The sequence below is a fragment of the Arachis hypogaea genome, chromosome 15 (genome assembly GCF_003086295.3).
Source record: "Arachis hypogaea cultivar Tifrunner chromosome 15, arahy.Tifrunner.gnm2.J5K5, whole genome shotgun sequence".
NCBI lineage: Eukaryota > Viridiplantae > Streptophyta > Magnoliopsida > Fabales > Fabaceae > Arachis > Arachis hypogaea.
This window is the reverse complement of record NC_092050.1, coordinates 140,684,143-140,817,019: the sequence shown is the minus strand read 5'-3', so window position 1 is coordinate 140,817,019 and position 132,877 is coordinate 140,684,143. Positions and strand designations below refer to the sequence as shown.

The 132,877-nt window shown below is 35.2% G+C and overlaps 6 protein-coding genes across 6 annotated transcripts; 5 read left to right on the top strand and 1 right to left on the bottom strand.

The window, feature by feature from the left end:
* The first annotated feature begins 68,436 nt into the window (after window positions 1-68,436).
* On the top strand, window positions 68,437-69,626 carry LOC140179372 (uncharacterized). The gene is made up of 2 exons (XM_072218232.1): window positions 68,437-68,859; window positions 68,952-69,626. The coding sequence occupies exons 1-2, from the start codon at window positions 68,437-68,439 to the stop codon at window positions 69,624-69,626; spliced, it is 1,098 nt and encodes a 365-aa protein (XP_072074333.1).
* A 1,791-nt stretch (window positions 69,627-71,417) lies between these two features.
* LOC140179371 (uncharacterized) lies at window positions 71,418-73,160 on the top strand. Its single transcript, XM_072218231.1, has 2 exons — window positions 71,418-72,233; window positions 72,612-73,160. Exons 1-2 carry the CDS (start codon window positions 71,418-71,420, stop codon window positions 73,158-73,160), a joined length of 1,365 nt encoding a protein of 454 aa, XP_072074332.1.
* An 11,671-nt stretch (window positions 73,161-84,831) lies between these two features.
* On the top strand, window positions 84,832-95,858 carry LOC112750931 (probable serine/threonine protein kinase IREH1). The gene is made up of 18 exons (XM_025799856.3): window positions 84,832-85,877; window positions 87,603-87,664; window positions 87,774-87,956; window positions 88,049-89,422; window positions 90,042-90,214; window positions 90,569-90,815; window positions 91,232-91,324; window positions 91,405-91,545; window positions 91,673-91,765; window positions 92,536-92,740; window positions 93,449-93,534; window positions 93,636-93,724; window positions 94,425-94,476; window positions 94,578-94,634; window positions 94,739-94,912; window positions 95,011-95,088; window positions 95,320-95,502; window positions 95,591-95,858. The coding sequence occupies exons 1-17, from the start codon at window positions 85,151-85,153 to the stop codon at window positions 95,401-95,403; spliced, it is 3,918 nt and encodes a 1,305-aa protein (XP_025655641.1). The 5' UTR covers window positions 84,832-85,150; the 3' UTR covers window positions 95,404-95,502; window positions 95,591-95,858.
* Window positions 95,859-98,115: 2,257 nt separating this feature from the next.
* LOC112750930 (probable inactive receptor kinase RLK902) lies at window positions 98,116-101,514 on the bottom strand. The gene is made up of 2 exons (XM_025799855.3): window positions 99,857-101,514; window positions 98,116-99,248 (listed from the first exon to the last, which is right to left on the bottom strand). Exons 1-2 carry the CDS (start codon window positions 101,163-101,165, stop codon window positions 98,626-98,628), a joined length of 1,932 nt encoding a protein of 643 aa, XP_025655640.1. The 5' UTR covers window positions 101,166-101,514; the 3' UTR covers window positions 98,116-98,625.
* Window positions 101,515-113,865: 12,351 nt separating this feature from the next.
* Window positions 113,866-114,303, top strand: LOC112749065 (uncharacterized). Its single transcript, XM_025797334.1, has one exon. The coding sequence runs from the start codon at window positions 113,866-113,868 to the stop codon at window positions 114,301-114,303; it is 438 nt and encodes a 145-aa protein (XP_025653119.1).
* Window positions 114,304-114,585: 282 nt separating this feature from the next.
* Window positions 114,586-115,263, top strand: LOC114925368 (uncharacterized). Its single transcript, XM_029292983.1, has one exon. It carries the CDS (start codon window positions 114,586-114,588, stop codon window positions 115,261-115,263), a length of 678 nt encoding a protein of 225 aa, XP_029148816.1.
* The last annotated feature ends 17,614 nt before the right edge of the window (window positions 115,264-132,877 follow it).

Here is a 132,877-nt window from a genome sequence, read left to right as displayed (position 1 = left end):
AGTGAATAGTGAATTACTCAATCAATCATTTTAATTGTTTTTACTTTAGGAAATGAATATTCAACTTGTTTTTATAATATAAAAAAATATATTTATTATTGTTTATCCTTTTTATGCTTCTTTTAGACACCAAAAAAATGCTGCTTTTTGGTTGAAGAGTCTTTCACACTGTGGTTTAATAATGGCTTTATGGTTAATTCAATAAAGTAAAAATATTCCAAATTGGCGTTAAGAAAACATACATAGTACATGCATTTGCTCCTCTAATAAGTAATAACGTTTCCTTTATTATTTTTTATTCCATACTGCATGCCTTTTTTCTTTTTCACCTATTGTATTGTCCTTTTACACTTTCTGTTAGAAAATTACAGTTTAAGCAAAAATCTTCTGATATTGTAATATTAAATAAATCAATTAATTTTTAAAAAAAATTATCAGGTCAAATAATTTTATTATTCAAATTATATTTTATGTATTTAATTTATTATTCCAATTATGGGTAAAAGCTCCATTTATGTTGTTATATATCCCCACCCCTCCTTGTGTTTTTGTTGAATTACATTTTAAAATTAATAAAGGAAAATATATATAACGCACGAGTTGGTCTTCTTCTATCTAATACTTTCAATTTGTGTTTTCTCTTTTATTCAATTATGAAAAGGATAAAAATAGAAGAAATAGGAGCGAGTCTTATGCAAATAATAATAATAATAATTAAGAGGTAACAATTGCTGGTAAATCGGCTTGCTTTATGGATGATTATATTATATTATATGAGAAGCCAGGCTGCCACAGACAAATAGAATCTAACAACTTTGTCTCGTGAAGCTATTACCCACTAAAATTGTTAATAAATAATTAATTAATTAACAACATTATTTAATAGCCAAACATGTGTGCTGAAGTTAAATACTGACATGTGATTCTTCTATTATATGTTTTTGGTTAATAAAATGTGAAACTTAATTAATTCATTTCATATAAAAGAGAAAAAAATAGTTGGTAGAAGCAGCCGTACGAGTTGTTAAATGCAGCGCCGTTACATACTACACAATACACATATATAATCATTGTATTTTTTATTTTTGTTTTTTTGGATATGTGTATGTTTTGTATTTGCTAGATTCTAAGGTTACTTTGATGTGTATTCAAGCTAATAAAGGTAGGTTTAAAGAAATTTTCTAAAATATTTGACAAAATTATTCAATAAATCATCTATTTTTACTGGTTTAAAGAAATTTAGTATTTGATGAGCATTAAAATAATTTATATATTTTATTTTTAGAATTATTATTAACATTTAATTTTCTTGTGATTAGAAACCGTAGATTACTCAATAAAATAATGATCAATTATCATAATTTATAATATAATTAATGTTTCATTAGCTAAATGCAGGTAAGCTGAATGTTTTCTGTTACTTGTGATGTCAATATTTTTTTTTATTGAATAAATTTGATAATATTTATCCCATTTTTATTTTTTCCTTCAAAAATACATCTGTAAATCATTTTATTGATCCAATTGTGAATGAACGTTTCTTACTTTAATTACCCTCAATTTTGTTCTTTTACGCAGGATTTATTTTTGAGAAGAGGAAAAAATAAGATATTGAGAATAAGACATTAAAAGATAGAAATATAAAATAAACTAAAATAAATTATAAAATTTTAATTTATTCTCATTTTTTTCATTCAAAAAATTTGAGACGAAAAATACAATAATAAAAAATATAATTATGAAGAATTAATAATAATAATAAAAAAATAAAAAATAAATTGTACTTCTTGTTAGTGTTTTTGTATCTTTTTTGTCAAAATAGACATAAAATATATTAATTTAGTGTCTTTAGACATATTATCTTTGTCCATATTTTCTTTGTCAAACACGATTTTATATCTCTATAAACAAATGTAGTCTTACATACATACCAAAAAAGGTTCAGCATCTAAGATTTCACCTAAATTTAAAGTATATTTTATTGAGTTTGAGTTTATCAAATTTATTTGATATAATTTTAGGTTAAGTTTGAATCATACTTTAGGTTGATTCACCTCGATCCAAAATTATATTTTATAAATAAGATATATATTTTACGGTAAAATTAATAATAAAATATTATATTTTTATATTATATGATATTATTTTATTTTAAAATAATTTATTTTAATATAAATATTATATAATATTTATTAAATTTATTTTTTATAGATAAAACTTTATTAATTTATTATACAAAATTCACAAAAATTATATACACTAATTATGTGTAAAATTATCTCAGCTTAAATTTGAATTAATAAATTTGCTTTTCCAAATAATATATATATATTCCCATAGAGTCTAACAAGTAACTGATTTATTTTAGCAACGTGCGGGTGCACTAGATTTATTATTCAAGTGATCCAAGACCATGTTTATTTATTAGACTAAACCACCAAAAGTAACTATAAAAGATTGATTCGCTGACAAAAATAACCATAGAAGATCAAAACTCCTCATATATCCATAATTGATTTATTTCGTTTGTCAAAAATAGCCAAGTCTGATGTAACCTTAGCAGAGTGACATACGTGGACTGTTTACATTGACGATTACACGTGTTGGTAGGCATACGTGTACTCAGTACCATTTAGGGTCAATTTAAGCACTCATAAGCATTCATAAGGTTCTAAAAAGGAGCATCAATAACTGTTTAAGTAGTATATATAGCATACGAACATGACATGATAATCCAAAATAAAAATAGTAAACATAACTGATCCTTAGCAGTAAAATTTTGAGCTAAATTACATACATATAGATTCCAAAAAATATAAAGACTGTTAATTTTTTTTTAATTTGGGATTGAGTTGCTGCTCACACTGGATAATTCATAGGCTGTGCCTTGCATAGTAGTAGATGGTCTGGGTGGTCTGAATCTAGGAAGTGACCATATTAGTGTAAGGTGCGATTTTAGTATTGGCATAAACTGTGCGAATATGGAAGTTGTGTCTGTACTGGCTCCTTGCATTGTATGTGAGGACACGGTGGGTGGCCTAACAGATGCATTGGATGGCTGCTGAAGAGTGTTCAAAGTTGGAGCCTGAGGCACAGGGTCTAAACTTGTGATGGAGGAGGCCTCTTGGTGGATCTCTTTGTTCTCTTTATTTTTGTGGTTGGTGGCCTAATTGGTGGTGGCACTTGTGGTGTATGTGGCATATTAGGAGATGGATTCAATGTGGTAGTGACCTATAATTTAAATTAGACATTAATGTAAGTAAACTTAATAGCTCAAAAAATGTTTAAGCAATTTAATAAATTTATATTTTACCTGTGGTTGGGTTTCGGCACCCAGAGATGCCTCAAATTCAGCTGCTGCAACATCCAAGGCTGCCTCTTTTGTTCTCTCTACCTACATACATAGTTTTTCCATCTTTTGTTCTCTCAAATTTTCATCTATCTCCAAAGTGATATGTAATGTAGCCATCTACGCAAAAGAATTTAAAATCTACCATTAGTGGCAATCTTACAAACTCCAAGTTACTCAAACTCTAACCATCATGGTACCTAACTTCACTATCAATTTGGTTTCAAGAACAATAATTACCACAATATTCGAACCATAAAAAATTATACCGCTTAAATAGAGGAACAAGAATATAATAAAGTTACACAAATCCAAACCCTATCAGAAATAACCACAACAACAGAACTAATTTTTTCATATTGAACGAACAACTCTTATAACTTAGAGGTTACAATCATTGAATGATTTAATTCATAAAAGTATTACTTCATAGAGCCTTTAAGTGTGACAGAGTACGCCTCTAAACACGGTCCGTCGGAGAAGCAGCAACCTCCTTCTCCAATGTCGTCACAGGAATGGATTCAAAGTACAATGGGAGTACGCTAGAGAAGAAAAAGATGAAAAACTGCTCTGTTAGGGCATGATTGATGTCACACTCAAAAGGGAGGGGTAATACCTCTTTCTATTTTTCTAATTTCAATGCTTGAAAGAGTAACGTTTTCTTTTTTAATAAACTAAATAAATGCAATTAAATAAATGCAATTTTAACAAAAAAAAATTAATCCACATAAGGCATTATTTTGCCATGTTGCAATGGATGTGGACACATTATATAATTTAACAACATTTTATTAACATTTGGTCACATTTGACAAACGGAGCAAATCAATTGTGGGTATCTGAGGAGTTTTGATCTTCCATGGTTACTTTTGTCAGTGAATCAATCTTTCATGGTTACTTTTGGTGGTTTAGTCTATTTATTACTATAAATCTTTAATCTAGAAAAGAGTAAAGGCAACCATATCTAGAAAAACTAAGGTTCTGAAAATCGGTTCGAATCGACCGGTCGAATCAATTGAACCGTGAACCGCATAGAAAAACGACTCGAGCAAACAACAAAATCGGAGAATTTAAAAATCAGAATTGAACCAGTGAACCGGCCAGTAATCGGTCGGTCGAACCGAACCGTGATCCGGTCGGTTTTTTAAATTTTGCAAAACGCTATCGTTTTGCTGGGATGCCCTAGCCAATTACCCAACCCAGCAACCTTAGCTCCACACAACGGCTAAACGCGAACCCATCCCTCCCATCACCCTCGAGCTCCTCCTTCCTCTCACCTTCATCGATCTCATTCTCTCACCTCCGTCCATCTCCCGCCGCTGACGCCGAAACGAGTTTCGAAGCCACCGTCGTTATCGTGCAGCTCTGTTCCACCATCGTGCAGCTACTGTTTCAGCTTTAAAAGCACCGTCGCGCAGCTCGGTTCCATCGTCGCTGGGCTCGCCTCCTTTTTCCATCCCGCAGCTCTGTTCCATCGTCGCCGGCATTATCTCTGTTTCACCTGTCATTCCTTCGGTCGTGCCCTTGTCTCCCTCTTGCTTAGGATCTGCTCTGCTCTGTTCTAAGGCTTTTAGCTTCTAGATATTTTTTTAATAATAATTATTAAATAATTATTGTTAGTTAATTTGTGAACTTGTTATGGGTTGAATAATTGTTGAATAAGTGTTAATTAATCTGTGAATCTTGCTGTTTTTACTGTGAATTACTCCATTGTTAATGATTCTGATAATTTATCTGCAGAAGGTGATGGGGTCTTTAGGCTTGAATCTTTTGAAACTATGTGTTGTACGTGGGGTATGCCTGTTTTGTGTCTTCTTTTTCTTTGAGAACTTAGTTTTGCTATGCTTGATAAATTGTGCCAATTATGCATTTTCTGAAATTTGTATGCCTCTGTAGATTTTAAATAGTGCGTTTCATGTTTCTGATTCTGATAATTTGAGTAGTTTATGAAGCATAATTCACTGTAATTGCAAATGATTTAGGACTGCTTTTGAGGAGTGTATGAAGTAGTTTACTTGTTGTGTTTGGAGTTGTGTATTAATTAATTTGGTTAATTTGTTATTTGAGCCATGTTACAACTTGTTGTTAAATAAAGTTTAAAGCTTCAATATCCATTTATTAGTTGGCAATGTTAATATTATTAATAATATTAATAATAATACTAATTACAAAGTGGAGAGGGATTGTAGAATTTGTCACATAGGTTTGGAGAGTGATAGTTCTGAATAATTGGGTTGTGCTTGTAAAGATGATTTTGTTGCTGCTCACAAAGTATGTGCTGAGACAAGGTTTAAGATTAAGGAGAATTTGAGTATAAATTCCATCTTTACTTTATTTTGTTTATCTGTAAAATTTGGTTTTTGATAATTTTAATGCTGAATTTGATTGATTCTATGGATATTTTAGACACTTTTTTGTTTATGATTCATGGAATTGAGAATTGGATTGTTTGGTACTGTTCTATATGTGTAGTTGTTCTATGTCTTGGTGTTGAGTTTGAGTGTTTGACAAATATTCTCAATTACTTACAGCTATGGTTTCCTTCTTGGATGGGATTTTATTTTTCCAAAAGAAATCATAGAGAATTAAGGTTGTGAATTGTTTAAAAAAAAACTTGAGTTTGTATTTTGATAAGATCATGTGGTTTTGATTTATGACATTTTATGTAATATTTTAAATTTAGAAGATATTTTAAGATTTATATTAGACTATAATTATATTTTAGTATATATATTTATAATTTATTTATTATTTTATTTTAAAATAATTTTTTAAATTAAATTACGGTTGGATTAATTGGACCAATAAACTAATAAAATAGTGACTAAAATAGTTCGATAACCGATTCGATTCTCAGAACCTTGAGAAAAACTGTGCGAAAAGAACATATACATTTCTTGCCATTGAGCCAATTATATTAGAGATTATTAGAGCGTTATTACATATTAGTAAAAGTGTGTGTCTAACTTTTATTGTAAAATATCTATTCAATTACTTGTATATCAAAAGGCCTATAATAAGTACGCCAACAAAAAGGCCTATAATTAAATAAAAAAATATGAAACTCTTTCGCACTAATACTAAAGGAGCATTAGTTAATATTTTGTCACTTACTAATCATTATGCCAACTATTGTTTTTAATTTTTTATTTTTTTATTTTTTTGCATGAATTTGCGTATATAGTTTATTATTAGCTCATCTGTTTCCATACGTTAATTAACCATGATCCACAATCATCTTAAGTTATCACTTGTTTTTGTTGTCGTGAATGAAAAGACAAAAGCAACTTTTAATTTTAAGGTTTTGAGATGAAAACAAAGATTAAATCAACAACAAAGTTTTATTTTATTAGATGACATTAATTATATTGATCAAATAATTTTATTGTCTTATTATGTATTATATTTATAGTGAAACTGTTGATTTATAAGTAAATTTTTTTTACCACTTCATATATATAATATAGTCTTCTTGTACTATTTGTTATTTGTCCACTTTCTATTTCATTTATCTTTTTGACTGAATAATCTATTGATATTCTTTTTACATGTCTAAATCACTGAGATGAGATTTTACTATTTTTACTATAATAAGTATTATTTTATAAGTGTGTGGTCACTTATTTATCTCAATATTTTCATCTCTTTTATACTTAATTTATGTTCAAGTTCACCTTTTATAACTCAACACTCTATATTACATATAACATAGCCGGTTTAATGATAGTACGATAAAATTTCTCTTTTAAGTTTTAAAATATTTTTTTATCGTATATAAAATCAAATACACTGTGTCACTTTAATCAATTTGTTTGTATCTGATGTTTTATATCCTCTTTAATATTTCTATTATGATACATAATTCACCCAAAATACTTAAAACATTTTATTTGGAATAGAATGACTTTTTCAATTTTCACTTTTGTATTATTATTTTTCTTTGCCTACCAAACTTATTACATTTTATATATATTGTCTTACTGTGACTTATGCACAAATTATACTCCTCTAAAACCTCTCTACACAATTTTAACTTTGCATTGATTTAAATCTTCTCTTAGAAAACAAAGATTAAACTAAATACAGTTTTTTTTTTCTTTAATAAAAGAAAAGTCAATTGGAAATTCTCTAAGATTACATGGATCAACTATAAATTATAGTAAATATCATATCTAATTAAGCATGAACTACTTTCACCGAGTTATTTTCCTCACTGATGTTGTTACACAACTTGCTGTTAGTAGCTGTCGTATTCAGGAACTTGTTCTTCCAATCCAGAATGGGTTCTAGACTTTTAGTGTACTCTTTTGGGTAAAACAACATCCATAAGTTATGATGATTTGTTGACTTATCTATATCTATTATAATATGAAAAATATCTTTTGTTTTATCCTAGTTTCTTAATATATAACTTCTATTTCGTCTGTAATTATACCCATTAGTTGTTATTTTTGTTAATTACATTTTCATCAATAAAAATGACAATTTCATTATAATTTATTCAACTCGCTACTATACATAGTCACATTCACATAGAGGATGTAGATAGTTAATGTTGTGCTTCATTTTCTTCTATAAATAAGTTTTACCTTTTGAAAATAAAAATGAAATTAGAGCTACATGTCACTCTCAATTTTGAGAGATATATACTACTCTGATCTTAATATAAAGCACGTTGTATTGATAATAATATATTAAATTGGAAACGATGACATTATAAAAAAAAAATAGAGTTAACATATCTACCCTACAAAATAAATAAAATTAAATATTTTATAAAAAAAGATAAACATGTATTATAAAAATAAATAGAAATTTATTTTCTATACAGCAAAGTAAACGTGCAATATTTTGAGAAATATATATGCATGAATAATAAAAATAAATATAATTTAATTATTTTTACCTAAACGTAAAAAGTTAAGCGTGCGTTATTTTAAAAATAAACGAAATTGAATGCTGAAAAGATAAAGAAACATGAAGATAATAAAGAATATTCTAATAGAAAATGTAAGAGACGACAAAAAAAGGTAAAATAGAAAGAAAGAAATATCATAAAAGATCTAAATTGGATGGAGAAGAGAAACATATACAAAATGACGGGATGGTTGAATTACAGGCAAAGCTTACGTCTAAAATTTTGAAAAGATACGCAGTAGAGGATGAAATAGTAGTAGAGAAGGTAACGATGTAATAAAAAATACGGTTAAGTATGATTTTAGTCCCTAATAATGTAGAGGCCAAAAATTTATTTTATTTTTGGCTTTTTTTTACAATAAAATGATCTTGAAATCGTCTTTTTTACCAAATTTTTTATTTTTATTACCAAATTACCCTTAATAAAAAAAAAGAAAAAAAGAAAACACGTAGGAAAAAGGGGAAAGGGAAAATGCGAAGGGAGAAGGACGGGGAGGGGGTGGGTTCGGAAAGAAGAGGGGGAAGGGAAGAGGAGGGGTTCTCGCCGCCGCTGCTCTTCGTCACCGCCGTCGCTACTCTCTCTCCTCTTTCTTCCTCGTCCTTCTTTCTTTCTTTTTCTCTCTCTTTTCCCTCTCCTCTTTTTCTGTGCCCTCGCCGCAGCCAGCCTGTCGTCGTCGTGCCGCCGGCGAACCCATCACATTCATCTTCTCTTTCTTTTCCGCACTCCATCTCTGCCCTACTTCTGTTTGGCCACTCCCAGTTCTTCGTGGCTTTGACAAGTGAAACAGGGCCCAGCCTCTGTTTATAGTTCTCTAGCCACACTCACAGCCGCCTCTGGGCCGGCCACCTTTTCTGCTTCGGCTAGCACATTCTTCGGCCACCTCCAGCCCCTTCCCGTCATACCCAGACCGCCGGCGCTCCACCACTGCCTCCCCTATTCTCTCTTTTCTGTTTTCTATTTTCATAATCCAGGTTACCATTTTGCTTTCAATTTCTGTTTTTGGTTAGTGAGTTCCTTGATTTGATTCTGGATTAGTTTAGCTGGATTTTGATTTTATGTTAGTTGATTTTAGGTGGGTATTGAATTGCTGAAAGTTGCTGCTGAATTGTTGTTGTTGTTGTTGAATTAGTTTAGGTTTGATAGAATTAGCTTAGGTTATTGAATTTCTGTTAATAGTTAACTGTATACATGATCCATTGTTGTTGTTGTTATTCTTCTGCGTCTGGTTGTTGTTGTTGCTTCTACTATTCTTTCGCTTCTAGTTCAGCTTCAGCTTCTACGTCTGTTTTTGGGGAAGAAGGTGATGGGTATTTTCGTTCGAATGACGATTTTAAAACAAACTGGAACCTTTGGGACCATTTTGTAGCAAAAAAAAAGTCGGAGACGAAATAAATTTTCGGCCTCTACGTTATGGACCGAAATCGTATTTAACCCTAAAAAATACTGTGATATCTCATTTAATGATAAGGTAAAAAAATCTGCCCCATCAAATATTTCTGTAGGAATGAATTCCTTGAAACAATAACTTTGAGTTCGAGCAATAAAGTGAAAAATAGATATTAGAATAGAATGTTATTATTATTATTATATATATATATATATATATATGGGGTTATTTGAAACGATGATTTAGGATTCAATGTGAGATCTAGACTCTTTTAGTGGCATCGACTGACTTGTTCTTGGTGTCGAGGTGTTGCTGTTCGAATTCCGCGTAAGGAGGTAAAGAGTGGTACCTGCCAGCTAAGAGACTCCGATCCTTAAGTTAGCAAGGACTTTAAGCAGGTTTTTAGTAGATTGGAACGCGTGTATACTTGAGGGGGTGTCAGCATATTTATAGTGGAGTTTGATAACCACCTTTTTTGGGAGTAATTCCACTTTTAGGATAATTGTTTCCTTTATCTTTGGGAGTTTGTTGGGATCTATATTTTAGGAGAGATAGAGATAGTAAGAGAGATTCGGGGAGGCAGTTACTTATTTGGATAAGTAACGCTGGTCCTTGTCGCCGTGTCCGACCTCTTTAAAGAGGTCGGATAAATGGAAGAGGTCATCGTTTTTTAGGTGGGCCTTTTTGTCCTTGTTAGGTCTGGCTCTATGTTTTGGGACAGGGTATGAACAGTGCCCCTGCTTGAGTCCGAGCTTTCATGAGGTCGGGTTCAAGCATTTTGTTGCTTTAGTTTTCGTTGTCGGATACGCCGCCTTCAAGAGATCGGGTACTCGACATGTTTTAAATTTTTGAACATTACCACTTTAAGTGAGGGACAAATGTTACACAATAGTTCCCTTGGAATCCACGTGTGGATTTAAAGAAGGGTGTGAAATGACTGTTTTACCCCCTTCTTTCATATAAAATGCTTTGCACTCTCCTTCTTCTCCCTTTTTCATTTCTGAAAATGCTCCATTTGCGTCCTTCATTGCGAAAACTTCTTCAATTTCTTTCTTTGTTTCTTGTTTCATAATTGTTTTTTAGTTTTAAGATTTTCTCTATCTTGATTCGTTTAAAGAGTCCATGGTGCTTCGAAGAGGATCAATTGTGATTTTGCTGCTTGACATGTCTCTCCGTTTTTCAAATTTCATCAAAGTTGGTGTTTTTATCCACTTTTGTTTGTTGTCTCGATTGTTCTGTATTCATGAAACTGTTCTAAATGGTTCCCTGAATAGTAGTGTTGGTGACGAATTTTGTTTCTGCGTTGTCGATACTTGTGTCTTGAGATTTTGATAGCTTGCTTAACTGTTTCTACTTTGTTTATTGCTAGAAAAACCTTTTTGAAACTGTTTTTGCCGTCTGGGATCACTATTGTGAACTTTGGCTGTGTCTCTGGAATTTTTGAGAAATTGTTGCCTTTTGTAGAATGCCATCGTGTTGTCTCCAATGGCGTTGCTGTTGCTAGTGCAGGAGTGACGCCATTTCTATCTCCTTTGTTTTGAAAAGATCTTTTGAAATCGCGGTTTGTGTTTAGTTTCACTTAACCGACTTCTTTTGATTGGTGTCCGAGCTCTCTAGTGATGATTTCTTTGTTGCATTCGTAGGTATAGCTTTATGTCTCAATCTGTTATTCACGACATGTCAACAAAAGTTCTCCCTTCTCTTTTATCTTGGGTAGATACTACTGTGCTTACTCCTTTCCCCATGATTGATAAAGAATTTGTCGAGACCTTTCGTAGGCACCATAGACTGTGTGGGAATTAGGAGAACGAGCGCAATTATGAGATAGTAGTGGCTGATCGGAGAGGGTTTTCTTTCCTCCCTTAAATAAGTCGGAACACCTGTTATTCTATGCTTACGATTGTTTTTTCACTAAGCTTGATATTAGGCTTCCTTTCTCTAATTTTGAGACCAATGTCCTTTGGACTTACAATGTCGCACCTACTCAATTACACCATAACTCTTGGGCCTTTCTGAAGATATACCAGCTCCTTTGTCAGGAACTAGATGTCCGACCTTCACTCAGGGTGTTCTTTTATCTGTTTGTTTTGACCAAACCTTTTAATTCTTCCAAAAAACTAGGTTGGGTATCGTTCCAAGCTGTCCAGGGAAGGAAAGTCTTTTCCATTCTTGAATAGTCTTTTCACGACTTTAAAAACTATTTTTCAAGGTTTCAGCTGTAGAAGATGCCCGACCTTTCTTTTTATATGAAAATGATGAACCATGTTTCCCGTTATATTGGAAAGAGAAACCTGTGATAGCCAAATATAGTGTAGATGCCTTAGACGATCTTGAGAAGTGTGTGGTAGACCTGTTTCAAGAGTGTTGGGGCCGGACTCCTCATTTTGACACCAAAAAATGTTTAGGGGATCCTAATTATCTTCGGTACGAGCTAGGTAGCTTTCTTACCTTCTATTTTATAATTTATGGCTGTGAGTTGTTTTGATAACTAATGCACCTTGACTTTTGGCTTGCAAAAAGTATGGCTCCTAAATCTGCTGCTATGAAGACACTACGAGCCACCAGCAAGAACGTCATGGCTCGTGGTATACAACAAAAGAAAGCTGGTGATACTTCTGCCCGAACTTCTCCCAAAAAGTCAGACTCGAGTCCTTCAACTCCTAAGAAGTTTATACCTGTACCATCAAGTCGGCTGATTCCTTCCGATTCTCCTCCAGAAAGCACTGTCGCCCGTCCTTTTCCTTTATCCTCGGAGCCTCTTCTTGAGAGGCAAAAGACTGCTAAGGGAAAAGTATTTACGACAAAGGGGTTTTGACGCACTTGCTTGGAGTGAGAAGAATATCCTAGCCTTTAGCCATATTAGTATGGATGATGTGGCTATCTAGAACCATCTTCAACTCCTGACCCGAGGTGGAATTTGAATGGCCGAAGTGTATACGGATTTGGCAAAGGAGTTGGAAAAGACTCCTATCAGTGTCACTTACAACTCTCTGGTGGCTGCCAGAGCTAAGGTGGAGAAGCTGAAGGAGATAAATAAGGAGTTAGAGGAGGAGAGGGATGGGCTGACGTCCGACCTGGAGAAAGCTCAGACCAGGATGAAGAAAATAGAAGCGGCTATGGCCATGGCGGAAGGAATAAAAAAGAAGGCGGAGGATAGCTATACCCAAATTTTTTGGGAAAAGCTCGATCTTCAAGAGAAGTTGGACAAAGCTCGGGAGAGGTATGCTATGCTTGAGGAGTCTGTAGCCAAGGGGATGGATGAAATGTTTGCCAACCTGAAAGTTCATATTCAAATTATTGCTCTCGAAGCAGATCTTTCTTTATTTAGCCAAGATAATATTGTGGTAGATAGAAAGATTGTCCCAACGCCTGATGATGATGAGGAGGTTCCCTTGCCCGACCCGAAGTCTTCGAGTACAGAGGTCGGTCAAGCTACTCAGAATCCTGAGGTTGTCAACGCCGAGCTCCCTCCTTCACGGCCTGGCGCCATCCCAACCGTGCCAGTCTCTGAATATGACCCGACCATTTCTGCTCGTGCTAAGGATGTCGTGACCGGGGATGACCTTAACCCTTTACTAGGGTCCTCTTAGTAGTTTTGTTTTGGTATGTTGAATGGTCAGATACCATTTTTGCTTCTGGTCTGCATGGAATGAATGTTTTGGGTGTGCTGAAGAGAAATGAAAGATACTAGTGCTTGTGAACTGGCATGACCTGTGAAGGGAGAGCCTCATTCGATTCTGCATGTAAAAAATTCATGAGCAATAGAAAATGCAGAATTTTCAGGAATGAAAACAGATGTAGTAGGCAATGAAGTAGATACAATATTAATATTAATGGGAGATGCATCATGAATGTCTAAGGCTGTGGGTTGGTGTGGTTGGACTATGTGTGTGGGATTAGGGTGAGGGGATTGGTTTTGAGGTTTGGGAAGGGTTGTGTATGTCAATGTGAGGATAGTTGGTGTGGATGAGGTAGTTTGGTTCTGAGAGACTTTGTTGAAGAGGGAGGAAAAGGGAAATTCATTTTCATTGAACACAATATTTCTAGCTATGTACACTTTGTCAGTTGGGGATAGACATTTGTACCCTTTCTGATTTTGGCTGTAGCCAATGAAAACACACTTGTGAGATTTGTGATCAAGTTTATGGTGATTGTATGGCCTCGGGAGGGAAAAACAGGCACAACCGAATGGTTTGAGGAAATCGTAATCTGGAGTTTGTTGAAAAAGTTTTCAATTGGTGATTTGAGATTGAGCACTTGGGTGGGAAATAGATTGATAAGGTAGGTTGCAGTAAGAAGGGCTTCATCCTAAAAGAATAGAGGTAAAGATGCTTGAGACAAGAGTGTTAATGAGATCTCGATTTTATGTTTGTGCTTTCTTTCAGCACAGCCATTCTGCTGAGGGGTGTGTGTGTATGGACATGAAAGTCTGTGTTGGATGCTGTGGGAGTTGAGAAACTGGGTGAAGGCTGTGGATATATATTCCCCCCTTATTGGCTTGTAAAGATTTTATGGTCTGTTCTGGTTTCTATTGATATTTTGAATTGGCAGAAGGCATTGAAGGTTTGTGATTTTGCATTTAAGAGATAACTGTAGGTATATTTGCTGAAGGCATCAATAAAGGACACATAGTACCTAAAACTAAACCTGTTGGTGGTTGGTGCTGGTCCCCAGAGATCTGAATAGATAAGTTATAAGGGTTCAGTGTATTGAATGTTGAAGGGAGGAAAAGATAGTTGATGGATTTTATTTATTTAGTAGGCTTCACAGGGCTGAGGATTTTTGGTATGGAGATATTATCGCTGCTCAGTATATATTTGGTTATTTGGGTGGGGGGGGTGACCAAGCTTTCTGTGCCATAGGTCAAGTGAGGTGATGGTCTGATGGGGTGAAGTGGGTAAGGGATCATGGCAAGGAGTAGTAGTGGAGGTTTGGTATGGATTTATTTGTGGTGAAGCTGTTGGAGTGTGAGAGTTGCTGTCAAGGTTTGAAGTTGTAGAGTTAGTGTATGCAAATGCAGTATGAGATGGATGTATGTTGAATTCAAAATTTGCAGTTGCAGCATGGATTGAATGTTTAGATTGGTCAGAGTTTACAAAACATTTATTGAAAAATTTATTTGGCTCTTTATTTGCTGTGTCATTGGCAAAAAGAGTTGTTACATTGACGTAATTGTTTTGATTGTTTACAATATTTTCATCAGATTCATTGTCAATTTCATTATTAATATTACAGTCTAAGCTACTTCCACTACTATTTATGACTTTTGCTATGCTGCTATAGTCTTTTGCTGATTCTAAGCTTGTCATGCTCTCTTTATTTTGCACTAGTCTTTTTGCAGCAATGTTTGCATACATATTCTTTTTATCATTGCTGAATTTTTTTTATTTTTCCTGCATTCCAAATTGATCTTGAAATCTGAATGTCCTCAAACTTATACAGAACGTTTCCAAGCTTGCCTTGTAAGAGGCTCTTCTTTGACTCCTAGAATTTTACAGTACATGTATGAGGCCAAAATTCAAAAAATACTCCATTGTCTAATATGAATTTTAAAACACAGACCAAATTTTTTGAGATAGTTGGAACATGTAGAAAATTATGAAGTTTGAAACACTTGTTTGATTTAAATGCATGCATGAAAGATCTCCCAATATTAGCAATACTCATACCTTTTTCCATTACCTTTAAACACCTGTTAAGATCCATCATATTCTAAGCTAGAAATCAGATTCATCTTATCAAAAGTGATGTGGTGAAAGGCACCTGAATCTGGATACTACCTTGAATCCAAGTTGCTGGATGGAACTGTAAGGAGGCTTGAGGAGTGGAACTACTTGCTTGCTGAGGTTGAGGATGGAGTTGTTGATGAAAAGAGGCATTGCAGAAGGGCCACTTGAGTTTTGCAACTGAGGGTTCTGATAATTAGGGTTAAACCTGTGGTAACATTGCCAAGCAGTATGGCCAATCCTTCTACACAATTGGCATTGGGGTTTGCTACCTTGCCACCAAGCGCGACCTCCTCTAAAGTTTCTTCTTCTACCTCTTTTACTAGTTTGATTTCTTCTATAATCTCTACCATATTATCGAACTCAGGATATCTAGATTCTTCTTTTCCAGATTTTGGTTCTTTTTTAACTAAATTGGCATGCATTACAGTTAAATCTGGCTTTCTAAACCTTTCATTTACCTCTTCTTGAGCAAAAAGTTGGGATTCAAACTCACTGATTGACATGTGCTCAGATCTTCCATTGGTCATGGTGATGAAAGCACTGAACTCTTCATTTAAGCCCCTTAACGCAAACTCAAAATACTCCTCTTTGGACAGTGGTGCTCCAAGAGCTGCTAACGCATTTGTTACCTTGTTAATCTTGGTTATATATTCTGCGGCTGTGTAACCGAATTTCTTGATTGACTTGAGATGAGTTTTCAGCACTTTGATCTTTGATTTCAATCTTGCTGTAAAAATCTTCTTCTAACGCTTCCCGGGCCTCGTATGCAAACTTGTATTCTACCACTTTGTTCACAAATGTCTCATCTATCGCTGATATCATCCATGCAACTAAGCATTGATCTCGTTTCTCCCAATCTTCAAATTCTTGAGAGACATTTTCTTCTGCTCTATCTTCATCGTTGATGAAACTTCTTGGAATTAATCCAGTGCTGATGTGGTTTTGCAATCAGTTTGCCTTGATGCACGCTAAGGCTTGGCATTTCTATACTTTGTGATTATTTTCATCGAGCTTGATTGTTGCTGAAAAATTGGCTATTGACGACAGTGCTTGATTGTTAGGAGAGGAAGTTATTAATTTTTTCATGGATCAAAACCGAAGCTTTGATACCATGAAAGGTATCATAAACTTGAGCTGAAGAAGAGAAGAGAGAGAAGAAGAAGAGAGAGAGAGAGAGAGAGAGAGAGAGAGAGAGAGAGAGAGAGAGAGAGAGAGAGAGAGAGAGAGAGAGAGAGAGAGAGAGAGAGAGAGAGAGAGAGAGAGAGAGAGAAGAGAGAGAGAGAGAGAGAGAGAGAGAGAGAGAGAGAGAGAGAGAGAGAGAGAGAGTTTTTATGTATTGAATTGGTTAATCGATGCAGTTACATTTTGGGTATTTATATTGAATATAAGCTAGGGCGAACGGAAACTCATCTAGATAGTAGCTAACTAACTCTGACTGCCCTGGTTGCCATGAGGTCAGGCTGCTAACTAACTAATTACATCACACTCTAACACAGCTATTATTAATGAATGAGTTTTAATAAAATATTGCATTCTAAATTATAGGTTCTTTGTTATTACTGACAGTTTGACTGTCTGTAAAAAGAAAACATAAAATTATTACGTCGCACTCTCTTTTTCTTCCTCATTTCTAATTCTCATTCTCTATCTATCTCCCCTTTCTATCTAAAAATTTTGTCGTTGTTTCTTCCTTCGCCAGAGCTCTGTTTGAGATTCCAATATTTTCATTGTAATCGTGGTGTGAGTTTTTCTTTAATTTAATTAATTTAGTGTTTTCGATAAATTCTTCTATTGTTTTGTGTGTCTCTATTCATCTGGTTATTTTATGCAACAAATAATTATTCCATACTCTTACAATATACTATTAAATAGTCGCTTCTTTATTTTTCTTAATTAAATCTTCAGCTGGTAGATAAAAATTTCATATTTCAGTATGATGATCCGTATATATAATTTCATTTAATTTAACATGTTTTATATATATGAAACAAAAATTTCATATTTTTGTTATAGTTTACTAATGTCTAATGTGCCTATTATTTTAATCCAAAAGTTCAACAGTAGCTACTAGAGTTGTCTTAACTCTTAAGTTAAAAAAAAACACACACACACAATTTTATTGTTTTAAACATATATACAAATAATATGAAGGTTTGGAGGTGGAGTTGTCCTCATCCGCACAATAAAATACATCTTTCTCCTTTTTAATTATAACATACCAACAAATCCAATGTTGTGATGTGAAGAAGTCTTTTAAGTAAAATTTCAATATACAATCCGCATGTTTAATGAAATATGTACAGGTGGATTAGAAGGGAAGGAAATTAAAGGTTGTTATTATCAAGTTATATCTAATAATTAAGAAAAGGAACGAAATGATGAACATTCATTTCAATGTCATAATAACATCGACCAATTAAGTTGAAACACATGCATGTATACTTATTAGCTTTTTATTTCAAACAAGTATATTTCTATTAAAAATTTGTAACTTTTATATTATTTATTTTTTACTGTTTTAGTATGATTCTCATGTTGTAATAATTCTAACGTATTGTACTACAAATTTTGTGAATTCACCTTCCCTTGAGTGGGAACTTCTGTCAACTCTATACAATAATAATAATAATAATAATAATAATAATAATAATAATAATAACAACGACGCCGATAACGATAACGATAACGATGATAATATAACTATGTGTGTTTTAAGGTTAAAAGAGATTTATATATATAAGAAAACATATGGTTAAGCTATAAAATAGTTAGGTGAGGTTTGATAATTAGATAATCCAAAATTATCAAATTAATTAATAACAAAAAAAATTAGTTAAACGCCATATTTTAACCAAAATCTTAAAAGATAATAGATTCTCATATATTATATTTGGAATAAATCTAGAGAAATAATAAAAATTAGCAAATACTCAGTTAGCATAAACTTTAAATATGTATTTCGTAAATTTTGGATTTTTTAAATATATATACACACATTTAAAATTTATAGTATATTAATTAATTTAGATTGGTTAAATGTTCATTAATTTATTCGTCTACTTAAATAAGTATTGGAGATTCGAATTCTATCTTATATATGTAATAGTTCATTCATCAGCAATAAATTTTTAAATAAAATTTAAATTTACGACGAATTAGTTCTTACATATCGAACTAGAGAATACTATAGATAACAAAAAAAATCATAGTAAAAAGAAAAAAAAGAAAAGGCACATGGATAAGATTAAAGGGTTAGAGAAACATGTGATGTGATTAGTAGGGGTGGCAAAACGGGTCGAGTCCGTCGGGCCGATCCGCTAAACCCGCTAAAAAGGCGGGTCGGGCTAGGATTTGGAGCCCGCCAAATTAAAAACCCGCTAAACCCGCACTGCCAAATTGGTGAGTTTTGGCGGGGCGGGGCGGGCCGGTCTGCCGGGCCGAAGATTTTTATTTTTCTTTTTTTTATTAAATAAAAGAGTGATTACTATTATAAAATTAATAATTATAAAATTTTTAAATATTTTTTTTCATTTTTTGTTTTAATTCTTTTTTGAGTTATTAACTTTATTTATTTTATTTTACAATTTCGTATATATGCTCAAATTATGTGACTTATTTTTTAAAATAAAGATGATTCTATTGACAAATATTATTTTGAACAATTTTATTGAAGTTAAAAATTAAAAAAAATAGTAAAAAAATTATATTATAATTTGACTATTTTTTATTTGTATTTGACTTTTTAATTATTATTTTTTGGTTAATTTTAATGAATTTTATTTTTCAAAAAAAAAAAAAAAAGTCAAGCGGGCTAGCCTGCCAACCCGCCAATCCGCCATAAAGTGGGGCGGGCTAACATTTTGAACCCATTTTAGTTGGCGGGGCTGGCCGGTCCGCCCCGTTTATCTGGCGGGCCTAGGCGGGGCGGGGCAGGCCGGCCCGCTTTGCCACCCCTAGTGATTAGGGGTGGTAAACGGGTCTAAATCCATCGAGTCGGGTCATGTAACCCGCCAAAAAAGCGGGCCAGGCTGAAAAATTGAGACCGCCACATATCAAAAATTTGCATAACCCGCACCACTTAAACCATAGGCTTTGGCGGGGGCGGGGCAGACTTTCCCGCCGGACTTAAGATTTTTTTGAAAATGTTTTAGTTTAGTGTTTTGAATTATGTTTTACATTTGATTGATTATATTCTAAACTTATGGATGTTTAATTATATATTTTGGACAATATTTATTTTATTAATAGACAATGTTAATTTTATTATTTTGTTTAAAAAATTTTGGTTTATGATTATGTTTATTACATATTTATAATTATAAAGACTTTAATGTTTGTGAATTTAGATATAATTTTTTTATGTCTTTAGAAATTATAAATTTATTAAAATAATTGTGAAATTATATATATTATTTAATATTTTTTTGTAATTTATATTATTTAATATTTAATAATAAAAAATTAAAAAGAGAAATTTGACGAATTTGGTCTATTAACCCGCTAACCCACTATTAAACAGTACGGAAGGAAATTTTAAAACTCTCTTATTAAGGGCCCGTTTGGATAGGTTCAAAAGTGACTTTTTTTTAACTTTTAACTTACGAAAAGGTGTAGTATTAATGTATGGTACAATTTTCAAAATAAAATTGTAATTTTCTAAAAAGCTATTTTGGTGCTTAAGAAGAAGTTAAAAAAAATGACGTCTCTCATAATAAAAAGCTTTTTATCACTTTTTTCTTAAAATAAGTACTTTTAAAACTAAAACACCAAACACAAAATAACTTATTTATAAGCTACTTTTAATATATAAGCATTTATTGTTTAAACTATTTCTTCAAAAATAACTTAATTAAGTTGTTTATCCAAACTGGACACGAACCAACCCATCAAAAAACAAATTTTTAACGGAACGGAAGAAATTTCCCGGCTTGCCACTTCCTAGGCGTGATAGAGACCGGAGAGGGAAAAACATGTGATTTGCGAGAATGTTATTTCATATTTGCCACACAATGTTAACATCCTTCCTTACGGCTTTTATTTGGTCCCCCCTAATAAGTTCAATGAATAAATGACCATTTGTACCCATGAGAGATGAAAACGCTGACAATTGTACCCATAAAGCTCGAAACTAATCTTGTACCCATGATAGATGCTGTCCGTGTGACAAAAGTGCCCTGGCTTAGATCTGAGCTTGGTTCGTGGGTTTCCGAACCTACGTGGCACTCCCATCCCCCCCTCCCAAAGCCATATCTGAGCCAACCATTCACCATCATCATCTTCATCTTCTTCACTATCATCCCCATCCATCACTGTCTCTTCCCAGCCACCATAACCTCCATCACCATCACCTCAGCAGCGCCACAGCCACCTCCCTTCACCACAACCTCCAGCAACAACCCACACCGCCGCGCCCCTTTCTCTTCTTCTTCCCCTCTTCTCACCTCCACTGAGCCCAAAAACCACAGAGCCAGCTCCTCCTCTCCACCAAAGCCCATAGCGGCAGCGGCCACCTTCTCCATTCCTGGGTTTCCTCTCGTCTGCCACCAAACAGCCGCGACACTCAACCTTCTCCGCAGCATCCTTACGGCGTTCCAACCCGTCACCACTCTCTTTTTCGAACCCTAGCTCCGCCAACCATCACCATCGGCCTCTACGAGCCACCGCAACCCTCTTCCCTTTTCTCCCCTTTGCGTGTTCTCTGTCTTCCTCGGCCACACCAACGAACCGGCCACCTTCTCCTCCCTCTCTCTCACTGGCCGAACCGCCGTGCCGTCGACGAGCCACAGCGACACCGACGATGAGCCTCTTTCCCCCTATCTTCTTCCTTCTCTGTCATCACGTTTCATCATCGCGAACCAGCCTAGCACCGTCGCGATTCCAGCCCCGTTTCCCGTTTTCCCATGGAACGACCAGAACAAGGATGCTGCGAAGAAGGTTGGGTGTCGCGGCTGTTTGGTGGAGAGGAGGAGCTGGCGCTATGGTTTCTGGGCTCAACGGAGGTGAGAAGAGGGGAAGAAGAAGAGAAAGGGGCGCGGCGGTGTGGGTTGTCGCCGGAGGTTGTGGTGAAGGGAGGTGGCTGTGGCGCTACTGAGGTGATGGTGATGGAGGTTATGGTGGCTGGGAAGAGACAGTGATGGATGGGGATGATGGTGAAGAAGATGAAGATGATGATGGTGAATGGTTGGCTCAGATATAGCTTTGGGGGGTGGGAGTGCCACGTAGGTTCGGAAACCCACGAACCAAGCTCAGATCCAAGTCAGGGCACTTTTATCACACGGATAGCATCTATCATGTTACAAGATTAGTTTCGAGCTTTCATGGGTATAAATGTCAGCGTTTTCATCTCTCATGGGTATAAATAGTCATTTATTCATGAACAAGTAGAAGATAACAATAACAATAACAACCACCTTAATTTCATGGTACATACTTTCTTTATTTTTTTAATATGATAAAATTCGTTAAATTCAACACTAATCATTTTATCACTCATGATAATATATATACGTCTGTGGTGTGCTTCTAATAAGCTTTTCTAACATGGCTATAATGGTATTGTTTGTCTCTCAAATTTTCGAAAACTTTAAATATATATTTAAAGTTTTGATTTATTTATTTTTTTAATATTTTAAAAATATTTTAATTATATCATTCTTTTTAATATTGTTAACAAATAGAAGATGATGTAATAATTAAATATTGACGTGTCACTAACACTTAATATATTTTAAGTTGATGTATTAGTCAAAATAGTAAAATTTTAGTTTTTATTTCGATTCGAAAAGCTAATATAAAATCGTAATTCGTAAAATCGTTAGACGAAACGTAAATCTAACTTGTAAATCATAAAATCTGAAAAATATAAGAAATATAATAAAATTACACATAATTAAATATAACACTAATAAAAGAAGTTTCATTAAATAATTCAAAAAAAATATTTATTTAACAATTTAAAAATATAATGACATTCAGAATATTTATATATTCATAAAAACAAAAAAATTGTACATTTAAACCACACATTAGCAAATTCACTAATTTAAATGTTTTAGAACAAACAAATTTATTAGTGTTCATTTTTCTTTCTTTTATTTTTTTATTGACATAGGTCCAGGTTCACAATTGGATCCGATCCAACATAAGCTATCCATCCTCATCCCCATCACCATCAGACACCCTTCCCAACCCATTTTCCCCAACCTAGATCCCCAACTGAAGGTTGTGGTAGGCTTAGAGAAGGGGGTTGAATCTATGCCTTCCTTTTGATTGCAGTTATTACCCTTTTAAACAAATTTTTAATTCAGGTTCTGTTTGAACTCAGCAGCGAAAATTTATGAGACAATTAATTTTTGTCTCATGAATATCAGAAAACAGAACTCAGCAGAGAAGAGAAAAGCTAACACCAGCATGTATCCTGGTTCGATTGCCTTGTGCTATGCAACCTACATCCCGTCTCCTCCACAACTATGGAAGAATTTCACTATAGTTAACAGTATTACATACACCAATTTCACAGGATTGACCCAATCCTTTCACACTCAAGTTCTAACCTAACTTGACATTGGCTATGATAATACCTAACTATTCCTCTTAGTGCTAACCCAACTAAGAAAGGGATACCTTACAGGTACAAGATATAAGACACTTAATCAACCTAAAGAAATCAGAAAATAACTCTAGACTTTTCTCTCAAGTATATCACTCAGCCTTTTTCCACTCATGGCTTTTACTTGAGCTTTCTCACAATACCTTTTCTCACAAGAAATTACAGAAAGATAAACATAGAAAAGTACATTACAATCTGTAAATCATGAAGGAGATTGACTTCATCAGCAACCTCTTCGCTATGTGCAAAACCAGATTCGCAAACCTCAGCTTGAGTTCTTCAGTATTGGCCGAATGCTTCTTTGAAAGAAAGCATTATCCAAGTAGAGGAACTTCTTAACAGAACACTGTTCTCACACTCTGGTTTTCTCTCCTTAGTTTCTGAATGAACAGCAAACCTCTTTTATCTCCTTGCATGTTGCTGGGTTCTTCTTCCAAGGTCAACACCTTGAGCCTTGAGTTTCACCAACCCACAGAATCACTTTTTCTCCTTAATCCTCAGAGTAGAAACTTTCCTTCTGACTTCTTCATCTTGACCAAAAGCCATAAAGCAGCAACCATAGAGATCTTCTCATGGTCAACTTGATCTGAGCCCTTGAAAACCAATTTGGTCCCCAAGTATTGTTTAAGACCGTAGATACACGGCAGAGAAGACAGAAATCCTCTTTCCCTTGTATCCCATTTCGGATAGAGCAGAGAGTTGGGAAGAAGAGATGAAACCGAGTTGCATGAAAGAGGAAGTGATTTACCTATAACCTAAGTTTGATTTGGTTTTGGATTTTCTGATTTGATTTCTGAGTTTCAAACTTAATCCTTCTCTCTCTTGCTTCTTTGGTGACTAGCTTGGTGAAGAAGCTCTCTCTCTTTTTCTTTCTTACTTTTCTGAAACTCTGATTTGACTAGGACAAAAGAGAGATGAACGTTGCTTTTGGTTAAGCAAAAGAGAGGGATTTGCTTTTCTGAAACCAGATCGGGCTTGGATCGAGTATGGATATGCTTGGCCCGATTTGATTCTTTGGCTCCTTTCTTTTCTTTTCTTTGGACTCTTAATTTTGTTTTCAGCCCAACATCTTTGTTGATTTGCTTTTTATTCCATTTGGGCTCTTGAAATTTGGCCTGTAACAATAAACAATTAGTAATAAGTAAATATAATTAATCAACACTAATTATTTATTTTGCGCAAAAATAATGTTTGTCATCACTAATTAATTTAGTTAATTTCTTAACTCAACACCAACACTCACTGCAACCCAAATACCCCATGATTGCGCTTACGAAACTCCTTCCAATGGCAAATCCATCTCCTTTGGCATGTTGAGTATATTGTCCATAAAATTTCTCTGGAATATCTTTTTCGCACTTCCCTCCTAGATTTTGGGTCACTCAGTTTCCATCAAGAGACACCGCGAAACCGCTGCATGAAGGAGATGTTGGTGTTGCATTTTCTTTCGCCTTCCTCGCTTTTCTGTTCAAGCTCCCGATTAGCCCTCCTCCGTGGAGGAGGAAGACAGCGCCAGTCGCACTGTATGTGATGCCTCTTCTTTTCTTTGCTTTTGGTTTGAAGAATGCCCCTGTTGCAAGAACTTTACTTCATTCTAGGGTTCCTTTTCAGTTTTCTTCTGTACGTGTTGGGTTGGATTTGGGCGAATTTCAAACTAGGTTAGGGAACAATAGAACACCGCTTATGGATGAGTCTTCTTCTTCTCACACGGGATCGCCAACAAAATTATGATTCCAGCGATTTTACGACTTTGCTCAGTGATTCCACGCAAACAACACTACTGTCACTTGAGCAATAAAATTGGAACGGAAGGGAGCTGTAAAATCGCAAAAGCGTGCGATTTCGCGAGTTAAGTTACGATTTTAACTACTTTGGTATTAGTGATAGGCCAACGTCTAATTGTCACGTCATCATCTTTATTAATGGTATCATAAAAAAATAATATAATTAAAATATATTTAAACGGTTAAAGATAGAATTAAATAAATTAAAACATTAAGAATATTTTTTAACTTTTTTAAAAAACTTTAGGTATTAAAAAAGTTAGAATCTGAAGTCTCGATTTATTAATACAAGACTGTAAAGAATTTCTACTCAATCCTCCTAATATTCTTCCAACCCAAAAATATCATCTTCATCAATATCAGGTTATTCAGCGTTTCAAGAGTATCAACCCGAAGAGTTTAAAATAATACGGGATCGAAAGATTTAAATACAATCCCTTTGTCAGCATTTATAATACAATTATTCGGATAAAAATTCACAACAATATACTCAATACAAAATATGTTGAAAGAATATCATAATAGAATCGAAATGACTTAATATTTGCATTGTAATAGACATAAATGATCTTTTTATATTAAATTTACTCTACATTCAAGTAATATTGTCATCTAAATTTAATTAAATAGACTTAACACCAACAAAAATTACTTTCATTAAAAAGAGCATGATTATGCGTGCACATATCATTCTTCCAACCAAATCATTTACATTCAAGGGCTTTACGTTATCGTTGTCTTCTTCTTCTTCACGTTCCTCCTCTCTCACCTTCTTCTTCTTCGCGTGTTTTTTTCTGATTGTCATTTTTTTGTTGCTGCTGTTATTGCAGTAGAAGGTGAGGAGAAAGAGTTTTGAATTAAACAAGACAATGAGTCCAAATGCAGTTTAATTCACTCAAAAATGAACCAAAATTATATAATGATTGTGACACAATTAACTCATAAATTAACCAAAATCACATAATTGATTGCGACACAATTAACTCAGAAATGAACAAAAATTACACAATAATTGCGACACAATTAACTAAGAAAGAAAGAGAAGCAGAGAACAATGGTAAAGAATATCTAGAACTCAGAAATTATGTTAAATTTGAGTAAATTAAGAAAAATTTTGAGAAAATGAAATAAGAAGGAGAAGATGAAGAAGAAAAAGATAAAAAAAAGAAGAAGAAGAAGAAGTAAAAGATGAGGAGGAAGAGGAGAAAAAGTTTTAAATTATGCAGGATGAGTCCAAATGCAGCTTAATTCACTCAGAAATGAATCAAAATTATATAATAATTACGACACAATTAACTCAGAAATGAATCGAAATTACATAACAATTACGACACAAATAACTCAGAAATGGATCGAAATTACATCATGATTGTGACACAATTAACTCAGAAAGAAAGAGAAGTAGAGAACAATGGTAAAGAATATGCGGAACTCAGAAATTGTATTAAATTTGAGTAAATCAAGAAGAATTTTAAGAAAGTGAAATAAGAAGGAGAAGATGAAAAAGAAAAAGATGAAAAAAAAAAGAAGAAGCAGTAGAAGATGAGGAGGAAGAGGAGAAAGAGTTTTGAATTGTACAGGACAACGAGTCTAAATGCACCTTAATTCACTCAGAAATGAACCAAAACTATATAATGATTGCGACACAATTAACTCAAAAATGATCCGAAATTACATAATGGATTGCGACACAATTAACTCAGAAATAAACTGAAATTACATAACAATTGCAACACAATTAACTCAGTTCAAAAACAATCACACACACAAGACTGAATCATGAACAAAAAAACATCAAAAATTAATTTTGGATCAGACAACATCTTTAACATCGCAAAAATTCAACAATAACAATAATAATAACTACGATAATGATAATGACGATATGTATAAGAAGAAGATGATGATAACGATAACGATGATGATCATGATGATGATGATAGAGGAGGAGAAGAAAAAGAAACGAAAAGAAGAAATTCAACTGAGAAAAGAAAGAAAATGAGGTGGTGGTACTGTTCGTGAAGAAATAATTTTAATTGAATAAACTTAAATGTTAAAATTTTTTGGATGTAAAAAATAATTCTTTTTATATAGCTAAAATTTTTTGCTTTATACCCATCACGTATGCACAAGTCACGAGGTGTTTAAATATGTATTTTGATTTCTGTAAGTATGAGATAATATTAAATGTATCTAATTTTTATTGACGATAAAATATGAATAGATAATATTTATAAACTTATTCGGTTTGTAGATGTGATATATTATAAAATTTTTTAACATATTTTTTTCTCATTAAAATTGAGATACATTCTTAAGCAACTCATTTTTTATAGACGAGATATGTAAGATAAAAAAAATATAATTTATTTAAGCCGTGTATATATTCATAAATATAATATTTATTTTATTTATTAAAAAAATCCTAAAATAACGTAATGTCATATATGGAATAGGATTTTTTTTTAGGATTTTTAATTGAAAGTGACATTTTTTGTTAATATTTTATGGGTTTTTTTTTGGAGGAATTAGTAAATATAGTAGTATGAAAATCTTTATATGATTATTTTGATTGTCCTAAGAACAAGGATTCTCTCATTTGCAAGATTTGGAAAGTGTTTGTAAGATTTGGGAAGTGTTGAAGGAGGAGTTTGCTTGATGTATTGGAGATTTGAACCAGAATCTTTAGTTCTCTAACTGGAGGAGAAAAGGACAGTTATCTAATGAGAATGATTATGTTCACATTTCTGATTCGAACCTCCGAATAAAGGATATCTGCTCGGTTGGTAGGAGACATTTGGATACTCTTTATTCTTCATCTCAAAATCTGAAAGGTAATATTCTTTCTTACAATCCAGATGTGCAAGCAGGCCCAGAAGTGGGTTGGTATTGATTTGTGTTTGCTGCCAAAGTCTATAATTCACGCAATGGTTACTTGTGGTTGTGTAAGTAGCTGTTTGGTTGGGAGAAGCGGGATTTGGCGCCAGCTTGTTCTGGAAAAGCGCAAATTTTTAGCTTGGCTGTATCTTAAGGAGGCTCTTCCTACTACAAGTTTTCGCTTCAGAAGAGGTATGTCGTCATTGGAGAGGTGCCCAAGATGTCTTTCTAGTCAAGAATCGGTTTTACATTGTATTTGAGATTGTCCAAAAGCTCAGCTTGTATGGCATATGTTGGATATTTCGTATTATCATTTGGACTTGAAGAACTGGTTCTTGTATCATAGCAGAGAGCATCCGTTCAAGTTCTTTTCGGGACTTTGGTAGATTTGGCGAATAAGGAATAATAACATCTTTAATCCTCATAAGACTTGACCTCCGAAAAAAGTGATTTTTCTAGCATTAGCTTCAGAAACGGAGCTTAGGAATGCTTCTGAATTACAACGTATGTCTCTTCCCTCTATTATAAATGGTTTTTGGAATTCCCAATCCATTGGTACTTTCAAGATTAATTGTGATACTAGTTATCCTAGTTCGGGTGATAATGTTGGTTTTGCTTGCGTTATTAGAGATTGTAATGGGAGTTGGCAAAAGGGATGTTTGGGAATGATTGAGAATAATAGTATTCTTCAAAGAAAATTGTTTACTATTTGGAGAGGATATCTCTTAGTTTGGGATGTGGCCATGTGGGTCAGCTAGATGTTATTTGTGAGATGGATTGTGCGGAAGCGTTTAATCTTGTTACTAATCACCAAGATGGTTTTGGGTTTATTGATCCGTTGGTACTCAAAATAAGGGATATCATGCATTGGAATTGGCGTGTTCATTTTCGTTTGATTATGAGAGATGCAAATACGGTGGTAGACACCCGGACAAAAATAGCGATGAGATTACAACTTCATCATGTGGAGCTTCCTTCTCCTTAAAAAGAGTTTAAGAATAGTCTTAAGTGGGACTGTCCTTCTATTTAAGTAGTTTCTTTATTTTTTTTTTGTTTTTTTTTTTGTTTAGTTTATTTAAGTCACAAAAAAAAACTAAACATGAGTTGTATATATCAACTTTGAGCAAAAGAGTAAAAAAATTCTACTAATATCTTTAAAATATATATATAAAAGTATTTTATATTTTAAATAAAATTAATATTTAAATTAGGTTAGAAAAAATTATGCATGAATTAGTTTAATTTCTCAAAAATTTAACATTTCAATTCAATCATAAAAAATATTACTGTAAATAAAATTGCTCTAATAAATTTTTGCTAATGTATCATTGTCAAATGTCACATAATACATTGAAAAATGTGATATGCAAAAACTTTATCTTAAATTCTCATTTCTCACACATCAATTAAAAAAAAAAAAAACATATACATAATTATTCAAGAATTATTTTGAATTACCAATTTTAAGTTAGGCGATCATGTGACATGGATACTTTTCCTTTTCACATAGCATACAAGTATGTAACTAACTAACTAAAATTTATAGTCATAAAAAGTAAAATGCATGGAGCAATCAAGTGTTGGTGGAACTTTAATTTGTATTTTGGAAAATTCTAGGGTGTCTATTAATTGTTACCTAACTTTTGTTTAATTTACTTTTTGTAATAAGTTTTAAATTTTTAAAAATAATTTATTTTTATATCTTTAAATTAAATATTAATTTTTAATCTTTTTAATAAATAGATATCATTTTTCACGCACCATAGCATTTACTTTGTATTTTTATTGTTTGAGCCTCTTCCTTTTGTCTTCTCTGCTAATTTTTTATTTTCTTGTGTGTTCATCACTACAGTAGTGCCACGTCCCCTACGCACTTTATGGTCTCTAAAACCTAGAAGTTCCACTTTCAAAGTGCACATATTTAATGTGAATCATATGCTTTAGCCTTTTGGGTTATGAAAAAAAATTAAATATTTTCACACGAACAATAATTTTTTAGAGTTTCTCTTCCCCTCTTAGCCTCGTCATTTGCCCAACTTTTTTTTAATTTTAAGCATCATATATATGATTACGTGAGTGGCGTAACTAGGTCACGTTCATTTGCCCAACTTTTAAGGTTATCAAAATTTGAATTGAAAAAGGAAAAGTATATTGAAAAAACATATTCCTGGTATGCTATAAAATTTGGAAAAAAATTTAAATATTCCAAATATATTGATGTCTTACTGATTTTAACAGTTAATTTTAATTAATATATTATAAATATTTTTTATAATTAAAATTAACTACTAAAACTATTAAAATACTATTATTTTTGAAATTCTTCCATTTATGTATTATTTGCATAACTATTGTAAATAAATGCATTTTATTTGGAATAATTTGTAAAACACGCTAAAACAGATTACCACAAAATAGACCTATTTAAAATAGTCTTTTGTGTAATATTTTTAAAAAATATAGCTTATATCAATAATTTTATGGTGCCTCACTCTGGATATTAATATATAGTGTTAGCTATGGTTGTATATAATAATTATATTCAATTGATCAAACTAGTGTGATGATGAATACACGAAGTCACTATCGCGCTTATATTTCAATTTGTTCCTCATCAATTTTAACAATTATGAAAAATTTATCTATTCTAACATTATTATTGTTGTGGTCACTTTCAGTATCTTTGAAAGGGACACCACTCATTATTAGACATTCAAAAAATTACTCATTATATCTTGGCAATAAATTTTGAATCATTATTGTAATTAGCTTTAATTAAAATAATTATTAACTCATGATTAACATAAAACTGTAACCACTATATGTAGATCCACCACAAATGTAACCACTATAAGATAAGTTTACTTTTTTTTTAGTGCCTGTTACGGACTTGATTCTCGGAATTTTCAACTCGAAAAAAATTTTCGATTTGATTATTTGGATCCTGACCCTTTTTGTGGTCTAAATCGGCTCTATAATTTATAACTAATATTTAAAATCAAATATCTTTTTTATCTTAATAAATAAGATAAGATAACTACATTGAACTATATAAAGGGGAGTTAGAGACTTTCTCAGATACATTACTCATTCCACTCACATATATCTTTTAGATTTATTCTGATTTGAACATCGGAGTGTCTTTGCAAGTACCTACTTCAGTCGCTCCAATCAGACAATCCGACAACCGCCTCAACTCGCAAGTTCTTAATCCATCTCACAATTCGTACCAGAGATATCTAGTATATTGACACCATCTGTAGGAACTGTCAAATCGTGGTGGCATGATGAAGAATCTCGAGAAGCAATCCTCAAACCATCATCACGACTCAAACCTGCGAAGCCCAACAACCGAGCTTTGAGATAGCATTTTCCCACCCACGGGAGGATAACCAGCACCGTTCACCGTCAGCCAACCCCTGTCTGGCGACAACAGAAGGAGGACGATCATCAGCCTGACAAAACCCAAACACCCAACGATCTATGAGAAAAAGCAATTCAGATAATTCAAGAACTTTGCCTCAGAGTGCGAAACTTCGAAGGCCGAGTCACGTCCAATGAGCGATATCACCCGGAACACGCAAGTCAAGCAACCTCTAGGGTCCGATCGCATCATGAGACCAGAAACGACAGGTCACCCGAACAACGATAAGGCAAACGATGTAGCCGCAGCGTCTCCAGAGATCTAGAAAACCGACGCGACGAGGACGATCGAAGACACTATCGGGATGCGAAGCGAACACGAAGCAAGCATGTGATAATGGGAACCACCCCATTCACGAAAAAAATTCTGAAAGCCAAACTCACGAAGGGTTTCGACAAGCCCACTGATACGAAATACGATGGGACGAGTGACCCACAGGAGTACCTCACGGCCTCTGAGGCCAAGATAAACCTAGAGGGAGCCGCCGATTCGATCCGATGCAAGGCTTTTCCGGTAGTCCTAGCCGGCCCTGCAATCAAATGGTTCAATAATGCCCTCCCCAACGGCTCTATAGCCAATTTTGACGACGTCTCGAAAAAGTTTATGACACAGTTTACTACCAGAATCACCAAAGCAAAACATCCGATCAGCCTACTCGGAATCCCTCAAAGACAAGACGAATCCACGAGGAAATATCTCGACAGGTTCAACGATGAATGCCTAATGGTCGATGGGTTCACGAACTCACGGACTCGATTCCTGGGTCCCCCAACTCGGAACAACCTCCGACCCGATTATCTGGGCCCTGACCCTCTTGCGGTCCAAACCAGCCGTACAATTCCTAACCAACATTCAAAATCAAATATCCCTCTTATCTTAATAGATAAGATAAGATAATTACTCCAAGCTATATAAAAGAGAGTCAAAGACCTCCTTAGATATGTTACTCATTCTACTCACATATACTTCTTACATCCATTCTGATTTGGGTATAAGAGTGCCTTTGTAGGTTCCCGTACTAAAAACATTTAGTAGAGTGTCTATCTTATTTTTATCTATTTATTACTATTAGAAACTTATCACATATCTTGCTAATTTAAATTACTATCATTAAAAACAGCTTTTAAATTTTTTTACTTAATTTTAGCCCTAAAAATATTTTAAAAATTCTTAATTTTTTTGAGCATCTCTAATTATTAATGTTTACAACTCTGAAAAGGATTTACAAATAACTCGATTGTCTATTAAAAGATTCTCGTATTGAAAATACAAATCAAACTCTCATAAAATGAGTCCATTCTCATATTAATTCATTTTTTATTAACATATGTGAACCTCGTTTGGAGCGTGGAGCGATTTTGCTTTTTAAAACAAGTGGCAGACACAATGGGCGTTTATCAATATAATAAAATTTAATTTTGTCTTTCCGTATTTAACTATAAAAAATATTTTATATACACAAAAAAACTAATTGACATATATTTGTGTATATTTATACATATTTTATATTTTTAAATAAAATAAATAACTTGCAAAAATAATTAAAATTTTTATTGTAATATAATTATTATTTCAAGAAAACAAAAATTAATCATCACAATTAGCTATCACTATTATTTTTATAGTAGTAGTTGTATTTTGATTAGTAATGTAATTTAATTCGATAAATTACTTATAATTTTTTTTATAAATATGAATATAAATTATTTTATATTTTTATATAAAAAATTGATTTACTAAATTTTAGTATATATAGTCTTTCGATTCACATGTGGATTAACTAGGTCAAGATCTCAAATGTTTCATTATGGTTGTTGGATCACAAGTGGCAACACGGGATATATATTATCCGTTTTCTGTGCATCAAAATATATAGTTAATTAATTATAGTTACCATGCAATCCAAAACTCAGAAGTATCCTATATTTTTAGCTATTTCAATTTAATGTAATCATATAGAATATAATATTAGAGAACAGAGAATTAAGGAAATTTAACCGATAATCTTCGGGTAATGCTAGGTAGACAAAAAAAAGCCAAAACTTATCTTATTTAGCATTAATTAATTATCGCAACAATTAATAAATATTAAATAAAACAAGTTATGCCTATTTTTGACTGATTTTCTTTTGTTACCAAACATTTTCGTAATCTTCAAGGTCCAGAGAATTACTATCCCTAACGATTAGTGTGTGTTTGGATTTTAGTTTGCAAAAGTGAGTTTACATAAAATTGATTTTACAAAATTGATTTTGATGAAAAGTAAGTTTGGGTTAACGTGATTTATGTTTGGCAATATTTGTATCAAAATTGATTATAGCAAAATAAATGTTGTTTGGATTATACTACTCAAAATCACTTTTAGATGAAAAATTACTAAAAGAGACATCAATTTAAATTTTTTTTATATACATACAAAAACAAAACTTAACAAAAATAATATAAAAATATTTATTATATAAATAAATAAATACAATAAAAAAATATAAAAGAGAGTACTATAAATTTTATAATGTTAAACAAAAAAAATATTTTATAATTTTTCTAATATTATCCGTACTCTTTAATTTAGTATTATTTTGAACTATAAATTTTTATTATTTATGACTCTATTGTTACTTATAATTAATTTTTTATAGGCTCATAGTTTATATTATACAAAATTTTGATAATAAACGCAGTATATAATAATTACAATTACAATTTTTACAAAGTCAAAATAAAAAATAAAAAAATTAATATAAAACAAAGATAGAGTACATCAAAGAATAGAAAAAAAATCCTACAGATAAAAAATAATAAAAATTTTATAAAACCAACAACATATATCATATAAACAAAAAAATACAATAAAAACTAAATAAAATTCATATAAATAAAATAAATAAAAAAATAAAAAAATTCATACACAACATAAATACAATGTAGTAAAAGATAGAAAAAAAGAATTTATATGAACAAAAAATAATTAAAAAATCATAAAAATTAATAAAAATACCTGAAAAATTATAGCACTACAAAAAATAAAAAAAATCAACAATATTTATCATATGAATAAAGAAATACAATAAAATAAATAAAAAATTATATATACAAAGTCAAACAAAAATAAAAAAATTCATAAAAAATATACATATAAAAAATAGTATAGGAAATGATAAAAAAACTCATATAAAAACATAACATCAAAAATCGTAACACTAAAAATTAAAATATGAAAATGAGTACTAAAAATAATAAAAAAATTAAAAATATTTAATTTACTAGTGATCAAAACAAATCGGAACTATTTTGATGGAAAAAAAAATGGAAGGAAGAACTATGAAAAAGTAGAAAGAACTACAGAGAACTCAAATGAAGGGTAAGGTTGGTAAAAAGGAAAAAAAATTTTCACCTAATTTTCTAAAGGTAATCAGCAACCATGAACGTGAAACGCAGAAGTTACAAATTTTAGCTTCTTCTCAACGTGGGTTTAGAGGCAGAATCGTTTCTGCATTTAGAAAGAAAAAAATTGCCAAACATAAAAGTGAAACTTTCAAGAAGCTCAAACGCACTTCTTTTTTCACCAACGCATTTGCCAAACACACCCTAAATAGTCAAGTCCATGTGCATTGAGCATGACCTGATCCCTATATGGCTATATGCATATATTTTAAACCAATAAGTTTTTTATATTAAATAAAAAAATCTTTAAATTTTAATATAATGTTAGTATAAAATAATTTTATATGTATATTTAATTATATAATATTATATTGATAAAAATAATTATTTTTTATATTAACTGTATAAATAATAATAATTATTTAAAAAAATATAATTAAATATTTATATAAAATATTTTATATTTTCAGTACATTAAAATTAAATTTTATTTAATTATATCAATTTTTAATATAAAAAATAGTTACTTATGTAATTATAGGTATATATATATGAAAACTAAATCCATATCTAATTAACAATGTCTAAACGTAATAAGTATTCTTAAAAGGAATTAACTAATATTATGATGAGCATATTAATAGAAAAATTTAAATTTTTTAATATATTTAATGTATCAAAAATATAAAAAAAAATTCAAGCTTGCCCCAAGCCTAATTAATATCCAACTATATTTTAGATTTATCATCCAGCATATATATAGCACGAGATGAGGATGCAAGAAGAATATTTTTCCTCCGTTTGACCTAGCTACTTAGCAGCCCCATAAAACACAATATGTAAAATATGATAGAGTATTCTGTACTCATCACATGCCTAGGCTTATGGAGCATGTATACAAATAAATACATTATGGAGTAGTGCGTAACAAGATTTCTACATACACATTCATATACACCTATATATTGTAACCAAAACTAACACATTTACTTACATTCAATTAATCAATTACATGTACATGTTGTGAAATTAAATAATTACATTAAATTTTGTGTACGATAAAAATATTTTATAAAATATTTATCCATAAGAAAGTAGCGTGAAAGCAACATTAAGTTTCTTTTGTATAGAATAAAATTATTATTATTATTATTATTATTATTATTATTATTATTATGTGAGGGTGCATAATATAGATATCCTTTTTATTTTAATATGTTATATTCTTATTTAAATACTATAAATATTTTGTTAGTAACTATATGCATTATTTAAATAGCATCTATAATATTCTTTTTTACGATCCAAATGTGTAAGCAGGTCTAAAAGTGAATTGGTATTAGTTTGGGTTTGCTGTCAAAGTCTATGACTCATGCAATGATTATTTGTGGTTGTGTAAGCAGTTATTTTGGTTTGGCTGTGTCTTAAGGAAGCTCTTTCTACTGCAAGTTTTCGCTTCAGAAGAGGGATGTCATCATCGGATATGTGCCCAAGATGTCTTTCTAGCAAAAAATCGGTTTTACATTGTATTTGAGATTGTCCAAAAACTCAGCTTATATGCTATAGGTTGGATATTTCTTATCATCCTCTGGATTTAAAGAATTGGTTCTTCTATCATAGTAGAAAGCTTCCGTTCAGGTTCTTTCCGAGACTTTGGTGGATATGACGAGTAAGAAATAATGACATCTTTAATCCTCATGAGATTTGGCCTCCTAAAAATGTAATTTGTCTGACATTAACTTTAGAAACGGAGTTTAAGAATATTTCTGAATTACAACTTATGTCCCTTTCCTCTATTCTAAATGGTTTTTGAAATTTTCCATCCATTGGTACTTTCAAGATTAATTGTGATGCTAGTTATCTTAGTTCGCCTGATAGTATTGGTTTTGTTTGTATTATTAGAGATTATAATGGGAGTTGACAAAGAGGATGTTTGGGAATGATTGGGAATAATAGTATTTTTCAAGGAGAATTGTTTGCTATTTGGAGATGATATCTCTTAATCTGGGATGTGGCTCAACGAGATGTTATTTGTGAGACGAATTGTGTGGAAGCGTTTAATCTTGTTACTAATCACCAAGATGGTTTTGGGTTTATTAATCCATTGGTGCTCAAAATAAGGAATATCATGCATTGAAATTAGCGTGTTGACTTTCGTTTAATTATGAGAGATGCACGGTGGCAGACACTATGGCAAAGATGACGATGAGATTACAACTTTATCATGTGGATTTTTCTTCTCCTTAAGATGAGTTTAAAAATAGTCTTAAATGAGACTGTTTCTTTATTTAAACAGTTCCTTTATTTTTTTTTTTTGTTTTTGTTTAGTTTATTCACAAAAAAAAAATAGTATCTATATATACTAAAGTCAATTTTCAGATTAATTGTCAAACATAAGTTTATATTCATGTCAATTATTTAATTCTAGATAAGATTAATTAGATAGATACTTAATTCATCACACATTGATTAGATTGATATATTTTTTGTTCAGAAAGTTATATGCGTATGCAGCTTCTGCTAGAATAATATATGGTGAGTGGTTGAGAAGATTTGGGTATATATACAGCATATGTACTACAGATTTTAATGTTTATAAGATCTGTAAGAGAATATTTTTCAGCATAAACACCACCTTCATAATAAATATCCAAATAGCAAGTGAAACTAAAATTCAATGACACAAGTAAAAAATAGTAGAAAGTGAAAGCAGAAAAATCTTTGGTCAACATTTGAAACTAGGCCTTTTTTTTTTTTATATAAATCTTTCTTGGACTGATGCAATTAAATCTTTGGTCTTTAGCACTATTAATCTGAGTTTTAGTTGTGAAGTTGAAACAAGCCCAAATGAAATTAATTAGAGTAAGGTTAACATGGGTCATAAATCATAATCATAGCAAACAAGGCAAGACCATAGGAACACACTTTTAAGCCTAAAGTTTTTGCCAAATAAATAATGACCCTAGACTTTATTTCCATTTTTGAAGGAGCCCACGTCATTGAGGCCCATTTAAATTTTCTTAGGGAACTCTAAAGAAGCATATTTTATTTTGAGTTTTTTGTTCAGCATTGGAAGGTCCCAAATAACCAAGGGAAAGACATGTTGTTGGAAAAAATTTGGAGTAGATGGACAAAGTATATGCAAAAGAATACAAAGGATAGAGAGTATAAATTATAAGAAACACTCTAAAAATTAAAAAATCTCCTAATACAATAATATATTATCCAAAATTATTTTTGTAAGTCAGAACTACCCTTCCAATATTATATATGCTATGGTGAATTCAAAAACAAAAAGATATTGAAAATGGTTTCTTTAGCGGTTGCATCGTAATTTGGAAGAGACAAAAACAAATTTGAAATTATTTTTGGGTGATTGTATTGTGATTTGAGAATTACAAAATGTATGAGTGCAAATTTATGTAAGATTAGAAGTTAAATCTCAATTTAGCTTATGAAATTTGGTCTAATAACTCAATTTATTTTCTACAATTTTATTGGCCCTAATCAGAATTTTCAAATTAGCAATAATGGATTCTGGTTGTCTCTACGATAATCTTCGTCACCAAAATACTTATCTGATAAATTTACTGACACATTGGATATGACGTTGCTGCTGAAGTGATGAGTGAGTTGGATAACGGTTAAATGAAATGCAGATGAAATTCGAAGATTCAATATGGCCCTTACAATTTAAATGAAACTCTAGACAAAGCCCCAAATATCCTAATTTGATAATTCATCGTCGTGATCGCAGAGATGATTAGGAGTAGCAGTCAAGGTTTTGGGAGCTCTACTAGATCATGTTCACATAAAATGTGGGTGAGGACCACTAATTGTAGCAGAACAGGAAAGCTTCTTCAATGGTGTGAATATGGGATATGCCATGTTTTTTGTTGGTCTGGTACAAACCTCAATCTTGAGAGACCTTATTTTGGTTGTCCAAACTACAATGAGTTGTTGAATTTTGAGAGCTTACTGAAACCTTCCAATTTAAATTATTTTGTTTTTTTCCCCACTACAAAAAAAGGTTTAAAATGGCATTTAAATTAAGGCAGTTTTAAAAAACCGCCATAATATTCAAGTATTATGGCATTTTATGATGCTGTCATAATTAATTAGCATAAAATGGCAGCATTGGTGATTTTGGCGGTTAAAACCGCCATTATCGGAACACATTGCTAAAATTAAAAAGGGCCTAAATGAAGGAAAACCCATCAGGCTTGGAAACCCAAATATCTTAAATCGAATATGTCCCCCGAGAAGGAAAACCCTAACGCGCGTTGCCACCATTGTCAAACCCGAAAACGACGATTTGTGCTCTGCTCCGGCGATGATCTGCACCAGCGATTGCTCCGACGACGATCTGCTCCAGCGATGATTTTCTTGGCGTTCTCCTCCGACGAGAGTATGTGTTGTGAACTGAAACGATCTCTCCAGCGACCTCCAGCGACGATCTCCTCTGGCGGTGCGTTCTCCTCTGGCGGCGCGTTCTCCTCCTTCAATGAGCTTCTATGATTTGGCTTCGATATGAAGATTTGTCGCCGCTCATCTCATCGCCATCATTCATCTCTGCGCCATCACAAGCAACACGGTTGTCGCTATCTTCTTCGATCTGGTTTTCAATCTGGCTCATCTCCTCGCCGTGGCAAGCAACACCGTTGTTGCTACCTTCAAAAAGCTTCCACTATTTGGTTTTGACATCTCTATCACTTCTACTCTTCGTTCTTTTAGATCTACTTCATACTCTAGTAGGAAGAAACAAAGAATGCTGGTTCTGTTTTTATTATTGTGTATTTTAACTTTCATTGATATTTTGTGATGTTGTTGTTGTTAGCTTGTTACTGCTGCATTTTCTATTGTGTTGTTGTTTTTTTTGCTTCTAATTTTATTTAGTTTGAGATCTAATCTGATTAATCTGCATCATTTGTCCAAAATTAATTAGCTCAATCGTTTTATTTTTCTAAATAATTTTAGCTGCTAGACCTTTGTGTGCGTATCTGATTGTTGCACATGGTGTTTTTTTTTTTAACGGTTGTTGCTTTGAGCTAATCGTTGTTTGTTGCAATTCTGGTGGTTAAAGCTTTGCAATTTTTGTATTTTCATGCTGCTTAACTTTCTCTTGGTGGGATTTGGTTTGGTGTTGTTGCAGGAGAACACTAAAACGAAGCATCCTCAATTGCTTTATGAGGCCAAGCTTTACAACATTCTCCAAGGAGGAAGTATGTTTTTTTTTTCTTTTTTTTTTTTTTTTTTGAAATATTAAGCTATTCATCATCACTTAGCTAAGTTGTCTTGTATATTCATATTCTAAGTAGTAAAAACAGCACTTATTAGATGATTTAAATACATTATTAGATATTAACATAGTTTAGGGAACTGGATGGTAGATTTTGACTGATTAGTGTTTATTGCAATGTTTGTATTTTGGTAAGTTTAGTAAGACAAGGTTTTGTATAGGAGTTATTACTTTTGATTTTCAATAATAAAAAATTATATATTATATTAATATTTTGTTTGAGTTATATAATATTTCATTTATTGATTATGATTTTTTGTTATTGTAAATTTTAATCACAATTATTTATTTAACGCGATAAAAATGATGGTAAAAATTATTTTTTTAAAGGATAAAAAATGTCACTATAAGGGTAAAACGGCGGTTTAAAAATGCCATTTTAACCAATCAAAATGTTACTGTCAGGGTAAAAATGGCGGTTCAAAAATGCCGTTTTAACCAACCAAAATGCCACTCTGTAAGGGTAATAATGGCGGTTTAAACCGCCGTTTTAACCTATCCAAGAACTGCCATTTTAACCCTGGAAATAACGGCGGTTTGAACCGCCGTTTTAACCAACCAAAATGCCACTTTGTCAGGGTAATAATGGCGGTTCAAACCGCCGTTTTAACCTATTCCAAAACTGCCATTTTAACCCTGGAAATAACGGCGATTTGAACCGCCGTTTTAACCTATTCAAAAACCGCCGTTTTAACCCAGGGAATTATGGCGGTTTTTAGAAAACCGCCGTAATAACCAGAATGGCGCCCAGAATTACGTCGCTTCCTAAAACCGCCGTTCTTGGTAATAATGGCGGTTCAAACCGCCGTAAATACCCAAAAAAACCGCCGTTTTAACCAGAATTTTTTGTAGTGGGCCCTAGGTGTGTGGCAGACTACGGGAAGAGATAGTATGATCTTTTCGTGTGGATAAATGACAAAGATGAAGCTATTGTTAGCAGAGTTGAACCTGCAAGAGAAGTGGACCATTGAAAGATAAACTTAAGTTAAAGAATTAAAGATTTGGAAGCTGATTTTAGGATTTTAAAAATATGAAACTGTGTTTTAAACTTATTTGTGTTTCTGATTGTGGTTGTGTGTATTGATTATGACTTAGTTATAGAAAAATAGTATCTGAAATTGTTATTGATTATAGAAATCAATTTGACATAAATGCAGTTGATAAGTTTATATGATGATTTTTTGCAATGTGCAATTATCAAACTGCAAATAAAAACACCACCTGTTATTATAACATCCACCAACATTGATGTCTATTATATATTATTATTACACAAAATTATTGAAACCCTTCAAAACAGGACCATCTAATCAAATCCAAACTTAAACATTTTAAATAGATTAATGTATCCTAAATGTGACTTACGCATAAACCTATTTCAAACACACTCATCAAAATGAACTCAAATTCAACAGAAGTATTACAAAACATAAAGTATTTCAATTCTTTTTCTTAAAGGTATGAATTTTGGGGTGAGAATAAACTTCATGAACCCTGTCAATCTTTCTAATATCCCAGAACCTGCTCCCGGCATTAGGTCCATATTTGCAGAAGTAGGGGGTTGAGTTGCTCTTTTTTTAGGAGATAATTTCTTTGGCCTGGTAAATTAGAATGAAACAGAAGGAGGAACCTGCAAGATAGTTTGTTAGTTCTACTAGAAACATGTATAAGCAAGATTCATGTCATGACTCGAACCAGATCATGACTGGCACTCAAGAGACAAGTCCCTCAACAAGCCAATCGACCAAGTCTTTAGAAAAATGGATAGAGTCTCCTCTATTCCTAGAACTTTACCAACATGAATATTATCTTCGTGCATCAATAATAAACATCCATTTTCAGAGACAACAACAGCAACAACACATTCTAATTATGTTCGCAAATCAAACATATCAAAAGGCGTATCATATATATTAAGTTGATAACTAAAGTATATAGTTAAATTCATAAGTCTTACATAACCAAATCATAATTACTATCTAAACAGTTCGAGATTTAAAATAACATAACCCACATGTGGACCCTATCTGTGATATATGGAGCATTGACATAATATAGATTTTGAGCAAAGGTTCCATTACATAATTACTTAACCCTTGGAAAGAAGAAGGGATTACCAAAATGACTAAGAACTACTGAGGGACAGATGGAATGAAACCTGGAATAATACTTGCATCTGAAAAATATGGGAATATAATAGGGTAAGTTTTGCAACTCAGTGAGCAAACATTACATCTATAACCCACATGAGACAATACAAGTTTTACCATGAAAATTATATTTCTTTCCAAAGATGAGGAATTCATATTAATTAATTATGCAAATAAATAGATAAATAATTAAGCGAAATGAACTGAAATGGGAGTTCTCATTCCACAAGTCAAATCAAATCGAATATTACATACTTAGGACGGCTCCATCTCTAAGGGTAGTTTTTTCCTCTAGTGTGTCCGTACAGTATAACAGATCCAACGTGTGGCCTACACGTTAGGCTAGCAATGCCCCTGCTAGCTAAGGTCTGAGCCAGATGCATCTAGGTTAACGTCATAACTCATAACCGCTGTTAACTATGATTTTCTAGTCAGAGTCTCTCAAACTAATTCAAACCAAATCAATATAACCATTTCTAATATCTGTAACATATTACTAAATTTCATAAAAATAGGATATATATATATATATATATATATGCATATTAAAAATTTAATTAAAGTTTAACAAATACAAATAAAAAAATATGTATGCTTTATAAAATATATAAATATCGTCCCGTATGTATCTTTATAAAATTATGAGTTTTTCGGAAATCGATATCCATTCCAATTATTCAAAAATCACAACAATCAAATATTTTTAAATGCTAAAAATAATGATTCAATTTAAATATTCATAATGATATACCTAAAAATAATTATAGACATAATATCCACTCACCACTTGATTTCAAGGAACCGAAAGCAACTCTGAGCGCGTCAACGAGCTACCAAATGATGTTTAATAACTCTACAACTCTAGAAATATGACAATAATGATATTTGTGAGCTACTAATGGTGTCAATTAACATAATTTTTACTCACTTTGACAAAAGCCCCAAATTCCCTAACTCTAATAACCCTAATTCGGATTTAGCATACCCATAAAAGCATAAATATAGGAATGACAAAAATTAAAGATATAGTTAAATATTGAGTCAAAGAGTTACCTTGAAGTCTCAATAATAATCGAAACTCAAAATTTAAATGCTTTCTTCACTCATTAAGATGGACTCCTTGATTTGGGGTTATGAAAAATAATTTTTTTTTTTGAATATAAATGATATATTAAAAAAGAGATAAAATATAAGGATAAATGAAATCTAGTGTATTGTGATTAAAATAAATATTTTGAAATACAGAAGATAGAATAGAAGAGGAGATAAAAGAAAGGAGAGGGTTTGATTTTTTGTTCTTTTATGAAAGAATGAAAAAAAAAATGAGAGATAGAGAGGGATAGAGAGCTCTCGAGAGTTCAGGAAGAGAAAAATAATATTTAAGTGGGGGCCACACGTGCTTCTCTCTCTTTTATTTTTTTTTTCTCTATTACTACAATTCATTATTTATTGCTTTGAAAATAAGTTAGGAACTCATACATCTTCATTAATCATTGGTTGTGAATAATTGGGTTGAATGAGTTCAACCTCTGAAGCTGCAGTATCATTTTCAGTATTATTTGCAGCATCATATTCAGGGACGTTAGTAGCATCATTTCCAATATTGTTAGCAGTAGCACCATTATGCGGCCATCAGGGAACAGCATTGGCAACATCACCAGTATTTGCAGCATTGTTAGCAACAATTAATGCTGCAATTGCAGCAGCTTCAACACTTGCTTTATCATCAACCTTTTTATGACTGCAACTCTTTTTAGTCTGTTTTTTGTCCCACAATAGGTGCAAGTGAGCTCCTTGTATTTTCTATTCAACTTAGTTGCACTCTTTTATTTTTTACTACCTGAAGGTTCTTTATTAGCAACTTTTCTTCTCCTTTTTTCTTTCAAAATTTCTAACTTTTTCTTTACCTTAGAAGCAAGAGGATTAAGATATTTAGATTTCTCCTATAATGCTTTTCTTAGAATTGGATTCAAAGAGTGTAAGTATATAGCCCTGTAAGAGTCCATAATTAGTCATTTATGACAATAGTCTTCAGGATTTTTGTTTTCTCTTGACAGTGCAGCACATGCATGAACATACATGGCATACCTACAATTGTAAAGATTGGTTAGTGACATTTATAGAGTAATTTGAACAAGTAAAAAAAATACAAATATTAATAAAAGCTGAATCTGTTATCTGTTAGAATTTGTAAATACAGATTCTCTTTTCCAAATCAACTGCTGTATTGATTGGTCAACCATGAGATAAGTTTGGCTTGATTGGTAGTTGTTAATTTTGTTGGGGATTTAACTGATGCATTGGATGGGGGTTTGGTATTTGCAATAGTCTTATCATTTGGTTCTATGGTTGCATTAGAGATGGGACTATTGATATTGAACTCACAATGAATTTTGTTGTGGGAGGGGGAGGGTTGATTGTGTTTGGGTTTATGAAATTCTTCTTACTTGGTGAGGCCTTCTTGGATTGGCTACATATTATTGGCTTAGATATTGGTTGATCATTCTCTTTGTCAGTTGAATTTGGGGTGGGAATGGACATGGGACTGGGAAAAATTTCACATAAGTTTGAAAACTCCTTATCAAATTCTAGTTAGGACACTCCATGTTTAAAGTAGACGTGCACAATCCCTTGGTTATTGTTTGCATGGAAACACATTTTCAGCAACTTAGCATCATGGAAAAAAGCTCTCAACCCAGTTTTTAGAGGTCTTTTAAGAGCTAGTCACTAACACTCCACAATATTATCTATCATATCCCAACACCTTGTAGTAGTCTTTAATTGAAAATACAATTATCGTGTCTTAATCTAACCAACCAACTATAGTTGTCGAACTGATCGAACCGCCCAGACTATTAGTTCACTGGTTTATTAGTTCAGTCGATGAGTTACTGGTTGAACCGGTAAAACCAATCCTATGTAAATAAAAAATATAAAATAGTCAAAAACTTAAAGTTAAAATTTAAAATACACATATTAACTAATATTTTAAAAATAATTGACCTTCATCAAATTATAATCAACAAGTTATAATCCGTTTATTATTATATAAATATATAAAATTCTTGTATTTTTTCATGATAAAGACCTTTTAATTTTATTTTTATATTAAAGTATTTTATATTTATTATATTGTTATATACTATATGTATTTATTAAAAAATAATATTAATAAATATCATATAATCATAAAAAATAATTTTATTGTAATTAATAAAAATATTTAATATTTTTTATTATACATATTTAATAATATTTATATTAATAATTATTGATAATAAAAAATATGATTAATTTAAATATAAGAGAATATAAAATTAAAATAATATCTAAAAAATTATTGTACAATTTTATTATATAATTAATAATTAACAATTTAACATATGAAATAACAAGGAATAATATAATTTAGTGCACAAGGAAAGCATGCAGCACAAAGAACAGATATAAACATTTAATTCGTGAGACCGGTAAAAATCTTTGAAGGAGAATTATAAGATACAGATGTTATATGGTATAGAGATACAAAGATTCTTTCTTTTTTAATGTTCAAAGGACACGTAATTGTTTTTCTCAAAGCAAGGCAAGAGAATGTGATGGCTTATTAACTCTTCAATAACTTGCTTAATTGGCTGATCTCTTAGCCAAATTATATTCATCACTCATCAGTTACACTAGCTATTACTATGCTGAACTTTTTTTTCTTTGGGTATTATTATTATTATTATTATTATTATTATTATTATTATTATTATTATTATTATTATTATTATTATGGGTTATATTATATGATCATATATTTTAGTATTTAATTACCAAAACAAATCTAAATTCTAATCCAATTAGAGCGTGAAATCTAGATTAATAAACAACAAATATTATTTATAAACTAAAATTAGTTATTATATATTTATATATATTATTTAATTTATTTTAAATATATATTATATTAATAACTAATTTTAAAAGATGATTTTAATATACACTTAATATGATTGTTTATAATTATTAAAACTATAGTGCTTTATCTTTTTTTAGCTTTCATTTGTTGTTTTTTTTTTCCTTTCTTTCTTCGGCACATAAACTCATTGTTATTAGGTGGATTTTTTAGTGTCTACAATTTTTTTTAATTTATCTAAAAATAGAGATAGAATAAAGTGAAATTTATCTCTTAAATTTTGAGTTTTATGGATAAATGTTAGGCATTGTTATTATAATTAAATGCATGTTTCAAGATATCTTCCTTTTTTATTTTTCTTATGCTAATTATATTCTCTATTTCGTTTATTATTTTTTCTATAGAAATTTAATTTTCAATGATTTTATAAGCAACACTTCATGTATTTAATTTGACAAAAACACTATATGTTCATTGTCAAGTTGATATAAAATTAGAGTTCTTTAAATTAAAACACTTATTTAATGCTAATTGAATGTGCAAAAGTATTAGAGTCTCAATAATAATTAAATACTAATCAAATTAACTTATAGATAACATAAAAATGATCCCAAATTTGAAAGATTTTTTTTATTCAAATATTAATATTGTTATTGTTATTGTTATTGTTGTTGTTGAAAAATTAAGTTGCAATAGAAGATGTTGTTATTATTTTTAACGACCCAATACGGATTGATGACCAAATTTTTAATTCAATCAACTAAGTCAAACTGAATTTACCAATTTGACTAACAAAATCAAACTGGATTTAATAATTATGCTAAAAATAACTTTTATTAATTTTTTTTTATCTAAGAACTTAATTTCATTAAACAAAAAAATGAGGGTCATCTTGATTTTTTGAAAATGTAATTTTTTTTTTTTTGCTTTTTGATAAACAGAAAAAAGCTATTGCACACTAAGGGGTAAGCTTTAACTTATATTGTTTAAGATTTAAGAGTATAAGATTTGTGTTTAAGTTTAGGGTTATAATTATTATTATTTTTGTGGAGGTTGGTGGTTATATAGTTCGTTTGTCGATAAGTTTCTGCAAGCTTTTCGTCGAAATAAATTATACGTCGGTAATAAAAGAATAAGGGAGTGGATATTTGTAAAAAGCACTCTGATATTCAAGTCAATAAGTGAATAATAGGCTTTCCAATAAAAATAATTTTTTAAAAATATTTTTGTGTTTTGCGAATATATCCGATCTGACCCAGTTCGTAAATGTACGGATCAGATCGAATCCAAACTTAAAAACTGCGGATATTAGATCCGATGATTTTAGTGCAGATCGGATCGAAATTTTGGCTATATCCGATCTTATCCAATCTGCGTTCATCTCGTTGAATTTTCGAATAATTTTACCATTAACGGAAAGTAATAACGCATTTGAGCATTTTGATATGTGCTTTAATGATCATTATTGATAATCAATCTATAATATTTTTGGCCGAATTATAACATATGACCGATTTATAACGATCATATCAATTATAATTTTATAAGGTTTACGTTTTAAAGTGTTAGATTTAGAGTTTATGATATTTTATTATTTATTTATTTGTTTTTTTCTTTTTTTTTTTGTTTACTTTTAACAGCAAGTTAAATTTACAGAGCACTACACTATTTTTTTTAAAGTGTACTAATATTTGTCTGTACTGATATACTAATATTTGATGCATTGACTCTAAATTTATTTTATTTATATTCGATATAATAATATACACAAAAAATAAGATACTAAATTAGTGTGTTTATGAATTAAGAAATAATTAAATATTATGTTTGATTAAAAAAATAATTTATTGCGGATAGAGTTAGATAAAGAACTTTAAGATATAAGTACGATTAGAATTCAAAGATTCTTAACTCGCAAATCTAATAGAATTGAATTTTAAAAATAATTTAAACATGCAGATAGAATTAGGATAGAATCTAAATTCTACTCTATTATTATCCAATACATTGCTAATCGAAAAGTCATTATTTAAGGTTTAATTTAGAATTGTAATTATTGCTAGTTATTTTTAGAAATTTATGGTACTGTTAACTAATTATGTAGATATTTATTTATGAAAATCTATTTTATTATATAAAAATTAAATTTCTACACTTAATGATGGAGTTGTCATGACATACTTCTGAGAGTATTTTTTGATTTATTTCTTTTAATTCTGTAAAGCAAATCAATTATAACTAATTAATAATATCAATTAATTAATTTGATTAGACATTCAAATCTTACAATTAATTATATTAATTAATTAATTTAGTTAATTATATTAATTATTTGATTTGATTTGATTAGAATAAATATCAAATTATTTTAGTAAATAATAAATATGATAACGAAATACATGAATTAATTTAATTAGTTTATTTTTTTCAATGTCATTTATTTATACGTAATCATAATGTGTTTTTTACTCATTCTTTCTCTTTTCTCTCTTTCTTTCTCTCTCTTATGTTTAGGGTACAATTTTTTAAATTTATTTAATTTTTACTTCTTTTAATTGTTCTCTTTATTTTATTTTTAATTTTTTTATTTTATTTTTACTCCTCATATATAAATTTATTATAATTCATCACATGCATATTCTTTTTAAATTTAAGTGACTTTTTTAGGTTAAATTTTACCATTTATGCTCTATATTGTTTAGTGTGTTTGTTTTTAATTTTTTAGTTATCTGTAAATATATTTATAAAAATATAATTTTATTTTGTCCAGTATTTACTACCGCATTTAGTAGATAAATAACAAAATTTTTATTTATTGTTATATTGATTGAGTTTGAAGATTTTATTTCTACTTTTATACATTTGTTTATATTGTATGATTTGTATTTATGTTATTAGTGACATCACGACAGTTCATACATTTTAATATTCGTGTAAGAAAATATTTTGAATTTTTTTCACTAACTAGAATTAATTTTAAAATAAAAAATTATTTTGTATATTATGTTATTAAATAGTGTAGTTATTCATTTTTTTTTAATGGCAATTATTATCAAATAAAATGATATAAAAATGGAGAAAAAATATATTCCAATTTAAGAATAATAATTCATTTTTCAATAGAATAAATTATATATTGAATAACAAAAGTTATTATAGTTTCTTTTTACACAAATTAATATACTCAACTACGGTGTTTTGGTAATATTGCCAAAAAATATTAATCAATCTAATAGCTTTTGTAATGACATAAGTTTATAAGTTTAGAAGCTTGAAAATCATGTAATAAAATATAAAATTTTAACCGGTAATAACGTTGATCATATTGTTTGACTTCCTGAATAAATATGATACCAATAAATAAAACTGTCATAGTTAAATTTTAACAAAGGCAAATCTTCGTAAGTATTGCTATCATCAATTAGAATTGTTCTACTTTCAAGACAAATACTATTTTCTTTCACTGTATTTTCCAACTCGATAGGTTGAGAACTAATCATCCACGGATTGAAACTCCATTTATTAAAGGTCTGCCGCTAGCCAATGAGTTATTATATACACAAGGCGGAATTCGAAATTCTAATACTTAATTATGTAGATGAGTGAGATGATCACTCAATCAATCTAAATCAGTTAAAATAAATACTAATTATTTTTAATATTAAAAATAATTAAACTTTGATTTTAATTATAATTTTGTAAAATATTTATAATAATACTTATTATATATATTTTTTATTTAATCTCTTTTAATAAAAAATTATATATTTTTATTAATTATCCCGTACAATGTACGAGAATATACACTAGTGTATTTAAAAAAACGTAATCTTTGTTAAAAATAGTTTTTTTTTGATAAACCTCCATTAGAAATTTATATTACTATAAAATTGTTATTAGGCAAAAAAAAAATCTTAAACAAAACTCTTAAAACTCTCGAATAAAAAATAAATAAGATTATTAAATTTTTATATATGATCACTCAACTCAAATGTACTTTTAGCCAAGCCAGCCTTTCTACAGCCATGGTCACAAGCTGATTGCTACAAGAGAGAGAATAAAAACACGTGTCTATAGATAAACATTTCAGAGAAAATCTCTGTACCTTACATCTTTACCGTAGTGTGATCCATCTTTAAAATTATATTTGATTATTTTCTAATTTTTAGGCGTTTATTTATTTTTTATTCTCTTTTATATGTATTTATTTATTTATTTATTTAAAAAAAATTGGTCTGAAACAAATTAGAAAATAGGCAATTCAGTTTTGCCTGGTTTAAGAAGATGCTACTGGAGTTACAAATTTATTTACAAAATATGAAACGTTCTCTCTATTTTAGATTTTGTAAAAAGAGAAATGATAAGATGCTAATATTTTTTTATTATCAAAATTAGTTAATATTATAGACAAATATTTATTTTTATATCATTATAATTTAAAATTTAATATACAAATATTTTTATTAGTTAAATATTAATAAAAATAATAAATTTTATTTGGTCACGTAATATTTTAGCTTTTACCCTTTTATTTTACCGAAACTCATTGTCATGGTCTTTGGTTGTTAAGCTAACGAGAGCTTCCTTTACCATCCTCAACCCTTCCTTGACAATTAATCTATTATGCTACACTCATGACTCAATACACATTTATGTTTTCTGTTCAAAGCTTTCACATCCCTTCTTAGTATCCTCCATATCGGATCATTTTTTTTTTTTTTTTTGTGGATTTTTATATAAAGTAGAGTAATATTACTTTATAGTAAAGTGATATCATTTGGCTAATAAAAGAGTGGTAGTTGTTGGGCCAACCGTGGGGAACTCTCGACCACCGGGGGGAGATTTCGGGAAGGAATTAAATGAGAGAACATAAGATAAGAAGACACCACATCCAACTCAAAACCTTAAGGTGTTAAGTTAATGGGTCTCTCATCTTATAAACTCCTCACTCTTCCTTGCTTTCTTTGATGTGAGACTAACTTCAACACTCTTCACACTTGCATCACTAACAGTATTTTAGTTAATCTTTAAACAAACTTTGATTAATTTCGAAATAACAATTTACCTATCACTTTTTCACTAGTTGATGACCATATATACTTCATCATCAGTGTTGCAACTTCTCGTATTAAACCAATTCTACACTATATATAATTTCCTTTAATTCCATATAATTATTGGATTTGGATCCTCTAAAATTTGAATTTCACTTTTGATTGTATACTAAAAATATAAACTTTTTTGTACATAAATAATTTTTTATAATGACCTATAAACATGGTAAAAAAAAAGAGTTAAGTTCCTCCTAAAGGTATTGGGCTAAAAGGATGGAACCCAAAAGAACACCTTGAGGAGTTGAATTTTTCTTTAGTGGGAACTATATTGGTGGAAGTGGATTGGTTGGATTTGGAATGTAAATGTGTCATCTAGTTGAAAGAAAATCAAACTAGATGTTCCTTCACTAATGTCACATGTCAAGAGCTTTAGTTTAACGTGTGGGAATCAACTTCCTACCTTTTCAGTTGACAAGACTTGAGGTGACACAAATACCTAAAGATATTTTGGAAAAAGCAGTAAACCAAATATCAGACTAAAACCATTGGATAATAGATTTCCTCTTCATCATGGTTTTACACTATAAAAAGGACCTCAAGCCACTTCTGTAAAGGACTCTCACTTTTCATTTTCACCTTGATCATCTTCTTCTTCACAGACCTTGAACCCTTTTTCATCCTTTACTTTCACCTTCACCTCCACTTTTTTCACCTTCACCTTCATCCTCTTCTGAGAGCTTCTTTTCTGAAAACCTTCACCTTCACCTTCACTTTCACCTTTTTCTAGACCTTTCTTATTCTGAAGCTGAGAAGCTAGAAAATCTATCTTTTTCTCTCCCCAAAATTTCTCTCATTATTCTTCATTTCATTCACCACCTTCACGAGTAAAAACTAGCATTCTGGTGTTCTACCAAAATACTCGACAACCATTAACCAACCCTGTCCACTTTAAACAAAGCTCATTCATCTTCTTGTGACATTAGTGGAGGTCTCAACACTTGTTTCCCACCTCTATTTCTCACCATCAGTTCTTATTTGTCATTAATAGAAGTGTTTTTCCTCACAAGTATACTTACCCTGAATCCCTCATATTAATCATTATTTTTCACTAAATCTATTTCTCACAAAACTCACCCGAATCATTTGGCGACTCCACTGGAGAGGAGCACTTCGACGTGATGGCCAGAGATCAAATGAGGTATAGAACCCCCTCACCACCTCTGTTCGCGAATCTGGAGAATATGGAGGAAGACGAGAACACCCCAGTTACTTGTAGGGAGTTGACGCGTATTCTAAAAGTCAAGGGATCGTGAAGCTGAGTTGCAAGAGTTGGAAGGGAAAAGAGAAGTTGTGGGAAGCAAGATGGAAGAATATCACTGGAGACTGGCATTAACTTATGACAAGCACATTCGGTCCAGGGTGTTACTAGAAGGAGATCTGGTACTAAAAATCAGTAGACGCAGTAATAAGGAAGATGTCTTTGCCAAAATGGGCTCCCAAATGGGAGGGTCCTTACATTGTTTCTGAGGTACACCCCAACGGACACCGCATCTTGCTGGACCCGGATCATGGAACAACCATCGGCCCCATCAATTTTCAAGTATGTTAAACAGTACTATGCCTAATTTCAGTTTTAGAAGTTAGAATTTTAATTCCAAAAGGCTTCTTTATCAAGAGCCAATGTTTATGTTATATTATTTTGCAAGCATCCTGCAATACATGAGAAAACTGCTTTAGCAATCATACACTCAAAAAATGTGAGTGATGCATCTTAAGAAATTTGCAGTACAAAATAGTTCCAAAAAAGTGAAGTGTCCCACCCTCCAAGCTCCTAAAAAGAGTCGAGCATAAATAGGGTAAGAAAGTTATGGATACCTTCCTTTTTTTTTTTTTGGAACTGTTTCAAAAAAGTGAAGTGTCCCACCCTCCAAGCTCCTAAAAAGAGTCGAGCATAAATAGGGTAAGAAAGTTATAGGTACCTTCATTTTTTTTGGCCTAAAAAAAAGGCAGAAAAAATTAATTAAAATAAATTATTTTTATTTTTAAATATCTATTTATGGTTACAATCGAACATTGCTCATAATTTTAATTCAATTTTTTTTTATTTGTGATTTCATTGAAAACGTATACAAATGAGGATATAACATCCAAAGTTGTAAGGTGAAAGATCTTTATCAAAGAATCTCTATAGCTAATTCCAAAATTAACAACTCAATATATATGGGGCTGAGAGGGGTTAAGACAAAAAACAAGGAAAGAAGAAAAAGGGTCTTACCAAGTAAGAAGACAGAGTAAGAAGACAGAGTAAGACAGGGTGAAGTTGAATGTGAGAGTGTCCTTTGCCCTAAAAAAACTCCTAATTGTTGAAGAAGACAGAGAATTTGAATGGTGGTGGTGATAGTAGTGATGATACTGCGCTGTGTAATGCCCTAACAGAGATGATGAGGAACACCTCTCCCCTACCCTTCCAGGTGTTCTCTCTCATTATATGTCTCTCCAAATTCAGGTACTCAAAATTAAAACGCGTCCAATTAAAAGGGTAAGAGTTTCTCCCCTTCTTATTCCCTTATATATTAAATTATTATATTAAATCAAATTATCCCTCTTTTTTTCATAAAAAAAATATATATGTATATATATGTATAAATAAATAATAATAATAATATTATGTACACACATACACTACTTTTAAGAATAAATACATACGTATATACAAATAAATTATGAATATATTTATTTACTAATCTTATTTATCTATTTATTTATTTTATTAATATTTAAAATATTTGTACAAAAATATTCTTTTATTCATTTTTTATGAGTACATAATTATATTCATATTATACAGAAATATTTATATTTGAATATCATAATATTTACAAATACATATCTCTTTATGACAAAAAAAATAAATAAAAGAGAGGAGATTTGATTCTTTAGAGTTATGATATGTTAACCAAAAAAAATTTATTATTCTTGTTCTGTTGAGTACAAAAAGTTTAATGCAACTTGAGGGAATACTTTGTACCCTCAAAGACTGCATGGGGGCTTATGATTGTGTACTAAAAATATAAACTTTTTTTGTACATAAATAATTTTTTATAATGACCTATAAACATGGTAAAAAAAGAGTTAAGTTCCTCCTAAAGGTATTAGGCTAAAAGGATGGAAAACAAAAGGACACCTTGAGGAGTTGAATTTCTCTTCAGTGGGAACTATATTGGTGGAAGTGGATTGGTTGGATTTGGAGTGTAAAGGTGTCATCTAGTTGAAAGAAAACCAAACTAGATGTCCCTTCATTAATGTCATATGTCAGGAGCTTTAGTTTAACGTGTGGGAATCAACTTCCTACCTTTTCAGTTGACAAGACTTGAGGTGACACAAATACCTAAAGATATTTTGGAAAAAGCAGTAAACCAAATATCATACTAAAATCATTGGACAATAGATTTTCTCTTCATCATGGTTTTACACTATAAAAAGGACCTCAAGCCACCTCTGTAAAGGACTCTCACTTTTCACTCTCACTTTGATCATCTTCTTCTTCACAAACCTTGAACCCTTTTTCATCCTTTACTTTCACCTTCACCTTCATCCTCTTCTGAGAGCTTCTTTTCTGAAAAACCTTTTATCTTCTTTTTGACTTGTGAAGCTAAGAAGCTAAAAAATCTATCTTTTTCTCTACCCAAATTTCCTTTCATTGTTCTTCATTTCATTCACCACCTTCACGAGTAAAAACTGGCGTTCTGGTGTTCCACCAAAATGCTCAGCAACCATTAACCAACCCCTGTCCACTTTAAACAAAGCTCATTCATCCTCTTGTGACATTAGTGGAGGTCTCAACACTTGTTCTCCACCTCTCTTCCTCATTATTAGTTCTTGTATTACTTATTTGCCATTAATAGAAGTGTCTTCCTCACAAGTTTACTTACCCCTAATCTCTCATCTTAACTATTATTTTTCACTTAATCTATTTTTCACGAAACCCACCCGAATCAACTTTAGAGAGTAAAGTGTGATCTCTCATCATTAATTTCGTAGGTGGGACCAAAAATAAATATAAAAGAGAAACTATTTAAGGATAGAAGATCACACTTTATTCTGTATAATAAAATTCAAACTTTAGAGAATCTAAATCCATAATTATTAATATAATTTACCTACATATGGCCACATTTCACTACTAGAAACATGATCGTTTACCACGGAAAAATACTCACGAACAAGAAGCAGTGGCAAATTTCTATGATCGTGGTAACTACTTGCAACATTTTTTTTGGGGCTAAATTGTGTGGAAATTTTTCACGTTTTTGTTTGTCTGTAACCAACTTAAGCTGGATTCTCTCCCAGCTCTCTCAATTGCTATAGACCGCATGCATGCTCACTGTGGCAAAATCAAACAATATCTACTCTGAAATTACGCGCTTCTATCAACGAGTGTTTTTTTCCATTCCTTTCAAAAAATTTATATACAGTTTCTACTTTTTCTAAATTTAAACCTTAATAATAAATTTTAATTTTTAAGGATATAGGCTTATCCAGTTTGTATTTTTTTTCTCTCCTTTTCAGTCATTTTTAATTATAAGATATGTATTAGTTGGAATAATATAAAAAGAGTACATGCTTATAACTCTAATTAATTGAGAATGAATGTTAAAAGTATAAAATTCATGATAAAAAGAATACATTCTTTTATCCTTAATTCACAATATGTATTAGTTTTCCTAAATTTTATTTTTCTATTTTTTATTATCTTTTTATTAATTTAATAAAAAAAATATCCGACATAGATTTATTTTTGAAACAGTTACAAAATTTTAATATTTTTTTTCGGCAATTTTTTTATTTTTTTAAATCCAACAAAGCCAAAATTTATGATCCTAATTAGTATGTACCGTCTTTGAAATATGGTATATAATTATAATTTTATTTTTTTTTATTATAATTAACTATTAATTTAAATTAAAAATCTCAATTACTTAACTGAAATAAATTCAAATGAACGTTTACAATAACACAAGTGAAATTTTGGACGAAAAAAAGTAACTTTTACTTAACATCAAAGTAAAGCCCACTTACTAAAAAAATCGGAAGAATTTTCTCACAGGTTCTTATTATTGCTCAGCTTTTCTGTACCCTTAGTAAATTCAACATTGAGTAGCCCAAGATGCATTACTTTAAATAGTATAAAAAGGAAAAACGACCATTTGTACCCATGAATTTTGCGACCGCTGACAAAAGTACCCATCAAACAAGAAAACTAACATTGTACCCATGAAAGATGGGTTCCGTGTGACAATAGTACCCAAACCGTGATTTTTCGTTGACTTTTTAATAAAATTCCCAAATTATCCATTCTATCTTCTTCCCCAAATTCCAAATTTCACAACCCGCATTCTTCGTTTTCCTCTGCTGTTGCCAGCCACCAAAAAATTAAAAAGATTAAAAACTGTGGATTATTAATTATCTGAGATTATTGTTCAAATATTATGAATTTGTAGATCTGGTGTAGAAAAAGAAAAAAAAATTTGAAATTAACAAAAAAACATACATTTTGGTTTCTTGGTGTCACTGTGGGAACAAGAGGTGCAGAACCAAGAGCCTTTGGAAACGGAAAGAAGGATAGGTCGGAGATAGAAGATGTGATAGCCTCGGTCGCATTTGTTACAGAGGAGAAGCTTCGCTAGGAACTCACTGGAGGAGCAGCACTTGCTGATGATGTCGTCGTCGAAGGTGGGCTTGGGAGTGTGGCTCCTTCTTCACCCTGCATTCCCCTGGCCATGTCTTCGATCATACTCGGCATGTTCAGAAGCTCATCCTCATCAATGTACCCCACCACCATCATCCCTCCTTGTTCTCCAGTACTCAAAGTGAAACAAGATCCTTCAACAATAACGTTACTACCGCCACAACCTTCTAGAGGGTTCTGCGGTAGCCTCGGAAGCCTAGCCTGAGCAGCGGCGGTGGCTGCGATGTGAATATCAGTTCACCAAATGGCATGAAGATACTCTAATAGTAGCCCCTTTTTCTACAGATCGACGGTGCTGAGCAGTGTTTGGAGTCACCGTTGGAAAGAGAACGTGGCCACTGGCCTCTTGTTGGCTCTGGTTGCTGAATTCTGCTACTTATTGCTTTGGAATAAGAAGAACAACAATATTCAGGTTGAAGAGTTTGATAAGGGTGTGCTTTCTTAGTGTTGTTGTTGCATCCGAAGAAGAAAGAAACAACAAGGGTAATGATGTTAAAGTTGATTTGGATTTAGATTTGGAGAACAAATTAGGATTGGAATAAAGAGAGATGGAGGTTGAGGATAAAGGTTGGAGGAAGACATCAGATACTTGGGTCTTGAGGGAATGGTGACTGGCGATGGCAGAGGAAGACGAAGGATGAGGGTTGTGAAATTTGGAAATTTGGGAAAGAAGATAAAAGGGGTAATTTGGGAATTTTATTAAAAAATCAATGAAAAATCACGGTTTGGGTACTATTGTCACACGAAATCCATCTTTCATGGGTATAACGTTAGTTTTCTTGTTTGATGGGTACTTTTGTCAGCGTTTGTAAAATTTATGGGTACAAATGGTAGTTTTTCCTATAAAAAGAGTACATACTTATAATTTTAATTAATTGAGAATGAACGTTAAAAATATATATAAAATTCATGATAAAAAGAGTACATCTTTTTTCCTAATTCACAATATGCATTAGTTTTCTTAAAATTTATTTTTTTTATTATCTGTTTATTAATTTAGTAAAAAAAATATCCAACATAAATTAACGTAGGTTTATTTTTGAAACAGTTACACAATTTTAATATTTTCTTTCTCTGGCAATTTTTTTTACTTTTTTAAATCCAACGGGTCAAAATTCATAATCCTAATTAATATGTATCGTCTTTGAAATATGGTATATATTATAATTCTATATTTTTTTATTATAGTTAAATATTAATTTAAATTAAAAATCTCAATTAGACTGAAATAAATTCAAATGAACGTTTACAATAAGAGAGCCACTTAGATAAAGATGTCAAAAATATCTTTTTAAAAAGATATTTTTAAAAATTAAAATTTAATACATATAATCAACTAAATTGTGTTATTTTTGTTAAAATTAGACCAGACAAATTAGTTTAACCAAAAATTAATAAATTAAATTTTGAACTAGTCTAAATTAATATTTTTTTATAAAAAATAACTATAATATCCCTATTATAAAAAATAACTAAACTACCCCTATTTTATATATATATATATATATATATATTAATTTTGAAAATCCTAAATCTTAATCCTATGACAACAGAGAAGAAAATAGCTAGAATTTAAGATTCTTAAAATTAATATATATAATAAGAGTATTTTAGTCATTTTCTATAATAGAGGTATTGTAGTTATTTTTTTATAAAAAAATAATATTAATTTAGACCGATTCAAAATTTGATTCACCATTTTTTGATCAAATTAATTTGTTTGGTTTAATTTTGACAAAAATAACACGATTTAATCGATTATATATGTTAAATTTTAATTATTAAAAAATATCTTTAAAAAAAGACGTTTTAGACGTCTTTATCGGAGCAGCTCCCTTGCAATAATACAAGTAAAATTTTGGGCGAAAAACTTAAAAGATGTTAAATTTTAATTATTAAAAAATATCTTTAAAAAAAGACGTTTTAGACGTCTTTATCGGAGTAGCTCCCTTGCAATAATACAAGTAAAATTTTGGGCGAAAAACTTAAAAGTAACTTTCACTTAGCACTAAAGTAAAGCCCACTTACTAGAAAATCGGAAGAACTCTCTCACAGGTTCAGACTAGTGTTCAGTTTCTCTGTATCCTTAGTAAATTCAGCATTGAATCACCAAAGAAGGTCTCAAAATAGCGAAAATCAAGATTTTACAGGCAATCCTGAATCACAAAGAAGATTGGAAGGAACCCTAAGCAGCTCTTTTTTATGTTTATCTAATATTCTCTCTTTGTTGGATCTTTATTTTTTTTTATTTAAAAGACTATTTTTTTTACCATTCACTAACTCTTCTCCAATATATCTTGTGTAGGAACTAGATCTGCGTGTATCAATACTGCAACTTTGACTCTTGTCGATGTTGGATCCCAATGCAAGTTTGTGTTTTCTTTTTTAAACTGTTCAACTTTTGATTTAGCTTTATGGCTTTGTAATTATTGAAATTTGTATGAATATGGATAAATTTGAACTAAGTAGAATTCTGTCAAAGTTGAATAAAGTGGCACTTCTTCATGTTCATTTTTTTGGCGGTCATTTTGTTTTTTTGTATTTCTTTTAGTCAACAATGTAAATTAATGTTAGATCTTTCTTTTTTGTTATCCTAATATGGATTCTTTCTTTTTTTACTGGCTGTTGATAAATTCTAAATTACCAATTGATATTTTAAAAAATGTTATGCAACTAGCAATTGAAGGCTGCAAAGCAATTGCAAATTACATCCTCAAAGTAAGTGTTGTACCTTAATTTTTCTGATCATCCTTGAAGAAGTCAAATCATGGCCTATTAATTTCTTAGCTTGATTCCTGATCTCTGTCTTACTTAACAAATTTTATTGGAGCACACAAAATAACTCGACAGGATGTATAATTCAGTGGCTGAAGTTACATGTCGTTTTTACTATTTATCTGGAAATATTTTTGCACGTGAATTGTATGTGTAACAAGAAATACAGAGATTGATAAATTCATTTTGTCTTGGTACTTTTAGGCTTTCAGTTTTTTGTATCATTTTAGCAAAGTCTGATATTTATTTTGTAACAGTTATATTTGAATATTTTTTTAACATTAAACCCATGTAATTCAGGACATTTACTTTTCAATACTAAGTATTAGTTAATTTCATATTTTTATATTATGAATAATACGTATAGAAATATTATTATTTTTTTAATCTTATCTGATGAAATTTTATATTAAGGAGCATTTTTATTATGAAGTTTTTTTTTTAATTTAACTTTTATTGTAGCGAAAAAAAGTTTGACAAAAAATCCGGTCTAGCCAATTTTGTCACAGATAAAGTGTGACAGAAACAATTATTTCGTTATGCATTTTTTCATTTTGTCACGAAAAAGAGCGTGTCTAAACGTGTTAAAGTTGTGGTTAACAAAATGTCTTTATAGATGTTAAAACGATGGTTAATGGAGTAAAAAGCATGGCTAATTAAAAATGCGTCATCTTTTTTAGCCACATTTATAATTACTAGCTTTTTTAGAGTTTAGTCACGAATTTTTTCGTGGCTATCCCTTATTTTTGGTAGTGTTTATAGAGTTATTTGTTTCCATTTACTTTTTCTCAGTTGAACATTTTGAAACCCACTTCGTTGAATCTAAGAAATTCAGTTTGAGCAGGGGTAATGTAGCAAAGGTGTGGGGTGGTACGAATTATTTTTTGTTGGCATAGTGTGAAGTTTTAATGATACATGAGAAATTTTATGCATGCACGAATGATGACTATTTTTCTTGAGAATATTATTTGTAATAAAGCAGACAGGTGTTTCTGTATTTCTAGTAGTATGAAGCATTAATATATTACAATTATACTAGTGCAATATATGTGGTGTATAGTGACTAAATCCCAATAGTGTCCCTTAGATTCATGTCGTGTATTAATTCAGTTTCTAAAATATTAATTGTATTATTTTCGTTTTTGAAGTTAATTTTTAGATATTATATTGGTCTATTGATTTTATTCTACAATGACTCACTCAGCAAAGGGAATGATAAGCTGATACTTTTTTCCTATTCTGGACAATAATAAAATGATATAGTTTGTTTTTGATACTCAGTTAAAGTAGAAACAACACCATTTTACAAATAATCATCTTCTTGTAGTCATTTTTCTTTAACTTTATGTGCCTACTTTCTTGAATTATATACTTCCTAACAACCTCCCTTAGCTCTTATTTCGTGTTGAACTTCATACCAACTTTAAAATGCAACTCTCTAAATTTTATTTTTGCTTTAAAGGATGGATATGTATCATCAGAATCAATCTTCAATTCCTCTTCTTCAGAATTTGATAGAATCTTCATCTTCTCAAAATGCCATGAATTAGTTCTATCTGAATTAGCACCAGGATATAAGCCATAATCAGAAGCATTACCACCAAGCATCAAAACATCATTTCTATTTTAGTTGGGCACAAAAATATAAATGACGTCATTTTACCATTGTCCAAGATAGTAAGGTGTTGGTGGGTCTCCAACCTCAAGTGAGTCTCACACAACTTTAAAACAAAAAAAAAATAGATAAAGAAAGAAATAAGTGGCAAAAGCCAAGAGAGAGATAGAGAGAAGCTTTTAAACCGGTAAACTTGTTCCATTTCTTATGAAATTTTAGTATGTTATTCCTGGTGTAGAGATAAATATTAGGATATAACTTGCTAGTTGTATTGCCTTCTTTTTTGTCTGATTTGAGATACCTACTTTGTGGAGAATTTATGTTGATTCCATCAGTTTTGATGATGTATTTTGTTGATTGTTGAGATGTCTTAGTACTACTAGGAAGATTAATTGTGTAATTATTTTGATAGTGGAAGATTTTACTGGACTTGGTCCCGTAGGTTTTTTGTCCCTCTTTTGGGGATTTTTCCATGATAAAATTTTGGTGTCTGATCATTTGATATCTGCCATTATATTTGTTGCTTGGAGTATCTTTGGTGTTGTCTATTTAATCACACAGGTTGTGGAAAAAATTCTTTTGGTGCTTCCGCTGTTAGACGGATTCTTATTGAACCTCAATTTTCCTAACAAAGTGGTATCAGAGCCGATGGTTAGTCAGTCTGGTCTAAAGAGTATTCAAGGTGAAGTATCGAAAGCCTTCCCGACAAAGGTGGTCCGGGTGGCGTGTCCCGCGGTGTAATTGCAGCGGTGTGATGGACGAATACTCATGGTGGAAGAGTTAAAAAGAGGGAGAGTTGATGCTTGATGTGGAGGCTCACACTTGAGGGAGAGATTGTTAATGTTACAAGTGTGAGGAGTGTATGAAGTTAGTCCCACATCAAGGAAAGCAAGTAAGAGTGAGAAGTTTATAAAATGAGAGATCCATTAACTTACTACCTTAAGGTTTTGAGTTAGATGTGGTGTCTTCTCATCTTATGTTCTCTCACTTGATTTCTCTCCAAATTTTCCTCGGTTGTCGAGAGCTCCCCACAGCAAGGACTTGTATGATCCTGTGGAAGGGGATAAATCCAAAAGAAAAGTTGACGTTAGTAATAGTTAAATAGAGCATGTTGAATGAAGAAGCCAGAAGAAGAGAATGAGGTTTGATTAATGTCTCATCCCAATCAGAAGCACTTGTTTTAGAGTTACCGGAGAAAAGTCAAAGTAGAAAATCTCACAGTTCTAACAAGTGAGAAAGTCGAAGCAAGTCACAAGTGAGAAAGTTGAAGCAAGTCAAAAGGAAAGTACAAGCCAAGAAATCAAGGAGAAGAAACGAAGACAAAGGTAAAGGTAGTGATAAAGAAACTGTTACTATTGTTTATGAGAATGTTCTTATCACATATGATGAAAATTATGTGAATCTTGTCTGTGATGATTCTATTTGGATTATGGACTCTGGTGCCTCATTTCATGTCACTCCGAGGCGTGAATTTTTCACTTCCTGTACTATTGGAAATTTTGGCAAGATCAAATTGGGAGATAAGAGAGTGTGTGATATCACTGGTATGGGTGATATGTGGCTTGAAATCAACATGGGATGCAAATTGCAGTTGAAGAATATTAGACATGCGTCAGATATGCGGTTCAATCTTATTTCAATGAAAGAATTGGATCAAAAGGGGTATTGCACTTTCTTTAGTAGTGGAAAATACAAAATTATCAAAGGGGATCTCATTGTTGCTAGAGAAGACAATAATTTTACTACTCTCTACCGCTTACAAGCAAAGTTGTGCAAAGAAGAGGTGAATATAGTTGATGATTCTTCTTCTGATTTGTGGCATATATGTCTTGGTCACTTGAGCAAAAAATGATTAAGCGTCTTAGCCAAGAAGCACTCACTTCCGGTGAAAGGTACAACTTTAAATACTTGTACTCATTATTTTGTTGGAAAGCATGCTAAAGTATCATTTCATAGTTCTGGACCTCATAGGAGATCACATGTTCTAGATTTAGTTCACACTGATGTTTGCACTATGGATGCTAAGACACTAGGCGGTGCATCATACTTTGTTACTTTTATTAATGATTATTCTTGAAAAGTGTAGGCTTTTTTTTTTTGAAATCTAAAGACCAGGTGCTTAGTATCTTCAAACACTTTCATGCAAGTGATGAAAGAGAAACAGAAAAGAAATTGAAATGTGTTCGAGCAGATAATGGTGGTGAATACAGGGGTCCGTTTGAATAGTATTGTAAAGGACATGGGATCAAGTTTGAGAAGACCGTTCATAAGACTCCTCAACATAATGGAGTTGCAGAGAAAATAAATCGCACTATCAATGATAGAGTCAGATGTATGCTCTCTCATGCAAAGTTGCCTAAATCCTTTTGGGGTGAAGCAATGAGGACTATAGTAGATCTGATTAACCTTTCTTCTTCAGTTCCACTAAATGGTGATGTTCTAGAGGAAGTTTGGAGTGGAAAAAATGTCTCCTATAGTCACTTGCGAGTATTCAGCTGCAGGGTTTTTGTTCACATTCCAAGAGATGAAAGGTCCAAACTTGATGGAAAGTCAAAGCAGTATATCTTCATGGGTTATGATCACGAAGACTTTGGTTACAGATTATGGGATCCAATGAGCAAGAAGATAATTATAAGCTAAGATGTGATTTTTCTTGAAGACCAAACTATTGAAGACTTTGAAAAGACAGATAAGCCAACAATAACTGTTAGACGTTCTGCTGATAATGAATCTGGTCTTTCCACTAGACTTCCTGTTAGTGGGAGATATGTACAAGTATAATGATGGTGATGATTTTCATGATGAACCTACACCTCAACCAGAGATGCCAGACAGGGGCGGAGCTAGGATAAAGTTTAGGGAGGGGCCAAAGTTTAATTTTTTTTTAATATAGAAGGACTAAAATCAAAATTTTAAGGGGGCTAAATCAAAATTTACACATAATTTATAACAAAAAGTTAAAATTTAGGGGGCCACTGCCCCCCTTTTTGTGTGAGTAGCTCCGCCCCTGATGCCAGATGCAGAAGTTCCACCAGATGTTGAAGTTCCACCTAAACCACCAGTTGAGCTTGAATTGAGAAGATCTACTAGAGAGCATTATCCTTCTCAAGAATGCTCTCCTCATGAGTATGTGATGAACACTGAGACTGGGGAGTCAAAAAGCTATCATGAAGCTATGTCTGATGAGCATAAGGAAGATTGATTGAAGGTCATGCAAGAAGAAATGAAATCTTTACATGAGAATCATACTTTTGAATTGGTGATGCTACCGAAGGGTAAGAGAGCATTCAAGAATAAATGGGTATTCAAATTGAAAGTGGATGAAAATGTCTCACGACCAAGGTACAAAGCTCCATTTGTTGTGAAAGGCTTTGAGCAAAAAAAAAAAGGTATTGATTTTGAGGAAATATTCTCTCCAGTTGTAAAGATGTCCTTTATCTGAGTTGTGCTTGGATTGGCAGCTAACTTGAATTTAGAGGTTGAGCAGCTTGATGTGAAGATTGCATTTTTTCATCGTGACATAGATAAAGAAATTTATATGGAGCAACCAGAGGATTTCGAGGATAAAGGAAAGGAGCATCTTGTATGCAAGTTGAAGAGAAGCTTATATGGGTTGAAGCAAGCACCAAGACAGTGGTACACGAAGTTTGATTCCTTCATGGAAGGTCATGAGCATAGTAAGACTTCTCCTGATCATTGTGTGTATGTTAAGAAATTCTCTGATGGTGATTTTGTAATTCTCTTGCTTTATGTTGATGACATGTTGATTGTTGATCATGACACTAAGAAGATTGAAAGTCTTAAGAAAGACTTGAACAAATTCTTTGCTATGAAGGATTTGATTCTTGTAAAGAAAATCCTTGGCATGAGTATTACTCGTGACAGGAAGAATGAAAAACCGTGGTTATCAAAACAGAAGTATATTGAGAAGGTTTTACAGAGGTTTAGCATGAGTAATTCTAAACCTGTTAGTACTCCACTTGCTAGTCATTTCAAGTTGAGTTCGTGGCAATGTCCTACAAGTAAGAAAGAGAAAGCAGAAATGAAGAAGATTTTATATGCATCTGCAGTTGGCAGTTTGATGTATGCTATGGTTTGCACCAGGATGGATATTGCTCATGCCATTAGAGTTGTTAATCGGTTTCTCTCTAATCCTGGCAAGGAACACTGTCAAGCAATGAAGTGGATTCTCAGATACCTTAATGGTATTTCTAAAGTTTGTTTATGCTTTGGGAGTGGCCAACCTGTGTTAGATAGTTACACAGATGCAGATATGGCTGGGGATCTTGATTCAAAAAAATATACTTTTGGTTATATGATGACTTTTGCAGGTAGAGCTGTGTCGTGACAATCTTGACTTCAGAAATGTGTTGCTTTATCTACTACAGAGGCAGAATACATTGCTGTCGTTGAAGCTTCTAAGGAACTCTTGTGGATGAAAAAATTTCAACAAGAGTTAGGCATCAATCAAGAGAAGTTTGTGTTATTTTGTGACAGTTAAAGTACTATCCATCTCAGCAAGAATCCGACGTTTCATTCCAGGTCGAAGCACATAGAGGTGAGGTATCATTGGATATGTCAAGCGCTTGAGATGAAGTCATATGCACTTGAAAAGATCCATACTGATGATAATGGTTTAGATATGATGACTAGGAGTTTACCTGTAGTGAAGTTTGATTCCTACAAAGAGAAGATAGGCTTGGTGGAGCAGCCTAACCCCACTTGAGTTGGTGAGGGGTAGATTTGTTGGTGGGTTCCCAACCTTCTGTGGGGTCCACACAACAAAACAAAAATAAATAAATAAAGAAGTGTCAAAAACCACGAGAGAGATAGAGAGAAGCTTTATTCATTTTGAATGAAAGAAAACGAAGCAGGGCTTCGACGGAGAAGAGAAAAAGAAATTTGGAGGAAACGGCATGCCATTTTGATCCGATTAAACCGGTAAACTTGCTCCATTTCTTATGAAATTTTAGTATGTTATTCCTGGTGTAAAGATGAACATTAGGATATAACTTGCTAGTTGTATTACCTTCCTTTTTGTCTGATTTGAGATACCCACTTTGTGGAGGATTTATGTTGATTCCATCAGTTTTGATGATGTATTTTGTTGATTGTTGAGATGCCCTAGTACTACTTTGAAGACTGATTGTGTACCCATTATTTTGATAGAGAAAAATTTTATTGGACTTGGTCCCTTGGGTTTTTTGTCCCTCTTTTGGGATTTTTTTCACGATAAAATTCTGGTGTCTAATAATTTATCTGCCATTATATTTGTTGCTTGGAGTATCTTTGGTATTGCCTATTTAATTACACAGATTGTGAAAAAAATTATTTTTAGTGCTTCCACTGTTAGACAGGTTCTTATTAAACCTCAATTTTTCCAACATAAGGGAGTACTAGTTGGTCACTCAATTTGCTGAGTCATTACCAGAAAGCGATTGAGGGACCAATGGTACCAGAACTCAAACTCGAAGATGAAAATAGTGCAATTAGAACCTCAAGAACTAAATTAATACACATTGTGAATCTGATGGACCACTTTAAAAATTTAATCGGTGTATAGTCCACATATTTTATATTTAGTCCCATCAAAAGACCAATTTTTGATCCGTTAACATTATTAATTACAACTATTTTATTTTTAATTATTCTTTTATCCTTATATTCTTTATATCTTTTTTCACTTCTTTCTCTTTTTCCTTCCAACACCAATTTCATTTCTCGTTATTGGCTAGTTATCCAGTGCGACTGATCACCTATAGCTGTCAATCATCTTAAATTTTAAATTATAAATTGTAAATTATAAATCCTAAATGTTAATTTTAAAGGCTCCCAAGTGACTTGAGATGGGGTTAAATCAAAGAACTACTTTTTATAGTTAAAACCAGTTTTTCAAAATTTACCAATTAAAAAATTATTCTGATTTTGTCTTGTCTCGACAGTGCAAATAAGGGAAATAATGAGGTATAAAGAGAAAGAGTGACTCAATGATATATCTTAGTTCAATCTCCACTAATAAAACCTACATCTAGTTTCTATCCCAAAATATAGTGAAATTTTTACTATAATCAAAGTTTAATTACAAACACTAAGTTAAAAGAGTAGTCTTGTCATTCTTTCACTTACCTAAGTTAACCCAAATTTAGTAATCTCTACGTACTAATTCAATTAAAAAAAAAGAATTAAATATACTCTAATTCCAACATATTTTTAAAACAAACACTATAAAAATAGAAATGACTTTTGTGTGATCTATTTATTTATTTATTTATTTTGTATTCCTCAATACAAATTTGTACGGACCAACCCAACTGGCACAACGGCTAACCCGACCCACAAACGACCCGATCTACGTGATCGGATCAGTGCGCACCGACCCGTCCGGCTCTGTGACCCGGACATGCGCCCCTGCCGCCAGCTACATGACAACTGTGGGGAAGGAAGCTTCCTAGAAGGGAGCCTTCCCCTGTGGGGCCCGCTCTACTGACAGGATATATAAGGAGAGGGTCCTACCCCTCCCCCAAGGTACGTCACCATATCTCTTACTCCCATACCACCTGCACATTTTCTGACTTGAGCGTCGGAGTGTCCTTGCAGGTGGCACCCCCCTCAACTCACCTAAAGCTCGGAAGGCCGGCAGCTCACGCTAGTCGTTCCCAGGATTCAAGCCAAGGCAGGACCCATCCTCACACCCCATCAACAACCCGAACCATCCGGTAAACCGACATACCAAACATTGGCGCCGTCTGTGGGGACACATGGACTTTCTTTTGGTTCCTGGTGGGACTGATGGCGGAGCCGGTCTCGGAGGGGAAGGAATAGATCCCAGAGGCGACAGGGTAGCCGCCGGAGCTACCGCTCGCGAGGGCACCAGGTCCCCCACGCGGCGACCTGAGGGGCGACCCTTTGGAGGAACAGGCAGCGACAGCGCCAGAATAATACAAGAGCTGCGCCATAGGGTGCAAAACTTGGAGCGAGAAGTAGCCAACCGTGAAAGTCGGTAGCCTACCCCCAGTCAAGAACTTTTCCGATCCATGCAAAGAGTAGAAAGGAGTCTCCGAAGAAGTCACTCCAGGCGCACTCCGAGCCCCCGGACAGAATCAGAAAGCCCGAAAAGCAGAGAGGCACCGAGGAGATGACGAGATCCTCTAGTCTACACTCGATCACCGACAATAGATAGCGAAGAAGAAAACTGGGAAGCCGGCAGAGAACGAAGAAGAAGGAGCTGACCATAACATGAACATCACGGAGAAAGGGCAAGGAGAAGCCAGCCTAACAGGGAACGTAGCAGGGAAAGACCAAGACGAACCCGACAACCGGTGGTCATGGGGCGATCCCCTTCCACCACTCGATTCTCAGAGTTCGGCTACCAAAGCACTTCGACAAGCCGACAGATATGAGATATGATGGTACTCAAGATCCCCAGGAACATCTAATGGCCTTCGAGGCCAGGATGAACCTGGAAGGGGTAGGTGATGAAATAAGGTGCCGCACTTTCCCGGTAACCTTAGCGGAGCCAACGATCCGGTGGTTTAACACCCTCCCCCAGGGCTCCATAACCGCGTTTGCTGATATCAGTCGCGCCTTCTTGGCCCAATTCACCATGCGTATCGCCAAAGTAAAACATCCGATTAATCTGCTAGGAGTAACTCAAAGACCTGGCGAACCGACCAGGAAGTACCTGGACAGATTCAATGATGAGTGCCTGGAGATTGACGGCCTAACTGATTCGGTGGCCAGTTTGTGCTTAACCAACGGACTGCTAAATGAAGATTTCAGAAAACACCTTACCACCAAGCCTGTCTGGACAATGCAAGAAATTCAGAACATAGCCAGGGAGTATATCAATGATGAAGAAGTAAGTCGGGTCGTGGCAGCCAATAAACGACAGCCCGCATACTCTAATACCCGTCCATCTGGCGGTGGGGAAAGGTCTAAGGAACACTCCAGAGATGGAGGATCGGCCAAGACTTCCAAACCCTTCCTCCGGGTTGGGAAGTTCACCAACTACACCCCCCTGGCGGCTCCAATAGTCGAGGTCAATCAATAGATCGCCGACAAGGGCATCTTGTCGACCCCCGACAACTCAAGGACAGGACGGGAGGAAACAAGAACCTCTATTGCGATTATCACAAGGGTTATGGCCACAAAACCCAAGACTGTTTTGACCTGAAAGACGCCCTGGAGCAGGCCATTCGAGAAGAAAAGTTGGCCGAGTTCTCCCACCTAATAAGGGAACCAAGGAGGAGGGACCGGTCAACCGAGGACAAAAGTCGCGCCGTAAGGCAAAGACGGGAACCCAAGGAGGACAGTGAGCGTGGCCTCACTGTGGTAAATGTGGTAATTGGAAGGGACGTCCCTCCCAGATCGAAGTCGGCTAGCAAGAAGGACGCCAAGGTCTTAGCTATGTCTTTCAGGCTCATGCCGACCTCCCAGAGGTTACCCTCGATATCCTTCGGTCCTGAAGATCAATGGTTTGATGAGGTTGCAGCTAACCCGCCAATGGTGATCACGGCCAGAGTGGGCACCGGCCTAGTGAAGCGGACCTTGGTGGACACGGGGCCGACTCAAATATCATGTTCTGCAATGTATTTAATGCTCTGGGGTTACGAGATACTGACCTGAAAGGCCACCAACATGGCGTGGTAGGCCTAGGCGACAACTTCATCAAGCCGGACGATGTAGTTTCCCTCCCGGTCTCCATTGGCGGAGGCAGGAGGAAGAGGTCGCTAATGGCGGAGTTCGTTGTCTTAAGGGACTCCATGGCCTATAACCTTATCCTAGGGAGGAAAACCATCAATGAGTTTGGGGCGGTGATCTGCACCAAGCTATTGCAAATGAAGTTTGAAGCTGACGATGGATTAGTGGGGACCATCAGGGGCGACCTGGAGACGGCAGTCGCATGCGACAATGCCAGCCTCCCCCTGAGAAAGAAATCTAAAGAGGCATCTGGTGTCTTCCTCGACGACCTAGACGCCAGGGTTGATGACAAACCCAGGCCGGAACCAGAGGGAGACCTTGAAAAGTTCAGGGTCGGCGACTCAGATGAGAAGTTCACCTTTGTAAACAGGAATCTACCCCATGACTTGAAAGAACCCCTGATAGAGATGATCAAAGCCAACGGCGACTTGTTTTCCTGGACGCCGGCTGACATGCCGGGTATAGACCCCCAATTCATGTCACACCAGCTGGCCGTGAGACCGGAGGCAAAGCCAGTGGCCCAAAAGAGGAGAAAAATGTCCCAAGAAAGGGTGAAAGAGGTGGCCAAACAGACGGCCAACTTACTAGAGGCGGGCTTCATTCAGGAATTGGATTACTCGACTTGGCTGGCAAACGTAGTCTTAGTCAAAAAGCCCAATGAAAAATGGAGAATGTGCGTGGATTACTCCGACCTTAACAAGGCATGTCCCAAAGATTCCTTCCCCCTACCCAACCTGCAGGTTACTGGTATCTGAGCTTCATGGATGCCTATTCTGGGTATAATCAGATACCGATGCACTGGCCAGATGAAGAGAAAATGGCATTCATAACGCCAGGAGGGACATACTGCTACAAAGTCATGCCGTTTGGACTAAAGAACGCGGGAGCCACATACCAAAGGCTGATGAACAAGGTCTTCAGGGACCTCATCGGCAAGACGGTAGAGGTATACGTAGAAGATATCTTGGTCAAGACCGCCAGGCCCGAGGCCCTTTTAAGTGACCTGGAAAGCGTCTTCGCGTCTCTTCGTCAACACGGAATGAGGCTCAATCCGCTGAAGTGTGCCTTCACTGTCGAAGCCGGTAAATTCTTGGGGTTCATGATAACCCAACGAAGGGTGGAGGCCAACCCGAAAAAGTGTGAAGCAATTCTACAGATGAAGAGCCTGGGAAGTGTGAAAGATGTCCAAAGGTTAGCAGGAAAACTCATCGCGCTATCCCGCTTCCTCGGTGCATCAGCAGCCAAAGCTCTACCTTTCTTTAACCTAATGAAGAAGGGGATCGCGTTTGAGTGGACCCCAGCATGTAAAGAGGCTTTCAAACAATTCAAAGAAATAGTCTCGGCGCCACCCGTCCTTGCGAGGCCTAAGAAGGGAGAAGCGCTATACTTGTACTTGGCAGTAACCGACGAGGCCTTGGCGGCGGTCGTGGTGTGAGAAGAGGGGAAGACCCAGCAACCAATATACTTTGTGAGTAAAGCGCTACAAGGAGCAGAGCTAAGGTATAGCAAACTGGAAAAGTGGCATATGCGCTCCTGACATCGTCGCGCACGCTGCAGCAGTACTTTCAAGGACACCAAGTAGTCGTCAGGACAGATCAGACAATCCGACAAGTACTCCAGAAACCCGACCTGGCAGGTAGAATGATGACTTGGGATGTCAAACTCTCCTAATACGACTTACAGTATGAACCCAGGCACGCGATCAAGGCTCAAGCCATGGCCGATTTCCTGGTAGAAATAACAGGGGATCTCGACGGGACACCGAGCACACGGTGGAAGCTCTATGTTGACGGAGCATCCAACCAAACGTTCGGAGGAGCAGGAATCATCTTGGAAAACCCAGCTGGAGTTGTATACGAGGAGTCAGTCAAATTCAATTTCCCAATATCGAACAACCAAGCAGAGTTTGAGGCCCTGCTGGGCGGCCTAACTCTAGCAAGGGAGGTCGGAGCCACAAGACTGGAAGTGTGTAGCGACTCGCAAGTCGTTACTTCTCAGAGCAATGGGACCTACCAAGCCAGAGACTCATTGTTACAGAAGTATCTGGAGAAAGTCAAAGAGTTGAGCAAGCAATTTGAGGAGGTCACGGTCCAACACGTTTCGAGAGAGAGGAACACACGGGCAGACTTCCTGTCCAAGCTAGCAAGCACAAAACCAGGGACTGGCAATCGGTCTCTCATTCAAGGTTTGATAAAAGAACCAGTAGTGGTCTTACAGCTGACCCAATCAGAACCCTCTTGGATGGACCCGATCATTGAATTTCTAGAAAAGGCCAGGATCCCCAGCGACGAAAAGTTAGCCAAAACGATAAGGCGAGAAGCGGCCAAGTACGCAATCATACAGGGCCAGTTGTTTAAAAAAGGACTTAGCCAACCGCTGCTGAAATGCCTACGCCCCGAAAAAACGGACTACGTCCTCTGGAAAGTCCACGAAGGATGCTGTGGTCACCACATCGGAGGGAAGGCCTTAGCTAGGAAGCTCATAAGAGCCGGATATTACTGGCCCTCTATGATGGCGGATTCTAAGGAGTTTGTAAGAAGGTGTAAGAGATGCCAGAAAAACTCCAACTTCCACAAAGCGCCAGCAATGGAACTCAACCTCCTCACGGCTTCCCAACCTTTCTCTCAATAGGGAATCGACCTCTTGGGACCCTTCCCGGTCGGGCCAGGGCAAGTCAAGTACCTGATAGTGGCGGTCGATTATTATACAAAGTGGATAGGGGCCGAGCCGTTGGCCATCATATCCTCATCAAATTGTCGGAAGTTCATATGGAGGCACGTGATAGCAAGATTTGGAATCCCGGAAGTCATTATCTCGGATAACGGGACCCAGTTTGCTGATAAAAAGTTCAGAGAATTCCTTACCAGTTTGGGCATAAAGCAAAAGTTCTCGTCAGTTGAGCATCCTTAGACCAACGGACAAGTCGAGGCCGCAAACAAGGTCATTCTGCAAGGCCTTAAGAAGCGACTTGACCAGAAGAAAGGAGTGTGGGCAGACGAGCTAGCCTCGATCCTCTGGTCTTACCGCACAACTCAACAGTCGGCTACTGGGGAAATGCCTTTCCGGCTCACCTATAGGGTGGATGCGATAATACCTGTGGAAATCGGTGAGCCAAGCCCGCGACTACTCTTAGGAGGAATCGAAGAGGCCGTGGAAAAGGACTTAGTGGATGAAACCAGAGAAATGGCCCATTTATCAGAAACAGCATTGAAGCAAAGAATGGCCTTGCGCTACAATGCCAAGGTACTCAAAAGAGAGTTTGAACGGGATGATCTGGTCCTAAGGCGCAATGATATTGGGGTCCCGACACCTGGGGAAGGAAAGCTGACGGCAAATTGGGAGGGACCTTACAGGATAAAAGAGGTGATTGGCAAGGACGCCTACAAGTTGGAATGGTTAGACGGCAAGGAAGTCCCAAGAACATGGAACACGAATAACTTAAGAAGATTCTACTCTTAGAATAAACTCGCCGACTTAGTAAGAACGCTTTATGATGGATTATTTGCCCTTGTCACATGTTGGCTATCATGTTACATTTGAACCACTTACCATTACTGCTTGTCATCTTTTTTATTATCATTATTTGTTTTTCACACTGCTATTATTAAGTAAGGCACCGTAACGAGTAAACGGTCTCGGGGCTGATCACCCCGGGCACCACAAAAGCAACAAACGCCCTAGGTGCAGCCAGTGAAACGATAAAAGCCATAACCCGACTTCGCTAATTATCAACTAAACGACGAGACATTCATGAACATATAAGTTAATACCAGCAAACGGTAAAGAAAACAAGGAAAAATAAACGCCGACAAGGTGGGAAACAAACACTTTGTCACACCAAACAGACGGTAAACAAATTCAAAGTCTGAAAAGACCATAAGGATTACAAACTACAAAGTGCACAAGTTACAAAGTACAAAAGCAAGTCACGTCACTTCTTCGGCATATCAACAATTTTGCCGTCTTTGATAGTCTTGAAAACGCCAACGGCGGAGGTGTCAAAATCGGGAGCCAGGAGCTTTACTTGTGCCTTCAAGGCCTCCTCGGTCATCAAGATAGCATTCCTACCCTGCTTAACGGTGTCCTTATACTTCTTCTTGAATTCAGCAGCTTCGTCCTGAGCGATCTTGGCCAAAGAGAGAGCCTCATCACGCTCTTTCTCTAACGCGACCACCCGACCCTGAGCAGCATTAAGTTGACTTTCCAAAGTAAGCTCCCGTTCGGTAAGACGCGCACAGAAGCATCAACAGTCTTGACTTCCTCTTTAGCGACCTCAATCTCCGCCTCGGCCGCCTTGGCCCTCTCCTTGGCAATGAGTAACCGCTCTCGAAGTAGCTTCACTTCATCCCTGTACTTGGAATTAGCCTTGACAGAAGACTCAAGCTTCGTCTCCAGAGTCCGCGCTCCCGCCAAGGCGGATTTCGCTTTCCTCGCTATCGCGGCCCCCAGAGCAAGCAACGGTACATCCGCCTCGCCTGCGAAGCGAGGTCCCCACCATAGAAGAAGTCCTCCGTGCTGGGAAGCAACTGAGAATCGATAAACTTCTCGGCATCAAAGTTCTTCTCCATAACAATGAGAACCCCCTCCAGGCTGGAAGACGGTCTCTTGTTACTTGGCTCCTCAATTATCTCAAATTCAGGACTGGCGGGAGATTTCCTTTTGTTTGTATTATCGCCCTCCCCCTCAGTCCCGTCAGGTCGTGAATCTGAGCCATTTCCCGCCTCCAATCGAGGACCCGGAGAGACGTTGGCCACGGACCCCTCCCCTTGGGCGGATTGGGACTGGACCTCAGGCTCAATAACGTCGTTAACCGGGGTCTCATGATCAGGGGTAGCGGAATCATCATCACTACCGGCTAAGAAGGTGTTGAACAAACCCTCAAGTCCAGTTACCTCGGCAGACATTGACACTGCAGAAAGACACAGAAAGCAACTAACCGTTAGATCGGGTGGATAAACCAAAATAACACGTAAGCGAAAACAAACCGCTAGGTAAGCTAGACAACTACTCACATATATAATTCCTGGCCATATCCCAGTCACCCATGAGAAGATGAGGGTTAACAAGGTTTTTCTCGAAAATGGCCAACAAGACGTCGGCAACCCTCTTGTGTTCGGGAGATAACCCTTTGTACGTTATCTTAGTAAAAGCGTTAGCCCCTGCCCCAAAGCTCCAGTACGTCGGTATGCGACGTTCCCTCTCAAGAGTCAACCAAAAAGGATGCCGACCTTCGGCCGGGCGAACCTTGAAATACTTGTCCTTAAAGTCATGGTAGGAATCTTCGAATACGCCAAAGATTCGCCGACCTTGGGCCGCCCGAAAGGACATATAACCTTTTTTAGCTTTCCCCTCTTTGGAGGGATTCGTCAAAGTAAAAAGAAATTTTTGACTTCAACGGAGACCGGTAGCTCCAGGTAATTGCACACCATCTCGAAACAGCGGATGGAAGCCCAGCTATTCAGATGCAGTTGGGACGGCGCTACGTCATAACGATTAAGTAGTGCCATTTGAAAAGAGCAGAAGGGAAGGCGAACTCCCAGGCGAAGGCGAGTGAACATGGCCTTATACAACCACATCCAATCGGGGACCTGGGGAAAGTGCAGATTTAACTCATATATGCGTTCGTTATCGGCAAGGACAAAGGCTGCATAATTAGCTTCCTCGTCGGTTCCTCCACAAAGGTAATCGGCCCGTCGGAACTCGTCAAGTTCCTCCAGGGACATTTGGTTTGGGGTCTCCTTTACATCCGACGTCACCCAGGCATACCGATCGTACGGAGCCGGCCTCACGACCCTTACGACACGACGCTGATCCATGCCTACAGTGGGGCACCACTCAAAGTCAGTCTATAAGGCCGAGAGGTCGGAAGTACTACTAGAAAGCTACGACACTACCAGAAAACTACAGATTGCCTATTTATTAACTACAATCATCAAAATAAGGCCAAAAAAACAAGATCCTAAAATGGTAACCCCCTACAGTATCTACCTAACGCTGGAACACAAGTAAATACGCAGTTCACGTCAAGCAGTTCATACCGAATGCACATGCAAAGTCAAAAATAAACACCAATACTAAGAAAAAGGACAGGAAGCTTATCAGGATAAGGATGATAATGGAAAGAGATTGAAGGACTGATAAGAATATGGAGGAAGCAGGGGTTTGAAATGGAGATTTTTGCAAGAGAGAGGAGAAAGCAAAGAAAATGCAGTGGAACTGAGGCAAGACCGAATGAAAACTGCAAGGAAAACCAACCCTGAGGAGCGCGAAAGGCAGGGGCATGGTGGTCTTTTCTCGCATGGTTTTGAAATGCCATTAAGAGCATTAAATGCTCTGCGCGAAGAACGAGGCGATGAAAGACGCTCCCCAGTAACAAACAGACATACACGCACACAGAAGACACGTTCTCCCCACGGACGACCGACTGAACGATGACCCACGAAAGGAAACAAAACGCGCCACCAACACCACCCACGACCATAGCTGGCGCGTTGGGGTACTGTTACAGCCCAGCCCAACTGGCACAACGGCTGACCCGACTCATAAACGACCCGATCTACGTGATCGGATCGGTGCGCACCGACCCGTCCGGCTCTGTGACCCGGACACGCGCCCCTGCCACCAGCTACATGATAGCTGTGGGGAAAGAAGCTTCCTGGAAGGGGCCTTCCCATGTGGGGCCGCCCTACTGACAGGATATATAAGGGGAGGGTCCTACCCCTCCCCCAAAGTACGTCACCATATCTCTTATTCCCAGACCACCTGCACATTTTCTGACTTGAGTGTCGGAGTGTCCTTGCAGGTGGCACCCCCCTCAACTCACCTAGAGCTCGGAAGGCCGGCAGCTCATGCTAGTCGTTCCCAGGATTCAAGCTAAGGCAGGACCCATCCTCACACCCCATCAACAACCCGAATCGTCCAGTAAACCGACATACCGAACAGAATTTATTCTAAACAAAGAGAAAATAGAATAACACTCAAGTATAAAAATGAATATTGTAACAACTAAGGATGTGTTTTTCAATCTGAATGGGTTGCCTCTTCCTTGGTTGAATCCTTTATATATAGGGGTGGCAAAGCGGGTCGGCCCGTTCCAACTCGCCCCGTCCCGTCCTGCCTAGGTCCGCCCCATAAATGGGGCGGGTTGGCCCGCCCCACCAACTAAAATGGGTTCAAAATACTAGCCCACCCTGCTTTATGGCGGATTGGCGGGTCGACGAGCTAGCCCGCTTGACTCTTTTTTGTTTTTTGAAAAATAAAATTAATTAAAAAATCAAATACAAATAAAAAATAGTCAAATTATAATATAATTTTTTTTACAATTTTTTTTTTATTTTTAACTTCAATAAAACTGTTCAAAATAATATTTGTCAATAGAACTATCTTTATTTTAAAAAACAAGTCACATAATTCGAACAAATATACGAAATTGTAAAATAAAATAAACAAAGTTAATAACTAAAAGAAGAATAAACATAAAAAAAAGTGTTTGAAAATTCTATAATTATTAATTTTATAATAGTAATCACTCTTTTATTTAATAAAAAAATAAAAATAAAAGTTTTCGACCCGACAGACCGGCCCGCCCCGCCCCGCTAATTTAACGGTGTGGGTTTGGCAGATTTTTTTAATTTGGTGGACTCCAAATCTTAGCTCGACTCGCCCTTTTTAGCGAATCGGCCTGACGGATTCAACCCGTTTTACCACCCCCTGTTTATATATATATGCATCTTGATTTCGTCTTCAATATAAGAATCATTTTCTTACATGTTTTAGTAGCCGTTGCATTCATCAAGAATATAGCCGATGGCTTTGATTAAAAACAACTTTTTTGTTTGGCTTGATAACAATGTGTCAATGTGCAACAACTTTCTATTCATATAGTAATCTGATTATTGAAGATAACCATCAATTATGGGTTGTTTTGCACGAATTATGAATTACTTGATGTGATTTTTTTATTGTCTTTCAATTAATTCCTACAATCCTCACAAACAAAATTAGTTATAATAGGAATTATTAATTTTATTTGTCATCACAAGAATTAGTATATAATTTTTGACTCAACAAAGTTTAAATCCTAAATCATTTAAAAAGTGGAGACAAAAAAATATTTTTACAATAAAAAATGATTATTTAATATCAGCAGATTAAAATATAATTTTTTGTATTTATTCTTTATATTTTTTAGGGGGAACTAAAAGAATCTGTAGGTAATTTTAATGAGATTTTTGAGATCAATAAAAAAGTGTAGACGAAATTTGATTGAAAATAGCAATGAATTTAAATACTAGATTGAAGTTATAAGACATTATAATTTTATCTTTGATTGGAAATATGAATATTTTTCGAGAAAAAAGAAGTAAAGTGTGAAAAAGCAAATAAAAAATGTCGTTTTTTATTTTTTGTGTTGTAGTTTAGGTAGTATTTTCTAATAATGTGAAAATTGGCATAATTTTCTTTGTATGAATACCTCATATTTGTGATTTTTATTTTTTATTTTTTAAAAACTTACAAATTTAGGGGTTGAATTTTTTTTTTTAGTTTTTTAAATATATAAATTTGAGGGTCAGATTTGTATTTTAATGTTAAAAGATTTTTTTAAACATGTAAATTGAACCCTCTAATTTGCTTTGCATTAAAAAAATTTTATTTTATCACAAATTGAATTATTTGATTTGTATACTATAAAAATCTGACCCTCAAATTTAAAGTCTGATTTGTTATTTAAAACATAAAAAAATTATATAAAAAAATTATACTAATGAACTATAATATTAGATTACACACCATTTTTTCATTATTAAAAAAATTAGCCAAAAAATATCGCTTTGCGTAATTAGATGGACCAAAGATGTTAGGGTTTCATGATAACAAAGAATAATTTTGGTAATATAATAAAATATTTTCCAGAATAGCAACTAATAGCTATTTTGGAGGTGAGGTAGGTGTGTTAGGGTATTTCGTTTAAGGGTTTTTTTTTTATTATTTGTTTGCTTTTATTTTGTTGCTGTTAGTATTTATATGTATATTTTTTTCCTCAACCTCATTTTTGGAACTAGTTGAATATTTTCTTATATAACTATAAAAAATATATTTAAAGTCAAGTTATTTTAATTTTTAAGAGTAGAAGTAGACGGTTAAACCAACTCATCCAGCTTGACCTAAACAAAAAATTGTAAGTGGATTGTATGATCAAGTTTGTTCGGATATGCACCAATTTGGGTTGGCATTATTTGACTTAATAATTTGACCCATATTTTTTCTATTAAACAAATAAAAACGGAGCCATTCTATAATTTGTTTAAGTATTTATTATTTAAGGCTTGTACTTTCTGAATTCCTCTAATAGTTGAACAAAAGTATCACTACCTCTGCCCTGCACTTCCTTTTCTCATGTGGTCGCCAATTCACTATGACATCTCCTTCTTGATCACCACTATAATGCTTTTCAGCTACAAAGTAGGGGCATGAACATAGATTCTTGTGTAGCTTTTCTTTATATCTTCATCTCTAAATAACCACCAAAGATCAAAGATCCAGCTCAATCACGAGTTTGCATTTGCACTCCCATTGCATGCCTTAGTAATACTCGTGTGTTTTTTTTTTTTAAACAAGAGAGTTTAACACAATAAATAGAGGAAGAACAACAACAACCCAAAAAAATAAAAAAAAATCGCAAAAAAATTTATCAATCTTTTTGCGCTTCTCCTTTTTATAGTGTATTCCAGATTTTGTACACCCAATTTTGTACTCGTAGAAACATCTTCAACCACTCCAATCTTACTGAAATTTTGTCAATGTAATTGCAAGATCGCTAAGCAAAAGTCCACAATCTTATTAAAGTCTCCCATAGAGACTGACATGCAATATAACTTAATTTCTACCGTGCAGCAAATTTCTCTTCTCTTGTATGAGCCCCATACACCAAAGAGAGCATAATTGAAATTATTTTTCATAAGACCCTTTCAACACACAACCAAAGCTCTCCTTTGTGACAGCGACTCATTTTAAACATTATTTCATCCCAAATTAACAGTAAACCACTTGAGGCACCCTCCAACTCAACATATTCTCATCCCGCAGCATCACTCCCCCGTCTTATTACATCAAATTTCGTCACTATCTACCACTTAGTCTCAAACAAGCCTAACATATTCAATTTAATTTTTTTTTGAAGTTTATGACCATGCTTAATTTTTCATCACCTATTAACCCCTTAACATCCTAAGAACAAAATTATTTCAATAAATTATTACACACCTTATTTTTATTTTTGGGTCTGCAGCGTCTTGCTTTCTCTTTCCGTTTTTCCAATCTTCTTTTCTGAGCAATTTTTTCATTCTGTACTTGGAGAATAGTCATAATATCATCTTTTTCATTGTATAAAATTGCACCTAATTCCAACGCGAGGTCCCAAGTTTTTCTATTTTCAAGCATTTGTTCTTCCAAAATACTATCTCTGTTTCCTTACTTCCTTCATTCTTGTCCGAACCACCATATCAGCAACCCTCTTCCCAATTACTTCTTCGTCATGTTCCGATAGCTCCCCATGTCCCTTTGTCAATGTTGTTCCCTTTGTGCCGGAACTCATCCTACTATCATTCACAATGTCATTCTTATCATCCGTTCCTTCATCAACGTCTTCCGCACCATCATCGTCAACATACATACCCAACCCACCAATCCCTCCATTCAATGTCACCGCCGAGAGAGTAGTAGCTTGGTTCTCCACCACCAACTCTTCCTCGATCTCACTACCTAACATAGGTGGCGACAGGGTTGCGCATCTCCCTTGCCACGTTAAGCCTTCTCTGCCGTGGCCAATCTTTAGCTTCCCTCCTTCAACACTGATTGGATCTCTCTCGGTCATCTCTGCACCGGTCTCCAACGCAAATTTCGCAGATGCAGCTTCCTGCACACTTGTCGTAGACTATTTTGTAGCGTGCCCATCCTTATAGTGAAAATCGTGCTCCATTTCCATCAAGTCTGACCCGTATTCTAGACCCAACCCAACATCACCGAACCGGTTGATTGAGAAAACTGGGTCCAAGGATCCTTCCCTATCTTTTTTGGACATCCTTGAATTGTTGGGCTTAACACCAAACCTACAAAGAACCTTCTTTTTCTTATTCCTTTTAACCCTCCTTTCCAACTCATTAAAGTTACCTTCATAAATGCATGTAACGGTATTTTTAAAATCGACTTCATAATTAATATAATCACATCTCACACAATCCGCTCTCCCTTCAATTCCTTCATAAATTGGTTGATATATTACCGTTTTTACCTGATTTTGTTTTGAATGATCATTAATCCACTCATTCAAAATAATTTCAGGTATTATTAATCTGCCATTATCTTCTCCGTCCTTCCTCAACTCCTCCATCACCACATCGGCTGCCTGGTCGTTGAAAATTGTCGATTTTATAGTCCGTGCACTCCTTAAGCTCGTACCTACACATTCTCTTTCCGCAACTGTTCTTCGTTGTTCACAGCTATAGTCACTTTTTTCATTAGCTTCTTTATAACAATTCAATCCAAAAGCCTCCCGTCCCACTTCTTTCACTAGCACATCGAATCTACTGATACCCATTGTGATATGGACCCATTTATTAATCATATCCATAATACAAGTATCAATTTGCACTTGTCCAACACTAAATGACATGCACGATTCTGTCACTTTGCCACAACCGACTACTTTCCCCCATTGGCCTCCTAACATACTAAAGGTATCTGCTCTCCACGCATGTAACGAAATTTCATAGCATTCTAACCACACTCTTCGAGTTTCACATTGCTCCGTCTCATCACATCTCCAGATACTATGGAAGAATTGTAAGAGACTATGCATTTTAAACGTATATGCTTCTTCTGCATTCAATATAGAATCAAAGGTCAAAAGCACTTTATACGCTCCCAGTTTTCGTACTTGGACAACTTGAGGCAGGTTTTTTCCAATCATCTTCTTCAAGGAACTAAAATCGATTGCCTTCGTCATACCGCCGACCAGACTTCTCTGTAGCCAGTCCAGATTCTCTTTCACCACCGATACTTTCACTTTCTTCGTCCACCCATTTTCACTTACATTATTGGGCACTGTTACCATACTGAGAACTTACGGTTCTCATTCCATACTTTGTTATTGTTTTTCAGATGCAGGTAGCAACCCACCTCGGTGAGTTGCTTGATGGTGACAGAGCGGAGGACCTTTATCACGTTTTGGAGTCTTTTGGGCTGCGTTTATTTTCAAAGACAGGACAGAACATGACACTGAGACAGAAACAATAGGACGGAGACACTAAAAATTATTGTTTGTGTATTGTGTTTGGATACAATGTACAAGACACTAATATAATATCCAGTATTATGTTTGGATACACATGGACAAGACTAAAATATTATATGAAATAACTAAAATAACCATATGATTTCAAATTTTCTACATCAAGTACAAACTAATTTAATAGAAAATGAGAGTACGTAGGAGTACGGACGAAACTTGAAAAAATGTTTGAAGAGACCAAAAATTTTAATAAAAAATATATAATAGTATTTATATTAAAATAAAAATTATAAATATATTTATTTTATTTTTAAATTTATTATTAATATGTAGGAATACATATGGTTAAGATTAATAAAAAAATAGACCTGAGTTTGATTAATAAAAAATTTTGTTTAGGTTAATAAGCCAAATTAATTTTAAATAAAAAATTAGTTTTAAAAAGAATCCGTTTTTACAGGAAAAAAAATAGTTTTTGCACATAAAAATATATTTTTATTTAGAAAACTAATTTTTTTTATCTAAAAACTGTTTTTTCTTTAAATGATATAAAATCAATTATAACTTATAAATTATTTTTTAGCATTTTAAAATATTAATTTTACTTTTAATAATATTTATCTTTCAAAAGTTTTAAGACTAATTATAAGAAAAATAAGAAGGGATAATAGTGGAATAATAAAAAATATCTATGAACAAAAAGGAAAATAAAATTTATAAAAAAGTCCGTGTCCACTCTTCCAAATCCCGTGTCCATCATTGTCCTTCGTAAAAGAGTGGACACAAAAATATAAAAAATTGTGTCGGAGACAATGTGTTCCATGTCGATGTCTTTGCTTCCAAACACATTTTAAACATGTACTGTCCATGTCTATGTGTCCTGTCTCCGAAAATAAACGCTATCTTGGTTATTTTGAATTAGTTCTCTCACTTTTGTATTTATAATTGCCTTAGAGGGTTACTTTGAGAGAGATATTCTGTATATGCTGTTTTAACTCTCAAAACTCTATATGTCTATATAACACTAGTTGCCTAAACTCCGCGAGTTGAGGCTAGTTCCTTATGATCCTCTTATATACTTATATCTTGTTATCTTGTATCTTTATCTTGTGCCTTAAGTTTGTAGTTTTGTGTGAAGATTTTGTGCTTTTATAACTCTGTTTTGTGCTTATTTTTTCGTCGGGCTTCAAGAATTATTATTCCTTTCTATATATTAATGTATAAGCCTTAGAACTGTCGTAAACCTTAATTAATCTTTGCTTTACGGCATAAGATAAGGCTTTGGGTAATTAAAGTGTTACAAGTATAGCCAGCGCCCGAACTGTCCCTCCCTCTTTCTACTATGAATCACTTCTTACCAACATAATTAGGGTGTGTTTGGGAAACCCGTTGGAAGGGAAGAAGCACGTTTAAATTTCTTGAAAGTTTCAACTTTTGGTTTGGCAAATTTTTTTCTCATGAACGCAGAAGTGATTCTGCTGCCAAAACCAGCGTTTACAAGAAGCAACTATTTTTAGCTTCTGCGTTTTCTTAACGGGCTTTTAGCCTAGATACTAACCTTTTATTTACTTTTTACCAACTTTATCCTTTGTATATGTTATTGTATTATTTATAAATATTAATTTTATTATAAAATTAACTAATAAAATCTATTTAAATATCTAAATTAAAACAATAGGATAATATAAAAAAAAATCTAAGTTGATGTTCATTTTAGTAATTTTTTATCTAAAAGTGATTTTGAATGGTATAAGCCAAACAACATTTATTTTACTATAATCCATTTTGATACAAAAATTACCAAACATAAATCACTTTAACACAAACCTACTTTTGACCAAAATCAAGTTTGCAAAATCAATTTTATGCAAATTCTCGTTTGCAAACTGTAATCCAAACACACACTTAATGGTTAGTTTGGTTATTAAATTTTTTCATTAAAAAATATATCTTTATTTAATTATTACATAATGGAACATATATTCATATATAAAATATAATATAATAAAATAAATCTATTCAAAATACTTAAAAGTATAATTAAAATCATGAACATACAAATATAATAATAAAATTTGTATTCTAAATAAGTAAACATATCTTTTATCCTAATTTTTTATTTTTTAAATTTATTAATATTTTTTATTATTTTTTAAAAAAATATTTTTATATTTATAAATACATATATCTCGTCACGGTAAACGAGATACGTACAAAATTATCTTGTTTACAGTATAAATGAGATAAAAGAAAGATATTTATTTTGGTAAATATTTTTTAAAATATTTATTTCAGTAATTATTATAATTAATTTATTTATTAAAATAAAAAATTCCTTCTTGTTTGGTGGTCAAGCCTCCACATAATTTTTTGGATTCAAATTCACTACTATCAACTCTTAGCGCCAGTATGCCATTCTCTAACAAAAGTAAGTTGCAGCAAAAAAAAAAAATAATAAAATAAATGAAGGAAAAGAGTTACAAAGAAAACCAAAAAAAAGGTTAAGAATTTTTTATTATTGACATATAACAACATTTAAATACATGTAAATATTCAATTTATATGTAAATCATTTTAGGATATCTCGATTTTGTATGCAATAAAAAAATTATTTAAGTAAAAAAGTTTAATTAATTGTTAGGATTTAAAAATTTTATTTATTTTATTTTAGGAAGATTATTTTTTTCCTACATATTGTCATAAATCACCTGAGATTTACCATTTTTAGAGATTTTACTTATCAGCTAATCATATTAAAATTCTTTATCCATTACCCTTGAAGTGAATCCCGTTATAAAAAAATGATGCGTATAATATCTCTCTTTATTTGTTTACTTACTTGATTAATTAATTAAAATTTTTTCCATTAGGATCATGCGTGTATCTACCCCCCATTATTTGGTTTTTCTTTCCCGTGTCCAAATTTCCCTTTCCCGTGTTATCTCTCTTAGTTCTTTCTCTCCATGCCAAGTCTTTTCACTCTCTTTCTCTCTCTCTCTCTCTCTCTCAAACTCAAACCCTTACTCGATTCAAACACACCATCAAATTCAATGTCGCTATTTCTAAACACTACCAACGTTTTCTAACTGACGCCACTTGAGCGGCGCCACGTCATCACCACCACCACTACTCCTATAGCCACCGCAGCCACCACCGGAACATGGTCTTCAAGGGGAGATTCTTCTCCTCCAAGAAATCCGATTCCGATGGCTCCTCCAACAGTCCCCGATCCCTCCCCTCTAACTCCCCTTCCAGATCCGACAAGAAGAAGTCCAAATCCCTAACTCCTCCCGCCGCCGCCGCCGCACCCGTCGCGTGCCGGCAGACGCAGGTCAAGGACGCGACCACCAAGAAGAAGGACGCAGTTAAGGGGAAGGAAGGTCAGGCTCCACCTGGCGGCAAGGATTCCGCGTCTTCATTGAAGTCTAAGAAGTCTTTGACGGCGGCGGTGGCGGCAGCGGCTGCGGCGGAAGGAGGAGTCAAGGATTCTACGTCGCCGTCGTCGTCGTCCTCGGTGTCGGTGTCGCCGATCCTGGCTTCGTCGCTAGGGTTGAACAGAATCAAGACGCGATCGGGGCCGTTGCCGCAGGAGAGCTTCTTCGGGTTCAGGGGAGATAAAGGTCCGGCTGCGGCTCTCGGTGCTAGCAACCTTTCGAGGCCTGGAGGTGGCGGCGGCGACGGGAGTTCGGGTTCCGGCAGCGGCGTGAAGAAGAAAGAGGGCAGAGTAGGGTTTCAGGAGGGTTTCGCAGCGGGTTCTGGCACCGGTTGGATTGATAATGGGAGCAATTCAGATAGTATGTCCACCGGGAGTGGACCTTCTAGGGAGCAGAGCCCGATTGTGTTGCCAAGGTCGCGGCTGCAGAACGGAGAATCATCCTCCGATGCAGGTATGTGTGCTTTGTTTCTGCAAATTCTGGTGATTTGTTTTTCCAAAGTTTTTAATTTTTCATCTACCGTGGAATTGAGGAATTCTCTCTTGTCCATTTATTATTATTATTATTATTATTATTATTATTATTATTATTATTATTATAGTTGAGTTTTCTGCATGATCACAGTTTAATGTGTATGATTAAAACTCTGACCAAGAAGAATGAAGAAGTGTTTATTAGGGTAGTATTATATATATTATAAATCTAATTATTATATATTTATTATACATAGACTGCATACGTATTAAAAAGACTTATGTTGGTATAAACTTAGCATTTTTCATTTCCTTTTCCATTGGGATTGGGCTCATATTTGGAATTCCTTATTCAAAATTCCAATATACACAAAGTCACAAACCAAGCAATATAATTAAAAATGGGAGGTCCAATTCCAAGGCTCATATTTATGTCCTATCTAAGTGGCATCCCATTATATTTGATATTGCCAGTTGGCATAGGAGGGTACTTGCGAGTTGTGATAAAAAAAACAGGTGTTTAGAAAATAGGATATCCTCACTAGCAGAGTAAGAGTATACATCAAGGTCTGTCTCCTTAGCTGCTAGGAATTGAGCCAACTGATGGTAACTGTTGTGTTGAGAAGGGCTTTTGTAATTAAAATGATATATTAATAGTTCCATGTAATAATTCTAAAGAATAAAAAATGTAAATTAGTTCCATGTAATAGTTCTGAGGAATAAAAAATGTAAACTACTGTTTGTGTATTCTTAGTCTGAACCTAAGATTTATCAAATCCATACTCCGTATTCTTCGATTAATATATGTCGTAGACTATAGAATATTTGTGTTATTGTTACTATATTTATGAGTATGTATAACAAATATGGTGAGCTTGTATTGAAAAAATATTTCATATGTAGATTGATTGATATATTTGAAGAACTTATTTGAGATTTAGCTCTATTCAGCAGATTAGGATCATTAATAAAATTTTTGTCCAGCATTCTTTACAAGGCATTAAAAGTATGTAAATCTGTCGGGAAAGTTAAGGGCCTGTATGGTTTGCGTTTTCATTTTCTATTTTTATTTCCAGTGTTTTCTGTTTAAGGATTTTTTGAAGAAAAAAGAAAACAGTAAAATCTTGTTTTCTGCTTTCACTTCTTGAGTTCTTATTTTCATTTTTTCCTTTACAACATCCTAAAAACAAAAACATTGAAAATGAAAACACAAGTTCATCTTGAAAATCATTTTTTCAAGGGGATCAAGTTCATTTTTTGAAGTTGTATATATATATATACCTCATTGTGGAACTCTTTGGTAAAACAGTTGAGGTGATTTACGAATGATTGATATCAAAATGATAAAAGCTTTTCATTAGGTGAGGTTGGGGATTGGGACTTATTTCTGGATGGTTTGTACAATAGTTATCACTTGTAAAAATAGGATTCGTTTATCAAATGGCTGAGTAACTACTCAACCACCAGCATCAAGTATTCTGCTTTGTACATGGGGCTTTCTATAGGAGCCAATTGTGTTTAGGGTGAAAGCATGGGCTGTTGGTGCTGTAGCATTGTCGGTTTTGGCGTGATGTTATTATTTGTTATTACCCTCTGCCAATAAGCAATTCATGCTAAGTTCTTCTATGTTTATTTACATTGAAGTGTCTGACAAAACTAGTTTGTTCTGTTTACTGAAATGTTGCCTTTTGCTAATGATATACAGGGAGACAGACTTCGTCATGGGCTCACACTGGAGGGGTAAGAGGCCCTGATTGCACTCCTGAGGTATCTTTCTTTATTACTTCAACTAATATAACTGTTGTTTGAATGATATGTTGCTTTCTGTTTATTCATTTGCTGTCGCAAAAAAAAAATTAACTGTTTCCTTTTGCAGACAGCATATGATTACGAAAACCCCAAGGAATCTGAATCTCCTCGCTTTCAAGCTATCTTGCGGGTCACAAGTGCACCCCGAAAGAGGTTTCCCGCAGACATCAAGAGTTTTTCTCATGAGTTGAATTCCAAAGGTGTCCGACCTTTTCCGTTTTGGAAGCCTCGAGGGTTAAATAATGTGGAGGTACTTTCGTTTCCATTTCAGATTATATTATGAAGTTGATGATCTGTCTAGCTAGAGACATTGCTATATAAGTGATTTGCTTTGTTATGCAGGAAGTATTGGTTGTTATAAAGGCAAAATTTGATAAGGCAAAGGAAGAAGTGAACTCTGATCTGGCTATTTTTGCAGCCGACCTGGTTGGAATTCTTGAAAAAAATGCAGATACTCATCCTGAGTGGCAGGAGACAATTGAGGACTTGCTGATTTTGGCTAGGAGCTGTGCTATGTCTTCGGCTGGGGAGTTTTGGCTGAGGTGTGAAAGCATAGTCCAGGAGTTGGATGATAGGCGTCAAGAGCTCCCTCCAGGGATGCTAAAGCAGCTTCATACTCGAATGCTATTTATTCTTACTAGGTGTACTAGATTATTGCAGTTCCACAAGGAAAGTGGTTTGGCCGAGGATGAACATGTTTTCAATCTCCGTCAATCTAGAGTCTTGCATTCTGCTGAAAAGGCTGTTCCCCCTGGTTTGGCAAGGGATGTTAAAAGCTCTAGTGCTGCAAAAGCCTCAAAGTCCTCAACCAAAAAGGCATATAGTCAGGAACAAAGAACGTTGAATTGGAAGAAAGGAGTCACACAATCAGAAAACTTATCCCTTCCTGCTGATGATGACCCTTCAAAACATTTTGAGCCTCCTTCAGGAAGGGACCGGATGGCTTCTTGCAAGAAATTCCCGTCGCCAACAGGAAAAAGCCCAAAAGAAGCTGATCAGTTGAAGGAGCATGGTTATGGAAAGGTTGAACCACCGAAAACTTCAAGTAGTAAGAGATTCAGTTCCGATGGTGATCTTTCTTCTGCTAAGCCACCTGAGCTTCTTCCTGCCAAAGATTCCCAGGATCATGCTTCCAAGCACCACCATAAAGTTTCCTGGGGATACTGGGGAGATCAGCAGAATAATAGTGAGGAAAGCTCAATAATTTGTCGTATATGTGAGGAAGAAGTAGCTACTTCACATGTTGAGGATCATTCAAGGATTTGTTTAGTTGCTGATCGATGTGATCAGAAAGGTCTGAGTGTTAATGAACGTCTTGTTAGAATCGCTGAAACACTAGAAAAGATGGAGTCATGTACACAAAAGGATACCCAACAAATAGTGGGAAGTCCAGATGTTGCAAAAGTGTCAAATTCAAGCATGACTGAAGAATCTGATGTAGTTTCCCCTAAACTTAGTGATTGGTCTCGCAGAGGATCAGAGGATATGCTAGACTGTTTCCCTGAAGATGATAATTCTGTGTTTATGGATGACCTAAAGGGTTTACCACTTATGTCATGTAAAACTCGTTTTGGTCCGAAGTCTGAGCAAGGTATGACAACATCATCTGCAGGGAGCATGACTCCTAGGTCTCCTTTAATGACACCAAGGACAAGTCAGATTGAAATGCTCTTGGCAGGAAAGGGTGCTTACTCCGAACATGATGATCTGCCACAGGCATGCTCTGCCTTTTACCTCTTCTATAAAATTATTGTTTCTAATCTTTTCTCCTTTCCCTTTTGTTTTTTATGATGTTTAGTGGTAAATGGTCCAGTGGTTATAAATGTCCCTTAAACACTTAAAATAAAAACTTATTAAAATTAATACACATGGTAGATATCAAAGTGAGAAAGTGGGATGTTAATTATTTATATGCTCATGTATGCTACTAATTTCCACCTTGGTGGTAGGCTTATGTGTGTGTATATTTAAAATGAGCTTGTTTTTAAAGTGAGAAAGCTTAGGATAGTTGTTTGATCTATATAACATTGTTATGCTCCAAAACTGAAGAAAGAAGTAATCTGTTTCATGTTTTGCGTGGTTTTGTTAGTAAAATGCTCCTCGAAAGTGAGCTTGTTTCTTAAGTAAGAAAGTGTGTAATAGCAGTTGTACAATAGTAATGTTATGGCCCAAAAATGAAGTACTATTTCATTCTGCATGGTTGATTTTACTATATTGGACATGTTGGAATACACGGTAAAGAAATGTGCTTGCATGCTTTCTTATGCTAATCTTTTTAGTCATTTGAGAAGTTTTTATTGATCATATCGAGCTACTTTTGTCATGGGAAATGTAGATGAATGAACTTGCTGATATAGCACGCTGTGTCGCAAACGCACCTCTGGATGATGATCGCTCAACATCATATTTATTATCTTGTCTTGATGACTTACGAGTTGTTGTAGACCGGAGGAAATTTGATGCACTTACTGTGGAGACCTTTGGAACACGTATCGAGAAGCTGATACGGTTAGTACTTACAATCAGCTATGTCTGTTGAACTACTATAATTAGGCATTTAAAAAATTTCATCTATGGATGGATTTTTAATGAATAACTTAGGGTGAATTTTTTTTCGAGACATGTTTAATGTAGAATATCCATAACTGCATAACTGAATACGAGATGACATATATCTTATATTGATACAACTGCTATCTTTGTATCTGGTTGTGTGTCTATCTCTGGCATTACTAGTCAGAGCCTTTCTCTCAAGTTCGGCTCAAGTATATTTTTTCCCTCGATGTGTTATTTTTGTCTTTCCATGTTTTCCTCTGAAATCTTTAGGTGATATGCATGATAAGTTGGCATTTGCCCTTGCAGTGAGAAGTATTTGCAGCTTACTGAGATGGTGGATGTAGAAAAGATAGATATGGAGAGCACTGTAATGGATGATGATGTCATCTTGGAAGATGATGTGGTCCGTAGCTTGAGAACAAGCCCAATCCATTCTTCAAGGGACCGTACCTCTATTGATGACTTTGAGATCATAAAGCCTATAAGTCGTGGGGCATTTGGACGGGTTTTCCTGGCCAAAAAGAGAACAACTGGTGATCTTTTTGCAATTAAGGTAATTATTTTCACCCTTTATTCGGTGCTTTTTCTTCATTTATTGTATGCTTAAATTTTAATTCCGATAAGTGTTCAGTTTTTATCTTTTGTTCTGTTTTTGGATGATCGGTATTATGGCTTGTAGAAGAGTCATTTGATAATGTGAGGTTGTTTGGAGACTTAAAGCTGTTCATACCACTTTTTATTTGATCGTAGTATATTAAACTATTTATTGTTCTTGTAACATGTTCCGGGTAGTGTTCCTTATGAAATTTAAATCTACATTTTGTTGTATTTCTGTTATTTTCTTCTCTAATAAATTTTATTTTCTTATTGCTTGTTAAAAGTTAAAACATTGAAGGATTAGTACTGTTTGTTACTTTGTCATGTATATATATTTGCATGGTTACATGAATCCAAGTACTTTTTTCACAGGTTCTGAAGAAGGCTGACATGATTCGTAAGAATGCTGTGGAAAGTATATTAGCAGAACGTGATATCTTAATTACAGTTCGGAATCCTTTTGTGGTGAGCGGATCTAACTTGCTACTTGTTTCATGATGTCTTTCAAAATGCAACCTTTTTCTAATTTAACTGAACATAATCAGGTTCGTTTCTTCTATTCTTTCACATGCCGTGAGAACTTGTATCTTGTCATGGAGTATCTTAATGGAGGTGACCTATATTCGTTATTAAGGAATTTAGGTTGCTTAGACGAGGAAGTTGCTCGCGTGTATATTGCTGAAGTGGTAATCTGTTTCATTCTCTCTCTCTCTCTCTCTCTCTCTCTCTCTCTCTCTCTCTCTCTCTCTCTCTAAAAAAAAACGGAAAAAGGGAACTTTCGTTACATTGTCTAAACTTCATTCCCATGGTTAGGTTCTCGCATTAGAGTATTTGCATTCACTACGGGTGGTTCATCGAGACTTGAAACCTGACAATTTACTGATCGCCCATGATGGTCACATTAAGGTAATTGAATACACTTTTTTCTACTCACTATTAATGCCATCAACCTTGTATTTAGGCACAATATTTTTAAATAAATTAATTAAAAATTGATTTTATGTAGACACAAATAAGTTGATGTTTTTGGTTAGGGTATAGCTTGTTTAGGGTGCCTGGTGTGATTTCAGATTTTTGGATTTTGTTTGGTTTGTTATGGGTCATTCAGTTTTTTTTGCTGGTATTAGCATATTTTAACTGTCTTCTGTGTATCATTATAGCTTTTTGTTTTATATGAATAATTTTTCTCTATTTAAAAAGCTTTTGTCCTCCATTTATGTGGCTGTGGTTTTTGCTAGGGGAAGGGATGATCTATGAACTTATTCTCCTTTAATCCTTTTACTGTTGGAATTTAAGAAAAGATGATTTGACATGTGCTTTTCTTGGTTAATTTTTTTTTAAATTTTCAATTAATTTTGTCCTTCTAGAAATTAGAAAAGAAATTTTGGGCTGTATGGGAGGAGCACAAAGATGAAAGATCTCTTTCAGTGTTAGCCTTTTTAAGAACATATTTTTTACATTTGTAAGTTATTTATGTTTGTATGTAATGTTTGAGATTTTTTGCTAAATGTTTAACCCTGGCCTCTCCCTTGTTCTTCCTAATTTGAATTTTGCTGATAGGAGGTCTTGCATATTCATGTAGATTTTTATGAGTTTTATCTCTTAACTCGTGCATACTGATGTTCAGCTGATCACATGTTGAAGTTTTTCTTTTCTTTTTGGTTCCTTCTATGTAGCTAACAGATTTCGGGCTTTCCAAAGTCGGTCTCATCAACAGCACGGATGATTTATCTGGTCCAGCAGTGAGTGGGACATCCTTGCTTGGGGAGGATGAGCCTAACATGTCTACATCTGAGCATCAAAGGGAACTGAGGAAGAAAAGATCTGCTGTAGGTACCCCTGATTATTTGGCGCCAGAGATTCTTTTGGGAACTGGACACGGTTCGTATAGATCCATTTTTATGTTTAAGGTGGTCTGATTTCTGTTTACTAGATCAGTTTTGTTTTGCCTTCTTTTTTCTTTCAGTTTAGAGAAAGTAAAATAAATAATAAACTATCTATTTAGTCCCTTAAAGATACATGTACCAGTTTGTCCCCTAGAAGATTTTCAACTTTAGTTCTTGAAGGATATATCAATCTTTTTCTTCGAAGACACATGTGACTAGTTTAGTAAATAGAAATTTTTTTACAACTGTTATGTCCTCAAAAAAAGATACATTGTCATTTTCGCTCACTCAAAGATGCATGTAATATCGTATAAATTATTGAACTCACATAAAATATATGATCAAATAGATGTCATATGCATCTTTTAAGGACCTGTTATGTCACATATTTGAGTGTCTATATTAGTGCTAAAAACAATTTAGGGACCAAACTAATTTAATGCCGTGTATCTTTTAGAGGATACCTAGTAAATTTAGTCTAGCATTTAGCAACATCATTTCTATATTTTATTCTTAATTTTCCTGAAAAATTTGGAAGGATCTTCACTTTTCTGTTTAAAATAAAAAATAAAAAAATCTGCTGAAAATGCTAATTTAGTGGTTCCACAGCCTTTACTTGTGAATCTTTTCATACATCTGAAGTTGTGTATTTACATTGCAATCACAACATGAACAATATATATATATTTTTATAATTTTACAGGGTATACGGCTGATTGGTGGTCTGTTGGGGTCATTTTATTTGAGTTGCTTGTTGGTCTTCCACCTTTTAATGCAGAGCATCCTCAGGTTTATAGCATACCTTTTGCCAGGATTTTTGCGTTTCTGTTCTTGTTTGCTGTATGGTTTAGCTCTTACTGACAGATATTTCTTTTTGGGGGTGTTTGTAGACTATATTTGATAATATTCTTAATCGTAAGATACCTTGGCCTGCAGTTCCTGAAGAAATGAGTCCTGAAGCTCAAGATCTTATTGATCGGTAATAATCATGTTATGTTCATGTTATATGTATCTGGCAATTGCAAACTGTTTATTCTGGTCAGCATTTTAGAATATGAATGCTTTGTTTATGTTTCCAATACTGAATATGCTTCCATTAATTTGGATATTTTAGCTTGACTGCTTAAGCCGAAGATAGCATTTGCGAATGTATATTGTTCAGCAATCCTGGTGCCATACTTTATCTGTTAAATATGAACTTTATGTTAATAATCTTGTGACAGTGACCACTACTGTCTCACGTTTCACATGGCATTATCCTTAAACCATGAGAACAGGCTTCAACTAGGTGGGGCTTTTTGGGAGGGTAGATGTGCAGCCTTACCCTCACATGCAGGAAGCTGTTTCAAGTATTTGAACCTATGTCACAAAGCAGTAATCTCGTTGTATTTGGTGTTCTGAATGATTTGACTGTTGTCAACTACATAACAAGCCCATGATTCATTTTTTACCCCCCTCTTAACTGTGGCTTTGTGTAAAAATGAAAATATAATTATAATCTGTACAAAATCTAGGTTTTATTCTATCTAAAGCTTTTTCTTTATGCTCCCTTAGCTGGATGCCGATCTGTTATAAATTATGGTTTTTTGTCCTGCGTTGTTGTGCTAAGTTGAAGTCACGATTAGGATAGAAAAATGAATATTTTCTTGGATTAGTACCTGAGATGTGTTTATTTACAGATTATTGACTGAAGATCCTAACCAAAGACTTGGAGCTAGAGGTGCATCAGAGGTGATTTAATTATTACTGTATTAGCATACAGATGCTTGTTCCCCATTTTTATGATCATGTTTCATTTTCAAACGTCACATTGATAGATGTTAATTATCCAGGTGAAAGAACATGTTTTCTTTAAGGATATAAATTGGGACACACTTGCTAGACAGAAGGTATGTAATGCTTCTCAAGTCATAATTTTTGTTCATTGTACTGCATGTCTCTTGATGTAGTAGATGTTGTATGCTGAACAACATAATAACGTTCTGGTTTGCAGGCTGCATTTGTTCCTGCTTCTGAGAGTGCTCTAGACACTAGTTACTTCACTTCTCGCTACTCATGGAATACTTCAGACGGTCTTGTATATCATGCAAGTGATGCTGAGGATTCTAGTGATGCTGATAGCTTAAGTGGTAGCAGTAGTTGCTTGAGCAATCGCCAAGATGAAGTGGTACTGCATTTATTGGTATCTCTAAACATTAAATATTAACTGTCACATCAATTTGAAGTTTGTGCGCTGACTTTCTCCTGTGAAAAATCTACAAACAGGGAGATGAATGTGGGGGTCTTGCTGAGTTTGATTCCAGCTCATCAGTCAACTACTCTTTTAGTAATTTCTCTTTTAAGGTATTCTTTTGAGTTATATACTTATGTTTATTATACAAGCAACTAATTAGACTTAACTCTTCTGAACACGCAAAAAGATTTATTTAACCTCTGTTTAATGGGAATTAATCGCACCTCTCTGGGATTACTGTTTTTGCTTCCTATGACTGTTGGTGTGTTGCATGCTTGTTTTGTTGATATTTATTTTGATCTCTCTTCTCTTGTATTGATGTTTTTTCAATTGTTTACCAGAATCTCTCCCAGCTTGCATCAATCAACTATGATCTTCTCTCCAAGGGATGGAAAGATGATCCACCAGCAAATCCCGGAGCATAGCTTTCTTTTCTTCTGTCGAAGTCCAGAATTCGGTGTTTAGACATCGTCCAAGCAATTTTGGGTGCACAAGCACCTTTGTCATCTGTACACATTGTAAATGTATGACTCTGTAAAACTACCGTCATTTCATCAAGTCTTATATTGTGCATTCTTGCTGATCTAATTTTGAATTTGCTGGAATTTGCAGAAATTCTAGAAGCTCAAACTGATTCAGGATGTACTCTCTGCTTATTAGGTCACAGGAACTAACACTGGGTGGTTTTCAATTTTTCGGTTTTGTTGTATTGTATGAATTTGAGGACTGTAAATGTTAAAATGCATACCAGTGTTGGTTGCTCACATTGTTTCTTGTGGTGCTTTCCTTAATATAATGCAGCACTGAGGGCACATCCCGTTTTGTTCAGCTACTGTAATATTATTTACTTGTATAATTGAGATGTGAATTATCTTTCTAATTTCTACTGTGATCCCAGAACAACAAAATGATTTTTTGATGGAAAAAAAAGAAAGGAACTTCTTCACCTAAATATTTATTGGAACTCTACTATTTTTAACATCCCAGAATAGTATTTCTTACCGAAATGTACTGTACTGGCTTCCCTTCATCCCTTAACTGTTTCATAGAAATAACATTGATCCCAAAATTAAATTCTTTATAGTTTATACAAAATGGAAGCTTAAGAAATAAGACTGCTTATGCACAAAAGGATAGTCAATTATTAGCAAGTAGAACAAAAGTGAATCCTTTTATTATTTACGATTTAAGCGATGCGGTGCCTAGATACATGCAAAGGATGATGTATAGAATATAGTTTATTTGCATTACAGGTGTCTACGACTACGAAAAAAAAAAAAGAGAATTAAATTCATACCAGGTTTTCAAAATTACAATGACCTTTTCCCTTTTTTTGTACAAAGGGATTCAACGGGGAGTAATTCCAAAACTGCATTCGTCATTTTTATTCCCCAAAAGCTTCAATTCTTTCTCGGTACCAGTAATTGAAGATAGACTTATTTTTAATCTTTCAGGCATGCGTAAAATATGCTTTTCTTGCCTCTCATCCAAATGTATCAATATCACACAGTATATTTGATCTTTTACTTTTTGGATTTTCTGTAAGAGTTTTATTTGTTGACACATTGATTACTGGGGCCAAATATTTCTATGGTTGTCAAGTTGCCAGAAAGGAGAGAATAACGGTCCAATGTTTACGCTTGTGCTACTCGGCCATCAATTCTGAAGGAGAATAGGACAACAACATAGCCAAGAACCAAAAGCATCCCATGTAGTAAAATAATTCTATATCATTATGTCAATCTAAGCTAACCACTCATTCCTTTTATTGAATGCATGCCTTCAAAATGTGAACAAAATAAAGAAGACAGCGGAGACATTTTTTATGTCTATTATTTCCATGCTCTGTATTTTGTGTTCTAAGAAAATTACCAAACTAGGTCGAAGGATCTTTGGATCACTAAATGGCAACAAAATATAAACATGAACTTCATGTAGTAGGAGGAGTAGGACCACTAATATAAGGAATTGATCACTTTATATACTAACACTGCACCTTCCACTATTTGTTTTATCATTTTATGAGGCAAGTTTGGTCCACCACCATCATCGCATCCACAAATACATTACCTTAAGGGAATGAATTTTCATCAGATCAGTATGTTGTACTCATCTGAGAAAAATTGTTTCAAGTGCCTGGCATTGCCATGAGTTGGCGTTTGAATTTTGTTACCTACCTTGAGAAAGGATTACAAAAGCATTTGCTCAACTTTTGGGACCAATATTTATGACCCCACATCTTGTACATTGTAATATGTAATATGCACTAAACCTTCATTGATAATAAAAATCTCAACTTATAAAATCTTACAAATCGAAATCAAATATAAATAAATTCTTACAATACAAGTTTATAAATTGAACATTACAATTCAGGTTCAGGTTTATATGATTAAACTCATTTTCTTTAATTGAGGTAAATTCTCGAATTTGACTATTTTGATTTATTACAAATTACAATAGCCCGTTTATTTAAAACTTATGCCAAATTAATTCTAGTATCAATGTATCATTCAATAATCAATAACCGTGCTTAGCCACCCGTCAAAAATAAATATAGAAACAATGCTTCTTACCCAAAAAGTATCATCCCTCTCTCTCTCTCTATCTATATCTATCTATCTATCTATCTATATATATATATATCATATCAATATCAAACTTTTTACACATGCCTGCATTGTTTGGCCATAGCAATCTAACTAATTGTACTATTCGTTTCTTATTTGACATGATGTTTCTATTTGTTTAGTTATTAGAACCTCATTATCAATAGCAATCAATCCAAAAGAGGATGATATAATCTCTTAAATATATCACCCTAATTTTTTTTTTATTTTTTTTGGTAAGGATATATCACCCTAATTTCTAAGCATCTATTTTACATAATTTAACGATGTAAAAGATGTATCCAACCCAATCATTGTCTTGAACTACTAAGAAGTAATCAATTTTTTCTTATTTAGTAATTAAGGACCCACTTACATGAATGTAATGATTTACCTCTTTTTTTTTTAACTATGGTTGGGTTCACAATTAAAGGATGCGTGACGCGTGCCATCTTGGAGATAGAGCAACCAACTAATTGACAATGACCAGAGTGTGCTTTCATTTTCAACAGAGAAAAAGGCTTCAACTATCAACAAAAGCAAAAACAAAATAATTATAATATCAACCATAACTCACCAACTATTACTAATTGGTCACATATCCAATCCTCCAAGGTAATAGTTGTAGATAAGGAAGAAAAATAGGGATTAATACAACAGAGATTGAAGGATATAAGGTAGAAATTCAATGTTGGGTGGTGAAGAAAATTGAGGCCTAAGCTAAAAGATACAACATAAACACAAGATTTAGGAAGAAAAATAATGGGGTTTTCACAAGCCAAGAAGATCCTTTAAACTCCATTAGTAATGACATGATCTTTTTTTTAATAAATTAAATAAATTATTATTTACAATTGTGTTAAGCTATTGATTTGTTGAAACTTTCAACAAATTTTAATGATTTTCAAAATAATACGATTTGCTGAACATTTCACGAAATCAATAGCTCTATACAACCATAAGTAATAATTTTTTTAATTTATTAATTAAAAAAATTCCTTAAAAGGACATGGTGGCTGCAACCAAGTACCAAACTCATCAAGATACATCATCTACAACACTGATCAAATCATGTTGGTGCTGGGTTTGCTTTAGATCCTTAGAACCATGAAGCTCTTCTATCCGGTGTCTCACTTCGGCGATTGAAGGTCGATTATCGGGATATGGAGCTGTACAATCCACTGCAAGCTGCAACAACTCAACCATATCCTCTTCCACAGTCTGATGGCTAAGGAGCTCAGCATCAAAGACCTCAGAAGTCCACTCTTCCCTAACAACCGATTGCACCCATCTCGGAAGGTCCACTCCTTCCTCATGCAACAAGGCGTGAGTTGGAGCCTTTCCGGTAAGAAGCTCCAAGAGCACCACGCCAAAGCTGTACACATCAGCCTTGTGAGACACTCTGCGAGGATCAGTTACCTCAGGAGCACGGTAGCCGGCAATCCTATTAGGGGTCGACGAGGGGCTAACAAGTTGTGCAAGGCCAAAGTCGGATACTCTGGCTTCATAGTTCTTGGTTAGGAGGATGTTTGATGACTTTATGTTTCCATGAGATACATTAGGCCCTTGTGAATGTAGGTACTCAACGGCGCGAGCAGCTCCAAGCGCAATCCCTGACCTGAGTTCCCAAGTCAGTGGTGTTCTGCCAGCTCCTTTGTTTCCTATGATAATGAATTGTAAACTTTAGTTTACCAGTGTTCATGCCAAATCAATATGATATCTACAATTAGGTCAGGTAACAATCCAAGATAGATATAATGTAAGACCAAATTGTTGTGCTTGTAAAATGATACTCCATCCATTCTAAAATAGCTATTACTTTGGAAATTTGGTACATTAATAACTAGTTGTCTTTGTAAATATCAGGATAAAGTAAGTATTTTTGAAAACATCCAAGGTAGCTTTGATATAAATCGAAAATGTTAGGAACAAAGTTGAATGAATCAAAATCGTTCGGGACAAAACTGAATGAAATTAAATTAAATGTTAGGTTTTGAAGAAAATTACAAACGCTAAGGACAAAAAGCACATATTTTATCAAGATGCATTGAACTGATAATTTACCAAATTTCCAAAGTGATTAACCATAGTGTATAGTGTACATTGCATATTGTAAAGTCTGTTCCTCAATGTAATGAATATAGTTAGTGATTCATAGCAATTATGCAAAGATAAAACAAAAACGAATGCATTCTACAAAACACTACACAGTATACATATAAATAAGGAAAAAATTAGAAATTTTTGTAATTAAAGGGGGAGATTTTACCATGCAAGAGTGCAGACAAGCTTCCCATATGCATATAATCATGAACAAGAAGCTTCTCATCCCTGCTATAATAGTAAGCCCTAAGAGGCACCAAATTCTGATGAACCATTGCTCCAGCAACCTCAATCTCATCCCTGAAGTCACTCTCAGAGAGTGTCACATCCTTGAGCCTCTTCACAGCCACCACAGGCCCATTCTCCAACACAGCCTTATATGAAGTTCCAAAAGTACCCTTCCCTAAAACCTCAGCAGAGGCTCTAAGCAAATCCTCCAAATCAAACACCTTCCCTTCTGAATTCCCAAAGAAAACCAGCTTCTTGTTCGCACCACCACCGACAGTCTCTACTTCAGAAACATGATTTTTCTCACCATGGATTCCCCTACCATTACCCTGCTTCAATGTTGCAATATTTTCAATGTTACTGGTTCTGTTATCACTCTTCTTCCTACACAGAAGAATCAAAGCAAACACAATTAGCAACATTCCAACCACACACCCAATCACAATCCCAGCAATGACCCCACCACTTAGCTTTCCTTTCTTCTTCTCCTTCAAACCACTGTTCGCAATACCCGCAGCCACGCCTGGAAAAGACCCATTTGCCCTTCTCCCATTCTCATTCTGAGGACACAACTTCAATGGCTTCCCACACAATGTGTTCCCTAAAAATGACTCCTTTGAGAAGCCCGTCAACGTTTCAGGCACAGAACCGTTGAGAAAGTTGTTGGAAACGTTGAACTGAGCCAACTCGGCGAGTCTTTTCAACTCGGGTAGCGACCCGGAAAACCGGTTGTTCTCGAGGTAGAGGGTCCTCAAGCGGGTCAAATTGTTGAAGCCGGTTCGAACCGGGCCTGAAAAGGCGTTATCTGCCAGGTTGAGGCGAACGAGAGAGGTGAGGTTGAAGAGAGAAGGTGGAAGCTCGCCGGAGAGGTTGTTATGGTGGAGGTAGAGGTTGCGGAGGGAGGAGCAGAGGGAGAGGTCGGCGGGAATGGGGCCGGAGAGTGAGTTAAAGCGGAAAGAGAGGGTGCGGAGGTGGGTGAAGGAGGGAAACACGGCGGAGGGGAGGTGGCCGGAGAGTGAGGCGGCGGGGAGGCGGAGGGCGACGACATGGGTGTTGGTTGGATCGCAGAGAATGCCAGGCCACTTGCATGGGGAGGTTGTAGAGGTTGGGAGCCAGAGGAGGAGCGTGCGGCCTCCGACGGCGGAGCGTAGGTTGAGGAGTGCGGCTCGTTGGGCGGAAGAGAGGTCGGGTTTGGCATAAGGAAGGAGGACGAGGAAGAAGAGAATGATGAGCTTGTTGCGATGCATTGTGTTTTGTTTGAGTGATTTGTTAGAAGAAGAAGAAGAAGAAGAGTGGTTATGCTTTTGAAGAAGAAGAAGCAGAAGACATTGCTTGCTGGTTTTGTTTGGGTTGGGGTTTGGGGAGAGTTAGGAGTGACTTTGGAACACACACAGACAAGAGACAAGAGACAACAGAAGAGAGAAGAGAGAAGAGAGAGAGACTGGTACGGTGTGCTGAGAAGACAAGTGACTGAGAGTGAGATTAACGTACGAATACGATAGACTAATAGTAGATATTTTTAGAGGTAAGAGGTAGGAGCTGAACAACAAAAATACTAATTAACCAACGAGGAAGAGAGTGCTAGACTGCTAGGACAAAGAGATTTCCAGTTATTAATTAGTTATTATTAATATTTTCAATGATATAAGATTATATTTAATAATATAAAATTATTTATTTTTTTTACTAATTAAATATTATCAAATTTTAATAAAATTACTAATTCTCTAGACTTTCTCTTAACCAAATATTAACAAAAAATAGTAAATTTTTGTTGATCATATAACATCCAACAACTGAAATTCTATTACATAATTTGAACAAAAAGAATCCTAATGATGAGTGAGAGAATATAACTGTATGAAATTTTTTTGGATGCTGTATTAACTTTCTCTTTCTAGTTTAAGGTGCAAAGAGGTCGATGGAATTTATGTTACTTCAGGCTCAAGACTCGACACTTAATGGAGGTAGCAAAGGAAAATCTTATAAAGGTTTACCTTTGTCTTTTTTTTTAGAGTTGTTAGAAAAGTAAGAGAGAGCACGCAGTAAAAAAAAAGAATTTGTATCTATTTAAGTTTAGAAAAAATAAGTGAGAGTAGTAGAGAAAAAGTTTATGTATTATAATTGTGTGGAATGATACTATTAAAAGAATATTTATAAGTGTTAAGAGAATCAAAATAATAAAGATGTAATATCTTATAATAAATTTTTAGATATGTTAAATAATGATAATTGATCTAATTGATCATAATTATATTCTAAAATCTCCCTCAAATTCAAGTGACAATTTGAATTTAAAATTTATTTAAAACAACGAAATAAAAAAAATGCATAAACTGATAGAACAGGTGCAGACATAACTACCTGAAGGAAGCGCAAATGAAACTGCTGGAAGAAAGCACAGACGGAACTGTCGGAAGGAAGTGCAGATGGAACTGCTACAAGAAAGCACTGATGGAACTGCTACAAAGAAACGCAAACGAAACTGCCACAAAAAAACACAGATCGATTTGCCGGAAGAAAACGTAGAGAGAACTGTCGGAAGGAAATGCAGACGGAACTGCCGCAAGAGTAGCCAACTGGCGAAAAACTCCTAAAAAGATGGCAAACGGTCAGAAAACTGGTGAAAAAGTGACAGTGCAAAGAGATGGTAAACTATCAAAAGGTGATGGAAAACATATAGTTTCTCAATGAGAATAAGTACATAGTGAATGAGCTAATCGGTGAGGTGAGAAAGCATCAAAGTAACGACAAAAGAGAAGGAAAAAAAATGGCACGAAAGAAAAATATGAAAAATATGGTGATTTCACCAAAATAAAAACAACCTATCCTCCTCAAGAAGGATACCATGACTCTAATACCATGTTAGAAAGGTAAGAGAGAGAACAGTAGAAAAAAGAATTTGTGTCTATTCAAGTTTAGAAAAAGTAAGAGAGAGTAGTAGAGAAAAAGTTTATGTGTATTATAGTTGTGTGGAATAATACAATATAAAAGGGTATTTATAGGTGCTAAGATAATCGAAATAATAAAGACGTAATATCTTATAATAAATCTTTAGATATGCTAAATAATGCTAATTGATCTAATTGATCCTAATTATACTCTAACAAGAGTAAACGCCATTTTCGGTCCCTAATCATTTGTCCGATGGACTTTGCGCCCCTTAATAAATATAAAAACCCAAATCGATCCCTATCTACTTTCATATATGTACAATTCAGTCCTTGCAACCGGTTCCCAGCAGGTCACTTGCTGATGTGTCAGTAACTTGCCCACGTGAATTTCTCTCCTTCCTAATGGAGACAAATCGCCCCCTGAACCTTTAGCAAAATGCTGCGTTTCACAAATAGCCTTATTCCATAAAACCGTTTTCTTTCCCTCGTCATTTACGTTATGCCCTAATTCAGTAAACCTTTCTCCTTCCCTCCAAAAGAGCGTTACGTTGAGGACGTGCGAGTGTGTTGCATCACTTCTGTGGGAAGCCATTGATTGCATTTTGAAAGTTTCTTTGAAATGGTAAGGAATGCTTCGTCCCTTCTACTTATTTTATATGTAACTATAGTCTAGTTGAATAGTGTGTGAGATAGTGGCCATAAAATTAGTTTTGATGTCTTTGTGAGTGTTATGTATGGTGATTATAGGTGGATGTGGTGAAGTTTGATTTGTTGGTAATTTAAACATTGTCTTTGTTTGATGAGTTAGGGTTGTCGCAAAGCTATAGTAGTGGTGTTAACTTTGAAAGTTTCTACCTTTGTCTTTACTGATGAGTTAAGAATTCTTAACTGATATTTTGACTTGTAGTTGGCAGATTGATAAGTATATGTGGCATTTTAGTTATTTGATTTTAATTAGCTTTGAATTTTAGTTTAGTTACTGAATCATGGTTACGATTTTTGCAGATGTCTGTGTTTGTTGTCCCTGTTTTTCATTATGGTGGGAGACTTAAGAAAGATTCAAATAGAGTGTTATGGTATGTAAATGGAAAGATTGAGAAGTTTTCATCCATGGATGTTGATTTTGTCAACAAGAAGGACTTGGAAGAACTCTTCAGGGGATTAGGATATCCAAAATACAAAAAAAAAATTATTGGCTTGATCCAGGATCAAGAAATATGGAGTTTGGGCTTCATATTCTTAAGGTTGACCAGGATATTAATGACAAGTGTGAAGCCACCCTAAGTTGTCTAGACAAAAATGAGTTTTATATTTACTTTGAGCACGTTGTAAGTCAAACTAATGGAAGTTGAACCAGAGCCACAAGCAGAGCCAGAAACAGAGAAAGAGCCTGTGGTGGTCACAGATGATTCTTCTTCAGATGATGGATATGAGAGTGTCGAGGATGAGGCCTACGAGCCTCCTCCTCCAGGTTATGAGACTGATAGTAGTGAATTTGAGTCTCCAAGAAGACGGGACAAGAAAGCAAAGGAAAAAGTATCTGTGTCTCCATCAAGCAAGAAGAAGGTATCACCTAAAAAAATGATAAGAAATTCTCAAAGAGGTATGCCGGGAGGAGGAAAAAGAGACATGTGCTATATGGTGAATCTAGTAAAGGAGAACTGACACACCTGCCCAATGGCCATTAGAAATATACATGGGAGGTCCAACAGTGGTTAATGAGAAGAGTGACAATGATGACTACAACTACGAATATACCTCTGAAGAGAGCCATATCCCAATTTTTTCTGAGGATGAGAGGACAATGCAAGGACTTGATTTCAATGAAGAAAATGAATATGGAGAGGTTCAGTTTGAGCTTGGAATGCAATTTGCGACTTTGAAGAGATTTAAGATGACATTGAAGGATGTCTTTGTTTGAAATAAAAGAGATTGCATGTATATCAAGAATAAGAAAGAGATGGTAAGGACTAGATGTACAGAGGAGAACTGCCCATGGTTAATATATGTGGCAACGAATTCAAAAACAATGGCATTTGAAATAAAGACATTTCATAACAAGCATACATGTGGAAGGGATTATGGAAGCAACTTAGTCGATAAGGCATGAGTCACGAATAAGCTGGAAAAATGGTTGGCAACACAGCCTAAGCTGACATCTAGGGAAGCAACAGAGCATATGAAGCAAGACTACAATGTTAAGATCCATCCAAAAATGATCCAAAGGGCTTGAAAGCAGCTAGGAAAATTGTTGTTGGAAACGACAAGGCACAATATAGGAAGTTGTGGGATTATTTACAAGAATTACATAGGAGTAACCCAAGCAGTACGACTGACATGTGTGTTGACCCAATTTCACAGTCTCTACCCCTATTTGACAAAATCTACTTCTACTTAAATGCATACAGAAATGGGTTTATTAAGGGTTGTAGACCACTAATAGGCCTAGATGGATGCTTTTTAAAAAGGTATTATGGAGGCCAATTCTTAATTGTAATGTCACTTGATGCCAACAACTATGTATTTGTTATTGCATATGCTGTGACAAGAGCAGAAAATATAGAGAATTGGATGTGGTTCTTAAATCGGCTTCAGGATGATTTGCGTGACCATCAAGTGCGTGGATGGAATCTCATGTCCGACCAACAGAAGGTAGCAACATTTGCATTATAATGTGATCTTGTTTAGATAATTGAATTGTATAAAGAATTCTGTAGCATATACTTGGCTTATAATTAGAATTTTGTAGCATATACTAATATACTTGGCTTATAATTAGAATTCTGTAGCATTTACTTGTATTATAGTTAGACTTCTGTAGCAAGGAGTTATGCATGCAGCAAAAGGAAGTCATGTCCTATGTGCAACATAGAAATTGTGTGCTGCACATTTGGAAGAATCTTCAACAAGAGTACAATAACAAACAGGTAAAAGGACTGTTATGGCATGCAGCCAAGTGCACTACTCAGGTGCAGTTCAAAGAATCAATGGAGAAGTTTAAGAGTGTGTGCCACGGAGCATGGGAGTATATGAATCAGTTTGACCCCGGAGTTTGGTGCAAGGCATATTTCAGTTATGGTCCTAAGAATGATAACCTCACTAATAACGTGTGAGGTTTGGAACTCTATGATAGTTGAGGCTAAGGAGAAGCTGATTCTAACAATGTGTGAAGAGATAAGGTGTACAATAATAAAGAAGATGGCCAAGTACAAGAGGATTCTAGGGAGGTGCAATGGGAAGTTGGCACTAGCTCAACAATAGAGACTTGACAGGCACATTAAACCACAGAGTCATAAATAGAATACACAATGGAGTGGAGATAATGACAGGGTTCTGTTTGAAGTTACTAGGAAAAAACGCAAATTGGGAGTCAATCTTCAACAACATACATGCACTTGCAATGCATGACAGTTGACAGGTAAACATTAGCTATTATTTCTAGGGGTGAACGTGGATCGGATCGGATCAGATATGGCCAAAATTTTTATCTGATCCGCACTAAAATCATCGAATTGGATCGGATCCAATATATGCAGTTTTTAAGCTTAGATCTGATCCGATCCGATCCGCACATTTGCAGATCGGATCGGATATCGATATATCTACAAAATACAAAAATATTTTAAAAACCTTATTTTTATTAAAAAATATCAATAAAATTCATTTGTTCTATTCTTTTAAATATGTTTACTCTTAAAATAATATTAAACATACTTTTCTTAAATAATAAATTAAAATAATACAACATATATGATAATTATTAGTTGAAATAAAACATAAAAATAATATTTATTTATTTATTTTTGCGGATACGTAGATATGTAGATACCTAAACAAAATCCGCAATCCGATCCTATTAGTGTGTGGATCGGATATGATCTATGAACACCCCTAATTATTTCCCAGTTTATTAATTTCACTATGTGTAGCACACTATATTCATGATTTTGTTGTTGTTGTCTAGGGATGCCATGTGTCCACGCAGTTGCTGCCATCTCTAGGTTGAGGATTAAGGATGCCAAATACTTTGTCAGCCCTTATCTCACCATGGATGTTGTGAAGAAAACATATGACTTGTATGTAAATCCAGTTAACAGCAAAGAATTTTGGAAGAAGACAGATCGTCCAAAGCCACAACATCCTAGAATAGTACAACCAGCTGGTCGTCTAAAGAAACGTTGGACTGAATCCGGTGCACCCCCTCCCCTCTCCCAGTGAGTGGCGACAAAGTGAGAAAAACCTTTCAGATAACATGTAGCAAATGCGGGGAGAAGGGGCATTACTATAAAACATGCAAGAGAGCACCAGTTAAACCTGACTGGCAACCAAAAAGAAAGAAAGCAAAAGCTACTAGCAAAGCTTTGGTTGTGATGACTGAAAATGTAGTTCCTCCACCTCGCCTTATAAAGAATGTGGATGGCATTGATGATGGTGCCAATAACATAGCTGTTGAAGAACCTAAACCTATTAACATGGAGCTTCTTGTAATTTTTTTTTGGACCAATATATTGTAAGTTGTTTATATTTTGGGTTGTGCATTTGTTTATTCATAATTAGGGTTTTTTTTGTAAACATCTATGACTGCAATACATTCTTTTGTGATATAAGTAAAGGCTAGAAAAACAAGAAAAAAAATGCTAAAGAGGAATCATGTAGAGTCAGATGAGATAAACATTTCACAAACTGTCCTAACTATAGAGGTAAATAGACACACCATGGTTGTTAGCTTTTTTTTGACACAAAAGATGTAGCTTTGGAGATCATATTTGAACTACTATTGTTTTAACAGATTCTAGAAACTGATCTAACTATTCCAACATCTCAGTCCAAAACTCAGGCGCTAAAGGCTCAGTCCCCATCTGTAGCTCCAAGTTTTAGGCCCAAACAGAGTGTGAGAAGGCCTCCACCTCCTCCAATGCAACCCACCCAACCTGCTGACAATGTCCAGGCCCAACCAGAAGGACAAGGCTTACCAAAACCCTCTCCTCATGCAATCTCCAATGAAACTCTAGCATTAGCTAGCATTGAGACCTCATCAAAGCTCTTCAAGTTTATTCCAACTCCAGGCACTAAGCCTCCACCAAAGAAACAGAGAAAGAATCAGCTATATAGATATAATGCTGTTTAAGGAAAGTAGTACTTTGCTTTAGGGGGAGATTCTATTTTCATATTTTGGTTAATGTTGATGTTATGATTAGGTTCTAGTTTGAAGTCTACAAAATACTCAGGGTTGATTTACAAACACTATCTACTTTTTTGGTATTTGTTTTAGTTTGAAGTTAGAAAAACACTCATAGTATGATTTGTGAAACTCTGGATTCGTTCATATTTTAGAGTCAACTTTTTGTAAAACATTCATAGTTTGATTTGTGAATTACTAGATTGGTTTATATATTAGTTTCAACTTTTATGAAACACTCATGATTTGGAATGTAGTTCCAAATGTGTCACATATTTAGAGTATTTAAATTGTTAACTTCGTATCAGTGTTTCACAATTATATAATACAATAAATTTCAACCATAATACATTAAGCAGTTATCTTCTATTTACATAAATTTGCACCCTAAGTCAAATTCACGTTTTTCTCTAATCTACTGAAAATTGATGAAATTAGAAGTGTAAATGCAATTTCAATTAAGAATGTGGTTAGTGTTCTGCATTTAGTGTTGTCTCCAAATATTTTTTCAATTCTCTGCTTGGCCATTATGACTTCCAGTGCCTCTAACCTTTTCTCCATCTTCTTCAAACTTTCAACCACTCCATTCTGATTGACATCAGCTTTATGTGTATATGAACCAACATATTCATCAAGCCAAGCAAAATATTTGCAATGTTGAGCTGCGGTCTGCAACAAATAACACTTCATGGTAAAGACAACAAATTTTGAAACACGACAAAAGTGAAGAAGGTTTACCTTAAAATAAGAGCAACAAAAAAAAAGTATGTTCGTGTTTCCTATGGTTCTAAATTCAAACATATTGCATATGTGCCACAATGATATCTGAGTGTTACAAATCTTTTCTTGCCTTGGTTTACCCTTTTCCCTATACTCCCAGTGAAACTCAAAGTTGGACTCCAGCACAAATTATTCTTAACTCCACTGCTTTCTTCCACAGTTTGTGAAGAAGAGTTTCTGCCCTCTATAGCCATAGTCTTATTCAGAAGAAAATCACGTTTTCACTCTACACACGATGAAGACAATAAAAAATAAAACAAAAATCTTAAACAATTTTAAACCCTCAGATAATAACGTTATTTATGAAACACAGCGTTTTGGCAAAAATTCAGAAAATGATTTGTCCGTAGACAAATTACTAATACATCAGCAAGTGACCTGCTTAAAATCAGTTACAAAAATTAGATTATACATATATAAAAATTGATAGAGACTGATTTAGATTTTTATATTTGTTAAAGAACACAAAATTTATCGAACAAATGGTTAAAGACAAAAAAAAAGATATTTACTCATTCTTTTATCAACTTACTTTTCTTCTCTCTATTTTTACATATATTCTCGCTTATCACTTTTTATACTTTAGAAAGATTAATATTTGTGTTAATTGGCATATCATCATATGAACGTTCCACGTTTTTATCTTTTCTCTTCCTTCCTTTCAATTAGAAATCCTTACACATTTGGAAAACAAAAAATAAACAACTAAATTTTTATTGCTTCAGAGAAATAGTATCTTTCCTTTTCTCATTTATATTTTCTTTATATGTCATGATTATTTCATTTAGACAATACTAAATCAATATTAATGTTAAATATATTAATTTTTTGTTCATAAAAAAAATACGTGTTTTATTTTTGTTACATGATAAGAAGAAAACAAGTTGATAAAATATATGCGTCACTTATCAAATTTGATATAAAGATTCAAATAAAAAATACCAATGAACTTCATTACATAGATTATCTTTAAACATTATTAATTTATTATTAAAATTACTAACTATTTTTAATAGTTCAATAATAACGTATACTTAGGGTTGGAAGTGAGCCAGTTGAGTCGATCTAGACTAAATTCAAGCTCAGTTCACGAAAATTGAGTTTGCCTCACGACTCAACTCATTAACAATTGAGTCTATTTCTTATGCTCAAGTTTGGCTCGCAGAAAGCTCATGAGCCGACTCAAACTCACAAACCGACTTAAATAACAGGAATACAATCTATAATTCTATATCAATAAATTATAACTTATATATATATATTAAAAAATATTAATTTTATATATTGCGTACCTATTAATTATGAATTTTTTATTTATGTCGTACATCAAAATCATATAAAAAATAATTATAAAATTTTAAATAAGAATATTAATATAAAATTATATATTACTATATGTATATATAATCGAGTCAGCTCACGAGCTAATAAACTAAATTTATTCAAGTTCAAGCTCGTCTCATTTAATTTATGAGTTCAATTTCAGGATCAAGCTCGACTCATCAGTGACCGACCCAAAAATTGATGGGAAGTAGAAGCTGGTGAATTAAAAATTTATTAAAATGGTTACGTTGCGAGTATAGTTCTTAACTCACCGAAAATCTGCCTATCAATTTAGAAATATGTCACAGAGAGTTTAAATTAAAATTACTGAGAGTTTTAAGTCCCAGGTCGTCTCCCAACGAGTTGCAGAAAAGTGTGCTGTTTTATTAATCAGATGTTCCAAGAAGTTGAGTTAAGTAAATTGGAATTTAAATTGAGGAATTTTAAATAATATAAATAAAAGCCTTGACTGGGAATTGATCTGTTAGAATCTCTATCATTGATGGAGTGATTTTTTTAAGATTGATTTATAATTAACGGTTACTCTGTTTGGTTATCCTTTACTAGGTAAGGGAAAGTCAAACAAGTTGGACTGCTAAATCTATTCACGAGTTACAACCCACTTAGTTCAAAGGGATTGGCGTTGGTGACAGGATAGCAATCTAACATTTAACCCAACTATAAATTTCTCCTTCGATCCTTCTAACTCAAGAGTTCCTTTTAATCAACTCCCTATCAAGTAATGAAACTACTCACGCATTGTAAATAAAAAATCCATGGCACATAAAAGGGAATTAAAAGAAAACATGATTATTGAAATTGAAATTGAATTAAAGAGAAATAATCCTTGCATTAATTAATCATAAAAGTATCTGAATGACAAAATTGAACATAACAAAGAACATGGAAGAATAAAACCAAGTTAAGAGAACAAACTAGAATGATGAAGTCTTGATGAGGAAATAACTCTTCTCAATGTTCCAATGCTAAGATCAATTGAAAATTAAAATCCTAAAAACTAGAGAGAAAAACCTAAGAGAGTGAAAAAACTAGATCTAAAACTACTAAATGAATGTCTCTGTTGTTTCTGCATATTCTCTGACTCTAGTCTGCTGTTCCGGGCCGAAAACTGGGCCGAAATAAGGTCCAAAATCGCCCCCATCGAATTCTGCAGATTATGCAGATCGCACATGTCACGCGATCGCGTCGTCCATGCGGACGCGTCGCTTGCGCTTTTTCCTCTCCACGCGTTCGCGTCGTCCACGCTACCGCGTCGCTTGCGCTTTCCAATCCGCGCGGCCGCGCAAGCCATGCGGCCGCGTCGCTGCGATTTGCGCTCCTTCACGCGGTCGCGTGAGCCATGCGACCGCGTCACTTCTCGCTGGTTATCTCCTCAAATTCTTGTGTTCCTTCCATTTTTGCTAGCTTCCTCTCCAATCTCCATCTCATTCATGCCCTATAAGGCCTGAAACACTTGACACACAGATCACGGCATCAAATGGAATAAAGGAGAATTAAAAGTAAATAATTAAAGTCTCTAGGAAGCAATTTTCAAACATGTACTGAATTTAGGAAAGAAATTTAAATGCATGCTAAATTGATGAATAAGTGGGCAAGGATCATGACAAAACCACACAATTAAACACAATATAAACCATAAAATAGTGGTTTATCAATCAGCTCTTGAGCTCAGCTTATCGAGCTATTAACGAGTCGAACTCAAACTAGCTCATGAGCTAATTTGATTCACTTCTAACCTTATTTAAATTATAACTATCGTTTATTTGTACTTAAAAAAATTGTAGCTTTTGTTTAATGTTAATATAAAATATGGTAATTGAATCTCAAAGTCTAAATAATAATTAGATAATTTGATTCTTCATTCTTATTGTAAAATATTGCATATGATCATATTGTATTATGAAGGGACAAGCATGCGTTATTGATTTATAAAAGCAATGATTTATGTCTTTCAGCAAGCAACAGAAGCATTAGCTTGGCATCTCATGTTATGAATATTATTAGCTTATGAAACCTGGTAAGCTTATATGCGCTGAGTTTTTATTATTATTATTATTATTATTTTTCTTTTATGAGGACCCCACCCCAGGGAGATTATAATAAGATAAATAAACATGTCATTTGTAAAATAAAATCAGTAAAAATTCGTCACTAACATATTTTATATTCAATAAAACTAAGCGTTTAAGTTTTTTAAACTAAGTACTCAATCATGTCATAACATACTTCTTCAGGATTTTTTATTTTTATAAATTAAATAAATACTAGATTTACTAAAATAAATATTTTTATGGGTATTTACCATTTTAAATAATCCTATCATATTTTGTTTACACCATGAACAAGATTATTTTGTACGTATCTCGTTTACAGTATAAATGAGATATGACTAGTATGGCTGGGACGCGTATATCTCGTTTACAGTGTAAATGAGATACGTGAAAACGTTATCTCGTTTATAAGACTTTACTTAACATCTATAAAAGGATGTGCAACCCTTGGTATTCTTCACACATATTTCATATCCTTTCTCTATCTTGTTTCTCTGAAAAACAAAGCTGAATGGCCAGTAACAATCCATTCATAGTTGTGGAGCTTTATCCGAATTGTCGTATGAGAAATGGCGACAACAGGGTGACATTCGAATGTCAGGATCCGATATTGTTTCGCACTCAGCGTGTGGAGACGTTGTCGGATTTGAAGAGTTTGATATTTAGCAAGATTGGGAGAACACAAATGAGGGAAATTGGAAGGGTGGCATATAGGTTGCTGACACCCATGGAAAATGGAGTCTTCCGTTTTCGGCTATTTCGACTTCACGGGGACGAGCATGTGCTACTGATGTTCGACATTCACGGGAGGATCATGTGTGAACAGGTAATGGAGCTGGCCGCCGAGGTGGGTCACGATGGTAGTGGGAGTTCTGCAGAGGACATGTATGTGCAGGATGACCGACCTCTTGCACCACCGCCTATTCATGTCGCGATTTCAGAGAATGAGGCAGAGGAGGGTGAGGAGGAGTCGGACGAGGACTACGTGGCAGACAGTGGAGACAGTGAGTCTTTCGATGGCGGCGATGACGACGAGTTTGTGCCGGAGACACCTGCAGGGGCTGTGCCCTGCCATGTTCTGCCTCCACCTCACCGATTCTGGCACTACCGACTGTGCCAAGTCACTTTTACAGTCTAGATCTGGATGCCATGCATGAGAGGATCCCGGTTTCTGACACCTGTGAAGTGGATTACAACCTAGACGGTGGTGTGGAGTTTCGGGTCGGACACAGGTTCAGAAGCCGAGAGGCGGTGCTTCAAGGAGTGAAGAACTACAGTATTCGCAGGAGTGTTGAGTACCGGGTGAACGAGTTCGACCGGTTAAAGTACCATGTGCAGTGTCGTCAAGCTGACAGTGGGTGTCAATGGAGCCTCAGTGTGGCCCTTCGTCAGAATCTCGGATACTGGTAAGTTCAAGTTTAATTGTGAATTTGAGCAGTTTTGTATGATACGTTATTTTGGTTAGACATGTTGTGTAAGAATATATTTTGTTGTTGTGATTAGGGAGGTTCGGAGATTTGGTGGACCACACAGCTGTCTGGCACCCACTATGTCTCAAGACCATCGTCAGTTAGATAGCAGTCTCATCTGCAGAGTGATTTTGCCCATGATTCAGTCCAACCCGTCTGTTGGTATCCCGGTCTTGCAAGGCGCGGTCCACGCAAGCTATCACTTCAAACCCTCATACAGAAAGGTGTGGATGGCGAAGCAGAAGGCCATTGCGTGGATCTACGGTGATTGGGAGGAGTCGTACAACAAGGTGCCAAAACTACTTCAGGCACTGCAGAGCTGTTTCCCCGGTACCATATGTGACCTACGCGTGAAACCGTACTACGAAGGTCACCTCATGTTGCGCGACTGCTGCATGTTCGACAAAGTATTTTGGACTTTCCCATCATGTGTCGAGGCCTTCAAGCATTGCAAGCCATTTGTCTCTGTAGATGGCACGCATCTATATGGCAAGTACGGTGGAGTGTTGCTTATCGCGGTGGTGCAAGATGGGAACAACAACATACTACCAATTTCTTTTGCCATTGTTGAGTCTGAGAGCACAGAGTCATGGTCATTCTTTCTTATTAATTTGAGGCGCCACGTCACCCCACAAGACGGCTTGCTGGTTATCTCGAACAGATCTTAGGCTATCAAGGCTGCCCTCGGAGCTGATGATAGTGGGTGGCATCCCCCTAGGGCCTTCCATACTTACTGTATCAGACATATGGCTGCGAATTTCATGAGCCGGTTCAAGTCTACCGAGGGCAAGCGATACCTCATAAACGCTGCTTACAATCCAAGTCAAGCAGGGTTTGAGTGGTACATGGATGCATTGAGGGGCGTCTCCCCGGCAATGGCAGACTGAGCTGGTCACTTCAAAAAAGAGACCTGGCTTCAGCATTGCGACAGTGGTCGGAGGTTTGGACACATGACCACCAATTTGTCCGAGTGCATCAATGCTGTGTTGAAGGGGACATGCTACTTGCCCATTTCGGCTATTGTACGTATCACGTACGAGAGACTGCAGAAGTTATTTGTTACGAAGGGTAGGGAAGTGCAGAGCCAGTTGGCGGGCAGAAACTGCTTCTCACAGAGACTCTTAGCAGCCATTGAGAAGAATAGGGAAGGCATTTCGAAGATGCGTGTGACCCATTGCGATAGGCGGGCCTTCGTGTTTTTTGTGGAGGAGCTAGAGCCGTTCGAGGGGGGGTCAAGGCTCCTTTCGGTTCGCCTATCGGAGGGGACATGTGATTGCGGTTTATTCCAGTCTCTCCACTATCCGTGCCGGCACGCCCTTGCCGGGTGCGCCCCCACTAGCATTGAGTGTGCCCCGTACGTGCATCCAGTCTACCGGCAGGAAGAGGTGTTCAAGGTGTACGAGATGGAGTTCCCACCCATTCCCGACGAGTCGCTGTGGTCGGAGTGGCATGGGACGATGATGCGTCCTAATCCAGCCATGCGGCAAAAGGCCACGGGAAGACCAGTGTCCACCAGATTCCAGAACGACATGGATGACATCGAGCGTCAAGAGAAGCGATGTGCCTTGTGTAGCCAAGTCGGCCACACTAGAAGGGGTGTTCCTAACCAACCCACCGGAGATGCGTAGAGGATTTTAGTTTGGATGTTCTTTACTGCTTTTTTGGTTTCGTTTTGGAAATGTTACATTCCATGTTGTAGTTGTTATTGTCATGGTTATGATTTATATCTTTATTGTTAAATAGTTTGTTGTCATATATCTGAATTATCCGTTACTATGAAATATAAAGATAACATGACATCATTCCAATAAATGTGGAGATTAAAACAAGTCCAACCAATAACATAAATACATAACTCATACTAAAGATAACATCAATCCAATACATAAATACATAACTCAGAGATGAATGCCAAGCTCTATGTGACGGGTGAGGGGGAGGTGGTGGAGGTGAGGCCTCTCTGTCTTGTGGGATGTCTCCATGCTCCTCCTGGTGGGCATACTCGGCCTCCTCATCAGACTCAACTCCGACCCCCACTCGTCTTAGGCGGGCCCTCTCCCTCCTGACTGGCTCGCCTAGCTGACGCTCTTTGCGGCCCCTCTCTCTCTGAGCAGGTCGTCGAGTATCATCCCTATCCTCTCTCACACGTCGACGTCGATCCGGCACGCTGCGAGGAAGGGCGAGATCATCCCTGGGCTGGCTGGCAGTGGGCTGTACATCGGCGGGCAACTCCGCCAGTCTCGAGTCCTCCAGTACCTCCTAGCCCGATAGATGTCTAACCTGGCAAGCCCCACGCCACCAATCATAGTACTTCAGGGTCGGCCTCGTGTCGAACGTGTGCTGCACAGTGATCCGGCGACCGGGCTCAAACCTTTGGTGCCACATATCGTACCACTCTTTCAGCTTGAGCGGCCATCACACATCCTCACCTCGACCAGTAGTAGTCAGGTACTTGTCAATGAAGATGGTATGTTAGATACTTCCTTAAGTCATAATAACTGAAATCTTTTAACGGATAAGTAAATAGAACTATAGCATCAATCTCACCTATCAAGATTTATCAGGGTGCGTGGTACCTGCTGCTCTCCATTAAACTGCCATTTCACCCGATCTACGTGGTGAAAACGGACAATACTGAAGCACAATAGGGGGACGGCTGACAACCATGTACCCCACTCCTCTTCCTCACGAAACCATGGCGAACACAGTGCCTGCAAGGCAGGGTCATCATAGACTCTCCATGCGAACTAAAGAATGAAAGTATTAGACGAAAAGTTTCGAATTAACATATAATAATAATATTAACACATATGATTTCTACGTAATTATCCAAAATAAACAATGTGCGTATTTTACAACTAACCTCGTCGAAATGTAGCCGGTCAAGGGAAACCCTCCAACGCAGGACCCTAGCCTCATGCTGATCCCTGCTCTGCTGCGGCAATCCAATCAACCTAACACATCGAAGTCGAGCATATACGGTTCATTAAGTAACATACCAAAAGTTATGACAAAATTATTTAACTCAAATAGATACAAAGACATTTCTCACCTCGCAGCCAGCGAGTACTGGTAGACGCCTCTATCTGGTGGACACCACTGGGGGAATCTCTGATAGATCCAGGACATCAACAACGGAGTACAGCCAGCGATGTCCGTGACGCCCCGCTGAGCCGCCAAAGATAGGGACTGATACATCCAGGCCAACACAGCCGAGCCCCACAAAAATGCTCTACACTCCGTAAAGTCCCGGAGCAGCGGTAGCCAACGAAGGTGCACCAAATTGTTGGACTTGTCGGTCATCAGATACCCTCCGATCAGTCACATGATATAACACCTGGCGTACTGTCAGAGGGTCTCGGATCGTCTGTCTGGGGCATCTGGCGAACACGATCCCGTAGCCACACAAGCTTTAGCGTTAACGATTCCTTCCTCTGAGTCGCCTGCTGTGCTGCCACAGGAGGCCTGGCGCCGAGCAGCTGCTCCACCAACGCCCACGTCTCCGTACCGTACCACCTACCAAAGTCACGGAGGCACCCCATGGGGTTACCGTGGGCGCGTAGGCCCAGGTGGTACACCACGTCCTGCAGGGTGATAGTGACCTCACCCCACGGGAGATGAAATATGTGCGTCTCTGGACGCCATCGCTCCACCAATGCTAAAATCAGGGAGTTGTCAAAAGTAAAATCCATGAGTGGCACGGTATCGCCGAATCCGGCCTCGGCCAAATACGAGACGATGGCGTCCGGTGGAGGTAAAGTATGACTCACTCGCCGGGGCAGTAGGAGGCGAGGCCTCTGATTAATGACAAACAAAAATAATATTTAAATTATATACAATCAATTTATAACTTATAAAACTTTTTTTAACAATTAAATAATTTAATTTTACCTTCGATAATATTTATCTCCCAGAAATCTCAAGATCAATTATTTTTATCATTAATTTTATTACAAATTAAATAACATAATACAACAAAATAAAGTCCTAAATTTTTTATAAAATAAAAATAGAAAACCTTAATAACATAAATAGTGTTATACTATAACAACATTATATTCATAAACACTAACAACATAGCACGGGAATAATAGAGTTCCAAACTGATAACATTTATGTCATACGAACATAGCATAAGCGGATAGAGTTCTAAATTAAGTCTACAGACCTAACTCCTAACTCATATACCTACGTTTCAGATATACATGACTACCCTAACAATGTCAAAATCATTAAATTTAACAACCATAACGAAACTAACCTCGAAATCGGCCGCCCCGGCATAATGTGTCGTCTCATTCAGCCTGTTTATGTCCCAGTCATTCCCCACTTGATGTGCCATCACCGCTCGGGTCAAAGGTATAGTCAGAGGGGTTAAAAGAGAGGATAAATATATCGAAAAAGTGAAACTGGGATCCAAAAGTCAGCTGTAAATAACTTCTATATATAGGAGCGTACTGGCCATATCTCGTTTACAGTGTAAACGAGATGGCATTGCACGTATCTCGTTTACACTGTAAACGAGATATACACGTGTCACGCTGATGTGTCATATCTCGTTTATAGTGTAAACGAGATACGTGCAATGCCATCTCGTTTACACTGTAAATGAGATATGGCAGGAAAATTTATTTCGGTAATTTCTCTACAAAATATTTATTTTCGTTATATTACATTTATTTTATTTATAAAAATAAAAAAAATCCTACTTCTTCAAACGTATGCATATATTCATTGAAGTTGTTGCTATTGTTTCTTCTTTTTTTTGTTCCTTTTTTTTCTCTTCTATTATTGTCGTCGTCGTCGTCCTCATTATCATCCTCTTCTTTCTCTTATTTGATTTTTTCCTTTTTTTCATTCTCCTTCATTATCATCATTATTATCATCGTTGTCGTTTTTATCATCTTTTTCTGTTTGTTCAAAAAACTAGAGCACATAAAATTTGATTCACAGTATAAAAATTTTAATGCACAATACAAAAAATTTTTATGTATAACACAAAAATTTTTAAATGACTATATGTTCACTATATTGACATCCAACTAATAAAATACACATAGCATAAAAATTTGGTGCACAGTACAAAAATTTTGGAAGGGCTATATATTAAAATATTAACACCTAACAAACAATATACATACATCACATAATTTCTGGTGCTCAGCACAAAATTTTCTAAAAAACATAAACAAAACACTTGAAAATTTTTAAAATATTTCTTCTTCAAGTATTCCAAAATCTTAGGAGTTTCATATTAGAATTTTCTAAATCATCTAATTTTGTAGTTGACTAAAACTTATAAATTTGACTTTATAGATAACTTAATTTCTATTGTATGTAAGTTCTAGTAAAATTTTATCTGCATAAGTATTTACACAAACACTACTTTTAATTGTTTATGTGAATATTTTATGTTAAATAAAATTTTTTTTTATCTCTTTAAACAACAATAACTTATTTTTTTCATAATCATTAAAAAATATCATAGAATATTAGTACCTATAAATTAAATTAATATTTTATATAATCAAAAATAAATATGAGTTCATTTATTTTAAAAATATATAAATAAATTTTGTATATAAATAATTAAATTTGAGATAAATAGATTAAAAATGTTAGAAATTAAAATTGATTAATTTAAAGATAATTATATATAAATAATTCAAAAAAAATTATTTAAAAATTTTTAAGAGACTGTTTTAAAATTTTTAGAGATTATTTTGTACTTTATCTTAAGAATTAATTTGTCTAAATTGTATATACATAAAGATTTAATAAACACGTGTGTGAATTAATATTTTATGTTAATAGTCACCGTTAGTAATTAATAAATAAAAATTATATTATCTAACAAAAATAAATGTTAAAAATAATTTTGTGTGTTTTAAAATTTTAAAAAATAAAATATCTAATTTTAAAAATTTCTTTAATTACCAAACGCTAGGAACATATGTTAGATAATTCCAAAATTTTATACTAGATTCCTTTCATTCTATATTAAGAGAATTTTATTAATCTTAGAATAATAAAATCATTTCTCTATCTATAGTGTGCACAATTATTTTTCTGGATAATGGAAAACGATGCATATCTTCCTTTCTTAGCATTGGCATTGAAGTGAGAAAATAAATCGACAAGACCAACGAAGTAAATAATATTAAAATTTTGTTGATGTTTGGGAAAGTTACTATAGTAGATTAGTAGTAGAAATGTAGTATATTGTGCATTGACGGTTTATATATATATCACCAATTTTAGAGAGAATAATTTTTTAGGAAAAATATAGGTAATCAATAATATTTTTGAATAATGTGTGAACAATGTGAATTAATAGGGTTAAAAGAGTAAATTAATCTTAAATTTAATTAATAACATTAAATTAGAATATAATGTATTTTTATTTAATTAGTAGTTGTTTATATTTAAGATAGTCATTGTTTACCTAACACTTCCGAATCTTTTATTAATATTTCACACATGATTTATTTTATCATCAGAAGAAGCACTTTATTTGCCAAATAGAAAATGTTAGTTGTGACTTATGATCGCCAATTAACGTTATTATTATTTATTCCCGGCATTTTGGGTAACTTGGAGACGACTTCACATGAATGCATTATTCATAATTGTAAACTTTTAAGAGTAGCATTATATTTTCTATCCAAAAAGAAGTGTAGCATAATAACTATACAAAGTTGGTGGGGGAATTATAAACGTATTGACTAATTGATACAAGTCATTATAATAATAGAGGTAGGACCAACAAACAACTACTTTTTCCCAATATTAATTGTTGAGAATAACTTCAACTTTAGTAGGCAAAAGCTGTGAGAATAATAAAAAGAAAGGCATGCATCTCTACAACTTTTCCAAGAAATAGGTTACTTTTGCGAAAACCTATTCATGGTTCTTAGTTTGCTTGAAGATGTTGTCAAATAAATAGGAAATTTTAAGGGTCATAAGTATGCAATTCGGGTTAAAATCTGAAATATAGATTTAGAAGTGGTAATGGGTAGGGTAAAATAGAGTTTAAAGCCAACTTTAACCTTAATCGTGAGTTAAGATTTTTATATAAACTCAACCTTATCTTATCTGCGGGTTGAGAATATTCCAACTCTAATCTTACCCGCTCTTAACCCACGGGAACCCGACCCTATACGTACTCTGTAGATTACAAAAAAGATGCAACATTATTATATAACTTGATAATAATTTAAAATAGAATTGACTTTTATGTAAAGAAAAGAATTAAATTATCAATTAATGATCTTCTTTTAATGACTAAAGATCTTTTGCATTTAGTGAGAGATCTTTAATTAACATCTACTTGAAACATACTTTTATATAAGTATATAATATATACATATATAGGGTGCGGGTAGGTCGGATAGGGTTGAGACTCAACCCACATTCTACTCGATCCGCACGAGAACCTTATCCGCACCCTACCTTACCCGATCGAGTGGGGTCGGGTTAGGGTACATGTTGCCACCCTTATATAGTCTGTTTAAATTATAATTTTGAGATCTCTTAAAAAAAATGTTATAGAAAAAAAAAAAGTAAGAAAAAGACTTTAAAAAAAATTGAAGTAATTTGGATATATATATAAGGGGTAAGTATGGTTTTGATCCCTAAAGTTTAACGCCAGAATCGAAACCGTCCCCGACGTAATTTTTGATTTAGAATCATCCTTAACGTTTTTTTTCGTATTAAATCGTCCTTTTTAATAAAATTTTTAATTTAATTTCTAAACTATCCCTATTTTAATAAAAAAATAAAATTTAAAAAAATAAAAATAAAAAAACGCGTTTTGGGGGAGGGGGCAAAGGAAACGCTTTGGGGGTGGGGGGGGAGAAAACGTGGGAGGGAGGGGAGGAGTCCATCGCCATAGCCGCCGCCACCATCCGACACCTACATCGTCGCCGGTCCGCCCACGAGCCGCCGCCAGAACCACGACCAGAGGAAGACGTCGCCGCCTTCCCTTCATACATGCTTCTGCCGCCACCGTGGAGTGCGTCGCCGGGAAGGGGAACCCGAGCTGCCGATCTACCCAGCCGTGGAGTGTGTCGCCGCCGTTCATGCATGCTCCTGCCACCGCCGATCTACCTAGCCGTGGAGTGTGTTGCCGCTGTTCATGCATGCTTTTGCCACCGCCGATCTACCTAGCCGTCGTCGCTCCGTCGCCCACGAGCTGCCGGTGGTCCTGCTTCGCCTTCTGCATCTGCTTCTTTGTGCTTTGAATTTCTGATTTGGCTTTGTGTTTTTCTGTTGATTTGGCTTTGTGTTTGAATTTTCTGCTTCTGCTTCTCTTTCTTGTTGAATTTTCTGCTTCTGCTTCTCCATTGTTGAATTTGTGCTTCTGCTTGTGTTGATTTAGTTATTGGATTTGTTGAATTTGCGTTGATTTGTTGATTTATTGTTTTCTGTTTTGCTTGTGTTAAATTTGTGTTGATTTGTTGATTTTTTGCTTCTCTGTTGATGCTGTTATTCTTGGAGGTGGAAGTGGAGGTGGAGGTGGAGGTGGAGGTATTGGTGTTGGTGTTGGTGCCGGTGTTAGTGCCGGTGTTAGTGCCGGTGTTGGTGTCGGTGCCGGTGGTGGAGGTAAAGGTGCCAGTAGTGATAAAGAGTATTTTTGTCCAGAAAAATTTAAAAGGACGATTTTAATACAAAAAAAAAAAAACGTTAATGATGATTCTAAATCAAAAATTACGTCGAGGACGGTTTCGATTCTGGCGCTAAACTTTAGGGACCAAAACCAAACTTACCCCTATATATAATATATTCAATTATATTAAAGATTCATAAAAAATCTTTTTTTTGTCAATTTTTTTCAATATTCTTTAAAATATGTATAAAAAAAAGTATAGTTATTAAAATTAAATTGGACTAGAACGATTGATTCGGCCGAAAAATCAGTGAATCAGATTTTAAATTAATCTAATCTAATATTTTGACTGTTAAAAAAAGAAAATTGGTCAAAATCAAACAGAACTGTTCAAAACCGATACGAACCGATACAAATAGGTCAAAATCATAAGTCAACAATTAATAAAAGAAAGCTCTTTCTTAGGTTCAAATTTGGGTCCTCTTGCATGTGCGACAAGTAACACCCTACCATACAGAGACTTATGCTTAAGTCATAATTCAGAGATGGCAAGGTATTACGACCTCTAAAACAAAAATTTAGTACGTATAGTAGTATGAATGATTGATTATAACTAGGAGCCTTGTAGAAAAGAAGGATAAACAAAAAAACCGCAACTCGAAAGCGCAACACTCCGATCACTAACACAACGAGCAAAGGATAAGCTAACGCAAGATCATATATATAAAGAGTATCAAAAACAGGAATATCAAGACTCAAAATCCGGCTGCGAAGGTAACCGGTTCGAGCATAGCAATATATACATATAATAAAATAAGGAAAACCCCAAGGAAAACCCAAAGGGACATAAATACCGAAAACCTAATCTCCAAAATCCCCTCTAGAAGGAGTCATCACAGTTTGTATTATTTAATGGAGATAAAAGTATCTAAACAAGATATATAAATCAAGATAGAGTCCCGAGAACAAGAATCTTCGCTAATCCAGAAGTCCCCAGCATGCCTCAACGAGAAGCCTCGCGTCCTGCATCTGAAAACCACAAAATCCGCATGGGTGAGAACTAGAGGTCCCCAGTACGGTAACAGCTTCCACATATATAATACATAATAATAGAGGAAAGCCGAAGGCAATCCTAGAACTTCCTCCAGAAAATATCAAAGCTTATAAACAAGCTAAACCGTAAGCGGCAACTAACTAAAGATCCTTCAGTCTAACTAATACTTCCCTTTCTACTTCCTTCAGACCTCCCAACAACCAGCAGGAGTATAATATAGCAAACACAGTTATATCAGACAAGAGATTTACAAATAGGAACAAATAAGGCATTTAGGCAATTAGCAAGTAATATGCAGTCAAATAGGCAATCTCAAACAATTCATGTAGTATGCTTATGATGCATGCCTGTCCCTAGTGGCTGATGATATCATCTGTCGGTTATAGAGCCAACCCGACAAGTCCTGGTAGCTAGCCATTGGACTGTCCCTCTGTCGTGCATCCCCAACTCGAGTTATACTCATCATAAACTTGATCATAATCATGATCCATATCCATCACCCTCACTGGTGAATATTTATCCATCACCATCACTGGTGAATATTTATGGGGGCGAGCTCATCCGGGCCTTTCACAGTGCCCGGCCACACTTACGACATAGGGTCAAAAGAGCTTCGAGTCTCAACCTGGAGCACATGGTGGCTAGCCATTGCTACTACCCAGGGAAACCCTCATCTCCAATGGTGGAAGTGCAAACCTTCACAATTCAATCAACATCATATATGCATTTATACTTGGCCATAAACATGGCTCCACCGTAACACGGCAATAATCTAGCCATCCGGCTCACGGTTAAATCCATAACCAGCCAATTCATTAACAATTACGGCCCTTCGGCCCATGGCACAACAAGCACTTCCACCGCCATTCTCCGCATCTCACATAATCATCTTCGATCCTCAATGATCATTCATTTTTCCCTTGCTTCACTCGCAAGTTACCACATTCACTAGCCCTTTTTCTCATGCTAGGCATATCATAATGATTTAAGACATAAGTGGTGAGATCGGAGGCTTAGAAGTATGAAATTTGGCTTTTAAAACTCAAAAATCAACTTTGGGATGAAAACAGGTCCACGCGTACGCGCACTCCACGCGCACGCGTGGATGGCGCTTTCTCGAAGAACGGCGCGTACGCACCAAGTGCGCCTATGCGCGAGGGGTCATTCTGCTAAAAATTTTCTAAGTTAAAAGCTGCAGAATTTACAGATTCAAACCCCAATCTTCCGACGGACATAACTTCCTCATTTTAAATCGTTTTTCACTCGTTCTTCGAACGGCATGGACATCCCGGATCCAATTTCATTTCTAAACAGATTTGGCACAAATCAGAGATCCGTAGTCCAAGTTATGTCCCGTCAAAGTATGCCCAAAAACCATGTTTTCATACAAAACCACAAGGTGCCATTTTCAAAACAAGCCACTTTCAACTCTTTTCAAAATCAATCAAACATGCCAATTTCAATCCTTCTCTTTGAAATCATTCAAAATGTACCAAAATCAACAACAAGCCATCCTCAACTCACACATTGACACTTTACCAAGGTTTCCAAAACCACATCCAACCATTTTAACACTTCTCAATCAAATGGCTAAAGGACAAACACAATATCATGTCATACATCCTTCCTCATCCCAATTTCCAATAATACCATTTCCAATTAACCATCATTATACATAATCAACATCATACTCACCATCAACATGGTACCACCCATCAATTCAACCTCAATCATCCATCAAGCATATATCACAACATGCATTTCTCATATTTCACACAATCAAGGCATCAATATTCATAATCACATATATGAACACATCATATATTTCAACCATTCAACAACACCAACAATTCAATGCCTATCTTAGGGCCTCTAGCCTAAGTATTTCCTACCACATTACATATTAGATACGGGAAACTAAAACCATACCTTAGCCGATTCCCCAAGCTCAACCGGAGCACTTCCAAACCACTTGTCCACAAGCTCTCAAGGTATCAACACCTCCAAGAACAGATTTTATCACACAAAACCCTCTTCCAAGCTTTCCAAAATCACCAATCAAGATCCAATATTCACATATACACAACCTAAGCCACAATCATCATACCCATACACAACATCTCAATACCCAAACATCATAGAACAATAAATTATACTAGGGTTGAGAATCTTACCACACCCAAGGTCCAAGGAGACAAGATTAACCTTCTCCTTCAAGAGAGTTGGGTCCTATAACATCAAAGAACCCAAAATCTCAACATTTTTGCTCATGAAACTCGAAATCAAGGGCTGGAATTTCGAATAGTAAAACGTGGCTTACCTCAAGATTGATTGTATGGGTTTTGTAGAGCTCTCCGCGGTGAACGCGTGGCCGCAAACGGAGCGGCAATCGGAGCTCTAGATCAAAAGTTATGGTGGTTTGAAGATCAAGTGAGAGAAGAAAGTTGAGAGAATGTTCTTCCCCCTTCCATCTCAATTTTCAGCGTGTTTTGGTGTTGTGTGAGGAGAGAGAGTGCTGAAAACTAGGGTTTTGGTTTAGTTATGTTGGGCCAAGGGCCCACTTTGGGTCCGGTTGATCCGGTTTGGCCCGTTCGGTCCAATCTTGGTCCGATTTCTATAAAATTGGTACCGAAATTCTCGTCTCAATTTCCTCTATCACATTTAGCCATAAAAATAACATTTTTGGCTTTCTAGAATAAATTCTCATTTATGGGTTAATTAGCCATTAATTAACCGGGTCTTACATTCTACCCACCTAATTGGGAATTTTGCCCACAAAATTCAAATTCAATTACCTGAGAATAAGTGCGGATAATCCGTTCGTATCTCCGACTCAAGTTCCCAAGTGTGTTCTTCAACACCGCCTCGACTCCAAGCCACTTTGACTAATGAAACCTCTTTTCCACGCAATCGTTTGATACTAGTATCGTCAATTCTAACTGGAGCCACTGGAAGCGTCAAATCTTCTCTTAACTGAACTGATTCAGTTTCTAACACATGGCTAGCATCAGGAGTGTACTTCCGAAGCTGTGACACGTGAAACACATCGTGCAGGTTCGAAAGATGAGGTGGTAGAGCCACCCGATACGCCACCGGCCCAATCCTCTCCAGGATCTGAAATGGACCAATGTATCGAGGATTCAACTTCTTTGCTTTAATCGCTCTACCTACTCCTGTGGTCGGAGTAACCTTCAGGAAAACATGATCTCCTTCCTCAAATTCCAAGGGCTTCCGCCTCTGATCGGCGTAACTCTTTTGGCGACTCTGCGCCGTAAGCATCCTGTCTCGGATTTTCTTGACTTGTTCAGTGGTTTCAGCTATCATTTCTGGCCCCAACAAGCCTTTCTCTCCAGCTTCATACCAACATAGTGGAGATTGACATTTTCTCCCATACAATGCCTCATACGGAGCCATTCCGATGCTCGCATGGTAACTATTATTGTATGCAAACTCCACTAACGGCATATACCGATCCCAACTCGTCGGTTGGTCCAAAACACAAGCTCTCAACATATCCTCTAGTGTTTGGATCGTCCTCTCAGATTGACCATCTGTTTGAGGATGGTAAGCTGTACTCAAGCTTAATCGGGTTCCAAAAGCTTTCTGAAATGCACCCCAGAACCTCGAAGTGAAACGAGGATCTCTATCAGAGATTATAGTAGCAGGTACACCATGGAGTCTCACAATCTCCTTTATGTATAACCGAGCTAGCTACTCAAGGGTGTAAGTCATCCGAATGGGCAAAAAGTGAGCTGACTTTGTCAGTCGGTCCACAATCACCCAGATAGCATCAAAACCAGTCCTAGTCCTTGGCAATCCCGACACAAAGTCCATTGCAATACTTTCCCACTTCCATTGCGGAACCTCTAAAGGTTGCAACATCCCGGAAGGTCTTTGATGTTCAATCTTTACCTTTTGACAAGTTAAGCACTTTGAAACATATTCTGCCACATCATTCTTCATACCCGGCCACCAAAACATCACCTTTAAATCATGGTACATCTTAGTACTTCCCGGGTGAATGGAGAATCCACTTTTGTGTGCCTCCCTTAAGATATCTTGTCTCAAAGTACCAACATCCGGCACAATGATCCTACCCTTGAATCTCCATAACCCATCTTTTTCTTCCGACACTCTCCACTGTTTTCCTTGCTCGATAGCCGGTAACACCTTCCATAAAGCTTCATCATTTTCATGAGCCTTTAGGAGTTCGGACTTAAAGTCACTTGAGATTTCTAATCGGCTCAAACACAAGTTTCCAGATACTTCTCGAGCACCAATTTTTAGACTCTCGAATCCCTTGAGCAACTTCTCCTCTTGAAGCATCATCCAAGACGCATATAACGACTTCCGACTTAACGCATCCGCCACTATATTCGCTTTTCCCGGATGGTAATTCAACTCAAAGTCGTAGTCCTTCAATAATTCCATCCACCTCCTTTGCCTCATATTAAGCTCTTTCTGATCAAAGAGGTATTTCAAACTCTTGTGATCGGAAAAGACTTGGAACTTAACCCCATAGAGATAATGCCTCCACACCTTCAAGGCAAATACGACCGCAGCGAGTTCCAGATCGTGCGTAGGGTAACTAACTTCATGAGGTCTCAACTGTCGTGAGGCATACGCCACCACATTATGATGCTGCATCAGCACGCACCCTAGACCCTTCAATGATGCATCACAGTACACCTCAAAAGACTCGTTCGGCTCAGGTAACACTAACACAGGTGCAGTGGTCAACTTTTTCTTCAATGCCTGAAAGCTCTCCTCGCACTCAGGAGTCCAAACAAACATAGTGTCTTTGCGAGTTAACTTTGTCAACGGCAAAGCTAATTGCGAAAAGCCTTTGATGAACCTTCGGTAATAGCCAGCTAAACCCAGAAAACTCCTTATCTCAGTTACTGTGGTTGGTTGCTTCCATTCCATCACAGCCTCCACCTTAGTTGGATCTACGGCTATTCCCCTCTTACTCACCACGTGACCCAAAAACTTTACCTCATCCTTCCAAAACTCACACTTAGACAATTTCGCATAGAGTTTCTTCTCCTTTAAAATTTGCAACACGGTCCGCAAGTGTTCCGCATGCTCTTCTTCGGTCTTGGAGTAAATTAGTATGTCGTCAATGAAGACAACAACGAATTTATCCAGAAACGGACGGAACACTCTATTCATGTAATCCATAAACACTGCAGGAGCGTTCGTCAACCCAAAAGACATTACAGTATACTCGTAATGACCATAACGAGTCCTGAAAGCAGTCTTAGGGATATCCTCACCCCTCACCCTTATCTAGTGATAACCGGATCGCAAATCGATCTTGGAGAAAACCCCAGCTCCTTGTAATTGATCCATGAGATCATCAATCCTCGGCAATGGGTATTTATTCTTTATGGTGACCTTGTTCAGCTGCCTGTAATCCACACAGAGCCGCATACTTCCATCTTTCTTCTTTACCAGTAATACTGGAGCACCCCACGGGGAAACACTTGGTCGGATAAAGTTCTTACCCAACAATTCCTCTAACTGAGACTTTAGCTCGGCCATCTCTAACGGTGACATCCTATAAGGAGCACTTGAGATTGGTCCCGCCCCAGGCACCAACTCAATAGCAAACTCGACCTCTCGGTTAGGTGGAAATTCCTCAATATCATCGGGAAACACTTCCGGAAACTCACACACTACCGGAATCTGATCCAACTTTTGATCATCACCCGAAACATCAGCGGTTAACAACAGGATACCCTGACATTCGATTCCAGAACAGTTCACCATCATCGAATTCAAGTAATAATTATTCACCACGACCGGCCCTTCTGTATCTTCCGGCATAAAGTACACCGACTTTGTAGAACAATCAAGCAGGACATGGTTCTCAGATAACCAGTCCAATCCCAAGATAAGATCAAGACCGATCATCGGTAAGCAGATTAAATTATGGACAAAATCACGCTGCTTGAACCTGAACGAAACTTTCGGGCATCCTAGCCTAGTTACCATGGCTTCATGGGTAGCATTATGTACCTTTAGGTCATAACCTAAGGTTACGATCTTCAATCCTAACTCATGGGCTTTCTCAAATGCAATAAATGAATGCGATGCTCCCGAATCAAATAAAGCATTTAAAGTTTGACCAGCCATTTCACAGTTACCTCGAATGAGTGTCTCAGATCCTTCTGCACCCACAGCTGAGGTGGTGAACACCCGACCAGTCTGTTGTGCTTTCCCAGCACCTTGCTTTTGCTTCTCTGGACAACTTGCGGCTTTATGCCCCGCCTTTCCACAATTGTAGCACAAACCCCATCCAGCCTTGCATGGTACTCCCGGATGGTGACTCCCACACCTAGTACAAGCTTGATCATTCTGAGGTTGCTTCCCAAACCTTTTCCCTTGGGAGTAGTTGTTGTTGGGCCTCCTAAAAGAACCTCCCCTCTTGAAAGACAGACCTCTAGGTGCAAAGCTCTTCCCTCGGTTCTGTGGAAATGATCCTTTGTGACTTCCTTTCTCAGCGGCTGCCCTCTTCACACACTCTTCAGCAACCCTACACTTGTTCACCAATTCGGAGAAAGTCCTAATCTCCATTGGCCCCACCGAACCGAAAATATCACTCCGGAGTCCTCCCTCGTACTTAACACACTTCCATTCCTCATATTCCACCGGAGTCCCTTGACACATACGAGAGAATCTAAACAGCTCCTCAAACTTGTCAGTATACTCAGATACGGACATAGTACCCTGCTTCAGCTGCAACAATTCAAGCTCCTTGGCCGTCCTAGCAGAAGTCGGAAAGTACTTCTTATAGAACTCCTCTTGGAAGACATCCCAGGTGATATAATCATCACCCTGCTGCAGAAGACGACGGATACCTTGCCACCAATGCGACGCTTCACCTGTGAGCATATAGGTAGCGAACTCGACACGCTGTCCTTCAGGTACCACTTGTGCTTGCAGTGCTCGCTCTATAGCCTGAAACCATGTATCGGCCTCAGTCGGGCTAGTAGTTCCCTTGAACTTAGGTGGATTAACCATCAAAAAGTTTGCCAGTGTCATCGGGCCCTGAACTCCACCTCCATCATTACCATGGTTGTTCATCTGTTGACCAAGAGCCTCAGCAGTGGCTTGCATAGCAGCAGCCATATTCTCCAACGCAGTCATAAAGTTCAACGGGTCATTAGGGTTAGTCTCCGGCGTACGAGCATTAGTACGACCTCTCCCACGGCCTCTACCGCGTCCACGAGGCGCCATCTGGTTCCTATACACACCAAACAATCGATATTAAGTTGATCAGTCTCAATATCGGAAGTTTAGTACTTTAAAGTCCCAAATGCATGCTCATGAACGTTTATGCCAACTATATCAAGTAGATATACTAACAGCACATAACACACATACAGAGAATGCACAGAAGCATAGTCAGTCCATTCCTCAGGCTCTACAGGAACGAACTGCTCTGATACCATAATGTAACACCCTACCATACAGAGACTTATGCTTAAGTCATAATTCAGAGATGGCAAGGTATTACGACCTCTAAAACAAAAATTTAGTACGTATAGTAGTATGAATGATTGATTATAACTAGGAGCCTTGTAGAAAAGAAGGATAAACAAAAAAACCGCAACTCGAAAGCGCAACACTCCGATCACTAACACAACGAGCAAAGGATAAGCTAACGCAAGATCATATATATAAAGAGTATCAAAAACAGGAATATCAAGACTCAAAATCCGGCTGCGAAGGTAACCGGTTCGAGCATAGCAATATATACATATAATAAAATAAGGAAAACCCCAAGGAAAACCCAAAGGGACATAAATACCGAAAACCTAATCTCCAAAATCCCCTCTAGAAGGAGTCATCACAGTTTGTATTATTTAATAGAGATAAAAGTATCTAAACAAGATATATAAATCAAGATAGAGTCCCGAGAACAAGAATCTTCGCTAATCCAGAAGTCCCCAGCATGCCTCAACGAGAAGCCTCGCGTCCTGCATCTGAAAACCACAAAATCCGCATGGGTGAGAACCAGAGGTCCCCAGTACGGTAACAGCTTCCACATATATAATACATAATAATAGAGAAAAGCCGAAGGCAATCCTAGAACTTCCTCCAGAAAATATCAAAGCTTATAAACAAGCTAAACCGTAAGCGGCAACTAACTAAAGATCCTTCAGTCTAACTAATACTTCCCTTTCTACTTCCTTCAGACCTCCCAACAACCAGCAGGAGTATAATATAGCAAACACAGTTATATCAGACAAGAGATTTACAAATAGGAACAAATAAGGCATTTAGGCAATTAGCAAGTAATATGCAGTCAAATAGGCAATCTCAAACAATTCATGTAGTATGCTTATGATGCATGCCTGTCCCTAGTGGCTGATGATATCATCTGTCGGTTATAGAGCCAACCCGACAAGTCCTGGTAGCTAGCCATTGGACTGTCCCTCTGTCGTGCATCCCCAACTCGAGTTATACTCATCATAAACTTGATCATAATCATGATCCATATCCATCACCCTCACTGGTGAATATTTATCCATCACCATCACTGGTGAATATTTATGGGGGCGAGCTCATCCGGGCCTTTCACAGTGCCCGGCCACACTTACGACATAGGGTCAAAAGAGCTTCGAGTCTCAACCTGGAGCACATGGTGGCTAGCCATTGCTACTACCCAGGGAAACCCTCATCTCCAATGGTGGAAGTGCAAACCTTCACAATTCAATCAACATCATATATGCATTTATACTTGGCCATAAACATGGCTCCACCGTAACACGGCAATAATCTAGCCATCCGGCTCACGGTTAAATCCATAACCAGCCAATTCATTAACAATTACGGCCCTTCGGCCCATGGCACAACAAGCACTTCCACCGCCATTCTCCGCATCTCACATAATCATCTTCGATCCTCAATGATCATTCATTTTTCCCTTGCTTCACTCGCAAGTTACCACATTCACTAGCCCTTTTTCTCATGCTAGGCATATCATAATGATTTAAGACATAAGTGGTGAGATCGGAGGCTTAGAAGTATGAAATTTGGCTTTTAAAACTCAAAAATCAACTTTGGGATGAAAACAGGTCCACGCGTACGCGCACTCCACGCGCACGCGTGGATGGCGCTTTCTCGAAGAACGGCGCGTACGCACCAAGTGCGCCTATGCGCGAGGGGTCATTCTGCTAAAAATTTTCTAAGTTAAAAGCTGCAGAATTTACAGATTCAAACCCCAATCTTCCGACGGACATAACTTCCTCATTTTAAATCGTTTTTCACTCGTTCTTCGAACGGCATGGACATCCCGGATCCAATTTCATTTCTAAACAGATTTGGCACAAATCAGAGATCCGTAGTCCAAGTTATGTCCCGTCAAAGTATGCCCAAAAACCATGTTTTCATACAAAACCACAAGGTGCCATTTTCAAAACAAGCCACTTTCAACTCTTTTCAAAATCAATCAAACATGCCAATTTCAATCCTTCTCTTTGAAATCATTCAAAATGTACCAAAATCAACAACAAGCCATCCTCAACTCACACATTGACACTTTACCAAGGTTTCCAAAACCACATCCAAC

Coding starts and splice junctions, on each gene's coding strand:
- LOC140179372 (XM_072218232.1), top strand. CDS start 68,437: ATGGCCTTCGAGGCCAGGATGAACCTGGAAGGGGTAGGTGATGAAATA. Junction 68,860..68,951: donor AGTATATCAATGATGAAGAA/GTAAGTCGGGTC, acceptor GGAACACTCCAG/AGATGGAGGATCGGCCAAGA.
- LOC140179371 (XM_072218231.1), top strand. CDS start 71,418: ATGGCCGATTTCCTGGTAGAAATAACAGGGGATCTCGACGGGACACCG. Junction 72,234..72,611: donor TGGCGGATTCTAAGGAGTTT/GTAAGAAGGTGT, acceptor GAGCATCCTTAG/ACCAACGGACAAGTCGAGGC.
- LOC114925368 (XM_029292983.1), top strand. CDS start 114,586: ATGACCACCAATTTGTCCGAGTGCATCAATGCTGTGTTGAAGGGGACA.
- LOC112749065 (XM_025797334.1), top strand. CDS start 113,866: ATGGCGAAGCAGAAGGCCATTGCGTGGATCTACGGTGATTGGGAGGAG.
- LOC112750930 (XM_025799855.3), bottom strand. CDS start 101,165: ATGCATCGCAACAAGCTCATCATTCTCTTCTTCCTCGTCCTCCTTCCT. Junction 99,249..99,856: donor CTTGTCTGCACTCTTGCATG/GTAAAATCTCCC, acceptor TCATTATCATAG/GAAACAAAGGAGCTGGCAGA.
- LOC112750931 (XM_025799856.3), top strand. CDS start 85,151: ATGGTCTTCAAGGGGAGATTCTTCTCCTCCAAGAAATCCGATTCCGAT. Junction 90,215..90,568: donor CGTATCGAGAAGCTGATACG/GTTAGTACTTAC, acceptor TTGCCCTTGCAG/TGAGAAGTATTTGCAGCTTA. Junction 94,635..94,738: donor ACACACTTGCTAGACAGAAG/GTATGTAATGCT, acceptor TCTGGTTTGCAG/GCTGCATTTGTTCCTGCTTC.